This window comes from Microtus pennsylvanicus, chromosome 8, assembly GCF_037038515.1.
Source record: "Microtus pennsylvanicus isolate mMicPen1 chromosome 8, mMicPen1.hap1, whole genome shotgun sequence".
NCBI lineage: Eukaryota > Metazoa > Chordata > Mammalia > Rodentia > Cricetidae > Microtus > Microtus pennsylvanicus.
In genome coordinates this window covers 14,795,137-14,920,441 of record NC_134586.1, presented here as the reverse complement: position 1 = coordinate 14,920,441, position 125,305 = coordinate 14,795,137, and the positions used below count along the sequence as shown (strand labels likewise).

At 46.5% G+C, this 125,305-nt stretch overlaps 2 protein-coding genes across 6 annotated transcripts; one reads left to right on the top strand and one right to left on the bottom strand.

Annotated features, from left to right (window-relative positions):
- The first annotated feature begins 38,136 nt into the window (after window positions 1–38,136).
- On the top strand, window positions 38,137–78,600 carry Fam234b (family with sequence similarity 234 member B). Of its 4 annotated transcripts, none has more exons than XM_075982489.1 (13): window positions 38,137–38,327; window positions 49,878–50,279; window positions 53,080–53,208; window positions 56,553–56,744; window positions 58,640–58,770; window positions 66,710–66,857; window positions 67,209–67,350; window positions 69,312–69,455; window positions 69,810–69,891; window positions 70,883–71,038; window positions 73,342–73,459; window positions 75,410–75,630; window positions 76,266–78,600. In XM_075982489.1, exons 1-13 carry the CDS (start codon window positions 38,291–38,293, stop codon window positions 76,269–76,271), a joined length of 1,908 nt encoding a protein of 635 aa, XP_075838604.1. In that variant the 5' UTR covers window positions 38,137–38,290; the 3' UTR covers window positions 76,272–78,600. The 4 variants fall into 4 exon arrangements, with proteins under 4 accessions (XP_075838604.1, XP_075838605.1, XP_075838606.1 ...); XM_075982490.1 differs by having other exon boundaries at window positions 38,141–38,327; window positions 53,110–53,208; XM_075982491.1 differs by lacking the exon at window positions 38,137–38,327 and adding an exon at window positions 38,493–38,696 and having other exon boundaries at window positions 53,110–53,208.
- A 960-nt stretch (window positions 78,601–79,560) lies between these two features.
- Gsg1 (germ cell associated 1) lies at window positions 79,561–96,667 on the bottom strand. 2 transcript variants are annotated; one of them, XM_075982493.1, is made up of 6 exons: window positions 96,620–96,667; window positions 87,234–87,552; window positions 85,110–85,280; window positions 84,341–84,493; window positions 82,977–83,088; window positions 79,561–80,050 (listed from the first exon to the last, which is right to left on the bottom strand). In XM_075982493.1, the coding sequence occupies exons 1-6, from the start codon at window positions 96,665–96,667 to the stop codon at window positions 79,708–79,710; spliced, it is 1,146 nt and encodes a 381-aa protein (XP_075838608.1). In that variant the 3' UTR covers window positions 79,561–79,707. The 2 variants fall into 2 exon arrangements, with proteins under 2 accessions (XP_075838608.1, XP_075838609.1); XM_075982494.1 differs by having other exon boundaries at window positions 85,233–85,280.
- Between the last annotated feature and the right edge of the window lie 28,638 nt (window positions 96,668–125,305).

The window sequence follows — 125,305 nt, the reverse complement described above, 5'->3', positions numbered from 1 at the left end:
TCACTCAGAGGATTAAAATAATCTGTTTGTTATTTTGTGACAGGGTCCACTATGCAGTCTAGGCTGGCCTCAGGATCCTCCTGCGTCAGCCTCTGGAGGGCTGGACTTGCAGTGTTCACTACCACCCCGGTTTCACCGTCTATGAGATGGAAAAAGCCACTCTTAACCAGTTCCTTACTGTTTTCTTTTCTGCCGTGTTTGTTTGGTTTGGGGGGCAGGGTCTCAGCCTGGAACTCACTCTGTAAATGGGGTGACTGCCAGCTCGGGCTGTCTTCCTGCCTTGGCTTCACCAGAGCTGAGGATTATGGGTGAGCGCCACCATTTCCAGCTCTTGAGTGCTTTGTATCCCCTGAGAGCTAGCGTCCTAGGAAGTCCCAAAGGTGGGTTCTGGGAACTGACCTCATATCTCTGTAAGAGCAGAGTGAGCTTTTCACCACTGGGTCATCTCTCTAGCCCCGACATTGTGTTTGATCACAAGTTCCACATTCCTTGTCCCAACAACAGCTCATTCCGTCCCCTCATAGCCTAGCTGATTTTTACCACAGTTTCGTGAGTGCCTGTTTCTTGCCAAGTACTTTACAAATTTTATCTGTACTCTTAGTATCACTAGCAGGTATACACATGCACATAGCTGTCTTACAGAGGGGGAAGGAATGGGAGGAAGGTCGTGGATATGAGCAAATACAATGATATACGCAAATGACATATGCAAAAATGTCACAACGAAACCTATTGTTCTAGACGCTCTCTGTTCTGGTTATTTTTTTGTCAACTTGACAGAAGCTAGAGTTGTCTGGGAAGAGGAACCTCAGCTCAGAACATGTCTGCTTCAGACGGTCTGACAGCAAGTCTGGGAAGCTCTTTCTTGACTAATGTCTGATGTTGTGGGGCACATCCCACGGTGGGCAGTGTCATCCCTGGACAGGTGGCCCTGAGTTGTTTAAGAAAGAAGGTTGAAAGCCGGGCGGTGGAGGCGCATGCCTTTAATCTCAGCACTCAGGAGGCAAAGGCGGGCGGATTTCACTAAGTTCAATTCCAGCCTGTCTACAGTGTAAGATCCAAGACAGGTTCCAAAGCTACACAGAGAAACCTTGTTTCAAAAAAACCAAACTAAACCAGGCCAGACCAACCAACCTTTTGTTTGTTTGTTTAATAAAAACAACAACAACAAAGAAAGTAGGTTGAGCACTTGAGGAGCAAGCCAGGAAGCAGCACGCCTCCGTGGGTTCCGCTCCAGTTCCCACTTCCAGGTCCTTGACTTGAGTGACAGAATGTGACCCGAGAGTTGTAAGGAGAAATAAACCTTCTCCTCCCCTAGCTGTTTTTAGCCATGGTGTCTTAGCACAGTAACGGAAACCCTAGATAATATAATAACAACAGTAATACAATAAGGAAAGCAGAGGGAGGAGAAGAGGGAACTGGGTCAAAACAGCTTTCCAAACCAAAGGAGACTTGTGGTCTATAGCATCACACTGACCCTTCAGGACCATGCCCTTTGACCCTTTGGTATCTGATTTCTCTGAACAGACCCTTCAAACCCCATGTCTCTATGAACACCGCACCAGGTTCTAAGGTCCTGCCCATATGACACTGGTACACACACCTTGAACCTGATGGCTGGGATGGCTTAAGCTGGCTGCCCATTGAGCTGTGATCTGGATGTCTAGTGTGTGAAGCTGCTGAGCCAGCTGGGCACATGTCTCCTTCCTGAGAAAGGGAAGTGGAGGCTGAGCTAAGCAGAAGCATCGACAATGGTCATAACAATGCTCAAGTTTGGTAGAAAGAGACATTCACATCACTAACTGCATGTAAAGGGTGTTTTCCATGTTCTGATGGCACACATTTCTTCATCAGAGTGAAGTAAGTTGCTATTTAATTACTTCATATTTGCTTGACTCTAAAATGCCACTTACTGTTGAGAGGCGCTATTTTTATGTACCATCAAGAAAGCAATAAAATGTTACCAAGTAAAACTATGACATTCTATTGGCTATTAAATGCATCTACATACATTAAATTAGAATTTAATTGGTAAGAGATTGTTATGTTGCTTTGTTTGGTTTTGTTTGTTGGTTCAACTACAGTCTCACTATGTGGCCCAGGCTGGCCTCAGACTTACCATCCTCCTGTTGTAGCCTTCTGAGTGTGGGGGTTATAGGGGTGTACCACATGACCAGCTTGTTACCTTGCTCTTAAGATTTATTTATTTATTCTTTATTTATTTATTTTTGATCAGGCAGTGGTGGTGCATGCCTTTAATCCCAGCACTTCGGAGGCAGGGGCAGGTGGATCTCTGAGTTCGAAGTCATCCTGATCTACAGAGCAAGTTCCAGGATTGCCAGGGCTACACAGAGAACCTGTTTCATGGAAAACACAGGGTGATAGTTCATGCCTGAAATTCTAGTACTCTTAAGACTGAGGCAGTAAGTTTGCTGAATGTTCAAGCCATCTTGGGCCATATAGTGAATTTCAGATCAGCCTAAACTATAAAAAGAAGCTCTGTCTCATAACTAACTAAATAATTAAGTAAATAACTAAATGAGCTGGCTCAGTGGTTGGGAGCACTTGTTCCCGTGCACCCACATGGAAAATCACACTTATTCGTAACCCCAGTCCCAAGAGATCCTGGTCCCTTTTCTCTGCCAAGGGCCCTAGGCACACACTTGGTGAATAGATATATGCTCAGGACAAACCTGTATACACATAAAATAAAACAAATAAGTACAAAAGATAAACAAATAAATAAAACCAAAAATAATTTTTTTCTCTGCTCACAGTTATGTCTCCTTTCTTACAAACGAATCTGTTAAGAACAATGGGACATTTGGGAGCTGGAAAGAAGGTGCAGTGGTTGAGGTAATTTCGATCGATGGTTTCATGGGCTTAAGAACAACCATGGAAATAAAGCTCCAGGTGGGTCTACAAGAACGTTTACAGATTAGATGAACGGAGTAAGGAAGCACCACGCTACCAGTGAGCGAGCCCACCGTTCCGTGGTCTCTGAGCCAAAGCATTCACTGCCCGGTGCTTGCTGCTTGTGGACACAAAATGACCAACTGCTCCATGTTCTGTTTCCTTCCATCTTTAATCTGCTTTTGTTAGGTATTTTGTCCCAGTCCCCAGAAAAATCAATAGTACGATAGGATTCAAATGAAGGTGCTATGAGGGCCATAGGCTGGCTGCCCTTGAAACCAACAAAAACCTAGGGTGCAAAGGGCGACGACGAAGGGAAGGTTGCAGTTAATCAAAGTAGTTAATACAAGGATCCCGGGTGTGTCCTTGGACTCGAGACCCAGGCAGAGCTGGGAATTCAGGAAACAAGGGGTTGGGTCTGTGGGAGAGAGTTTGGAAAATGGTGGCTTCAAATGAAGGTTCCCGCAGCCGCGTTTCTCTCTGACCCTTTGCTGTCCTCCGGGTTCTCACACTTCCTCCTTTGACGCAAACCTTAGAAACCCGAAAGCCTTTCCCTACTTGAGTCATAGAAACCGGAACCCTGTCCCCCAAAGCCAGCCACAAAGCCTGGAATGTTAAGCATTGTGTAAGAGTTTATCCTCGTGCCTTTAAATACTTAGGTTTATATCCATAGATTAGTGCCCTGCCCAACCTTCACACCAAAAGATTTTTACTCCAGTGGGTAGCAGTTAATGCAGAAACCATAACCAACCAACTTGCTGCGAAGACGTGATGGCGGGGGTGGGGGGAGGTGGGGGGTGGGGGGGCGGGCGAGGCAAGTGGGGGACTCACCCTGTAGGGACAGCTACACCCCTGGGAAAGCGTGCAGCAGTAAGATGTCCTCTGATGTGACAAGGCTGTTGCACTCAGGAGTGCACTGCATAAACTGGGTCCCTCAGTCCCGTGTGGTGGCGCTCGCCTTTAATCCCAGCACTTGGGAGGCAGAGGCAGGTGGATCTCTGAGTTTGAGGTCCACCTGGTCTACAAGCTCCAGGACAGCCAGAGCTACACAGAGAAACCCCGTCAAAAAAAATAAAAATTAAAAAATTAAAAAGTCCCTCAGCATTTCATCATGGACAGGGGAGGGGGCCAATGGGGCTTCACAAGTTCTTGAGGAACTATTGGAAGTTCATGGTTGTTGGTGCTGGGGTATCCTTAAGGATCTGGAGAGATGGAGACATTTATTTTATTTTTAATTGTGTATATGCATGCATTTGTTGTGGAGGCCAGAAGAGGGCATCAGATCATCTGGAGCTAGAGTTACAGATGGTTGTGAAGCTGCCTGATGTGGGTGTTGGGATTTGAACTCAGGTCATCTAGAAGAACAGTATATGCTCTTAACCGCTGAATTACCTCTCCAGTTCCTGGGTGTCATTTATTCTCAGTGCTGTAGCTGCTGATAAGTTTGCCTCGATTCAATAAACACCCCACCAAGCATGTTCTGTTGAGAAACTCTTGTTAAATTCAGCGGGTGATACACAAAAAAAGAAGACTTGAAAATGGAGGTAGGGTGGAGTGGGGGGGGGGGGGGCTCACGGAGAAAGGTTCGGTGGGAGAGGACTGGAGATGAAGAACAAAAATTACTAAAATTCATCCTATAAATGTATAAAAGCATCAAACAAATTTTTAAAAAAGTCTAAAAGAAATGATGGCTTTTATTCCAGGGAGCCCTCATTCCATACTGAAGACGAAGAATTGTTACAACCAGGGACCGAGAAGGGTCTAGACGGACAGGCCCCGCTGGGTTGTCCCAGTTCATTCTGCTCCACCAGTTCCCACTGTTGTCCGGTCAGACGTCTACACAGCTGTTCCTGCTTCATGTGATTTGAGCATTAAGTTGGATCGTGTCCCTTGGATCCTTCACCTGAAGGCTCCCTGTGTCATGTGACACTATGACAAAATGATTCCGTGATGGTTTTCCTCTTGTAAACCTGCCCTTTGCTATAAGGATGTCAGGCATGGTTCTGATGGTGGGCCACCTGGAACATCTGCAGCAGAGAACCAATGCCAGATAGGAAGCTTCATGGGGAGAGCATCTGGATTAGCACTTACATGGAAAGCAGGACAAGTCAGAATTCTGCCAATAAAGCTGCACCTTCATGGTCAGGTCCTACTAAAAAGTCACATGGGGGTCTGGGCTTGCTAGTGTATACCTGTAATTGCAGTACTCAGGAAACAGAGGATTGTTCTAAGTGCTAGGTCAGCCATGGCTACATGTTGGGACCTCAAACCAGCCCAGGAATGGTGCCACCTGCCTACATGCCTTTAATCCCAGAACTCAGGAGGCAAAAGCAAGCAGATCTCTGAGTCTGAGCCCAGCCTAGTCTACTGAGCCAGTCAGAGTTACCTAGTGAGATTCTATCTCCAAAAGTAAACGAAACAAAACAAAACCTTGCCCCAAACCAAATGAAACCTAAATAAATTATCCCGGGGAAGAAAGAACAAATGGTGCCCAGGTTCACATGGACAGCTGGTGCCTGGGCTCACGTGTGGTTGTTGGAGGAGACTTTGTGGGAGTAGGTTCGTTACGTCCTCCATGTCCTGAGAGTCAGACCATGGTCAAGCCTTGCCCCCCTGAGCCATCGCACCAGCCCCCAGGAAACATTGTAAAGGGAAATTTCCCTTTTGTTGTATATAAGAAAATTCTGGCTGGGCGGTGGTGTCGTATGCCTTTAGTCTCAGCGCTTAGGAGGCAGAGGCAGATGGATCTCTGTAAGTCTGAGGCCAGCATGGTCTATAGAGATAGTTCCAGGATAGGCTCCAAAACTAAAGAGAAACTCTGTCTCAAAAAAAAAACCACCACCACCAACAATAATAATAATAATAAATAAAAATTCCTCCCTTTTCTTCAGAAAAGGTTAGGGAAGCCAGCCTAGGTCCTGTAGTCAGAGGGTTTTGTAGAACAGCAGAATTGAGCTCATCCTTATGTGGAAATTAGATGAACAGAAAAGGCTAAGTTACAGGGTTATGTTGACTGATCTTGATTTTTAACAAACAACTGTTTATTGCTGTGTGCGTTTGGGGGTGTAAATGTATGTCACAGGGCACACGTGGAGGCCAGAGGATAACCTAGTGGAGCCAATCTCTCCTCCCACCTTTATGTGGGCTCCAGGGATGGAGCTCAGGTTGCCCGGCTCTGGCGGCAGTCACCTTTACTGATGAACCCTCTTGCCGGCCCTATGTGATTTTTTTTTTTTTAGCCTTTATTCTTCCATTGAGTTGAGGTTCAGAATCATTCTTTCCTTTGAGGTTGTGCCGTATTGTAAAACCTTTCCCCTGCATAGGACTGAGTTAAGGATCCCTGTCCCCAGGTTGTAGTTTCCTACAGTTGGGTGTAAAGAAAAAACCCATTCACACAAATGAGGAAGTAAGGGTACGATATAAGCAAATATTGGGATCCAATGTTCTTGTATCCTGGAACAAGGAACTAGACCGAGCTACATGGATAAGAGCAGAAGCAGGGATGGTTAATCACAAACAGGTACGCTTCAGAGAAGGAGAAAGCAGACTGGGTCTGACTCTTTAGGAACTTAAACAGCGAATACTGAATGTAGGATATTGGTTTTTATGCTATGTTACACGAGCTTTTGAGATCACTCACATCCGGTATACTTTCTCGTACATCTTCTGCTCCATGTTGTTCTACGTGTAACTTCATTTATTGCATATCTCATTGCCTTGGATCTTCAGCAGGGTGTATTACTAGTGTAATGAGCACGGTTCACCTTGGGACACCGGGGTGTATCTGTTTCTGAGCGGGTGGCTCCAGTCTGTGCTAGCTGGCCTCCATCAAGGGCTGTGAGAGTATGTGTGAGTGTGTGCCTGTGTGTGTGTGCATGCATGTGTGTATGTGTGGTGTTTGTGCGTGTGTATGTGTGCATGCATGTGTGTATGTGTGGTGTTTGTGCGTGTGTATGTGTGTGTGTGTGCATGCATGTGTGTATGTGTGGTGTTTGTGCGTGTGTATGTGTGTGTGTGCATGCATGTGTGTATGTGTGGTGTTTGTGCATGTATATGTGTGTGTGTGCATGCATGTGTGTATGTGTGGTGTTTGTGCATGTATATGTGTGTGTGCATGCATGTGTGTATGTGTGGTGTTTGTGTGTGTGTATGTGTGTGTGTGCATGCATGTGTGTATGTGTGGTGTTTGTGCGTGTGTATGTGTGTGTGTGCATGCATGTGTGTATGTGTGGTGTTTGTGCGTGTGTATGTGTATGTGTGCATGCATGTGTGTATGTGTGGTGTTTGTGCATGTATATGTGTGTGTGCATGCATGTGTGTATGTGTGGTATTTGTGCGTGTGTATGTGTGTGCATGTGTGTATTGTGGTGTTTGTGTGTGTATATGTGTGTGCGTGCATGTGTGTATGTCTGTGTGTGTATGTGCATGTGTGTGAGTGTGTATATTCCAGGCTTCCTCTCCCCACAACCCGCAGGAGTTTTTTCGAGACAGGGTTTCTTTGTATAGTCTTGGCTGTCCTGAACTCTCTCTGTAGATCAGGATGGCCTCAAACTGACAGAGATTCTCTCGCCTCTGCCTCCTGAGTGCTGGGATCAAAGGTGTGCACCACCACCTTGGGGCTTCCAGCCCTCCTCTTTACCAACAGGCTTTTCTTGAATGGCAATTTTGCAGCCTTTTTGTCTAAGTCCCTCCCAGCCTCTGCCCTACTTTCCTGTCCCAGGAAGCTGATTTGATCAGTGCAGGTGTGTTGTTCCTGGATATGTAGACCCATAAATCCACCACTTCGGTTTCCCTGAATTTCAAAGAAATCTGGAAGCAGGAATTGATAAAGAAAAAAATGATTAGTTTACATTTTGATGAAAATGAGGGGAGAGGACAGACAGATACTGTGACACATACACTGTCATCTCCATTACACGCGTGGACACACACGCATGCACACACGCATGCACACACGCATGCACACACACATGCACACACACATGCACACATGAACACACACATGCACACACGCATGCACACACACATACACACATGCACACACAGACTAAATAAAATGTAACTTTAAAAAAATGAAAACCCCATGCTGTGCCAATGACCAAAAGCCTTAACTCTATGTGACAGAAAAGCCTCAACCTATACTGTACAAGCACCCTTGAAATTATAATTTTCTTTTTGCTCTAGTCTATCTCCTTTGGCTCTCTCTCTCTCTCTCTCTCTCTCTCTCTCTCTCTCTCTCTCTCTCTGAGAGAAGACAAAGAAACAATGATTTGACTCCCCCCATTATTGGGAATCTAGAACAAGGTTTCTTTTTCCTTCTTAATGAAGTCTCTCTGTGCTTGCTGCTGTTATTCATGTGTCCAATTTTCTTGTTCCACAATACAAGAACTTGGGACCCTCTGTAGGTCCCAGGGAACACAGCTATTCACAGATATCAGCATCATTTGGGAGGATTTAATGTGGATTCCTTGGCTACAAATCAGAATCTCTGGGTAGCGGCCACAGGAAAACTGAATTTTTGTTTAATTAGCCAATTAAATGCTTTTTGAGACAAGGTCTTGTGTAATCTAGGCTGGCCTTGATCCAAATTATTTTCATTTTTTTCTGGATGAAAATACACATTTCAAATTAAGTTGGATTGGTGGTACACAGCTTTAATCACAGCATTCAAAAGGCAGAAGCAGGAGGAGTCAGCCTGATCTATACATGTAGTCAGAGCTGGATGTGTACCCTGTGGAAGCCTGCTGAAAAAGAAAAGAAAGGAAGAGAGGGAAAAAAAAGGAAGGAAGGAAGGAAGGAAGGAAGGAAGGAAGGGAGAGAGAGAGAGAGAGAGAGAGAGAGAGAGAGAGAGAATATACTGAGGGATGTGTAATGCGTGACTTTTCCTTGGGAAGCATCCATTCACCCATAGAGTGGGGACTGAGTAAAAACAACAACAACAACAACAAAAACGTTCTAAGTCTAGCATGCAGAAACAATGAATTTGTTGAGGTTATTTGCAGGAGCATGGCTGACTCCCATGAAGCTGTGTACTGTAGAGCCTACTCTTAGCCTGGGAGATGAGTCATAGAAGCTGCAGCACCAAAGAACTGCAGTGTGCCTCCTACCTTCCACACAGTCATGCGCCGTGTGTATCCGGGTCACGACTGTCTGCAGCTAAGGTGTGGGGAGGAGTGGTGATTGGACTCTCAGCAAAGGGTCTGGTGAAACCTTGAGGCTGGCAAGCATGGGGAGTCAGCAAGCTGGGGCTCCCCTTGGCCTGGGCTGTGCTCACATTCCTCTGTAATGCAGTTGGAGTCTAGGGCCTACGCCAGCACCTAGTGCATACACACCTCACTCTGAATAATGGAAGAAGTTTCTTTCCCCCTTATCAGCCAGGAAACTTAGATTCTATTCAACCATGCTCCATTTTCCCCCTGATGTAGGTGGGTCTTCTGTCTATGTGTTACTTTCATTGGTCAAATAAAGAGACTGTCTTGGCTTTTTATAGGACAGCAGCTTAGATGGGTGGAGTAGACAGAACAGAATGCTGGGAAGAAGGCAGTGAGGCAGACTCCATAGCTCTCTTCTCCGAGATGGACGCAGGTTAGAATCTTCCTGGTAAGCCACCACTTTGTGGTGCTACACAGATTATTAGAAATGGGTTAGTCAAGATGTGAGAATTAGCCAATAAGAGGCTGGAACTAATGGGCCAGGCAGTGTTTAAATGAATACAGTTTTCTTATAATTATTTTGGGTAAAGCTAGCATTGCAGGAGCCTGGCGGTGGGAAGCAGCCAGCAGCTCATTACTACAGCCCCTAAGGCCATGTAAAAAAGCTCAATTCAGCCTAAACTGGTTGTCTGTACATGCAAAGGAAGTGTCTTCAAAGTGAATGTTTAAGGAAAATACCCTATATACCATATCATGCTTATGATTGTGTGTGCATATGTTGAAAATGAGATGTGTTAAGGGAAGAGACATGTACAGAAGGGAAACTAATTTTGCTGATAGGGTGGCATTTGAGATAGAGTTTCTCTGTGTAAGTTCTGGCTATCCTGGAACTTGCTCTGTAGGCTGGCTTCGAACTTGGAGATCTGCCTGCTGAGTGCCGGGATTAAAGGTGTGCACCACCACTCCTGGGTAGAGGGAATGATTATATAACTTAATCAATTAAAATAGCAAACCAGCTGGAGAGATGGCTCAGTGGTTAAAAGTTTGGACTGCTCTCGCAGAGGACTCGAGTTTAGTTCCTAACATATGGGATGGTTCACAACTACCTGTAACACAAGCTCCAGGGGATTCAGTGCCTCTAGCCTCTGCACAAATGTGCTTTGGTCTCCTCCTCCACACATACATATAATTAAAAATAATCTTTGTAAGTTGAGAGATGGCTCAGTAGTTAAGAGTGTTTCCTGCTCTTGCAGAGGACTTGGGTTTGCTCCCCAGCACCTACAGCAGGTAATTTACAACTGCCTGTAGCTCCAGTTCCAGGGGCTCTGATGCCCTTTATCCTTGCATGTGGTGCACATAAACTTCTTGTAATTTAGAAAAAGTGGCGCACAAGAGAAAGACACTATGCTACGGAGCTCAGGTGGAGGGGTTTTTATTCGGGGGAAGTAAATGGGAAAAGGTGGGAGGAGAGAGGGGAGACTAGCCTCTGGGGACAGGAGAGGAGAAGAGAAGAGAAAAGAGAAAGAGAAGAGAAAGAGAGAGACACACAGATTGAGAGAGAAAGAGATGGAAGGTGAGCAGGGTCCTTTTAAAAGGGAACTCAGAGAATGTGCACAGGTGGTGCTTTTAGTGGCTACAGCTGAGGATACATACACCAAGGTCAGGCCAGTACAGACACCTGGATGTAGGGATAAGTCCCTCCCCTTAGGGGGCGTGTTCGCCTCCGGCTAATGTCTGCCTATAAATTTGGTGAGCATGCTCCGAGCTCTCTCTTCTACTTTCCTGGTCTCCGCGGGAACGGTGGTTCTGTAAGTCTATTTCTACATTAAAACTATATATATTTTTACAAACTGTCTGCATTCGTTTACGCCGCTACATTTTGGCGCCCAACGTGGGGCTTGGGAGCAGAAGAGAGGCCATGCTCCGCTCTCCCAGGCAGGCGCACGCAATGAAGCAAGCTGCCAGGTCAGACATGCTGAATCTTTCCCGGTAAGACCGGTGCTCACAGATTATTAGAGATGGGTTGATTGGGATATCAGAATTAGCCAGTAAGGGCTAGAGCTAAGGGCCAAGCAGTGATTAAAAGAATACAGTGTCTGTGTAATTATTTCGGGGCATAAGCTAGCAGGGCAGGCGGCTGGGGTGTTGGGGACGCAGCCCCGCCGCCCATATTACTACACCTGAATACTAACAAAACTCACAAAGGCACACACTCATACACATAAATTAAAAAAATCTTAAAAATAATAGCAAACCACCCACTCTATGCCTTTAGTAACAAAATCTTCTTTGAACTCCATAAAAGGAAGCTGTAAGCAACCAGAGCCCTTGAGTGTCTTACTCTTGTGATCTTCCTGGTGTGTCTGACATCAGAGTCTGATGGAGGAAGGTCATTGGTTAATTAATAAAAAAAACTGCTTGGCCCTGGTAGGTTAGAACATAGGTGGGTGGAGTAGACAGAATAGATTGCTGGGAAGAAGGGAAGTGAGGTCAGAGACTCGATAGCTCTCCTCTCTGGGGCAGACACGATGAAGCTCTGACCCAGGATGGATGTAGGCTAGAATCTTCCTGGTAAGCGCACCTTGGGGTGCTACACACATTAATAGAAATGAGTAATCAAGATATAAGAATTAGCCAGTAAGAAGCTAGAGCTAATGGGCCAAGCAGTGTTTAAATGAATACGGTTTGTGTGTTGTTATTTTGGGGCATAAGCTAGCCAGGCGACTGGGAGCAGGGCGGCAGGAATGCAGCCCACAGCTCCTTCAACAAGAGTCCGTGTGTCTTACTCACGTGGTCTCACCAGTGTGTCTGACTCTTCTATCAGTGTGTTTTAAATGATGTCTTGTTGCTTTTGCAAATTTATGTAAGCCTTTATTTCAATTCTTTGGATAAGAACTCCAAACCCGGGGGAAAACCATCCCAGACCATCAGGGGGTGCCCCAAAGCCCATATTTCACTTACCTTTTCAAAGGTACTTAGATAATGAGATTCAGAAATTTTTATTTAAAAACGTGTTTAAAGAAAAACAGAATTGCTTGGCATGGTGGCTCATACTTGTAATTGTAGCACTTGAGAAGTTGAGGCAGAATGACAGGTGTTCAAGACCAGCCTTTGAAGGTGTAAGTCACAAACAATGCCACACCAGTTTGGAATTATGATTAATAGGGTGGTATTTATTTAAAGGGGAAAAAAACTTACAGATCACAGTCCCAGACAACAGCCCTCTGCGCAACCAGGAAGGGAGTCTAGTTGCCAGCGGAGCAGGAAGTGAAGAGAGAGAGGAGAAGCCGGGCGGTGGTGGCGCACGCCTTTAATCCCAGCACTCGGGAGGCAGAGGCAGGCGGATCTCTGTGAGTTTGAGACCAACCTGGTCTACAAGAGCTAGTTCCAGGACAGGCTCCAAAACCACAGAGAAACCCTGTCTCGAAAAACCAAAAGAGAGAGAGAGAGAGAGAGAGAGAGAGAGAGAGAGAGAGAGAGAGAGAGAGAGGAGAAGGAAGTGGCCGCTTTTTTAAAGGGAGAGAGACCATGCCCCAATGGGCTGGTATCTCAGGGGCTATAGGCTGGAGGAACGGAAGGACCTCCTGCAACAAGCCTTGTTGAAAAGAAAGCACAAACAAAGACAAACAGTAACAACGAAACCCCAAACTTTCTTATTTTATACAGGAGGATCTTCTATCTGTTGCTTTCATTGGTTAATTAATAAAGAAAACTGCTTCGCCTGATAGGTCAGAACATAGGTAGGCAGAGAAGACAGAACAGAATTGTGGGAGGAAGAAAGCAGAGACAAGCAGACACCATGATTCTCCGACCCAAGACGGAGGGACGTAGGTTAGGATCTTTCCCAGTAAGACACCACCTTGTGTTGCTACACAGATTATTAGAAATGGTTAATCAAGATGTGAGAATTAGCCAATAAGAGGCTGGAACTAATGGGCCAGAGAGTGTTTAAATGAATACAGTTTCTGTGTAATTATTTGTGGTAAAGCTAGCCGGGTGGTGGGAAACAGCCCGCCGTTCCTTTTACTACAGTGGCAGTTGCCTATAATCCCAGTATCGAGGAAGTGGGAGGAGGGATGAACTTAGTTACTGCTTAGGTCCTGCTTAGTTACTTGTGAAGTGGCTTCAAGGCCACTCTAGGCAACATGAAACCCTGTCTCAGAATTGAAGAAGAAAGACGGAATGGAGATACTGTCTCTCAAATATTTGGAAAACCTCAACCATTTAAATCTTCAATGGCACTGGATGCACAGACACTTTATCCTCAGCCAGATGTGGTAATGCGCATACCTTTATTCCCAGCACTAGAGATGCAGAGGCAGGAGAATCTCTGTGAGTTTGAGGCCAACCTGGTCTACAAAATGAGTTTCAGATCAGTCATGGCTGCACAGTGAAAGCATGTTTCAATAAATGAATGAATGACTAATAAAAATTTAAAATCTAGGAAGAAATGGTCTCCTCACTGTGTTTAGACTGAACCTTGACTCATAGGATCCCTGAGAATCCAAAAAAAAAAAAGGCTGTTGTTTTATGAGATTCCTTTGAGGAAGACTCATCAAAGAGCAATGCCAATCAGAAGGTTTGGTGAATCCTTTGCACAATACAGTTCCAAAGCTATACTCCTGGATAATTTCCGCTGTGCTCAAGAAAGTTAACACGCTAGTTAAGTAGACATTTTCTCAGGATTCCCTTCCGTATGTGGATCCAAACCAGGGCCAGTCTTATTAGAAGTAGGGTAAGTAGACTTTCAATGCTCTTGAGCTCAGCGTAGGTCACCAGCTGTAACTGTCACTCAGGTAAGTCATCACTGCTCCCTGACTCGCCTTGAGGTCATGAAGGAAGCTTGCAATCTTTCAGCAGTAGATGCTCCTCATCTGGCTTGTGTCTTGGTGACAGGGCAGCTCCATAGTGCAACATCCCTGGCATCCTGCCGGGTAGCGCAGCAGCCCTGGCATGAGGCAGTGTCTGAGTGGGACATCATTCACATCCATCCACATTCGTCTACATAAAAACGCACACACACGGGGCTGGAGAGATGGCTCAGAGGTTGAGAGCACTGACTGCTCTTCCAGAGGTCCTGAGTTCAATTCCCAGCACCCACATGGTGGTTCACAGCCATCTGTAATGAGATCTGGTGCCCTCTTCTGGCCAGCAAGCATACAGACAGACAGAACATTGTATACATAATAAATAAATTTTAAAAATGTTAAAACACACACACACACACAGGCCAGTGCTGGTGGTGGCAGCAGACACCTTTAATCCCAGCCCTTGGGAGGCAGTACAGATACACTGGGTGTTCATGTTCAGGAATCCATCATACTGCCCGGCCCCTGGGGCTCTGATAAGATATGAAAGTTCTCAATTGATTCCGCTAAGAGCACTTCCTGTGCACATTCACTACACTCCCTTTAAAAGGCCTGCCCATCTCCCATCTCTATCTTTCTCTCTTTCTGTCTGTTTCTCTTTCTCTCTGTCTGCTTCTCTGCCCGTCTCTCTATCTACCCCTGCTCCCCCCACCTCTCTTCTCTTCTGCTGTTTCTGTCCCCAGAGGCCGGTCTCCCTACTTCTGCACCCCTTTTTTTACGTTCCCTTTGCCCTAATAAAAACCGCTTTACTTGAACTCTATCTCATGGCATCTTTCTCTCTCACTTGTTGCTTTTTTTTTAATCATAACATTGGGCACAGATTGTGGGGATCATACATATCTGAAGCAGGCAGAGCAATATAGTATGTGATTCCATCAAGCTGCCTCAAGTGCTGTGTAGAATTTGAAATTTATGAATTGTTAATTCCTTGAATTTTGCATTTTAATATTTGAGGGCAGTGATTGGCCGCAGGCAACTGAACAGTGGAGAGGGAAGACTAGGAGAGAGTATCCCTTCCTTCTGGGAAACAAGCGTGGCTACAAGCAGAGGTAGGGTTTAAAGGTTTCTCTGTGAGCAGTCCTATTGTCTTGTCTCTCAGCAAAATGGGTGAAGGAATGGGTCCGAAGCCTTTCCCAGTTTTCAGCAGTTCCAGGAATTCCATCACAGGCTTGATGAGCACTGGGGGGTTAACACACCATGTGAGGTTGCTGTGAGCTGGATGCAGGCCAGAAGTCTGTAAAGCTCCTAGCTTTTATAACATGAAGATATGATAACTTTTCAGGTTCCAGCCCATGATGGGTGTTCAATATCCCGCAACAGGGCTAGGTATTCCTCTTTTCTTGGTGCACAGACAGATCCCGTTGGAAAAGGAATACACATCCGTATTACACCATATATGTAGTTATAATTCAGGATCATTATCAAAGGTTATGGCTCCTATGCCATTGGTCAGCTGAGTCTGGGACCTCGCTAGATCTGGAAAGGAGGTTGCAATTACCTATCTTGGTGGTAGAAACCTGGCTTTTGCTAAGTGGTCTTTATGTCCTGTTGATTGTATTAAGCAAGTACACTAGTTCCTTTGTTTGTTGCTCTGACCAAAATATCCCATAGAAATAATTTAAAGGAGGAAATTTGATTTGGGGGCAAATTTCAAGGGGTTTCAGACCATCATGGGGGTGGCTTAGTCTGTGTCAGTCGGGGTCTGAGGTGGTTGGTCATAGTGTGGTGTGGTTGCAGACAGGAAGCAGAGAGCTCAGACCAGAGCTACAGGTGAGTGTAACATTCAAGGCCCACCCCCACTGACCCACCACAGCCATCACCACAGCCTGAAGGTTCCACAACCCCCCAAAGCACCATCATCAGCTGGGTACTGAGTGTTCTAGCACATGAACTGATGTGGGGGGTGACTTTCACACCAAACCTTAACAGCAAGTACTGTCCTATCTACTGACCACCTATGGCACAATCGTCTGTCTGTTAGTCATGACCACAGGGTCTGGTAGGTCAAGGAACATTGACTCCTTCAGGCTTGGTCAGCATTCCACGTTGACTCTCTGTTCTGTTTTAAATTTAAGACAGGATCCTACTATGTAGCCTGCTTTTCCTGCAATTCTTGCTCCCTTTGCCTTGGCCTCCTGAATGTTGGGATTACAGGTTTATACACCCCTACACCCAATCCAGCATTTCTTTCTGGAGCCTTCCTTCCTTCCTTCCTTCCTTCCTTCCTTCCTTCCTTCCTTCCTTCCTTCCTTCCATCCATCCTTCCTTCCTTCTGAGATAGACTCTCACTGTGCAGCTCCAGCTGGCCTGGAAATCTCAGAGCTCTGCTTGCCTCTGATTCCGGGGTGCTGAGATAAAAGGTGTAAGTCTCCTTGCCCGGCTCTGGATGCCCGGCTCTGGATGCCCGGCTCTGGATGCCCGGCTCTGGATGCCCGGCTCTGGGTACCGTTCTTAGCACTGCCCGGGCAGTTCCAGCCTTTCTTGATTGCAGCGGACTGATGCTGCACGTGGTACATCTGAACAGCATGGTAAGGCTGACATCAGATGTCCTTATCAGGGCATCAAGCTGTCAGTCTAGAAAGATCAGTAGCTGCTCATCCTCCTTACTCTCTATTAATTCTTCTGATCCATGTTAAGCAGGTCTGTTTTTTATAATATTTAAAATATTTTCAGGTTTATTTATTTTATGTGGATGAGCATTTAACTTGCATGCATTCACTCCAATCTCATGCTTGCATGGTGCCCTTGGAGGTCAAAAGGGAACGGATCCCCTGGAACCGGGGTTATGGATAGTGGTGAACCGCCTCATGGATGGTGGGCATCAAACCCAGGTCCTCCACAAGAGCAGCAACTGATTTTAGTTGCTGAGCCATCTTTCTAGCCCTAAGATACTTTTTAATTAATGCAACAATTCTGCACATTGTGACAGTTAATTTTCACTGCCAGTTTAATGAGATTTAGAATCCCTCAGGAGACACACTTTGAGGCACATCTGGGAAGTTTCCAGAGAGGTTTGGCTGAGGAAATAAAACCCACTATCAATGTGGCCAATGAAGAACCAAAGTTTCTCCATTTTGTTCTCTGCCTCCATCTTGTGTCTTGTGTAAGCTATTTCCTGTAGAACACTCCAGTCCTCAGAAATGGCTAGGGACAAAAGTAACAGGGTAACCATCTGGAAAGTACAGATAACTGCAGAGTGTCCCACCCAAAGTCAGCCGATAAGAAAACTTCACAAGCAACAGATGAAAAAAGTCTCTAGATTCCAGCTAATCAGGATTGAACCCATCACTCCACACCCTGCTAATGCAACTTTTCTGGGTTTTGTCTTTAAATAATGCCCTTAGAAGGGTGGGGTAGCTCCATACACACATAAATCTTGCTTTTGCATTTCGGTGAGTCGGTCTCCCTGGTGGTCTTTTGGGGTCCCCACAGATTGGGCATAACAGCTAGCACCATCTCATGGAGTGGGACCCTAGACTGGATGAAGAGGGAAGGAGGAGGATGTCTGCTGAGCATCAGTTGACCTCAAATGATGCTATGTGATCAAGCTCTTGCTGCCGTGCCAACCCACCACAAACAAAAATAAACCTGCCTTTCCTCACCTTGCCCTTTTCATATGTTTTGTCAAGAGCAATGAGCACACATATTTTGGAAGCATAATGTACTGTTTTATTGTGTGAGTTAAATTTTAGTTTTATGTATATACCATGAGTGTGTGGATGTCCACAGAAGCCAGAACAGAGTGTTAGATCCCCTGAAACTAGAATTACAGGCAGTTGTGAATCTCCTGACATGGGGAACCAACCTGGTCCTCTGGGAGCCCAGCAAGTGCTCCTTACCACTGAGCCAGCTCTCAAGTCTGCCAGAGACCTGCTTTGGTGGGGAGTGGAGTGGTGTTGTTCAGGTGCCAAAAAGGATGTGTGGCGGGGGTGGAGGATGGGGGTTGGGGAGAGGAGGTGGACACTAGAGTCCTTTGAGTGGGAGAGGGAGGGTGCAACGGTGATCATGCCTTTTATACTGCATAGTTGCACAGAGGACCAAATGGGAGACAGGGGGCGTGTGAGCTGGAGTGTGACCGTAGATCAGGAGTTGTTGAATCTAGTATTGATCTTGACAATAGGCACCAATTATATGTTAATGGAAGGATCACAAGTTCCTCTTGCTAGAAGTAAGAAGAATGACTGCTTTACCAAGCAGGGATTTTCCTTAAGCTCCCAACGGAAAGGAGACCCTTAACCAAATGCCTGATCTTGTGGAAAGGACTTCTGGGGAGCAGACACTATACTACAGTTTCTTAGTCTTACTATATAGGCCTGTTCCCCTCATAACACTCCCAAAAAGGAAGGTCCTGATGTCTTATTCTTTTCCCATTATACCCTATCATTCCGATTTCTCTGTATTTATTAACTGAACTCTTGCCCTTAATGGCCGCAGGCTCTGGGTCTGAACTGTAGGCAGTTCATCCTTGGGATCAGGTGTGTCTAGTAAATCCCTAACTTTCCTGTTCTTGTTGTAATTAGGAGGGCACAATGGAATTCCTAATTCCACGGTGGGGGGGATTTTTCCCCAAAGAATTTTTTATTTAGAGAGACTACCAACCATTGTGCACATCTTTATCCTTTACCAAAGCCCACACAAAGTTTCCTAAAGGGAGAGGTATGATAGTGAGAATCATTAAAAATGAAAGTAAAAGGTGCTGGACAAGTGTAGCCTGCGATGTTGAAATGTTGGATCTTTGTCAACCAGCGATGGTCACCATGCGATCTACGCCACCAGCTCTACAACCTGCTCTCCTTCTGTATAAATACATCAGGTAATAATCACAAGAGGGTAATTAGCATATCTAGTTCCTCAGATGTTTATCTTCTTTATAGTTGTTGTTTTCTTGAGACAGGAATTCTTTGTGTAGCCTTGGCTAGATCTTCCTGCAGCCACTTCTACAACCCAGTGTTTATCATTTATTTGTTGTGAGGACTTTGGAAATCCTTTTTTTGTTTGTTTGTTTGTTTTCTTTTGTTTTTTTTTTTTGAGAGAGGATTTCTGTACTTAGCTTTGGAGCCTGTCCTGGAACTGGCTCTGTAGACCAGGCTGCTTTTGAACTCACAGAGTTCCATCTGCCTCTGCCTCCTGAGTGAAGGTGTGTGCCACCACCGCCTGGTGCAAATCCTTTCTTCTAATTAGTTTGACATGTATATAATAAGCCTGATGTGGTGGTGCATTCCTATAATTCTAGAACTCAGGAGGCTGAGGCAGGAGGATTGCCATGAACTTGAGGTTAACCTGGATAGTGAGTTCCAGGTCTGCATAGGATTGGAATTTATCTCAAGGACCTGTCTCCAAAACCCAAAATGTATTTCTCCCACCTGTTCTTTACAGCCATGGTCTGTGTACCAAAACTTACTTCACTATTTGACCAACCCCTCCCCACCTGTCAGTCACTATGTCTAGTAACCACTCTTCTGTTCTCTACTTCCATGACAACAGCTGTTTCAGATTCCACATACGACCAGATCATGCACATGCTGTCTGTTGTGGAATATTCCTTTACACTGCATGAAGATATGTCACCATGATTGTTTTAGTAAAAAGCTAAAAGGCCAAGAGCTGGGCAGGATTTTCAGGGCAGAGAGAACGCTGGGAAGAAGGTGGAGTTGCCAGCTGGACACAGAGGAAGCATGACATGTAGGTGATGAGGTAACAGGCCATGAGTCATGTGCAGGACATACATGAATAGAAATGGGTTAATTTGAGTTGTAAGAGCGAGTTAGAAATAAGCCTAAGCTATTGACCGAGTTTTCATAATTAACAATAAGTCTCTGTGGGGTTATTTGGGAACTAGCTGCGGGGACTGAGAAAGATGAATTACATTTGCCTTTCTATGACTGGCTTAGTTCACATAACATATTGTCTTCCAGAATTGTTTGCATTGTCAAAAAGGTTGTATCCCTTTTATGTCTGGATAGTACCTATCAGATTAGGTCTTGAGATAAGTTAGACATGTCCACCAGGTACTTGCGTTTTGCAGTGACCAATCCACCATAGTCTGAGGCAGTTAGGGAGATCAGGCTAGGGCGTGAAGGACTAACACCATTTTGCCAAGTTCTGTTCCAGGTGCTGTCTACTCTAGTTTCTCCTGTTGACTGGAAATGAAGCTCCTTTTGCAAAGCCTGGTGAGAGCATTTGTCAGTCTGGAGGACAGAGATGGCTCTAACGACTCAAGACTGTCAGGTGCATGCACCCAAGTATCCTCATGTTTGGTCTCTGAAGTCTCCCTGTTATGGGAGGGGGCGGAGCTCTTGACCTTGATATACACAACCTACCAGTCTGGCTGTCTTTGAGGGCTCCCTGAACTCCGCAAGCTAGCAATTAAACCCCAGGACTGCTTCCAGCAGCTGCTGCCCTAAAGCTATAAAGAATAGAATCCCTCCCACAGTGTGCCTTGGGCTGTCTGCTTAAACTAGGCACATCCTGTTGCTTTCTAGTTCTTTCTTTTTAAAGAGTTGTTACTGTTGTTGTTGTTGTTATACACGTAATGTATGCCACCTGTGCAAATGCCTATGCAGGCCAGAAGAGGGCATCGGGTCTGGTTGGTGCTGGGAGGAAGAGAGCAGTAGGCACGCTTTTCCCTGAACCATCTCCACAGTTCAGCTTTCTCATCCTTTTGGCTTCAACACTTCCAACATCTTGGAAGAAAAGCGACCAATGCCATGGTCTTCACACTTGCCGCTTTCCTTCTTGTCGCCACTAATGGGGTCTTTTTTGTTTGTTTGTTCATGAATCTCACTCTGTCGCCCAGGCTGCCCCGGAACTCACGGCAATGCTCTAGCCTCAGCCTCCCAAATGCTGAGATAGTAGACGTAAGCCACCATACCCAGGGCTAGTTGAGAAAGGACTCTTCTGAGACCGAAGCAGTGATGCGGGGGCAAAAGGACAATCAAAGTGGACCTTACTAGCTTACCTCACCACCATGGAAGCCTCTAGTAGCTGGTGGGGGTGCCGAGGAGGTCCTGCGAGACACCTGTAGAACTGTCTGCTTCAAATGGAAGAAATTCTTCAGGCTGGTTATCTTAAACATAACCCTATACCTTCCTAGCCAGGGACTGCCCCAAGGAATGCCAACGTTCATGTTTCTAGCTTTCAGAAGAAGGGTTTCCTTCCCCACTCCTCTCTGTCTCTCTGTCCTTCTCCCCTTCCCATCTCCCTCTCTCTAACAGTATTTGCTGTAGCCCAATCTGGTCTGGAACTTATGTGCTTCCTGACTCTGCATTAGGAATGCTGGGAACCAGCCTGGCTGATTTGGTAATTTTATAAAAACTCTCCCGATGGTGGCGCACGCCTTTAATCCCAGCACTCGGGAGGCAGAGGCAGGCGGATCTCTGTGAGTTCGAGACCAGCCTGGCCTACAGAGCTAGTTCCAGGACAGGCTCCAAAGCCACAGAGAAACCCTGTCTCGAAAAACCAAAAAAAAAAAAAAACCCAAACAAACAAACAAACAAAAAAAAAACTCTCAAGATGATCAATATTAGCATATTGTGTGACAGTGGCTGTCTATTGCTGTCATTCCCATGGATAGTGTCCCACTGTTTCCTAGGTCTCCTCACTGTTTCCTAGGTCTTTCTTGCATGAGCCAGGCTCGTGTGTCTCCCTTGTTTTCTGCTCTTACTGGGCAATGTGGACTTCCTGCTCCACTAGCGACTACTGAGGTCACCCAGGCAGGCACAGAGCAAATGTGGTTAGAGATCACCGTCGTCCCTAGAGGTCCTCGTAGCTCTTTAGTTGGAATTCCGCTCGGCTTCTTCATGCAGAGAGATAGATATTATTAGGCTTATGAAAAAGGAGAAGCATTCCTGAGTCCACAGCTCATATTTCTTTCTTATTTTCTCTTTGAGACCGAGTTTTGCACAGGCAAGGCTAGCCTTGAATTGCTGATCTTCCTACCTCTGTCTCCCAAATACGGGTTTGTACGCCACACCTCCCTGGGACTCACGGATCTAAACCAGACAAAATGTTTTCTTTCACCCAACTTCCTAAATTTATGCTTCCTTTTTTTGTTTTGTTTTGTTTTTCGAGACAGGGTTTCTCCGTGTAACAGTCCTAGTTGTCCTGGAACTAGTTCTTGTAGACCAGGCTGCCCTTGAACTCACAGAGATCCTCCTGCTTCTTTACTCATTAACTTAATTAACTACTTAAAGCTCATATATATATATATATATATATATATATATATATATATGTGTGTGTGTGTGTGTGTGTGTGTACATATATACATATATATAAACTAATATATATGTATATGTGTGTGTGTGTGTATACATGTTTTAAAAGTTCAGTGATTTGATTCTCCCTTCTAGTAAGATATATTACCTGGCAAGATCTTATTGCAAAAAATGTTTTAGCCCGCTGTGATGGTTCAGGCCCGTAACCCTAGCTCTTGACAGGCTGAGATGGGCAGATTGCCTTGAGTTCTAGGCCAGCCTGGGTTACAGAGAAGAGATCCCCTGACCAAAACAAAAAATGAAACAAAGAATCTTAAATTGTAGCTATGGATTGCATTGGTAACAATTGTTAACAATTGACATTGTTAGTATGAAACCCACACACGTGTATAGCAATTCGCAGTAAATAAACTCCTGGGTAATGATATTCTAAACTAATGTGTGTGTGTGTGTGTGTGTGTGTGTGTGTGTGTGTGTGTGTGTGTTGCATGTGAGGGCAGGTGTCTGTGAAAGGGGCTTCAGACACTCCTGAGCTAGAGTTGTAAGCCTCCCAGTGTGGTTGCTGGGAACGAAACCTAGGTCATCTGCAAGAGCACAGATGCTCTCTCTAACGCTGCTTCGCTGTATTTTAGTCCACAGACTCATTTTCTTCCTATGGCCAGGCTATCAACCTGATCTGCCCGATACTTGATTTTATCTCTGAGGGACTTCTACTTCCCATCTTGGCTTAGTTTTGTCTTATAAATTATAAAAGCCTTGTACATATTCACAAGTCAAATGGTATTAAAAAAGCATATTCAATGATATTTTCTTTCTGACCTCATCCTTTCTCTTGCCCCTCCCTCCTTTGTGGAACTTCAGCTTTCCCCTCGGAATGTTCAAATTTGAAATGGTTGAAATAAACTGGTAACAGACTAGCCTGAGAAAAGCTATAACAAAGTTATTTAACTGTAACTTTATTTGACAAGGGAGCCTTTAGGCCGAAGACCCAAAGACCCTGGTAAATTATCCATTTCTCATATGGGGTTGGATGGAGCATAAACAGACTCACAGATCAGGGACTGGACAGATGGGCTGGGAGCTAATGCCGTGGGTGGAGGGCAGGTGCCCAGCAAGGACTGACTGTTCACGTTCTTCCTGGCTTTTCAGTGACAATACTTCTTATTCCTGGTTGTGGGGGAACGGGACCCCTTCTGTAGTGGGGTTCTTACAACTTACTTATCAGTGTGTGTGTGTGTGTGTGTGTGTGTGTGTTCACACTGGCATGAACATAGAATAGACTATACCCTGCCTGGCATGTTTGTACAGGTCAGACAACTTTTGGGAGTCAGTTCTCTCTTTCTATCATGTGGGACTTGGGGATTGAACTTGGGTCTTCAGGCTTGGCAGCAAGCACCTTTGCACACTGAACCATTTCACTGGCCCCTAGTTAGAGATACTAGCAGGCTTGGAGGTCACTGGGGAGTCCTCATTCATAATTGGTAGCTTGTAAGACCTGGAACAGATGCTTAAGGCTGCTGGTGGGAAGAGTGGGATCTGAGTCACCTCTCTGTCCCTGGATGGAGACATGACATTTTGAACTGCCTGGAAGGGCCACCAATACAAAATTATCTAAATCTTACAGGACTGTTACATAACCACAGGCTTCTGATAGAGAACAAGGCCACATCATCGCTTCCTTCCATAAAGATCAACCCAAATGAACCCATCAATCACCTGGACAGGAAACGCCCCTTCCTCTCCTGGCCTAGGAAAAGCTGTCTGTTCTTAAGACTTGACGAATACCGCAAAGCCATCTCCACCCTTGTCTCGAGAGTGGCCCTCTCTCCTCTACGGTATTCATTTCTCTTCTCTGGTATACACTACTAATGGTCCAATGTGTGTCCTGTCCGAATTCCTTTGATGGGTATCACAAAGGCCAGGAAGTCAAAGAGCATCACAGCTAAGTCCTGACAGCTGATGATCAGGGAGTGTATAGTCAGTTCTCATCCAGACAGACAGGGGAATATAAGAACTTTTGGGTTGATCGGCTTCAGGTGGAAGTCTGGCTTCTTTGACTTGCTTTGGGGAAAAGAAATAAGAACTTCCCTGGGCTGTCTCCGCAGAGAATGATGGGTAGAGGGACATGGGGGGGCACTAAAGGACTAAAGAAAAGTTTGTGTCTGAGGATGTTTCTGTATTAGCTATTTTTCTTACTGCTCTGATAAAAATGCCTGTCAGAAACAACTTAAAGAAGGGATTCCTTTTGGCCCGTGATTTAAGAGGATTTAGTCACACGGCCGCATGCTTGCTGACAGACTCACGTGACTGGGACTCTCTACACTCCAGGAAGCAGAGAGTCGGCCTTCTGCTCTGTTCCACCTCCTTTCCTCCCTCTTACTGAGTTTTTTGGGAACCTGGCCCATGGGGATGCTGCTGCCCACATTCTGGATAGGTCTTCCTATCTCATTTTTAATTCTTTGGGAATTCTCTCATAGTCATGCCCAGAGGTGTGTCTCCCAGGTGATTCCATATCCAGTCAAATTGACGATGAAGACCAACCATCAGGTATTGGTGTGCAATTTAATAAAAGTGTTGGGCAATCTTTCACTGCATTTAAATTCACTCATTAACTTTTTGAAATGATATGTGCATTTTTTTAGATCCCTAGTCTTTCTTATTAAAAGGTAGATGACTATGCATTCTAATTTGCACTTTGTTCTTTCTTCACTCAACTCTATAGTGGAGCATGTAAATCACCCTATTAAATGTTCTTAACCCACTACTGTCTGGATTTATCTGGGTATCTGGTCCTGGCAGATTTGGAAAGTAACTCCAAAGCAGTAACTAGGAGACTGGAATGATCAGGTATCTCACATTTGGGATGACTGCAAAAACCAAATATGTTCTGCTGAGTGTGGTGGTGCACACCTTTGGTTCTAACACGTGAGAGGCTGGCATATAATTGTGAGTTTGAGGCCAGTTTCTCTACGCTGTCAGTGTTGTGCAGTGTTCTCCAGAGAATTCTTGGACGTGGGCTTAAGCCAATAGAAAGTCTATTAGCTGGCCAGATGTTTGGGATCCCAGTTGTAATGATCTGTCCTGTCCCTCTAAGAGACAAGCCCTGCCCACTCCCTCCCTTATCTACCACTGAGGCAGGCAGATCTTCCTTTTGCTTCCAGCCTGAGATTTCTTCCTTTCTATCTCTCTCTTGAAGAGGCAGCTTCTGTCTCTCCCTTCTCCCTACTTTGCCTCTTCCCTCCATCTCTCTCTCTCTCTCTCTCTCTCTCTCTCTCTCTCTCTCTCTCTCTCCCTCTATGCTCTTCTCCCTTCTCCCCTTCCCTTCCATAACCCACTAAATAAATATCCCACCTCACTCTGTAATGCATGTCTATCTGTCTGTCTCTTGCCCACTGTGTGGCTACCTACCTGGGACCAGCCAGCTGCCTTCAGAGACTGCGGTATGGTCTCATGGCATGTTCATCCATCTGTCTCTCCTTGTGGGACTGGCTGCCCCATCAAAGTCTCTCACCCACCACACGGCTCCCTGCCTGACACTCATTGCCCCTCGTGGCCCACTGCCGCCCCTAGGGGAACTGTGCTGTCTCTCCCTGTGGCACCCACTGCCTGTTGCCTGCCACCACTTCAGGGACCTGCAGCGTGGTCTCATGGCCTGTTGCCCACTGCAGCTACTCGGGGATCTGTAGCATTTTACTTAGATGAGATAGGGTTGAGTTCAGGGTGGTATGGTCATAGACACAACATCTTACTTAATCCATTACATTGGTGCTGTGACTCGGCCAGGCTCTCCACATTCCCTCTGACCCACGGGCAGGCTTGCTGAGGACATGTGGAATGCTGGGCTGGGGAACCAGGTTTCTTTACAACAGCTTTCCATTCTGCCTGAGCGTGACTTCTACATGCACCACCAGCTTCAACTGTTGTGTTCCCCCATTCTGGTCAGTTTAATCATTTCTCTGGACCCAAATAATTGACTTTTGAGCTCCTGGCAATCTTCTGGTTTTCCTAGAAATGGGGGGGGGGGAGCCCCCAACCATGGTCTTTATGGTTACAGTTGAGCCCTTCGCTGACATTCATTTCTGGATTGCTTCCCTTAGCTAAAATCATGTTTGGACGACCCAGGGGCCCAGGGACCCTCAGATTTTTCTTTCTCCTCTTTTTCTTTTCTTTCCCCCTGCTGTGTTTTTTTGTTTTTGTTTTATTTTGGTTTGGTTTTTGGGTTAAAGGCCACTCAGAGTGGTCTCTGGCCTCCTTGGCTTCCGAGTCACCTCAACTGGATCCAGTCAGGTTTTAGCACCCTGCCTGTAGGCAGAGGACACTCTCCTACAGGCCCTGAAGTGTTCACCAATGATTCACACCCCACCTATAGAAGGGAGACGCCTTCCTATAAGTCTTGTGGTGTCACTGTTTGGTGGTTTTTATGGTTTCAGCTATGGGTAGCAAGCCATCCATGTCCATCAATCCAGCCTCCCCCCTGGGATGGATGCCTTTTAGAGGCTCTAAAATCCCAGGCCTTAATGTCCTACTTCTTCAGCGCCTACCCTCACTCTGCCAGTGTCTGGGAACTTTCTAACTGTTGTCAGTGCACAGGCAAATTGACCTGTCTTGTAGATAACTCTACACCCAGGCAAGTTGACATGTCTTGTAGATAACTCTACACCCAGGCAAGTTGAGCATCAAGGTCCACCATTATGCCCACTGTTGCACAACGGTGTCCCTGTAGCACCCAATAGCACAGCACTTTTTATGAAGATATGGGAAACCAGGCCTAAATGCTAGTTCCCATTCTATTTAAGCGTTGAGGAAGGCGTTTCCTCAAACTGTCCCTGCTACTGCTGCCAACAAGATTGGTTGGATGCATGAGGCAGCTGTTTTCAATTCCTTCTGCTCCCTGCTGTGGCTTATGGCATGGCAGCTCAGGGACAGAGCTGATCACGCCTCTAGGTCTCTCTTATTATTAAACTTAAAATCCCTGCAGCTCAAAAATCATGGCTTTTCCATACAACATGTGACTGCTGACATTTTAACAGGTCAGGTGACTTTGCCGCCATCTTGGCAGAGAGCCAGATCAGGCGACCAAGTTCTGCCATCTTTACTGAGGTATTCCCTGCCTGGTTCCCCACTGTTAACTCTGTTACATAGGTGACCTTGCCACTATCTTAACTGAGGTCAGGTGATTTCACCACCATCTTAACTGAGAGCCAGGTCAGGTGACCAAGTCCTACCATCTTTACTGAGGTATACCCTGCCTGGTCTCCCAATTTACTTATATTTTTGTCTCTAAATTCCTCTTGCTGACTCTGTTGCATGTGTGTTTTGTGCAGTGGCATGCCTTTGGTAGGGCCCACCAAGAGCATCCACTTTACCCAATTTCTGTTCACTCTGTGTGTGTGTTCATACATGTAACTTAAATGCACCCATGTTTACTGTTAAATGTTGTAATTGTCTGTTCATTGTATCTCATTCTAGACTACAAAGCAATACGTTTCATGTTTTAAATTGGTATGTAGTTTTAAGTCTCTTGCAACAATACAATATATTTAATCCAACCCTGACTTAAAATATATTTAAAATCCAACACTATTCTTTACCATTGTCAGTTCTGCTAATAACCTTCTATTGCAAGCAGTTTTTTCGTCTTTCTGTCTTTTTATGAGTGTAAATCTTACCTGTTATCCTGTCTTTGTTGTTGTTATTATTCAAGACAGGGTTTTTCTGTAGCTTTGGAGCCTGTCTTGGAACTAGCTCTTGTAGATCAGGCTGACTTTGAACTCATGGAGATCCTCCTGCCTCTGCCTCCTGAGTGCTGAGATTAAAGGCATGTGCCACCACTGTCCAGCTGAGTTCTCTCCTTCCAACATGTGGGGCAAACTCAGGTGATCAGGTCTGTGCATCGTATGCCTGTGTTTGCTGAGCCACCTCCCCAGCCCAACTTTTAGAGTACACATCTAAGACCTTGAATTATGTACAATCCAGCAGTGAGAGGGACCCTTCTGCAGCTGTTAAATCGCTAGCCACATCTCCAGGGGTGTGAAACTTGACGGCTGAAGGAGAACTTAAAGGACAATCTCATTTTCAACAGCACAAAACTGAATTTTCTTGAGGCAAAGAGAAGAGGGAGAGAAAGAGAGTAGTGGCAGCTAATTTTGATAGTTTGACAATAACTTTTAGCAAATGAGTTAGGCTTTCAGGCTTAAATGGAATGGGAACTAGCATTTAGGCCTGGTTTCCCATATCTTCATAAAAAGTGCTGTGCTATTGGGTGCTACAGGGACACCATTGTGCAACAGTGGGCATAATGGTGGACCTTGATGCTCAACTTGCCTGGGTGTAGAGTCATCTACAAGACATGTCGAGTTGACTGGGTGTAGAGTTATCTACAAGACAGGTCAACTTGCCTGGGTGTAGAGTTACCTAAGAGGCATACCTCTGAGTATGTCTATGAGGGTCTTTCCAGAGAAGTTTACCTTTGGAGGAAAGACCCACCTTACCTGTGGTGACACCATCACAGGGCTGGGGTCCTGGACCGAGTAAACAGGTAAGCAGGAAAAAGTGGGTGAGGCACAATCATTCCTCTCTCTTTGCTTCCCGACTGCGGATACAGTGCTGCCTCAGGCTCTCATTGCCATGCCCGGTGGCCATGATGGATTAATATCCCTTTAAAACTGTGGGCATAAATAAAGCCATCTTTCTTTAAGTTGCTTCTGTGGGCTATTTTGCCACAGCAAGGCAAAAGGTAGCTACTACATTGGACAATGACCACGTGGCAGGAGCTCTCAGGATCAAATGGTGTCCAAAGAAATGGGATGCCAGACTACAGAAGAAATTGCTGCTTGCTGTGGTTTAGATCCACAGACTTCAGAGTGCTTATAAAACTCTCAGACCCTGTATTATTAGAAGTATACCTGTGTGCAAATCCCCCTCACCAGGGCTGACCTGGACCTGTGTGGAAATGAAGTGGGGTGACTGTACAGGTGAAAGACCTAGGAATTCCTTTCCAGTTAGACCTCCCCCATACAAAGAGCTTGGTTTTCAAGTAAAACACTAACTACATGGGCGGTGGGTGGTGGCAGGGTGAAAGAGATCCTCTGAGACACCCTGGAAAGGGACAGTTCATTGCAGTTGGCTACCGTACCTTCACACTCAGCTGGCCTCAGGCACTAGAGCCCATAAAAATCTCAAGTAGGACACTCCCAAGCATAGCATGCTCTGAAATTTAATGCCCAGAATGTGGGCTTCTTTGGCTCCTCTGTGAAGGCTTTGGTCTGAAATTGCCAGCCTAGATTCACAAGACAGCCTGGAGTTCACTCATTAGGCAGACATCTTTACACTGTGGGCATATAACTCAGTGGTAAAGCAGTAGCTTAGCATGCCTAACACCTTAGGTTTAAACCCCAGTAACACACACACACACACACACACACACACACACACCACAAAAATTAAAGTTTTTCTAAAATTTAACTAATTATTTGCCTATTCCCTCCTTCATTCTTTATTTAATTATTTTGTTTTGTTTTTTGAGACAGGGTGTAGCCTTGGCTCTCCTGGAACTCACACTCTGTAGACCAGGCTGGCCTTGAATTCACAGAGATCCCCAGAGATCCACCTGCCTCTGCCTCCTGAGTTTATTTAAATTGTAATTTAAGAATAGGTAGCATTGGGAGTAGTGATTTAGCTTAGTTGGTAGATGAGTGTTTATCTAGCATGCACAAAGTCCTGTGTTAGGTCCCCTGCTTGTGGTGGTTCATGCCCATAAGCCCAGCACTGGGGAAGTGGGAGTGGAGGCAGAGGCCAGCCAGAGAGGGCTACCAGAGTGGGACCCTGTGAAAACACAATGAAACAAAAATCAAACAAGAGATTAGGTTCTTACTCCACTTTGATGCTGCTGGAGGTTAGAAAATGAATCTCCAAATTGTGGTGCTCTGACATGCTGGGAACTTTGAATCAACAGACCTTGGAGGTCTTTAGAAGCAGCCTCAGAACCAAGGTGTCTCTGATCTGCTCTGTATCGCCTGCCTCTTGTCCTTGCTCTTTCCCAGTGTGTATCCAAGAAGCCAAAAATACTTCTTACCCAAAGCAGGTCATAGGAAAGTATTCCTCTAATCTCCCCTCAGCTTTCTGTATAGGGGCTGTGTTATGGTTTAAATAAAATGATAGAGTTCCTCAAGGGGCCCACGGGTCACGAGGCGCAGGCAGGGAGTCACATGGTGGGTGAGAAACAGAGACCTATTAGGCACACCATGCAGAGTGAGATTAGATATTTATTTAGTGGGTTATGGAAGGGAAGAGAAAAAAGGGAAGGGGAAAAGGGGGAAGAGCAGAGAGAGAGGGGGGGAGGGGAAAGGGAAAGGAGAGGAGCCATAGGCTCCTGCCTCTGTCTCCTGTGAACAGGAAATTAAAGGCGTGCACCACTGTGCCCAGTGAGAGCAGTTTACATATAATCTACTGAGACTGTATTCCAGCCAGCCTTTCCCATAGGTATACTTATTTTTCACTTATGCTGGGATTGAAGACCTTGGATATTTATTTATTTGACCTTTAAGCATTATTTGTATATAGATATATAATTTTGAAAATTTGATGTAGGTTCTTATTATGTAGCCTGGGATGCCCTTCAGCTCATTGTGTAGACTAAACTGTCCTTGGACTCACAGATTCCTGGGTTCCTCTGCCTCCTGAGTGCTGGAATTAAGGGCATGCATCACCCCCCAGCTGATTAATTAATTAATTTAGTTAGTTAGGTTTTTAGGCAGTATTCCTCTATGTGGCCCTGGTTGTCTTGGAACTCACAGAGATCAGCCTGTCTTTGCGTCTCAGTGTATCTGAGATAAAAGCGTGCACCATCCAGCATTGCATTTCTTTATTTTTAATATATTTCTGAGTGTGTCAGTGTCTATGTGTATGCTGTGTGTGTTCAGGGAGGCCAGAAGGAGGCTCTGGATTTCCTGGAGCTAGAGTTACAGATGTCTGTGAGTCAGTTGATGGAGGTGCTGCAAACTGAACTCGGGTCCTCTGGAGGAAGAGCAAGTGCTCTAAACCATTGAGCCACCTCCTCAGCCCCACCAACAACTTTCAGCTGAACAAATAGTACTTCCCTGGACAGCTGGGGGAAGTGACAGTGATGGGTTCTGAAGCTGAGTCTAAGTCGTGGAGGACAGAGGACAGATGTTAGCATGTGTGGTGGTGATTAAAGACAGAACAGCCTGGTATAGTGGTGCACACTGTTAATCCCAGCACTCAGGAGGCAGAGGCAGAATCTCTGTTGAGTTCAAGACCAGCCTGATCTACAGAGCAAGTTCCAGTGAGATGCTTTCTAAAAAAGAGAAAAGAAAAAAAAATCTCTATTAAATTCTGCTTTCATGGAATAGGGTGAGCAGCTTAATCTAACACAGTATCATCAGCCTTTAGTTTCTCATTGAAAGGTTGGGGTCGCGTGCCTGCACCACGGACTGTGGCGACAGTGAAGTGGGTCAATACTGGAAGAACCATGTAAAGAACATTGCGTGAGAATCCTGCGGCAGTGACTGTCTCCATAAGAAGCTGCCTAGGAGGATGGAGGTGAGGTCAGCTCCTGGTAACTGGGAGCGGGAAAGACTGCAGGAGGGAAAACTCAAGAGCAGAATGGAGCCAGGTGCGTCCTACTGGAGAAGACACAATGAAGGGGCCAGAAGCTCAGAAATGGGAGAGCAGATGTGCCCAATGTTTTGGAGAAATGTTGAGTGTGGTGACCTGTCTCTCCCAGCTCTGAAGTTATCAGGAAAACAGCTATCTGCGTCCCAGTTTGCTTGGTCATTGATTTAACTAATTGATTATGTGTTGAAGCTGAAAGAGTGGCTGAGATCTGATGCAAGGGCTGACTGACAAGTGTCCGGAACAGTGTGCTCCCATGGGTGATAAGGATTCGTCAATGGTTGCTGTCATCACGTCACAGACGGGTGACTGATGAGCAAACCACAGTGAATGCTACAGTGTGTGCCTGTAGGGGTGGATCTCAGTCGCTTTGGGTGGATCCGTCCTTAATTGTATTGTTATTCTCATACACAGGTCCCCAGCCAGGGACTTCATAAGAAGCCTTTGTTTAAATCCCAGGACCTCGAAAGCATTTAAATATCTGGGTTACAGAAACCGAGGTGTGTGCAGATTTGAGCTGAGGAGTCTTCAAGTCATTAAAGGACAGTCTGAGAACAGGAACCTGTTTGTCTTCTCCTGTGTGCTACTCCCGGTCAGACTCGAGTTCCCTGTAAGCTGTGAATAAACCACAGGCCGACGCCTTCTTCCAAGTTCCTGATGCAGGACTGATTTCACTGGTGCATCCGACGCCAATGCGCTCTCTGCTGGGCTGCTCTTTCGCCTCCTCTCTATCTCCTTGCTCTTGTTATTTGCTGTGGTCTTTTCTTTCTGCTTTTCAGGTCCCTCCCCATTCCTGACTCCTGCTTCTCTCTCTTTAGTCCCAGTATAGCAGATGGCACCTGACCCCCAGAAAGGCGTCTCTGGAGAAAGGACTTGCTTCTGGGAACAGGCTTATTTTTGTTTTTAAAGAAGTAAATTTTTTAAAATTATTAATTTATTTTGATATTTTTGAGACAGTGGTTCTCTGTGTAACAACCCTGGTTGTCTGTCTTGGAGCTTACTCTATAGACCAGGCTGACTTCTAACTCACGAAGATCCACCTGCCTCTGCCTCCCGAGCACTGGGATTAAAGGCATGCACCAATACCACCCAGCAACATATATTTTTATTTTATTTTATGTGCATTGATGTTTTGTCTACATGTCTGTCTGTGTGAGGGTGCCAGATCTCCTGAAACTGGAGTTACAGTTGTGAGCTGCCATGTGTCTGCTGGGAATTGTACCTGGATTCTTCTGGAAGAGCAGCCAGTGCTCTTAACCACTGAGCCAACTCTACAGCCCCTAGGGACAGCTTTATTTTAAACACAGTGGCAAGCTCTTAGGCTGGGAGGAGGACAAACTCAGCTTAGGGACAAGGCTTTAGGCTCTAGCAGAACAAAGCCTGGATTTTTTTATTCCTTCACCACAGGCTCAAGCTTCTTTTTGTTTGATTGAGACAAGTCTAACTACTACACTGCGCTCACAAGGCCAGGAATTTACTATCTAGCCCAGGCTGGCCTTGTACTCACAATGCTCTTGATTTAGCCTCTCAGGAGCTGGGATTATAGATGGGTGCTGCCACATTCTCTCAGGCCTGTATTCTGTAAATAAGAGACGTTTTTAGCATAACAGAAACTGAGTGTATGTTTCCTAAACACGTTTTCTTTTCTTCCAGTACAGCAGGAGCTGGGATGCGATGACCCAGAAGAGGGCTCCAAGGCCCTAAGATGTAGAAACACTAGACAGAAGTAATCCAGGCCCCTGAGTGACATGGAAGAATAGAGCCCCAGTGTTGTCTGCCCTGTCCCCTACTTTGTGACTTAACTAGCAATGAGTTTGTATTCTCTAAAACCGCTGAAATACTGAGGTTGTTTGTTACGGCAATTGCTTTCCCCTGATTGACTCACCCATTAAAATTGAAAAGTGCTAATGAAAAGACTCCATTTGACCTTGAAGAACGGGCAGGATAGTGCATGCCATAATTTCCTAATAATTGTAACTCACGGGGGGGGGGGGGGGGACACCAGTCTTCTCCAGTTTACACTGCACCTCAGGACTTCCAAGTTTTCACAGCACTCCTGTGGTGTGGTATTGGTCGGTGGGAGATACTGGAAGCCTTGTGATAGAGAACCTGGCAGTCGCAGCAGTGTCCCAAGAGCAATGGGTAGCAGCTGCTGGTGGACTCAGTTGTCCTGGACCCAAGAGGAAGCCGGGAAACCTAGTAGGCGGGTCAGGGCCTACAGAAATGTCTACAGTGGCCACAGAATAAGAAGTATTAGAGAACATGATTTGCGCTCCCTTTGATTAAGTGCAGGACACTCTAGAGAGATTTAAAGTGCTGCCAGGTGTCACAAAGACAAGAGGTGACAAAGAAGGGACCCTTCTGTAAATGATCAGGACCCCCACATGGGATCAATGTGGCTTCTGTTCTGACTTCTACAACATTTTCTCTTCAGAGAAGGCACAGTTTCAGGAGTGACAGGCTGTTCCAGGTCACCCCTCTCCAGTCACCTTTCTTTGACTTTCCTTGGAGGCGAGCTAAGTTTCGATGCCAGGGAGGCCTGGGGAATCTGCACCTTCTGCAGTAACCTCAGTGGGCGTTTTGGCATCCGAGATATTCAGTCCACCTGCTAACTAGGGAGAAACTCACAGCTGTTCCTATGGCAGGGTAAGTAACCTGATACCTCTGGTGACTGCTTAGAGTTTTTTCTTTAAATTGAGAGAAAATCAGTAAGCAGAGGCAGGAGGGTCGACCTCAAACTCAAACTCAGTGAATTCCAGACCAGCCTGGAGGAGAGCGAGACTCTGCCCCTCAAAGATCCCCAAAAGAACAAATGAAATAAACTGAAAAAAAAAGAAAGGCAGGCTAAGTTTGAGAACTCTGCTTCTGAGCTGTGATTCTTACATTCAAATGGGGGAAACCGTGACAAGAAGCCATCTGAAGGGGACAAGACAAACAAAATGGATAAAAGCTGTGGGGGCCAGGGAGGTCGAGGGCTCTCAGCATCTGCTTCCCTCTGCAAACTCTTGGCCAAAGCTGGGTTGCTAGGTACATGCGGCACTTGGGGAAGCCTTACAGTTTACGTTTTTGTGCGGGGTTTATCCATGTGCATATGTGTGTGTGTGACTGTGTATGAGGAATGAGTCCAGAGGTTGTTCTGGGGTATCTTCATCTATCTTACTTTCCACTTTTTTTTCTTAGTTTGCTTCCTATTGGTGTGATGAGACAAACCAATCTGTGGAAGAAAGTGATTACTTCGTCTTACAACCCCACCAGGTTACAGTCAATCACTGAGGGAAGTCAGGACAGGAACTCAAGCAGGGAGGAACCTGGAGGCAGGAACTGAAGTAGAGGCCAGTGGGGGATGCTGCTTACTGGCTTGCTCTCCGTGACTTGCTCAGTCTGCTTTCTCATACAGCTCAGGACCACCTATCCAGAGGTGGCACTGTCTCATGGGGGCTGGGCCCACACATGCACAGCAATCATAAATCAAGAAAATGCCCCGCAGGCTTGCCCATAGATGAGTCTGATGGAAACACTTTCTCAGCTGGGGTTTCCTCTTCCCAGATTTGAGCTTCTGTCAAGTTGCCAAACAACAAGATGACAATGACACAAAACCTAAGCAGCACATTCACTAAATCTGGAACTCACTGCTTCTGCTAGTCTGGCTGGACAGAGAGCACCGGGATCCTCCTGGCCCCCAACCAATGCTGGGGCTACAGGATCACACAACCATGCTTGGCTTTTATGTGGCACTGACCATCTGAACTCAGGTTGTCATGCTTGCCCAACAAGCCCTTCACACTGAACCATCTCCCTAGATCAGTGGGTCTCAACCTTCCTAATGCTGCGACCCTTTAATACAGTCCCCCACCCATAAAACTATTTCCCTGTGACTTCATGACTGTAATGAATTGTAAACATCTGATTTATAGGATATCTGATATGTGACCCCCAATGGGGTTTTGACCCACAGGTTGAGAACCACTACTACTACATCCTCATGTGTTTTTTACTGAGACAGTCTCTCTCTCTCTCTCTCTCTCTCTCTCTCTCTCTCTCTCTCTCTCTGTTTCTTTTCTCTTTCTTTTCTCTTTCTCTTGTCTCTTTTTTGTGAGACAAGGTTTCTCTGCATAGCCTTGTCTGTTCTGGAACTCACTCTGTAGACCAGGCTGGTCCTAGAATTCAAAGATCCTCCTGCCTCTACCTTCTGAATGCTGGGATTAATGGCACCGTCCACCACTGCCTGCCGAAATAGTGTCTTTCGGATAACCCAGGCTAACAATGAACTGGAGCTCCAAGCTGCCTCAGCCTCCTGAGTGCTGACTTTGCAGGCCTGTGTCACCAAGCCTGGCTGTAAAGTTTTCAAACTGTGATATGCACAGCTTCAACTCATTCCAATTCCAGAAGCAGGGGCACTCTTGGAGTCTCTTTCTTCTCTGTTCTCTACTGTGTCTGACTTCCTGTTCTGGGCCACCTCAGCCTGTTCCAGGTGCTTAAGTTTCTGTCCTTTATGTCCTTCTCACATCTCAGGGTCACCGACACCAGTCTTCACTTCTCTGTGTTCTGATGAGCTGCTCTGATATCAGGCAAGCAGCTACTGGTTTGTTGTGACTTGTAGTGTTTCTTTTCTTGGATGACCTACATTGACATAAAATAAGGCTTTTAGTCATATCCAGAGAAGCTGGCAAAATGTAAATATTTCAGTTACAGATCACTGCAAGAATTAACACATCAGGGACCAGTGAGATGGCTTAGTGGGTAAAGAAGCTTAGAGTCAGGCTTGATCTGAGTTCATTTCCTGTCACCTACACAGTGGAAGGAAAGACCCGGTCCTCCAAAGTATGCATGTACCCACACACATGCATACACAAAATAAATAAACATTAAAAAAGAATTAACACATAATTCATTAAGCCATTATTATCATTATTGTGAGGTGTGGTGACTCCTTTTAATAACATTTTTCTTTATTTTTATGTGTATGAGTGTTTTACCTGCATGTATTACTGTGTACCATGTATGTGCCTGATGCCCGAGGAGGCCAGAGAGGGCACTGGTGGAGTTACAGATGGTTGTGAGTTGCCATGTGGGTGCTGGGCCTCTTAACCACTGAACCATCTCTCTAGCCCCCAAATTACTAATTTTATTACTCGGTAAGTTAAAAAGTTAAACCTTTAATAGCAAGCCAGCGCAGTGGTATACATCTTTAAATCTCAGAACTCGGGAGGCAGAGGCAGGTAGATCTCTGAATTCCAGGCCAGCTTGGTCTACATAGTGAGACCCAATAAGACATCAATCTAAAGGACATCAGACACTGATGAAACACTGGTTTCCGGTGCTCAGGGCTTTGCACTTTTGACTCTCAGAACAGGAGTTATCGGCATTCAGCAGATGGTAGATAAATGAGAAGCTCCAGCTTCAAGCTGTTGTAATGCTTTCGGTATTCATGCACTAAAACGATCTCTTGGTGCCTGTGGGAGGGAAACCACTCGGCTCCTATTCGCCTGACCTTGCAAGTCAGGAGCAGCTTGTAGAGTGTAAATGGATACCCGAGACCAAGAAACCCACGTCAGAGCCTCTGTCCACTTTAATCCACACTTAAGATGGGGAAAAGAGCCACAGGAGCTGTGTGCTTTAAAAGGATAGTATCATTTAATTCTCTCAGCAAGAAGGAGATAGCAACATTTTCGTTTTAAGAGAGCCAGCCAGGTGTGGTGTTGCATGTCTGTAATTCCGGCGTGCACAAAGTAAAGGCCGGAGGATCAGGGGTTCCAGGCCAGTTTCAACTACGCAGCCAATTCAATACCAGTCCGTACTACAATGATCTCAAATATATGTAACTTTACAAATTAATAAATACCTTTTCTTTTTGAGACAGAGTTTCTCAGTGTAGCTCTGTCTATCCCGGAAATCACTCTGAAGACCAGGTTGCCTCTGCCTTCCAAGTGCTGGGAATTTTAAAGGCATGTACCACCACCGTGGTCTGTCCAGGAAAACCATGCGCAACCACACCTGGCCATAGATAAATAAGTGAAACCTGGTGTGCTGTCACGTGCCTGTAATACTGAGGTTTGGAGGTGGTGGGGTGGGGGTGGGAAGATCAGGAGTTCAAGGTCATTCTCACCTACAAAGCCAATTCCCATTAAGACCCTTGTCTCAAAAACATGGACAAAGCCAAAGCTCACTGACTTGCCAAGATGGCCCTGGCAGTAACTAACACAAGTAGGCTTCAAAACCAGTTTGTCAATTCCAAACCCACGCGAACTGAACTTCCCAGCCCTCGCCTCCCTAACTACCGGCTATCTCATTCCATGCTCTCCGCACACCGGTCGGACCGCCTGCTGAGAAAGAGTGGCTCCGCCCGGCCCAGCGCCGCCGAGCCGGTGACCGGCGGTAGCGGGTGCCTCCTCCCAGCCGTGCTCGCTGCAAGTCACACCTTTCCCGCCCGCGGCCCCACGCGCGGCCCGCAGCGAACTACACTTCCCGGCAGGACGCGGCGCGCGCACGCGCACGGGGGGCCTCCGCCATGGCGACAGTGCTGTCCAGAGCGCTCAAGCTCCCGGGTAAGGAGTCTGCAGCCCGGCGACCACGCTGGGGAGGCCTGGTCTGGGGAGAGGGGCGGACGAGGCTCGGCGGGGCCTGGCTGTTAGCCGGGAGGGCTGCAGCGCTCGGGGGACGGGAAGGAGCGGGGGTGTGGGTCGGGGGCGCTCGGGGACACTTGGGGACTCCTGGGGACTCCCGGGGCAGAGACTGCTGAAGGCGCGCGGGGCCGGGTCGGGGGCGGAGGGGCGCGACGGTGACTGTCAGGTCAGAGAGCCTGACACCGCCGTCTCCCAGTGAGGGCCGGCCACCGGAGCATCCTTCCCTGAGCGCCGGGACTCGCTGCTGCGATCTGGGGCTGGACCAGAGGGGGAGCCGGGGGCTGCAGGACTGTAAGTGAGTGGCCTGGGCGGAACAGCGTCTCCGCTTGCTGACAGCCGCCTGGCAGCAGCGAGCCAGCCGGGGCAGGTGTTCGCCTTCCTCCTGGGTGGAAGAGGAAGGCGAAGAGATTAGGAAAATGGCTAATTGAATCGCACGGGGTCACACAGCAGGGGGCTATGCTGTTTGAACCAAGGCGCAGCTATCCTGTCGTTAGCAATTTTTAAGCATTTAGAGCTATCGAAAAAAATTGTTGTTCTCCTTAAAAATTTAAACATGCAGTCGTAAGGCTTTTTTTGTTTGTTTGTTTGGCTGATCTCTTAAGAGGAGAAGCAATTGCTTTCCCTGGCATGTTAAAAAGGGTATCTGATGCCCAGCTTGAGGCTTTTGGTGGGACTCAGGGCCCTTGTTCTCAAAGAGTTTCTACTCTGCTACCTTGAAACCAGCCCTGTGTCTTAGCTGACCCGAGACTTCGTGTCTTTAGATCTTTCCCCCCTTCAGGGGCAGCTTGGAACACTGAAAAGAACATTGATAAGATCTATCTTGGAATGCGTACATAATACTGAAATTAAAAGAGACGTTTTTTTCCCTGCAGGATTCATTTACCCTGAAGAAAGTACCCTCCTGTTTGTATGCTGTCTTCTCAAAGACATAATTAAATGCCAGGCATTTTTAGCTTCTCTTGTTTATTTGTTTTGGAGCCCTTGTTTTATTTCAGCATAGATGATTGTTAGTCTCTGAGAATAAAACTGCAGGAAGGGGGTTAGATCAGGGGTAGAGTGCTTGCTTAGCACACACACACAGACCCAAGTTCAATCCCCATCACAGAAAAGAAATGTTATTAGTATTCAAGAGGAGGGGAACAAGAGAGAATAATGAGATGGATATGAGAAAAACACAGTACTCTACGTGTGTAAAAGTGTAGTGAAACCCGACATTTTGTATACTATTCAAAATAATGTTAAAAAATAATTCAGGAATATCTTGGCTGATCACTTTGGAGAATGCAATGCACACAGCGCACTCTTTGGTGTATTGAGTTGTAGTTCTTTGGTCATCTATATGCCTTGCCCTATATGTGATGTGGACTCTTTTTTTCTTTTTAATTATTTAATTAATTAATTAATGTACATTGGTGTTTTGCCTGTGTGTATGTCTTTGTGAGGGTGTCAGAATCTCTGGAACTAGAGTTACAGTTGTGAGCTGCCGTTGAGTGCCGGGAATTGAACTCCGGTCCTCTGGAAGATCAACCAGTGCTCTTATCCACTGAGGAGTCATCTCTTCAGCCACACCCCACTTCTTTCCTTGTTTTTCTCCTAGTCTTTCCCTTGCCCCTTTTCTTCACTGCCCAAAATACAATTTGTGGCTTTTATATTAGGTAGAAGTTACTTTCTCAAAGCTGTTATTGGATACCTTGTAATTGGGGCTGTGTCTCTGGTCCTGTTGGTTACTGTGCTCTTAGGTAGCCCTCTTGGTATTTTTTTGTGTGGGGGAAGCAAATGGAATGGTGGCTACGAACAGGAGCCAGACTCTGGATTTGGCTGGATTTGTTTTGATTTGCGTTGAGGATCCAATCCAGGGCCTTGTACGTGCATGCTAGGTGTACAAGCTGCTGGTTGGGCTTCATCCCCAGCCAGGCTCCGGGATTCACTTGGTTAGCTGCTTTACACCTTTAAGCTTTAGTTTCCTCATCTGCAATAATAGTGTTGTTCACGAACATTCTCAACATGCCACACGCTGCATTGCATAGTTATCTCACAGGGTTATTTGGGATGGTAAAAGAGAGAGTTATTCTTAGGAATTTAATTAGCTTCTTGCACACCAGCTATTGTTTTGGTCGTTAGTAACTTATGGGGGCGGAACACGGGGAAGACCTGATCTAGCGGTGAGTGACACAGGGACCGAGCTCTGCTGGGGATGCAGTTCATCCTCTGGAACCCTTTCACTGAGCTCAGGATGGGAAGGCATTTGGCTCCTGTGCCAGGCACGAGGTTAATAAGTAACAGAGGGACAATGTGACATTCATAAAGCCAGTAGGACAGCTTATCTCTTAGGTATATGTTTTTTTAGTTTTAAAGTTTAAAGGTCAAACACGGAAGGGACTGTTTGAGTACAGTGTTATTGTTGTGGTTTGTTTTATGGGATGTGACTTAGAGGACCGGGCCTCTAGGTAAACTAAGCCATACAGGGAATTGTTGACTTTGGTACAGGCACGTATCCCGTCCCACGTGTGAGTTACAGTGTGAGCTGAGGTAGAGGGTGGCACAGGGTGGCATATGTCTCAGTGCGTTTCCCTAAGCACACCTGGGCGTAACGCGGTTGCATCCCCTCGCAGGAAGGAACAGGAACGATTCCACTGCACCTTTTGGGAACACTGTTGAGTCACTGTCTCAGTCTCCCGGGAGGAAAGCAGTGCCTGTGAGAAGCTTTTACATCACTGTGTTATGAAACCAGAGCCTTCTCTTGTAATCTTTGCAGACAGAAATACAGTTATAGAAGCGTGTGTGTGCGCGCATGCCCTTGTCTGTGTGTGGGTATGTGCATGTGTACACAGGAGCCTGTGGTGGTTAGAGGCATAGGATCTCCCCTGGAGCTGTCTCATGTGTGTGCTAGGAATTAAGTGCAGGTCCTGCAAGTGTAGCGCATGCTCCTAACTACTCAGTGATCCTCTAGCCCCTCTTTGCAGACATCTCACTGACTGAAAACCTGGGCCTTTGGAAGATGGCTCAGTCGGTAAGAGCGGTTGCTGTACGAGCATGAGGACCTGAGTTCGAATCCCTAGTACCCACATAAAAAGCTGGGCATTGCTACACATGTGCCTAGAACCCCAGTGCTGAAGGGCTAGAGGCAAGAGGATTCCTGGGGCTTGCTGGCCACCAACTTCGTTCCAGTTTCAGTTTGAGATCTTTTTCCAGGAAAGCAAAGTGGAGAGCAATATAACAGGACACCTGCTACCCTCCTGGCATGTGGGCACACACATCTGTGTGCACAGTGTCCATACACCACACACACACTGTGCATACATATACACATGTATACATACAATATGCACCTGTGCACCATACACGTGTGCTACACATCGCACATACATATACATGTATACACCATAAACACACACACACACACACACCTCGGTGCTCACCAAAAGCAGCGCACTCAGAGTGAGTGCTGCGACTCTGGACTGTGAAGCACAGACTCTTGTCTGGTCTGAGTGTGGCCTGAGGCTAGTCAGGGGCTTCATGTTCTGCCCATTTCTGTTTCGTTTTTGTAAATAGAGAAAAAGAAACCTTGTCTAGTTAACTTGCATTCTATAATAACTAAGCCAAAGTTTGTTTTCATACTATCTGTGTTAATGTAAATTCGAATATTTATCATGCTCCAAAGGTTGCTCTTGAATTGGCCCTCATGTCTGAGAGCTTTCAAGGCATCAGCCAATGGTCGCTTTGTGCTCTGGTGTGCTGGCCTCCATACTGCAGAGGTCCTGGACTTTATACCCTAAGTTCTTCCTCGGACGACTTTGGAGATATTGTCCTACTACTACCTCCCCAATGCCCATGCAGCCCAGGCTGGCCTGGAGCTCACTACGCAACAGAGAATGACTTCAATGCCAGACCGGTTCTCTTGCTTCTACCTCCCAAGTAGTGATTACAGGCATATGCTTCCACACCTAGGTGAAGTTAACCTATTAAAAAAATATTTTTAGTGTGTCTGGGGGGCAGCAGAGGGCTTGCACTCACGACACACATGTGGAAGTCAGAGGCAGGAAAGGAGTTTCTATCAGGGGGTCCTGGGGATTGAACTCGGGTTTGTCAGGTTTGGCACCCACTGAGCCATCTCGCTGGTCCTTTCCCTGACTGTCCTCAAACTCTTGAGCCTCCCGAATTACGTGTTCCCCCATACCAAATGCCAGTTTGACTTTTGTCCATCATCGTTAGAAAATCGATCCTTCACTGTAAGCCGGATGCTATGCCCTTCCGTTGTCATCCTTGAAGTCCTGCACTTTTACTGGGATGTTCTGTGAGAATTATCCTGTACCGGGTTTTCTCGGGCCTCTGTGCTGTTTGTTCTTGCACTTAGGTGTGGCTTTATTGCAATCTCTCTCCATCCTTCTTTTGCATCACCTTTAAATACTGTGTTATGCTCCATTTTCTCTCCTCTTCAGTTATACATATCTCTCTATCGGTCAGTTTCTTAGGGTTCAAAACTTTGGTTTGAGTTTTATGTTTATCTGTGTGGGTTTGCGCCTGTGAGTGCTGTGCCTGTGGAGACCAGAAGAGGGCGTCAGGTCCCCTGAAGCTGGAGTTGCAGGCAGTTGTGAGCCACCTGGAATGGATCCTGGCAACTGCAAAATGGACTCGGGTCCTCTGGCAGAGCAGAGTGTGTGCTTAACCATCAAGCCATCTTTCCAGCCCTGGTTTGAGTGTTTTGAGACAGGATCTCTTTTAGAGGCCAGGGTTGGTCTGAAACTCACTAAACAGCCCAAGCTGGCCTGGAACTCTGGGTCCTCCTGCGAAGCCTGCTGAATGCTGGGCTTACAGTCACCACACAGTCTGTTTTGAAAGCCTTGGGAGTTAGGAGTAGCCATTGTTGAAGTCAGACTGCCTAGGTTTGAATGTACTTGCGCTTTAGCTATGGGCCAATTTCTTAAATGCTTAAACCTCAGTGTCCTCCTCCAGAAAATGGGAGGTATTTCTGTCTTCATTGTTTTGATACCTTATTGTTGATATTTTATCTTTTTTACTGAATTGTAGTTGCTTCTTAGAAGTATTACATCTTTTTATGGGTCTTTATTTCAGAAAAGATGATACTATTTTTGGGGGGAATCCACTGGAAAATAGTTTAAAATTTCTTTCATCTAATGGTCGGATTGATCTGCCCTCCTCCCCGCAGCAGTGATGAGGGCAAACCCAGGAACTTATGCTTGCGTAGGCAGTGCTTACCTCTATTCTCTATCCCCAGTTGCTCCTCCCAGCTCCCAGATGTTCTTTTCCTGACTGTACTCGCTGTATTTTGTGGTAGCCTTTCTTAAGTATTTTTAGAACTCCGTAGTGTCTTAGGGAGTGAATGTTAATGTTGGCTCCTTTCTCAAGACTGCTCCTGTTTTGATGGTGTAGCTGTTTTCTTTTGGGTTACTGACTGAGATGGTAGCAGTTAGCCAAGGCAGGTGTTAAGCTGGGAGCATATCCTCCAGCCCCCAGGCCTGAGAGTTGTATTGGTCTGGACTCCACATCCCAGCACATCAGATCCTGACTCCTCCCTGGGGGGGGGATCAGGACCACTCCCACAGGGTATTTAAGATAACTCCCAAAGGAGTAGTCTCCTGGTTCCCCCTCGGGGCCACCGGAGAGTGCAGGAATCTCATTAAACCTGGAAATATTTTAATTTGGCTTGTTGTAATTTGGCTTGATTGGGATTTTTGCGTTGGCAGAGAGCTCGTGTTTTATGAAAAAATCCTAACATCTCTAAGTCCCTCTCTATTCCTTTCTGCGCCTCTCTATCAAATCCTGGGTCCTCCATATTCTCAATGGCTAGTTCTTGTCAAATAATTGCTGGCCCTGCCCCCTGATTCAAGTTTAATTTTATTAACACAGTCTCACGGTGTGATCAAATATCATGCAACATTTCCCCCTTTCTCTCTAAATAAAAATGAAAGATTTTTAACTCCATCTTAGTAAAACTATATGCAATAAGAACAAATATCAAGTAAGAATTACATTCACAATGTCCAATTCATTTGTATTTGGCAGATTTGGAGAAAATACTCTATTATCTATCCTATCTTGATGGATCTAAAGTCTTATACCTAAACTGCTTCCTGTCAGAGCTTGTAGCTTACAGACTTTCTGTAAGAGCCTAGCCTCATGCCCTCGGTCACCAGTGGTGAGCCACATTTACCAGCAACAGCTCTCAGAAGTTGTTGGGCCCATGTTGCAGAGGCATTTATACCTGGTCTCTTGGTGAGTAGCTCACCAGCTGCCAGCTGGGTGCCAAGTCTTGTTAGACTTCTTTTGGGCTGCCAGTTCCCAAATAATGACATGGAGACTTGTTTTGTTGTTTTTTTCAAGACAAGGTTTCTCTGTGTAGGTTTAGAACCTGTCCTGGAACTAGCTCTTGTAGGCCAGGCTGGCCTCAAACTCACATAGTAGATCCTCCTGCCTCTGCCTTCCGAGTGCTGGGATTAAAGGTGTGCACTACCACCGCCTGGCTTTAACAAGCTCTTATAACTTAAATTAACTCATTCTTATTAATCTACATTCTGCCATGTGGCTTGTTACCTCCCCTCCATACTGTATGGTCAACGTCTCCATGTCTTGCTGGCAAATCCCACCTCACTTCTTCCCAGAGTTCCTCTCTCTACACAGAAGTCCCACCTATCCTCTCCTGCCTAGCGTAGAAGGTGCCTTGGCAGAGATGCATCTTTACAGTGTACAGAAAGATTATCCCACAGCATAGCTGGCCTCTGTCTGTCAAAGAAGCCAGCCTCTTCAGGATTTGATGATGCCTCAGTTAGTTTCTGTTCAGCTTGTTTCTTGGAGAGATTAATTTTTATTTTTTGAGACAAGGTTTATTTTTGTAGCCCTGGCTGTCCTAGGACTCAGTCTGTCGACCAGGCTGGCCTTGAACCCACAGAGATCTGCCTGCCTCTGCCTTCCAGGTGCTGGGGTTAAAGGTGTGCACCACCACCTGGCAACATTTTCAATTATCACAGTGTGGTCACCATCAATTCTGTGGATTCTGTCTCCTTGTTCAAGTATTGATGCATGTTACTTTTACTTGTTTCCTCGAGGGGATAGAGTTTCATGAATTTGGCAGCAATTGTTCATGCATGGTGTGTTGGGAGTGTGTTGTTTTTTCCTTCCTCTCTGCTCCCCATCCTCTCACTCCTCCTTCACCTCCCTCTCTCTTCCTCCTCTTCTTCTGTCTTTCTCCTCTCCTGGTTTTAAGGAAGGGACTATGACAGAAATGTCTCCTCTGACATTATTAATTAGAAGTGTGTGTTCCACTAATTATTTTCCACTAATAAGAAAGTCCACTAATTATTTTCTCTAGATTTGCTACAATTGTCTGCATATTGTAGCATATGTCGCCAGGGCCTTCCTCCCCGTTCTAGCGTAAGTCTTGGTAAAAGTGAATTGCCTTCAGTTGATCTGCTAGCTGGTATTTTGTTAGTGATTTCACTTTGACAGTTTCACTTCTTTGGGAACGTTGGGAGGGAAAGACGGACAAGATTGATTGAGGCAATGCTGCTTCTACATTTTTTACTTATTGCTCAAAATCCAGTGGTAAGGCCATTGGGTAACCTGGGTGCAGTTCGGAATCCCTGGGAGTTTTAGGAGGATTGGTGTGTGATGAAGCTGCCAAGAGCTACCAGTATTTACCGGATCACTAAACCATCTGGAACATGATGGTTTGGTTCTGTCCTGTCTGTGGTCAGACCACACCCTTGAATAGTGGTCAATTCCAGAAACCCTACTTAAAAAAACTGTGAGTATGTCACATTGTATGCAAAGAAGGATTACCCGAAACTGTTCCTTCAAATTATGGGTTGAAGGAGATGGAGGAGTTTAACTTGGAGATGAGAAGCCTGGGCAAAGACTGTTGATGGATTTAGACAATCATAATAGAAGCCTAAATTGATTGAGTATGACAATAAGCCACGCACAAAGGGCCGAGTGTATATTTTCTTACATAATCCTTATAAGTGGGCTCCTCACACTGTCCTACTCAACTGTGTGCTGAGTGACTGCTTGCTGGATCTGTGAAAGGGAATGGGGATTAAATAGATTTTAAAATTTCACTCAACCTAAATTTGTTTATTTATCAGACTGGGTGGTAATGGCCCACACTTTACTCCCAATGCTCAGGAGGCAGAGGCAGGCAGATCTCTGAATTCAAGGCTAGTGTGATCTACTGTGAGTTTTAGAACTACACAGAGAAACCCTGTCTCAAAAACAAACAAAAATAAACCAAACCAACAACAAAACGACAACCTCCCCCAATCATGTAGTTATCTTATATGTATGGTTGTTTTGTCTACGATGTCTGTGAACCACATGTGTTTCTGGCTCCCTCAGAGGCCCGAAGATGGTATTGGATCCCCCAGATCTGGAGTTTCAGACAGCTGAGATCCACCATGTGGGTGCTGGGAGTTGAACCCAGTGCTCTTAACTGATGAGCCGTCTCTCCAGCCCCCACTCTTTCTACCCCCTCCCAGGTTGGTTTCAGACTCACAGAGATCCTCCTGCCTCTGTCTTCCGAGTACTGGGATTAAAGGCCTGTGCCACCACCACCTGGCCTCTCTTTTGGTTTTAAAAAATTTTTACTGTTATGTACTTGACTGTTTTACCTGTATGTATGTATGTTCAACACATGCATGCATGGCCATGGAGGTCAGGAGAGGATATGGGACCTGCAGGGACTGGAGTTAGACAGCTGTGATTCACCCTGTGGGAGTTGGGAGTAGAACCCGGGTACCTTGGAAGAGCAGCCAGTGCTCTTGACTGTTGAACCGTCTTAACAGTTCCTGTCAGGAGTATTCCTAAAAATTTTATTTGTCTTTTAATACAGAGGCTTACCATGCAGTCTGATAACTCGATAAGTAATTCAGGCTGGCCTCAGTTATGGGTTGATCCTCACTCCTCTTGCTTCTGCCTCCGGTGTTCTTAGAGTCTGAGATAGGTGGATTTGGGGGGGGCCTTGCTGGCTAACCATCTTAGCCCAAAATGACCAGATCAGTTTTAGAGAGAGACATGTCTAAGAAAGTAGGGTGAGAATCAACGGAGGAAGATACCTGGACTTTGGCCCCTGGCCTCCACATGGCCACACACAGGCAAATGCATCCAGATATACATGTATGCACAAACTTGTAACACACAGATGAGAGAGACAGAGAGAGAATGTGAGAGGGAAAGAGAGAGAAAGAGAGCCAACTGCAAGATAAGCCTGGTGATGCAACCGTAACCTCAGCATTTAGGAAATCAGGGCACAGTTTAAGGTAGAGCCAACTTGAAAACAAACAAGAGACCAAATCCAATCTTCACTGTTCAACATTAATAACCTTGCAAATGAAAATAAAGAGTAGCTTCTAGTTGACGGATTGCCGCATTCCCTAGTGCTTCCCTGTTTGTGCAAACTGCTAAATGCTGCAGAATTATCCTGTGCAGTGGTGTTTAGTCAGCCTTTATCAAACACATGCTAAACTGTATCCTCCAGGTCTCCCCTGCACCTGGCCCCCCTCTCTGTCTTAGGACACAGATGTGGTTTCTAGAAAGACATCAGCAAGACAAAGATCTGAGCCAGGGCTGCTTCCTCAGCACAATCTGGACTTCTTTCCCTTTTTAATTCTTCAGAATTAAAGGTTTAACGTGAACTCTCATTGGTCACAGCTTGCCAGTTTCCAGAGAGGAAGTCTCTTCTCAGCCAAGCCTGACGAGGTCACTGCTGTGAGAGCCAGGAGTCGGTGTGGGGATGCACCCAAGCTGCCCTGTAATTTATCTCTCAGAGTCAGTGTAGAGACTGAGTAGAAGCAGGATGCAGCCTGTGTGGACGAGCTTCCTTCCATAGGTTTGCCGCCTCTGCCAGGATGCATGCTCAGACAGCAGTTTTTACACTTTTACGGAAAGGTCCTCATAAAGGATATTCAAATCGCGGGACAATTCTGAGAACATCTTCAGCTTGCTATCTTGTTTCCATAGAAACAACCGGGAAACCACAGACACCCAGTGAGAGACAGCATACAGAAGAGAATTGTTCTAGAAGTTTACCAGGAACAATCATGCATCATGTCTCTGAGAAAATCTAAAGCAGGAACCAGCCTTAGGTGTGAGGAAAGTTTGATTAAGAGCCACAGCCTCTAGCTGGCTGTGGTGGGGCACACATGCAATCCCAGCACCGGCAAGGCTGAGGTAGGAGGGTCACCACAGGTTCAAGGACAGCCTGAGCTACCCAGTGAGTCCCTGCCTGGAATGACTGAGTGAATACGTGCGTGTGTGAATGAATACAAAAATTAAAAATAGAAAGAGCCACAGCCATCTTTATTAATGACAGTTGATCAAATTAAGACGCTTCTAAGAGGAACAGATGCTTGGACTGGCAAGATGCCTCTGCTGGTGAAAACCCTTGCGACTGACGGCCTGAGTTCAATCCCTGGGACTCACAGGGACAACCATAGTTATCAGTTGTGCTACAGAATTTTGAACGTTATCTTTCCATCCAACTGAGCCTGGTAACCACTGTTGTGTTTTTTGCTTCTCTTAAAAAAAAATTTGTGTATGGGTGTTTTTCCTATTTATATGTCTGTGTACCAAATGTGTGCCTGGTGCCCATGGATGCCAGGAGAGGGCTGCAGACAAACTGGAGTTGTCGTCCGTGGTGAGCCACCTTATGGGTCTAGGAATCAAACCCCAGTGCTCTTAACCACTGAACCATATCTCCAGTCCCACACACTTTTATGAGCCAGAGTCTTTTTTTTTTTTTTGATTTTCGAGACAGGGTTTCTCTGTAGCTTTTGGTTCCTGCCCTGGAACTAGCTCTTCTAGACCAGGCTGGCCTCGAACTCACAGAGATCCGCCTGCTTCTGCCTCCCGAGTGCTGGGATTAAAGGCGTGCGCCACCACTGTCCGGTCAATTTTTTATGTATATGGTTAGATGGCAGCTCATGGAAGTAAATTTCTTCCTTCCGTTGTGTGGGCCCTGGGGATTGAACTCAGGTCGTCAGGCTTGGCAGGAAGCACTCCCCTCCCCCAGCCTTATTGATAGCTCATGAGGCAGATCTTGCCTTGTTGCCCAGGCTGGCCTCAGACTCATGCAGCCTGCCTGTTTTAGCTTCACGACAAGCACTGATAAAGGTGTGAGCCACTGTGCCTGGCCTTGTGCTCTCAAAGTCCTTGTCTTAGTTTTCCCGTGGGCAAACACACAGCATGTATCTGGCCAGGCCTGGAATAGCTTGGCTAACGGTGTATTCTGCTTCTGCCACGTCGTTTTCAATTTTCTTAGCCCTGAAAGAAAATCGTTCTAGAGCGGTTGACCCCCTTGGGGGCTCCCGTATTGACAGTTAATTATACAGAAGGTCACTAAGGTCGCAGTGATGTAAAGCTAGGGTTTTTTGGTTGTAGTTGTGATTTTGCTTCCATGTCACCACAGGTGAGGTTCCTTCCTTCCAGGCTCTCCCTGACTCTGTCCTTCTGTCTTTCCAGGGAAGAAGAGCCCAGACCTCGGGGAGTATGACCCCCTCACCCAGGCTGACAGTGACGAGAGCGAAGATGATCTTGTGCTTAACTTGCAGCAGAAGAATGGAGGGGTCAAAAACGGGAAGAGCGCCCTGGGGGACCTGCCGGATGCAGGGGACTCAGATGCAGATGTGGCTGGGGCTGCGAAGCCACACCTGTCAGAAGTTGTCCCAGAGGGTTACCCCTCGGAGCCCCTTGGGGGTGTGGAGCAGAAGGCTACCTCTTCCCTGGTGTCCTACGTGCGTACGTCTGTCTTTCTGCTGACGCTAGTGATCTCGATGGTCCTGGTCCTTCTCTGCGCCTTCCTCGTCCCCTGTCCTCCCAGAGACCTGCATAGCACTTGGAGCCGACGCCTAGGCTCCCAAGGAGGTGAGTTGCGGGATTTTAAGACATAAACCTGTAAATTTCCATACGTTAGTACATTCAAGTTTTCCTCCAAGTCATTTTGTTTGCTTTTGTTTTTAAGACAGGGTCTCACTGTAGTCTTGGCTGGCCTGGAACTCACTACCTAGACCAAGCTGGCCTTGAATTCACAGAGATCTGTCTGCCTCTGCTTCCCAAGCACTGGGACTAAGGGCATGGATCACTCTGCCCGGCCGAATTTCTTTTTGGAGACAGTGTCTCATCACCATCACCCTGACTGGCTTAGAAGTCACAATGTAAACTGGGTCGTTCCTGGACTTATGGCAGTCCCCTGCCTTAGCCTTCCAAATGCTGGTTTCACAGGCGTGCATCACTGTGCCTGGCTTTCCCTCCAAATCTTAAAAATGAACATGCGTTATGCAGTCTTTCCCCTGTGCATGGGGTTGCCCAGAAGGTGAAGGGTTTGAAATTAAACTAAAAGCTAGATTGCTGTGCCTCTGAGCTCTGTTCTGAGTTCTCTGGTGGCAGCTTCAGCCTACAGTGGTGCTGGTGTGTCTAGCATCCAGCTGAGGAGATAGGACATTGCTGAGACCTCCGAGTTTCCCGACCATAAGCCCTTCTGCCCCCTCCCCCCTGCCAATTCTGCTGCTGAGTTTAAGCTGATGATTAATTTACTTTAAAGTTTTGCCACATTGGTGTGTTCATTAACTTTGCCTCTTTGAATTTTATATAAATATAATCACAGTCTTCTGTGACTTTTATTCTACATCATTTTTGAGTTTTGAGACAGAATCTTACTATGAAGTCCAGGCTGACCTTGGCCTTCAATCTTGCTGCCTCAGCCTTCTGAGTGCTGGCATCATAGCCATGTGCCACCACACCGGGGTGCCACCACTTGTGGGCACCACCACACCTGTGTGCCACCACACCTGGGTTGTCAATACAAGTTTTGTGCTTGTTTGTTTCTGAGCTGCCCCCTAAGATATAGGCTGGTCTTGAACTCATGTGTAGCTGAGGATGACTTTGGAGTGCACAGCTTTTTGCTTCCACCTGGGGTTCTGGGTTATAGCATTTGGTGCCACTGACTTTACCTTTCTGGGAAACAATGTTATTCCGTGTTGAGGTGTAGTATATAATCTGTAGTATAAGGAGCGGCAGGCTGTTTTTTGTCCTGCCTGGCTCCCAGCCTCCCGGCTAGCTCAGTTGGTAGAGCATAAGACTCTTAATCTCAGGGTCATAGGTTCATGCCCCACATTGGGCGCCACTCTGTTGTAAAAAAGAGCAGCAGGCCGCTTCCCGCCGCCCGGCTCCTGGCTAGCTTTACCCAAAATAATTACATGGAAACTGTATTCATTTAAACACTGCCTGGCTTGTTAGTTCTCGCCTCTTATTGGCTAACTCTCACATCTTGATTCAACCCATTTCTAATAATCTGTATGTCACCACAAGGTCATGGCTTACCGAGAAAGATTCAGCATGTCTGACCTGGTGACTTCATGGCGGCTCTCCGTCTCTGCCCCCTTTCTCTCAGCATTCTGTTCTGTCTACTCCACCTAGCTAAGCTGCTGCCCTATCAAAGGGCCAAGGCAGTCTCTTTATTTGACCAATGAAAGCAACACATAGAAAGAAGACCCTCCTTCACCATTGAGGGTTGAAGCCAAGGTCTTATGTATACAAGGTAAATACTGTTATCACTCCACGTCAAAGAGATGCTTCTGAGACTAATCTGCTGATGCACGGTAGCTAGAGTATTAATTTTTACCAGTGTCTAATTTTCCATGTTAGAATATCCTACCATTTATTTTTCTATTCTGTTGTTGATAAGCAGTTAAATGATTTCCAATCATTTTTAAAAGTAAGCGATTCCAAAAACATTTTTTTTTTTATGTTTCCCTAGAGTTATGTACAAATTTCCCCAAGGCAGAAGCCTAGTAAAGCTGTCTGTCAGAGGGTGCGGGTGTGTTCTTTCTAAGCAGGTTTTATATTATTTGCTGAAGTGGTTCTACCCGCTTGCGCTTCCAGTCTTGACTGAATTCCCTGCAGGTCTGACAAGCATTCTCTCACTCCTCAGGCACAAGGAGGGGATCCTCCTTTATCTTTGTTCCCCACAGGACTGGGCAGAGCTCCAGGCCGCCCCCCCCCCTTGGCAAGTGGGATGGTCCTGGCTCCCCATGGCCATTTTGGCCTTGAGGGTAGGGTGACTTGATGGTGCCAGAGCAAGGTTTCAGAAGCCGGGTGGTAGTGTCGCAGGCCTTTCATCCCAGCATTGTGAGTTTGAGGCCAGCCTGGTCTACAAGAGCTAGCTTCAAGACAGACTCCAAAATTACAGAGAAACACTGTCTCGAAAAACCAAAAAAACAAAACAAACAACCCAGAAGTCAGGTCCTATAGCCTTTGCTGCGGGGTGGGGTGAGGCTGGTATTATCTGTAATCAATTTCCCTGGCTGGGCTGTACCCTTCCTGGGCCTCTGGCCAGGGAAGGCAGGTTTTTTAGAGCTTCTTTTGCCCTGTGGCATTTCTGAGTTGCCAGTTGTTTCACTATACCTTGTCTAGTGTGGCCAGAAACCCCAGGATTCCATACATTACCGTTATCATTCCCTGGGTCTCTAGTCAGTCTAACTTAATGTCCCCTGCTGTTTGTTATATATGGTGTCCAGGGTTCTGGGCAGGGCCAAGGGAGATGCTTATTTCTGCTGCCTGTTTGGGAACAGACAGTCCACCTGGGTTGGGAGGGGTGCTGGCAGTGTCTGCATCTGTCTTCTTTCTAACCTGGCAGAAGAGAACTAGTCTGTGGTAACTGGCTCAGGCCCTTTTTGTTTCATTATGTGTATGCCAGGCGGGGACCTGTCTCCCCTGGAGTTGGCTGACGTGAATAGAGATGGCCTGCGGGACGTGCTTCTCTCCTTTGTGACAACCAGGAATGGGACCGAAGGAGGTAAGAGATGCATCTGGAGGCTGCCAAGGGGGAGGTGTCAGCCAAAGGACAACTTCCCAGGGACAGTGTGTGAGAGGCTCTGCAGGCCACAGGTCACTACAGGTCCACCGTGCGTGATGTGCCTCATCAGAAAGTTCCTGAGGTAAATAAAGATCAGCACATGAAAACAGGGCCCAGAATGGTGGTGCACCTGCGCACCTTTAATCCCAGCCCTCAGAAGATGAAGGCAGGCCAGTTTCTGTGAATTCAAGGCCAGCCTGGTCTGCATATTGAATTATAGGACTGCTGGAATTAGAGGGATGCTGTCTCAAAGTGACCCCTGCTCCAAAAAAGAAAGAAGGGCAAGACAGAGAGAGGAAGGAGGGAAGGAAGGAAGGAAGGAAGGAAGGAAGGAAGGAAGGAAGGAAGGAAGGAAGGAGAAACCAGAGTGCATGGAAGTTTGAGGGACTTTGAGTGGTCACCCTGGCAAGTGAAGAAACTGGTTTAAAGAAGTGACCCCAACCTTGGGGTTACGGCTTTTAGTAATTAGGTCTGAGTGTGGTTTTCCAGCCAGTTTGGCAGCTGCATCTGAACCTACTTATATTTTAACTATGTCTGTGTCTTGCAATCAGCAACCTTTCGCTCATTCCAGGGCCTGGTGGGACTTCTGGTCCCTCTGGTGCTGGCTCTATTGCTGTCGCTAAACGTAGTTTTTAACTAAGTCTCTATAGTGCTAGTTACCAATAAAGACTCAGGAGTCAGATGTTGGGGTGAAAATCTGCTAGCTCAGAGGCTAAGAAGCCACCAACTTCCTTTTTGTCCAAAGACCCAGCAAGAGACAATTTTTTAGCTGTCCCAAACCAGAAAGACCAAGAAAGTCCAAGTCCCTCCCTACTCCTTCCTCTCTCTCTCTCTCTCTCTCTCTCTCTCTCTCTCTCTCTCTCTCTCTCTCTCTCTCTCTCTCTCTCTCTCTCTCTCTCTCTCTCTCTCTCTCTCTCCCTGGCTCCTCCATACTTTCTGTGGCGAATTCCTGCTAATTAGTTGCTGGCTCCACTCCCAGGTTGATTTTATTAACACAGTCTGGGGTTTTACAGTGTGATCAAATATCCTGCAGTGTGTGTGTGTGTGTGTGTGTGTGTGTGTGTGATCAAATATCCTGCAGTGTGTATGTGTGTGTGTGTGTGTCTGTGTGTGTGTCTGTGTGTGTGTCTGTGTGTGTGTTGGGGGAGGGGCAGAGCCAGCCTCACAGGTCATTCCTCAGGAACAGCCCACATTATATTTTGAGACAGTGTCTCTCTCTGGCCTGGAACTGGGTAGCAGTCCTCAGAAGCTGCCTGCTTGCTTTCCTAGCACTGTGATATCAAGAATGTGCTGCCTCTCCAGGCTTGTTTATGTGGGTTCTGGGGATTAAGCTCAGGCTTTCTTGCATGTGTAGCAAGCACTTTACCAGCTGAGCTATCTCCCCAGCCAGTTTTCTACTCCCCTAAATTACAGTGAAGGTTGATTCCACCCTGCTCTCGCAGTCCTGGCAGGGTTGGTCATGGCTTATGCACCTTTGCATGCAGGTGTCTGGGCTGGTGGCTTCTCTTTCCCCTTTTCCTTTCAGTTTAATTCTTCAGGCTTGTCCTCCCCGGGAAGGCTAAACTATGTGGAGGATACTTATAGGCTCCCCAGGTAGCTAAGTGGGACTTACTTCCCTGGCTTCCTCGCAGCTGGAGTTGGAGCAGACTGGCAACAGGCTTGACCACCACCATAGCAGGTCTCAAGCTAGCCCTGTTAGAGAACTGTCTTGATTCCAGTGATCTCTCCCTCCTTTGTCCCTGGGGCATTGACAGCTCTGAGGGGCTACGCTGCCACTGATGGGGTCCTCCACCCTGAGACATCTTTATCAATAGTCTCCTTGTCAAGTTCTCCATAGTTTACACTAGCTGAGCGTGCTGTTTCTGGGACTCGGTTACACCTGACACCCAAAACGAGCAAAAATGCCTCATTTTCGTAATAGTTACACAGGGTCCTAATTTGCCCTCGATGTGTACTAAATTGGCAATGACTGTAGCATTCCAGCTGATGTAAGGACCCTACCCAGAGAGTGAAGAAATCCTAGGAAGAGCTTTTGATTCATTTAGGCCCAGAGTGAGCGCTCGGCATGCTTTAGGGATTTCTGTACCGTACATTCGCCTGGTATTACAAAAAATACCATTGGAAGCATGTTTGATATGTGGCTTTGTGACAGGAAGAAAAGCATTGGATCGGGCTGGAAAAGTCTAGAGGACAGTACCAGGTAGTACCAATTGCTACCTCTGCAGGCCACTCCGTTTCCTGTTTGAGGCTGTGTTGCTCAGTTAGCACTGCTGGCGGACAGGAAAAAGCTTTGCAGCTGATGGTGGCTGAAGTAGAAAGTAGAAATGAGTCAAGATGTCCGCTCCTGAGAGCAAAAGTAAAGCTGGCAGGAATAGTGACCACTCTTAAGTCAGAGCTGCTGTGGTTCCGCTTCCTTGGACCTGGATCCTGTCACCCCAAGTGCAAACCAGAGCGCTGCAGACCGCAAGCCCCCCTTGCTGCCTGCTGCTCTGTAACCTTCAGGCCTGTTCTGAAAACACCCTCTTCTGCTGGGGACGAGGGTTGGGGTTTACTCCGGATGCTGCGTGGATTCTGGGTCAGCCTGTGTGTGCTCGTGCACACGCCTTTCCCCGCTTCAACAACCGCTACTCAGGGTTCTGGATGTTGCTCCTGTCCTTTGGTGTGTGCATGCATGCGTGTGTGCATGTGCGTCACGGTGCACTTGTGGAGCCAGAGGACAACGTGTAGGAGTTGGCTTCTCCTTCTGCCATGTGAGAATCTGGAATAGTGGTGGGGACTGGGGTCTTCAGGTCGTCAGGCCCGGGAGCAGATGACTTTCCCCTCCCATTTTGTTGGCTTTACCCATCTTCTGCTCAGCTGTTTTGTGCAGCAGGCATCCTGTAATGAGTTGAGAAATCAGAAATTAGTGACTGTCTTCAAGGATGCCACTGTTTAGTGTAGGTTAAGGTGGCCGACAGACAAACAGATGTGCTGGGAAAGTTGCCAAAATGGAGACATGGTGAGGCCCTGTAGGAAAGTCCACAGCGGCTGCTCTTACACTTGTCCTCCACGAGGTGGGAGGTAGGAGAGATGACAAGTTCTGTGTTTACACCTTGTCAGAAGCAGAGGAAGGACAAGCACACCAGTGTTCACACCTTGTTAGAAGCACAGGAGGGAGCTAAGCACACCAGTGTGAGCTGCTGCCTCAGCAGCCACCATTCACTTCTGGGTTTCAAGTGTCTTGAAAACTCACCCCTGACTCTCCTCTCTTCTGCCCCACCCTCCTCTCTCTGGCGTGCCTTTAGGTGGTGGCTCACAACCAACTGCAGATCTTGTGTGTCTTTCCGGGATGAATGGCAGCACACTGTGGTCCAGTCCCCTCCCAGAGGAGGCTCAAGATGTCACATGCTTGGATCTGATGCCAGGAAGCATGGCCAAAACCATCTGCCTCGTGACAGGGACACGCAAGATGCTCAGCGCATTCAATGCTACTACAGGTAGAGTGAGTGGCCTGGAGCTTTGCTCTGAGCCTCTGGGTTTTGTATTTAAACAGCCTGCGGGGGAGGGGGAGGAGAGCTTTGCTACTCTGGTTCAGAAGGTGTTTGTTAAGGGAAGGAGATAAAGGGCTTGGGTAGGTGGAGTTAACAGAGATTCTTGTGGCAACCTGTTTGGTGATAAGATAAATTCTTCCCCAAACTTGAAGCTGCTGGTGTGCGTGTGTGTGTGTGTGTGTGGGGGGGGGGGGGGGGGGGGCTTGGATTGTAAACAGTCTCTCTGCTCCGCTCTTTGTACCACAGGCGAGGGAGTGTCACCTCCTGAATTATGCTGGTCCCTGTGTAAACCTGGGTGCTGACTGGATGCTAGGGCTAAGAACTGGACTGGGGAGGCTGTTGATGTGACCCTCTGAGGTCCACAGGACGAAAGTGATGGAAATGAGCCCAGTGTAATAAAGGTGTCTCCTTACAGTGTGCTTGTCACAGGGCCACTTGAAGGAATGTGACATCCTTCCCACATTAGAGGTGCCATAGTGGGGTGTTTTATTTTGCCTCCTCCTTTTTGAGACTTTTTTTTTTTTTTTTTTTTTTTTGGTTTTTCGAGACAGGGTTTCTCTGTGTAGCAACCCTGGCTGTCGTCCTGGAACTAGCTCTTATAGACCAGGCTGGCCCTCGAACTCACAGAGATCCATCTGCCTCTGCCTCCCGAGTTCTGGGATTAAAGGGGTGTACCACCACTGTCCGGTCAATTTTTTAAAATTTCAGTAAATATTTTTTTATTTTTATTAATTTTTTCATTTATTTCACATACGTACCACAATTTCCCCTCCCTATCTCCTGTTCCCTCCCTCATCAGAGACATGGTTTTACACTGTGCCCCAGACCTTGAATTCATTAGATCTTCCTGCATCAGCCTCCCAAATTCTGGGATTATAGGTGTGACATGCTTGGTTAGTGGGGTACCGCTGAGTGGGGGAATTTTTATATATATATAATGTGTGTGTGTGTGTGTGTGATCTCTTGATAGAGTGATTACTTAACATGCCCAAAGTCCCTGTTTTGACTCTCAGCATCACTTAAACTGGGCATAGTCATATAAGCCTGAAATCTCAGCACTCACTGAAGAGGTAGAAATGAAGAGGTAGAAATAGGATCAGAAGTTCAAGGACATCAAGGCTAGCCTGAGTTTTATATATATATACACACATACACACATACACACACACACACACACACACACACACACACACACACACACACACACCAGTCACATGCTGTCTGAGGTCAGGACTGAAGTCCTTGAAAGCCTTCTGCAATTTCTCTGGTGTGGCCTCCTTAGTGGCTGCAGTGCCCCATGACAGACACATTCCTGAGCCCTGGTTAGTGAGCTCCTACTTGCCAGGAAGACTTAGATGTCTCTATTTGATACACAGAATCCAAGTGTGTGGAGCTGGAGAGAGAGCTCAGCAGTTAAGAGCACTGGGCTGCTCTTGCAGAGGACCCTGCTTTAGGTCCCAGCAACACAGGGTAGCTCACAACCAGCTCACAATCAGTTCCAGGGGGTCTGATGCCCTCTTCTGACCTTCCTGGCATCAGCACACACGTGATGCACACACATACATGCAGTCAAACAGTCACACACATGGAACCAAACAATGAAGGAATGAATTAAAATCCAGATGTGGGGTTATTACATGGAAGTATTCCCATATGTCCAAGGATTTGGAATCTCGCTTTCCGCTCCTTTTGTCCTCAAACAAAAGCTAAAGGGGAAAAGTTGGGAGAGGCTGCTGTCCCCTGCTCAGCCCTTTGAGTTTTCTTTTCTGGCTGGGAAACGCTGTGGCTGCCTTTTGCTGGGCCAGAAAGCAGAAGTGATCTGCCTCTTTCTCCTTCCCCAGGGAAAGTCATGTGGACTCTAGACCCGGACCATCTGTCTAACGGCACCTTGGCCGCCCCAGTTGTGGTGCTGCCGGACCTGGACGGGGACGGTGTCAGAGATCTGGTGGTGCTGGCCATCGGAGAATTGCAGGTATAGTCTCTGTTTCCAAAGGTTTTTAATTTCTTATGGGGATTGCTTTCAAGTGTTGCGATGTCTGCAATGGTTTAGGCTGAAATAGATTCTTTTGGTGAGGTTAAGTGAACCAAGAGCATTCCAAATTCATTTTCCATGATACCACTGTGGTTCTGAGGACTGTGGTGTGGGAGAGCTGTGGGGGCAGATGGCCTATATGTAAATTCCTTCTGCATCTCTCTGAAGCTTTATGGCCTTGGGCAAGCAGTGCTGTAGTTCCTACGCCCGTCTAAAGCAGAAAGTTATATCTCCATGTAGGAAGCTTAGGAAAAGTAGAGCTAACAAATTAAGTCCCTAGAAACGGCCTATTTTCTACTCTGTAAATGTAATATTAGTTTACTGTATTGTATCCAGTGGGATGGGTTGATAGAAAGCTCATACGATGCAGACTTTGAATATAGCTCAGTTGCTGGCTTAGCATGCATGAAGCCCTTGTTTGGTCCCCAGTATCACATGACTCAGGTGTGGTGGTAATACCTTCACACCTAGAGAAACGCAGAAGGACCAGACTAAACAGTGACCTTGAGATCAGCCTGGCGACACAGAAGGTCCTGTCTCGACAACACCCGCACACAGGCGCTGCACCTCTGTAATTCAGCAGGTCAGCCTGGGCTGCATGTTGAGAATCAGACCCGCACCTTTCTGTTTCATCAGTGACCAAAGGAAGGTGCTATAAGGGGACGGACTTCCAGTGTGGATGTGGTATCTTACATCTATAATCCCAGCACTTGGAAGCTGAGGCAGGAGGATTGCCATAAGTTTGAGGACAGCCTGGTCCTGGTCTACTTAGTAAGCTCTAGTCTGTCTATGTTCCATAGTGATGGCATGTGTCACTCGATTCCTCTCTTCTCCCTCAAGAAAGATAGCCCTGACCTAACCCGAGCTCTATAGACCAGGCTGGCCTGGAACTCACAGAGATCCGCCTGCCTCTGCCTCCTGAGTGCTGGGATAAAAGACATGGACCCCACAACCCAGCTGAGATCCAGTTCTTTTGTTTTTTATTTTTGTTTTGAGACTTTTAGGGACAGAGTCCCTGTGTAGCTCAGGCTCACTTTAAACGTCACAATCTTCATCTCTGTTCCCTAGTGCTGGGGCTTCAGGTGACTTTAGTCTTTTTTTTTATTTTATTTTCTTTAAGATTTATTTATTTATTATGTATATGTATATTTATTTATTATGTATATGTCTGAATGTATGCCTGCAAGCCAGAAGAGGGCACCAGGTCTCATTACAGAGCCACCTTGTGGTTGCTGGGACTTGAACTCAGGACCTGGGAGAGCAATCAGTGCTCTTAACCTCTGAGCCATTTCTCCAGCCCCAGAAGCCTTAGTCTCAATGCCCCATCTGTTTCTTACACCCAGTGGCGTTGAGGGGCACGGACCAGGCTGTCAGGACCCTCTGCACTGTGGGGCCCTTGGAGAACCAGCTCGCCTGCTCTTAACTCTGTCTCTAACCGGCCTATTGCTCAGCTGCCTCGCAGAATTTCCTCATTTGAGCAGTAGTGTGCGCATAATTGAACAGTCTCCCTTCTGCCTGGAAGGGACAGCTAGAATCTATGATCAGGGAGGCCCCAGGTGTAGAGCAGCATGAGGAGCCCTGGGAGCCACAGACACAGGGAAGGAATGTAGTTAGGGCTGTGGTTTAGAGTGGTGGAAGTCTTAGGTCTGGGTGGAGTATGAACTGAACTTGACAGAAGGACCTGCTTTGGGGTGTAGGGTCTGGTGTGGTCTAGCATGTTGGGGAGAAGGGACCTGAGAAGCCTGTAGTTATTGCACTCAGACCATACATCAGTCTGAGTCCAGACCCCTGGTCACATGTGCCCCCCTCAAGCACCCAGGCTAAGGTGAATGTCACTTGTGTGAGCAGCCCTGTTACACTCTGGCCCAGCCCCTGGGCTGTTTTGTTGGGAGATCTGTTCATCCTAGTGGCTTCCAGTCACTGTTCCCTCCACAATTCCATTTGGCGTCTTGGAATGAATCTGGTGTCCACCCAGTTCAGGAAACCCAGTGGCTGTGAGCCTGGCCCCACTAAGCTGGTTGGTTACTCTGAAGACTGAATACCCACAGTTTTTTTATTTTTTATTTTTTTTTTAAAAATATTTATTTATTTATTTGTTTATTTATTTATTATGTATACAATATTCTGTCAGTATGCCTGAAGGCCAGAAGAGGGCGCCAGACCTCATTTCAGATGGTTGTGAGCCACCATGTGGTTGCTGGGAATTGAACTCAGGACCTTTGGAAGAGCAGGCAATGCTCTTAACCACTGAGCCATCTCTCCAGCCCCCCCACAGTTTTTTTATACAGCCCTCTCAGACAGGGAGCCCCCTTTTCCCTTGATCCCAGTCTGTCCATATGTCCTGTAACATGCAGTGCTCACATCTGTAAAGAGTTCTGTTTGTGGTTATCTCAACCCAGGGATACTAATAGGTTTCTCCACCAACACAGCCAGATCAAGCCAAATTTAAAAAGTATAATAACAGATTCATTTGAGCAAAGTAACTCCTTGGCAGGTTCTCCAGTCCCAGAGATGGCCTGCACCCACAAATGACTTTAGAGAGTGCAGGCAAGGAGTGACAACGTGTTCGCCACAAACTGGGTTTGTGCCCAAGTATGATCAAAAGCTGAGTGCTTTAGAGGTGCCAGACTGGGCTTTGGCATCTTTCCTTTGTTCAGAGTCTCTCTGAGTGGGTGGGATTTGGAGATAGAGAGACGGGAGTGGGGCTTTCTGGGTTGTGCAAGGGCAGCCTGGAAGTTCAAGCCAAACAGATACCATTACTTCTTTTACAGGGCTTCTCTGAGTAGCCCTGGCTGTCCTGGAACTCATTCTGTAGACCCAGCTGGCTCTGAACTCAGAGTCTACCTTCCTCTGCCTCCAGAGTTCTGGGATCAAAAGCTTGTACCACCACCAGGTATTTTTTTTTTTATTTTGTTTTGAGACAGAGTTTCACTATGTAGAGAAATCCACCCTTCTTCCTCACCGATACTGGCATTAAAGGTGTGTACCACCACACATCTTTCCTTTTAAGGTCTCTGCGGGGCAGTGATGGTACACACCTTTAGTCCTAGCACTCCAGAGGCAGAGACAGGTGGATCTCTGAGTTCAAGGCCAGCCTGGGTCTACAAAGTAAATTCCTGCACAGCCAAGGCTACACAGAGAAGAAACCTTGTCTTGAAAGACAAGCCCTGTAGAGCTTGGATTGGCCTACAGCTTACTATGTAGACCAGGCTGGCCTGGAACTTGTGGCAATCCCCTTGACCCTGCTTCCCACACCCAGATATTTTGTTTTGTTTTGCATGCCCAGCTTCTTCTTTCTTTTAATGCAAGCTTGATTGCTGTATTTGTAGCTGAAGACTTTCTAAGCTTTGCTCCATGTTTATAATCAGTGAAAGCACTCATCTTTTAATTAATCAATTAATTAGTAAAAAAGTTTTTTCTTACAATTTGATTCTGACCTTTCAGAGAATTACATTTGTTCTGTAGTGTGTCAGCTCTTTCTCTCAGCTTTGTGGTACATTTATTTCGTTCATCTAGTCTTTGATAAGAATGTTTTAGAGCCAGGCGGTGGTGGCGCAGGCCTTTAATCCCAGCACTGAAAGGTAGGTGGATCTCTGTGAGTTTGAGGGCAGCCTGGTCTACAAGAGCGAGTTCCAGGATAGGCTCAAAAAAAAAAAAAAAAGAAGAAGAAGAAAAGAAAGAAAATGTTTTAGAATACGTAATGGCAGAGTGCGATGCATCCTGTACAAACTCCACTTGAAGTGACGGAGTATGCACTTTTTCTGCCTGTGCTGTAGACCATACCCATCTATCTTCTCTGTAAGAATTTGCCAGGCAATGGTGGCACACGCTTTAACCCCAGCACTCAGAGGCAGAGGTGGGTGGATCTCTGTGATCTTGAGGCCAGCCTGGTCTACAGAATGAGTTCCAGGACAGCCAAGGCTATTATACAGAGAAATCCTGTCTCAAAAAACAAACAAAACAAAACAAGAGGTTTGAAATGATAAACCTTGTCAAAACCTTTTGAAAGGGCTGGGGAGGTAACTTAGCGATATTTCAGAGGACTGGGGAGGTGACTCAGCAGTCTTTTGGAAGACCAGGAGGTAACTCAGCAGTCTTTTGGGGGACTGTGAGTTGACTTAGCAGTCTTTTGGAGGACTGGAATTTGGTTCCTAGTGCTCATATCCTGTCATTCACAGATGCTTGTAACTTCAACTCAAGTTCTCTGACGCCCTCTTCTGGCCTTCAAGGGCACCTGCTCACATACAGCATATACTCAACAGATAGCTACATATATGTAAATAAAATAAAAATAAATGAAAAGAAAAAATTCTAGAGCTGGGGCTGGCTAATAAACTGTGTTAAATTCCCCCACTGTTTTTTTCAAATAATTTTTGTTGGAGCATAGTCATTTCCTGTGTTGCTTGTGACAGATTTCATGCTAGACTAACAATAGAGAGTAGTTTCTATGGAGACCATGCCACTGGAAAAGCCTACAATATTATTTACTAGCTGGCCATTCACAGAAAAGCGAATCTTTTTTATAAAAAAAATATTTATTACATATGCAGTGTTCTGCCTGCATGTACACCTGTACACCAGAGAGAGCACCAGATCTCATTATAGATGGCTGTGAGCCACCATGTGTTTCCTGGGAATTGAACTCAGGACCACTGGAGGAGCAGCCAGTGCTCTTAATTGCTGAGCTGTCTCTCCAGCCCTGGAAAGTGAATCTTGAGAGTGACGTTGGCGGTGGCCACGGCCAGGCCAGACATGTGATGTTAAGATGGAGAATTCTGTGGGCTGATGCACTGATGCACCTGTGTGTTGGCCCTTTCCCATTACTGTGATCAAATGCCTGGCAAAAGCAACCGAAGGAAGGAAGGTGTTACTGTGTCTCACTGATCGAAGAGGCGTGGTAGCAGGAACATGAGGCCACCAGTCACCTTTCATCTGAGTCAGAGAGCAGAAAGAGATGAAGGCTATACTCAGTTCTGTTTCTTTCTTATTACAGTTTCATTTCATTTATGTGTGTGCATGTGTTTATATGTACGTCTGTAGCTGTTACCTTGATTCGGGAAATAACCAGGCTAGCTTAAAGATAAACAATTATATTTTTACTTATTATAAGGGGAAACTACACCTCAAGAATGGAAAGTCCAAGTTCTGCTGTATCCCACAGGAATCACCTAGAGAGGGCAAGCACCGGTCCGTCCCAGTTTTTCTCCTGGGCTTCAAGAAGCCACGCCTTAACTAGGTTCCACTTCTTAAAGATGATTGGTTAACAAAGCTTCCCCCATTACCCCCCCCTTTTGTCTAAACAAGATTGATCCAAACTCAATACAGCTATATACAATGGGAACAGATCCCAAGTATAAAATTACAAACAACATAAGCAATATTAAGCAAGGAACACATAACAAATGTTTTAATAAACATTCTAGTTCAAGGAGTCTAAATATTGCATCAGAAATAAGCTTGGCTAAATCATGAGGAAGGTAATTACTACTATCTAATCTTCAACCCCATCAAAGACCTGAGAAGGGAAATAATATTATTTGAGCAGTCAAACAGCTTCCAAAGCGAGCAATATAAGACAGGGACAATTGGCTACCTGAGCAATCATTCAAAGTCTCATTTGCAACTTTGAAGCAATCAACTTTGGCTAAGACCTAGAATAACTAACAAACCATTTTCAAAGGCAAGAAAATTTTCAAAACCGTCTTACCCTGTCTTGGCAGGATTTGACAGTCCTCGTATCCATTTCCAGATACTGTGTATCTTGTCAGTGGTCGAGGCAGGGGCATTTCTTTGCCCAAAGGCCAGTTTTTGCCAAGAAGAAAACAAGCTCCAAGTGGAGTGTCTTCAGTGCTGAACATTCTCTCGGGAATAGATCGGTGCTGCCAGGAGCAATTGTGTCTCACATCAACAGAACTCTAAGTTATTTAAATGCCATTTTCTACAGCTCTTTGAAGTGGTTGAAGATTATCTATCTATGTAGAATATAATCTTTATGTAGCTAAAGAACCCGATTAGTCTAACTGTAAGTGTGACAAACATAGATGACTATTGATCTATAATTCTTAATACCTATATATCTTAAAGACTAAGACAATAAACAACTGCAATAAATGAGGACCTTGACCTCCAAATGTAAACAATGTATAAGTATCTTAATCAGAGGTAGAAATGTACATTGCAATATGATAAATTTATATCAATATATAAAAAATGTTTTAAGCAGAGGTAGAAACATGCTTAATATTCAGTATAATTTAACTTTGATCAATATATAAGAATCTATACCAATGTAATTGCCTATAAATAATAACTCACAAGTATTCACTCTATTATTCACTATTATTATTAGTGTGAGTAAGCTCATACTAATCCGTTATCCCATCCAATTTCACCCCCCCCCTTTTTTTCTTTTTCTTTTTTCAAAGAGATCCCTGAGCCTATAAAATTTTCCTTCCAACCCCTAACTCCAATAAACTCTGCTGTGACAGGGATTCTACAAAAAAAAAATCCACTTAGGCAAAAGCAAGCCTGTCTGGGCCGTGGAATGGCCAGGCCATCCACCTGGTAGGCGTGGAGCTTAAATCCATGTGGGCACCAAGTGATGAACGGGCGCATGAAAGAAATCCCACACTAGCGCAGAAATGAGAAATAGATATTTAGGGGTAAACTCACAAATCAGAATTCTCTGCTTGCACGGTGGACAGAGATCAAATCCAACAATCTGAACGAGCAGCCAGGGCAAAGGAAAAAGAAGAAGGGGTGGACGCAGGCTCTGCATCCACATACGTAGTATAAGAGGCCACGCCCCAGTAGCCGGGTGACCACAAGCTGCAAGCCTTCCTACAGCATACATCTATATGAGTGCGTGTGCACATGTGTGTATGTGAGTGCCCTACGGGGGTAGATGACTTCTGATCCCTTGGGGCCAGTTATAAGGATTCATAAGCTGCCGGATTTCCATCTCGGGATCCAGGCACTGGTCCTCATAATTGAGCCACAGTGCTTATAACTGCTGCACCATCTCTGAAGCCCAGGATATCAGTCAACGCCCCAAGCTGATGGGATGAAGATACCTACAGCTAGGGTTGGTCTTCCTACTTTGTAAACCTTTCTGGAAACATCTTCAGAGATATACCCAGATGTGTTTTCCTGGTGATTCTAATCCCTACCAAGCTGACCGTCGGGGCCTCTCTGGTAGATCCTGGCTCTTGAGTAAAGACCCTCTGTAGCATGCCCAGAGTCAGACATTAGGGGGTGAAAGCTGAGAAATCAGAGAAGCAGAGTAGCCAGCCACTCGAGAGATCTTTTACCTCTACTGAATTCTCAGACCAAAAGGGTGATCCTGTCCTTTGACTGAATCCTCAAGACTGCAGAGAGCTCCTGTCTCCTCCGGCCTTAAATTCCTCTCTCCGCCCAGCCATATCCCTTCCTGTCTCCATTTCCCTAGTGCTGGGTTTAAAGTTGTGGGACTCCCAAGTCCTGGGATTGAAGGTGTGAGCCATTAAAGGTCACACCTGCCTGACCTCTGGTGGCTTAGCTCTGCACACTGATCTTCAGGCAAGCTTTATTTGTTAAAACACAAACAAAATATTGCTACAACCCTCCTTGCATCGGCATATTATATTTAGCTCCCGGCCTTAGGAGAGGATATAGCCAGTAACTACTGTGTTCCATCGTCTGAGGAGTCCTGAAGATACTCTTCACACATGTCTAGTTAGAGAGTACACGTTTCCCCCATTTTTTTTATTTCCAGGGGAATAAGCGAGTAAGTTTGGCTTTATGCTTTTCAGCATAGGAAGAGTTTCGGAGCCCTTAGCTCATAAGGCATTAGGAAATGAAAGGCTTACATTAACACGTTCCTTTCTTTTTACTTCTTCAGCCAGATCTGTGTTTTCTGCTGGTTTCTGGCCGGACAGGGAGTCCCGTGGGCCGACCTGTGAAGTACAACATCGTGGGAGTGGGGAATCTGATTGGTCCCCAGGTTTACATCACCACCAGTGGGGCTGTCTACATCCTGTTTGGCTTTGGTAAGAAGCAAGGCTGACTTTGGCTTCTGCTCCCCTGGTGTCGGTGGCTAGGTCTCCCGTGAGAGAGGATGATCACCCACACTGGGGTTCGCTGGTGTTGGCTGTTTTTTCACGGCATCTCACCTACTGTAGGTCATTAACTATGGTTTCCCTTGATGCTTTCTCTGGAAAGGGGGCTGCCCAGCATCCACTTGATCAGTTCCCCATCACTCCCAAGTGGGACCAGTTGGAGTGGGCTCTATTGCACCGTGTGATCTGTTGTGTGTCTCCTGCCCAGAACCCCACCCTGGGATAGCCTGGGTAGTTGTTTTAACCCCAGCTTCTCAGTGTTGACTCTTCCTGTGGCACTAGGAAATATACAAGCTGTCGCCCTGCGGGACATTTTTGTTCAGGCCCAAAACCGAGACAGCTCACCACCCTCTCTGCAGATAGAAGAGCCGGAATGGGAGAAGCGCAGATCTGTCAACCTTTCGGAGCTCATCGATGTTTACAGGTGGGCTGAGATCTGCCTTTGGCCACAGTGAGGTCTTCTGGGGACTCAGGCAGAGTCTCCGAGCTTGGGTTGACTGGTGCCTAAAGTGGAGCTAACCTTGACATATCAACTCCTGATCTGCACAACACAGTGAGAAATTCTCTTTCCTGAGCTGTGGAATGTTGGGTCTGGCATCAGTGAACAGAGTTTACTTCATAACTGGATTCCAAGAATGGGTATTAGCTATGGGTCCCAATCAGAACAGCTAAGGGGATCTATTTATAAATATATAAATATATGGAAAAATCTATATGAAACCTTTGACCTACTCTTCCCTTTACTTTTCTCCCAGTTAAAGAATCATTTTGACAGAAACAGGAATAGCAGGCATGAAATCTTGTGTTTTTTGTTTTTTGTTTGTTTTTAATTTTTATTTACTTCTCAACTAAGAGCATGTGCTTGTCACATGCAGTGATCCACATACTTGACCTACATAGCTGTTGGTCTGGGTAAAAATTATTATATTCCTTTCTGTCAGAAATTTCAAGTCATTTCCTAGCATTTTTCCCTCAGGCATTATCAGATTTTGATGGAATGGTTTCAGTAGTGTAGAAAAAAGAAAGAATTTAAAGTAGATGTCAAGAGTTATTGTCTAAGTTCAGTGTCAATTTCAGGCCACCTGTCCCGATCTCCTTCTGTCCTCCATGCCTTTATCTTTGTCTCTGTTACTGTCCCCAGAGTGTCCAGGTAGAGAGGTATCACATCGCAGCTTTGTTTTCTCAGTTCCTTTTGAATGTGCATGGAGACAGAGGATGAGATTCAGTAGGAATGACCAAGTGCGTGGACCTTTCTGGAGACAGAGGATGAGATTCAGTAGGAATGACCAAGTGTGTGGACCTTTCTGGAGACAGAGGATGAGATACAGTAGGAATGACCAAGTGCGTGGACCTTTCTGGAGACAGAGGATGAGATTCAGTAGGAATGACCAAGTGCGTGGACCTTTCTGGAGACAGAGGATGAGATTCAGTAGGAATGACCAAGTGCGTGGACCTTTCTGGAGACAGAGGATGAGATTCAGTAGGAATGACCAAGTGCGTGGACCTTTCTGGAGACAGAGGATGAGATTCAGTAGGAATGACCAAGTGTGTGGACCTTTCTGGAGACAGAGGATGAGATTCAGTAGGAATGACCAAGTGCGTGGACCTTTCTGGAGACAGATGATGAGATTCAGTAGGAATGACCAAGTGTGTGGACCTTTCTGGAGACAGAGGATGAGATTCAGTAGGAATGACCAAGTGCGTGGACCTTTCTGGAGACAGAGGATGAAATTCAGTAGGAATGACCACATGCCCCGCTTGACAAGACCATGGTGGGAAGTGGATGCAAGAGTAGAATGGGGAGTACATATCCTGGGTGGGGGTCCATATTTGTGGATTCACCCCCTCCCAATGAAAATACTTGGAAAAAATTGCATCTATACCCAACATATACAGACTTGGTTTTCTCGTCTCTACCTTCTGAAGGGTGTAGCATTGCTTCTGTTTCCATTGCACTCAGCCGTAGCTACTCTAGAGATGCTTACACTACACAGGAGGAGATAGATTGCATAGAGACATGACATCCTTCTGTGTAAGGATGATGAACATGTGAATTTGGAATCTGCAGCAGGTCCTGGGCCCAGTTCCCACATAGATGCTAAGGGACAACTGTATATGCAAGCAGGCATACAGTGGGAATAAGATGTCAGAATAAGCCGGGCGGTGGTGGCGCACGCCTTTAATCCCAGCACTCGGGAGGCAGAGGCAGGTGGATCTCTGTGAGTTCGAGACCAGCCTGGTCTACAAGAGCTAGTTCCAGGACAGGCTCCAAAACCACAGAGAAACCCTGTCTCGAAAAACCAAAAAAAAAAAGATGTCAGAATAAGTGGGTATGGGATTCTCACTCACAGCAGAGACTAACTCTTGGGTTTTTGTTCAACGTAGCGATGGAGTTGAGCTTCTCCAGCTGGTAAAGGCCCCAGATTCCAACTGCAGCAGCCTCTTGATTACAACCAGACAAGGCCTGGTACTGCTTCGGGGACAAGATCTTACGCCGCTCTGGAAATTGAGCCTCCAAGGCTTGCGCAGGTTTGCAAAGTACCTTCACATGGCTGCTGTTCTGAGCACCTTTCCCATTCTCAAAATTATCTAGAGCGCTTGCTTGTTACCCGTGGCTGTCGCAAGGCAAGAGAGGGAGGTGCCTGTTTCTTTTTTAAATTAATTAGTTAATTAATTAATTATATTAGGTATACAGTGTTCTGCCTGCATGACAGAAAAGGGCACCAGATCTCATTACAGATGGCTGTGAGCCACCATGTACTTGCTGGGAATTGAACTCAGGCCCTCTGGAAGAGCAGCCAGTGCTCTTAACCTTTGAGCCATGCCTCATCCCCCTATTTCTTTTCTCTATATGCTGTTTATTGCTTCCTCGTCTGTTTGCAGCCAACCCACTCCTGGGTATTTCACTGATGATCAGACATTGGACTTCCTTCTGCAGACACAGGATGGAGTTGGGATGAAAAAGGTAAACCATGGGCCTCAAATCAGTCAGAACACACGGAAGGAATGGGCTGTGTCCAGCCCTGGGTGAGATACTAGGGGGAACAAAAGCCTCCTCCCTTTGGAGAACACCAGTATAGTCAATGAGTAAAAAGGAACCGCACAGCTCGTTGCTGTAAGCTGCAGTTCAGTCTTTCCAGATTAATCCTATGTCCTTTCTGGAGCCTGTTTTGCAGTTGGGTTGGAGGAGCCGCCTTACAAAGCTGGGCGGGGGAGAGGTGGGTATAAGTGAGCAGAGCCGTTTCAGTATAGGCACAGTAAGGTTTCAGAGGGGCAGCACTCAGACTGGCTTGGTGCTATGGTCGACTTTGGTAAAGGAAGGGAGTGTGGGTCGGGCCTTTAAGGTTGAATTTCTGTGACTGGCCAAGAATAGCAGGTCAGGAACGCTAGGAGCAGAGCTCAGAAACAGAGTGCTATAGCGTGGTCAGGGATGCTGAGCCACTGGCTCCACATCTTGGCTTTCCTGTAAGGTTGTGTGCTATAAGGATGTAATATTTTGATAGTTTTAATTCATTTAGTCTTAAATGCAGAGTTATAGAGTTTTAATTTTTAAAATATAATTAGCCTAAATTTTTTTATTGGCCATCAAAACTAACCAGCCGTGGCCTGAAAATAGCCTAAAAGCCTGTTTCTATTGAACACTTGCAGACCATTTTCTTATTGTCCCTCAAACAGTACAGCAGCAACTATCGATACATTTAATGTACCGCAGTGGGTGTTGTGGGTAACCTAGGGGATGAGCTAAGTGCACATGAGGACATGTGTATCTAACACTTGCCCTTTCTGTAAGGGACTCGGTACCTGCTGGTTCTGAGTGTCAGGTGTTGGAGTCCAGCGCTCACAAATACAGAGGTTGACTATCCTCTGGGATGTTTGTCTTACGTCTTGTTTTTATGTGTTCCCTTGTCCTGCCACCCTCCTAAAGACGGCTATCTTCTCTGTCTTCTCCTTTGCAGATGACGGTGGTGGATGGTGGCTCTGGCTCCATCATCTGGAGTCACAGTATCCCATGTCACATGAAGGAAACGCCAACCACTTCTGCAATTACTTCAGACCAGAAGTCTGTCTTCCTCTTCTGGGCAGAAGCTCTGACTGCTGCATCTCCCAGTTCTGTGAGTAAGAAGGATGGAGGGGCTGGGGGCAGGGATGGGGTCACCCAGGATGGGAAAACATGGTAGACACACAGTTCTGAATTGATTGACTATGCCCTCCCAATAAGTTGCTTTTCTGAGCCATCTAGTTTTTTTTGAGGGAGGGGGCTCCTGTTCTTCACTGCTAGAGATGCTATCTACCCCCTCATTTTGATGATCAAGTCTAGGTTATGATTCTAGTTCTGCCATGCCCTCGGTCCTGACTTCCTCAGTATTGAGAGGATTGGACCGGATGGCTTTCAAAACTAGCTTAGTAACATGGAGGGGCAGGTAGGAACTACAGGTGAGCTAGCAAGGTAAAACAACCTGTAGTTGTTTGCCACCAAGGTTGACAATCTGAATTTACACCTTGAACAGTGGGAGGGGGAAACCCTCACCTCCTCACTCCCAACCCGCTGTCATTTGACCTCTATGTGCACACTGTGACTCACGTGCCCACACTCGCATACACACACACACACACACACACACACACACACACACACACATACACACACACATACACACACATACACACACACATACACACACACATACACACACATATATACACACATACACACACACATACACACATACACATACACACACATACACACATACACACACACACACACACACACATACACACACATACACACACATACACACACATACACACACACATACACACACATATACACACACACATACACACACACATATAAAGCAAATAAATAGGTAGGTGGACAAAAGAAGGGAGGTTTGATTTTGTCTGGGGTGATGAGGGAGTGTTTCATGGAAGAGCTTGGATACACAATGTGGCTGAGGGTGAGACGCTGTGTGGAAGGGGGGTAGAGAGGATGGTGGGGCAGTCTGAAGGAGGAAATAACATGATGGCAGTGGCTTTGTAAGGAAGCAGAAGGAAGCGTGAGTGGATTGAGAATACCATGGGGGAGGCAGCAAATGTGTGCGTTAGAGTTTAGAGAAGTGAAGTGAAAAGCTTTTTTGTTTGGTGTTTTTTTTTTTTTTTGAGACAGGGGTCTGTCTCTATAGCTCTGGCTGTCCTAGAATTCACAGGCTGGCCTTGAACTCACAGAGTCCTCCCTGCCTCTGTCTCCCGAGTGCTGGTGACTTAACGTCTGGCCTGAAAAACTTTCACTTTTATGCTAAGGACTTTGCTCCTTGTTCTGTAGGCAGTGAGGAATGCTATTTTCGTGGCATATTAGTTGAGCCTGAGGTCTGTCCCGCCATACTCGGGCGTTTGAAAATGGCTTCCTCTGCCTTAAGGGCTCATGCTAACTTTACTCCCATAAGGGTGCAAGTCTGCTTCTGCTTCTAATGACAAATGTATGGCCGCCCACACATGGTGTCCCATAGTCCATCCCCACTCAGACGGCATGTTGATAACGCCCCCTTGTGGATGTTTCTCCTGCTGCAGGGACTCGGAGACTCAATTCTCAGATCTCAGCAGTTTTTATTTGTAACGTGATTTTCTTCTGTCTAGCCAAGAGCTCTGTTTCTCTGGGGAGCGGTTAGGTTTTTCCTACGTTTAGCCCGATGCTTGTTTTTGGCATTGAACCCAGGGCTGGGTACATGCTAGGCGAGCACTTCCGTGGAGCTGCATCCCCAGCCCCTTGCACTTGGTTTTGACGTCCAGTGAAAGGAAATAGATTTTATTTTTAAGAAAATATATTTAGCTGCTGTTCAGAAATAGCTTTTCTCTCTTCACAGCCTTACCTGCTGTAAGGATGAATGAGAGTCTTAGCTCTGCGGTGAGGGGTTCCTCCCCACTTCCTGCTTTCTCCCCTGCTTCTCCCCTTCTGCAGACATTTGCAAGTATCCTTTTCTCCTCCTTCCCCTCCCACCACCCTTCCTCTTCCACCTCCCTTCCTCTCCTTCCCTCCCACCTTCTTTCCCCTCCCAACCTCCCTTCCCCTCCTTCTCCTCCTTTCCCTCCCACCTCCCCTCCCCTCCTTTCCTTCCCACCTCCCTTCCCCTCCCCACCTCCTTTCCTCTCCTTCCCCTCCCACCTTCCTTCCCCTCCTTCCCTCTTCCTTCCACTCTCCCTTTCCCTTCTTTCTCTCTTTCTCCCTTTTAATTTTGACTGTAGCTAGGGATTTGGAGTTAGGGGTGAATCTGCATTTTGAACTCTGGTATAATTGTGTGTGTCCCTGTAGTTGGGATCGGGAGTGGGGCTGACCAGAGTCCTCTGCTCCCCGTCCCTGGTGGTGTCATGTAGGAGATGTAGTCACCTTCGCTCTCCTTTCTGTGACCGTTGCCAGGATGGCACCCCGGGAGCCGAGCCTCCTGGCCTTTACCACCTCTACCTCCTGCACCCAGCCTTCCCGTCGATCCTCCTGGACCTGACCAACACCACTGGCGTAGTGACAGCTTCGGAGGGTGAGTCCCGATGGCACTAGAGAGTGCATCTTGGCTGGGTGGTAACTTTGCCCTCCAAGAGAAGGATGAGGGCTCTTTAAGAGACAGCAATGTCCTTTTCCTCAGTGTCCCTGGAACCAGGAACATTGCTGGAGAGTTTCCTCTGGCTTATAGTGCCAGGCCTCTGAATGTGCTGAAAGCTGAGGGGAATATGTACCCCATTCCAGGAGGACTCTGGGGTGATGATGGAGCCTCCTCTGTGTGCTAGGTGCATTAGGGACTGAGGATTGTAAGTTAACTGTGTGGATGTTAAGGGGAAGAGCGATGATTCTTCTGGGGCATTTTTTTTAGTGATTAGTTATATGACTATTAAACATACAAATTGCGTAGAAACTGGAGTCAACAGCAGAACCAAAGGAGAAAAGTTACCCATAAGCTGACCATGCAGAATATTTGGAGATACTCTGCTTCACTCTGAGTCTAAGCGATCCTATACAGCAAACTTGAAAGCATATATTAGAGAACCCTTATTTAATTCAGCAACCCAAAGCCCTGGAAACTGAGCTGCTACTGCTGCTGGTCTCCCCTGAGCTCCTGTTGGTGGGTGGGTGAGGAGGGGGAGCGGTCCAGCCACAGCTCCCTTGTGTTGTTTGCTTTTTCAGCCAGAGAGGGGGCAATTACACAGGTCTCATAGCCCAGGTTGACCTCAGACTCGCTCTGTAGCTGAGGATGGCCTTGAACACCTAACCTTCCTGCCCTTCCCTCCCAGATGCTTATGATTGCAAGTGTGTACCCTCACACCAAGCTCCTCCATGCCTTTCCACACTCCTGCCTCTTGTGGGCTTGCTCCCTACAGCTCTTTGCCTTGAGTTGAAGCGGTGCTGTGGCTCTGTCATGGGTGTTATGGGGGAGAAAAGCTGGTCTGGAACTCGCAGGCTGTCAGCTGATTGGGGAGTGGGGGGTGGGGGAGTGGGAAGTGTCAGTTTGCAAAACCATGTAGGAGATAGAATGAGCTGTTGGAGCATTTGCTTAAAACATTTTTCAGGGAACATTAAATAATGGTAAATAAGAATCTCATGGACTGGGGATGTCGCTCAGTTGGCAGAGTATCCGCCTCATATGCAGGAGGCCTTGGATTTGATCCCAGTACTGGTGGGGTAGAGGCAGGAGAGTCAAAGGCTCCTTCTTGGCTACAGGGCCAGTTCAAGGCTGCTTATCAAACTAGGGTTGTACTTGGCATTGGTCATCTACATGTGTTGTAATAGGAGCAGTAGGTCTGCGTCCCCGGCACCCTGGCCGCCTGCTAGCTTATGCCCCGAAATAATTACACGGACACTGTATTCTTTTAAACACTGCTTGGCCCATTATATATAGCATCTTCTTGGCTAACTCTCGCACCTGGACTAGCCCATTTCTAATAATGTGTGTAGCACCCCAAGGTGCGCTTACCGGGAAGATTCTAGCCTACGTCCATCCTGGGTCGGAGCTTCATCGCGTCTGCCCTGGAGAGGGGAGCATGGCCTCTGAGCTCACTTCCTCTTCCTCCCAGCATTCTGTTCTGTTTACTCCACCCACCTATGTTCTAAGCTATGAGGCCAATCAGTTTCTTTATTACTTAACCAATGAAATCAACAGATTGATATATGACACTCCCACATCATACATGGCCTTCAGAGTCAAGCGCCCCAGTTACCTAAAACCCCCAGGCAGAGGGAGAGAGGAGCGGAAGAAGGGAGCAACAGAGCAAGAGAGAAGGCAGGGTGAGCTGAAACTGGCTGAAGCTCCTAGAGCAGCGTATTAGAGGAGGGCCAGAGAGCCTGCTGATCAGAGCTGGTTTCATGGGAAGAAAGACTCTCATGTCCCTTTCAGACAACCACTGTTAATTCCGATTTTAAAGACAAGGCAGTCAGGTGTAAGGCCTCATGCTGCTGACTCCCTTGTTAACTGCTTCTTGTCATTGTCCTTCCTCAGTTGGAATCAATGACATCTGGAAAGATGCCTTTTATGTCACCAGGAGAACAGGGATGAGCCCGGATGGACACCCCACCTCTCTGGTGATCAGCAAGCTTAGCCTGCGCTGGGCACTTATGGAAGGCCAGATGGTCCAGCTGAAGGAAACCACCCCTAAAATTGGCCGTGGGGAGTTGCGAAGATTCCTCTCCAGGATCAAGTTTGTTGATTCTCCCTACCAGGTGACTGTGATATTTGGTTAATTATTATTTTTTTCCTGAGATAGGGTTTCTCCATGAACAGTCCTGGCTGTCCCGGAACTTGCTCTGTAGACCAGGCTGGCCTAGTAGTCAGGAGAGAGAGAGAGATTCACCTGCCTCTGCCTCCCAAGTGCTGGGATTAAAGGCGTGCGCCACCAATGCCTGGCTAATTTTATGTGTGTGGGTCCACGTGTCCTGACACGTGTGTAGAGATCAGCGGACAACTGCAGAAGTTAGTTTTCTTTTGTGTGGGTCCTGGGGATTGAGCTCAGGTTGCCAGGCGTTTAGAAATATGGAGTGGTGGTTTTTTAATCATCCCTGTGACGGACGGGGTGGATCTTTCTGGCATTTTCTGGGCAGGGACCAATGACAACATCCATACAGATGTGGTTTACAGAACCATACAACATCCATACGGATATAGTTTACAGAGTTATCTTGCTGAAAATATGCTGTTTTCCCTAAAAAACACTTGAGCCAAGTTCAAAGATGAAGAGAGCTTATTACCAAGGATACACGTCCCTGGGGCTTACAAGCCATTGGAGCTAAACTAGAGAACTGGGGTGTGAAGAAACATTCTGATCCTTAGCGTTCCCATTTCTTTGGAAATCCCACAGATCTAGTGCTATGGAATCCAGCTTCAGAAGACCCTTACAGAGCGGCTCCTGTCCCTCCTGTGTCAGTTCTCTGGAGACATGACGACTTCAGGGTCATGCAGCGCTCGGGAACCACTGCACTTTGGCAGCCTGTTGGAGCTGTGTGCTGCAGCATGCTCTGCTTAGCTGGGGCATCTCACGACCTTCCCATCCTGCACTAACTCCTCCTCCTGGGAACTCTGTGTGGATAGTTTGGAAATGTGAATCTTACAGCGCTTTTTTATTTTATTTTATTTTTTGTACCTCTAATTTATAAACCCTTGCTAGGAAAACCCAGTGGCGTACAAGCAGGATGTATGTTGTTTTGCATTAGGTGATGTGTATGTGCGTGTGTGTGTACATGTATATGTGTGTGTGTACCTATGTGTTCAGTGTTGTAACAAAATGATTTTTGAGATATGCCCCAAGCTTCAGGGATTCCATTTCTTGTCCTCTTAATTTATCTGATTTGGTGGTCTTCATGTGTCTGGATGGCCTACCTCTGAGCTCCTGAGGGTCACCCATGGCTCGCCACTGTTTTCCATCTGCCTGAACTGTGGTTCTTAACTCTAGACAGCAGTGAGAAACACTGGAAGTTAGGATGGGGCTAGTTATCCAGTATGTCTGTCTTTCCGTCTCCTAGACTCTCCACGTCTGTTAAGTAGTTGTGAGAACAGACTTGTTTCTATCACAAAGGGAGCAAGGGGCAGAGTTTCTGTGACTCTACTGATTATCAGGTCCCTGTGTGGTGCACTATGAACTTCTGCAGCTATTATAAGTTTTGATTCTGCAGTAACTATGGAAGGGTTAGCATGCACATCGTCCTCATCTTCAAGGTTGGAGTCCCGTGGCTTTGTCCTGGCTGCAGCTCCACCCTGCTTGCTCCCAGTCCTGTCTAGGGCATCTCCATCTCCTACTCCCTTGCTTCCTCTCCTATTCAGGGATCTATTTCTGGACTTTGGCTTCTTGGGTCCAGCATGTAACCACTCCACCCTGTCTTCTTCCTTCCTCCTAGAGCCTTGGAAGCATTATATTGAGAAAATTCTCATGTAAATACTGTAACTTTTGTAATGATCAGGTTCTTTAGAATTCTCTCCATTTTTCCGCCTTCTATGTAAATGTCTGTCTTCTTTTAATTTTGAATCTTCCAAATGTCTGTGTCATTGTCTGATATGACATGTGATCCCATGGTGGCAAATGAAAACGTACTTCTTGAGTGAAAACCGGATTTTCTCCTCACTTGGGCTTGTATCATTTTAGCTTGTGTTAATAAAGCGATCCAAGGAAACTAGATTCTAGATTTAAGGGGCTATGAATTGCCCACAATAGGTGTTATGGGTAATAGGAGGTTGGTACTCAGTTCATCCTGCAGATTTGCCTCACCAGGCTTGTTGGCACCTCTGCCATAAGACCCCGGAAGCATATTTGGAAGTCGTATGGGACCAGGTTGATGCTGGGAAGGGGGAACAATGAATAGGTCCCTCGATGAACTCTAGGTTCATCTCTAGTAAGTTGGATTTCTATGAGTAAAAGGGCTGAATACAGTTTGTAGTCTTCTCACGACTGGATTATAGTGGACCAAATTGCCAAGTGGGTGGTGGCCTGGTTGAGCCCCCAGATACAATGTGTTCTCTACAGTGTTGGTATTCTGAGAAGCCTGTCTATAGGAAGGAGTAAGGAACAAAGATGCTCAATGGAGACCTGTTTGGGGGCTGAAGGCTGTTTATGCTGGTTGAGTCTCAGATAAGAGGAAGTCACAAAAGACAGCATCACTGAATTCTCCTTGGTGTTTTGGTAAATAGCATCTTAACTTCTTGCTAGGAACATGAATCTCTTCCTTGCTAAATGCAATGGAAACTCCAGGCTTAACTTCCTGTTGCAGCTGGTACAGAAAGTTACCTCAGCTGGTAGCTGAGGGTTGAGGTGGCTTCATCCAGCCAATGCGAGTGCTGGCCTCCTGTCAAATGCCTCCCTGTACTTCCTCCTCCTTGCAGGGACTCACCCCGCTATCCAACATAGGGTGGCCCGCAAAATCAGCCTGACCACTAAGAAGTAATGCCTTCAACAATGCAAGGGTCTCCTCTCCTCTCTGTCTCCTCTTTCCTTACTTTAAATGCCCTCCGCTCCGTCCTGCCCAACATCCTCACCCCCCCCCCCACCGCCCCACATACGGTGTGGTGATACCAACCAACCCCAGGAATGTGAGTTGCTGTCCACATTCCCTGTGTGGAAGAGGAACCAGCAGGTCTGTTGCCAGAAAGCACCGTTTAAAATGTGAACTGTTACAGAACAAATAAAGGCTGTGTACGGGAATATACACGTGTGCCCTTCTCTTTCTTGCTAACCAAAATGCTTTACTTCCCTTATAGAAAAAAAGGTGAGTCAATGGATGGAAAGGTGATGCTCTGTGAAGGAAACAGGAGGGACAGTTCGAGGTGACTGAGCAGCGGGTATCCAGTCTCATTCACAGGAGAAGGCCCCGTATGAGGCTCCTGGGAACTTGGGGGGGGGGGCACATCTAGAAGTGAGCCTGGTCCTCTAGGCTATATGTCATATATCATAGGATCTTCCAGTGGCTTCTAGGGTCCTATTTAATAATGTTTTCGTTTTTGAAATTTTATTATTAATGTGTGTGTCATGCATATGTGTGGATGTTAGAAGACATCTCTCAGATTCAGTTTTCTTCCGCTGTAGGACCCCGGAATCACGTCCAGGATGTAGATTGTGCAGCAAGCACTTTTACCCACTGAGCCCTTTAGCCAGCCTAGTTTTTTAAAAGTTGTTTTGAAATTTATTTTATGCATATGGATGATTGCCTGCCTGTGTGCCATGTGTGTGCAGTGTCTGTGGGAGCTGGGAGAGGGCCTGAGACCCCCTGGAACTGGCCTTACAGTTGTTAGCCACCATGCATATCAGGCACCGGAAGTGGAGCCCAGGACCTTTGGAAGAGAAAGCAGCTCCCTCACCGGCTATTAGGAGGTTTCAAGACGCTAGTATGGAAGATATGGAAGTATGCAAGATGCCTTCAATCGTGTTTCTGTCTTCCTGTGTGTGACCTCCAGAGAAGTCCCAGGGCACGTAGACGAGCCACCATCAGTTTGTTCACCCGCGTTTCTTCCAGACTGACCAGGCTTTACCAGACCCTTAAGGGTAGAAACTGTATTGCACTTGCCTTTTTATCTGCACTGTGTAGTCTAGAGCCAGCCCTGAGCAGTCAGGAAGGGACGGGGATTCTGATGGGAGGCAGATAGAGGAAAGCGGCGGCGCGGCGTCAAGGGAGGGGCAGGGCAAGGTCCTGGAGACAACGTCTCTCATTCTTAGCTTCTAAACACAAGGCTTAGGAGACACTTTTGCTTAAGCGGATGTTGCTAATAAGCAAACACAGATGGTCGGGTTTAGCCTGCTCCCCAAACCCACTTAATATCTAACACTGCTCTTCTACGGATGATGACCCAGCCACTTCTTTCAGCTCCTGGCTGGCCCCTTGTTGAAATTCCTTATCCTGTAGCGCCGAGTAGAGGTCGATACCTTCGGAGACAGAGCGGATGGGATGGTTGGGATACTGAAGGCAGGTGGTCAAAGGTTCCCCTGGGTGGGCTGCGCAAGTCAGCTGGGGGAGGAAGCAGCGGTGGTGGCCTATGAGACAGCTGGGGCTGCGCTTGAAGCTCTTCCTGTGCCTGCACTGGAACTCCAGCATCATCCTTGTGTAGGCGTTGAAGGTGGTGACAGCTGACGCCATGCAGCAGGTGAAGGAAACCCAGGCCGTGCTAGGGGCAAACGCAGAAGGGACAGTAAGAGTCGGGCTTTATGGAAAGCAAAGTGCCATCTGTTCTGCCACAGACTGGGCTCTGTCTGTGTGGTGTCTACCCCCGTGAACCCCTATGCAATCTAGATCCCACAGACTAGGCTCTGTCTGTGTGGTGTCTACCCCAGTGAACCCCTGAACAATCTAGATCCCACAGACTGGGCTCTGTCTGTGTGGTATCTACCCCTGTGAACCCCTGTACAATCTAGATCCCACAGACCTCTAGCTCTCTTCCATGGGCAAGATCTAATGCACCCCCACCCCTTCTTTCTTCCCTTCATGCACTGTGCCCTGACCCGGGAGCCATCATTCCTCTTCTGCCCTATGCTCTTTGGAACTTAATTGTCCCCAAAGTTGAGCCTTGGGAGAGTCATTCATGAATGATTACATTTGTTACTACAGACCTGAAGGCACTGCACTTTGCCCTAGTGGAATTTGATTATTATGAAAACTGTGGTTCTTGGCATGGGGTAGTTTTCAGTGGAAGCTGGGTGGATTTGAGAAAGGAAAAAGCACCCCAGGGAATGACATCAAACACATTCCTAAAGACCCAGGAAGCCAACCCCTAAACAGCCCTGTGCTAGGGTTTGTGAGGGTAGAAGGGGCTGCTTGGAGGCCAAAGGCTGGTGAGAGGGATGTCCTGCAGGTTCCTGTTTGTTGCCTGGTCATTCTGGAGGGGCTGTCAGTCGAGCCCCTAAGTCTTCTGTTTGTGTGTGTGTCTGCATCTATCTGTGTGTCTCTGTGTGTGTGTCTATCTGTATGTCTTGTCTCTGTGTCTGTCTGTGTGCATGTGTCTGTGTGTGTCTCTGTGTGTGTCTCTGTGTGTGTCTGTGTGCATGTGTCTGTGTGTGTCTGTGTGCATGTGTCTGTCTGTGTGTATGTGTCTGTGTGTGTCTCTGTGTGTGTCTGTGTGCATGTGTCTGTGTGTGTCTCTGTGTCTGTCTGTGTGTATGTGTCTGTGTGCATGTGTCTGTGTGTGTCTCTGTGTGTGTCTGTGTGCATGTGTCTGTGTGCATGTCTCTGTGTGTGTCTGTGTGCATGTGTCTGTGTGTGTCTCTGTGTGTGTCTGTGTGCATGTGTCTGTGTGTGTCTCTGTGTGTGTCTGTGTGCATGTGTCTGTGTGTGTCTCTGTGTGTGTCTGTGTGCATGTGTCTGTGTGTGTCTCTGTGTGTGTCTGTGTGCATGTGTCTGTGTGTGTCTCTGTGTGTGTCTGTGTGCATGTGTCTGTGTGTGTCTCTGTGTGTGTCTGTGCCTTCTTGGGACCACCTTAACTTGCACCTTGTTTGAGGCAGTTACCTCTCTTTTGTTGTTGTTGGCACTGAGGACACAGGCTCACTGGCCAATGAGCTTTCGGGAATTCTGTGTCTCTGCCTCCTATCTTTCCATACTGCTGGATCATAGACACATGCACTACTGTGTGAGGGTTCTAAGTGGGCCCCAGGAATTTAAACTCAGGTTCTTATGATTATATGGCAGGTACTTTACCCACTGAACCAACCCAGCCGTACCATGTTAGTGGCAAGAAGGATTCAAAGTGGGTAAAAAGGGAGGTCTGATTGGTTGGGGAAACCAGCAAAACACAGGGCTGGTGGATGAATTAGAGTCCTGGATTGCAAGGGTGTACTGCAGTGTGAGGAAACTGGTAGGATCGGGTGTGAAAAAGCCGTCCATTGTACCTGCATTAGGAAGGAAACGTAAGCCCAGCAAGCATAGTGCGTTTTCTGGGCCATTAATGCCCTGCACACTTACTTGAGATAGTGAATCTGGTTTGTTAGCTTTGCGGTGAGTGGAGAATGTTCCTCCAGGGAGAGAGGAGAAGAATTAAAAACAAAAACAAAAGTAATGAGAAAGAACTTGTGAAGGGGGGGGGTTCCAAGGAAAGAGTACTTGAGATGTAAACAAAGGTAGTGTCCCCCTGAACGTCTGAAGGTTTTGCACCTGTAATGCTAGCACTTGAGAAGTAAGAATCAGGAGTTCTTGGCCAGCCTTGGCGGGAATTCCAAGCAGAGATAGAGGAGGAAAGAAGGCAGAGTCAGGGAGATGCCATGTAGCTGCTGAAGGAGAAAGACGCCAAAACTTTACCCAGTCAGCCACAGCCTTGTGACCATACACAAAATAATAAAAATGGGTTAATTTAAGATGTCAGAGTTCATAAGAAGCCTAAACTATTGAGGCCAAGCAGTGTTGTAATTAATATAGTTTCTGTGTAATTATTTTGGGTCTGGGCGGCTAGAAAATGAACAAGCAGCCCCTGTCTACACCCAAGGACATTGAAAATGCTTGAGTCCTTAGTTTTTAAAGGTTAGGATGCGGAAGCAAGCAGTGGTGACGCTCTTTGTGTGCCCACGCTTTGAGCTGTAGCACTGTCCTCACGGATGGGATGACAGCCAGTGCTGTACAGCGTGGAGCTGACTAGAGATCTGGAGTTAGGAAGCGCTTACTCTTGGGATAAAGGAATATGTAATGGATGGAAGAGATTTCAACTGAGGACCATCAATAGTAGACCAGGTGGAATTCAATCCTAATTTCACGATTATAATTATTGTCCATTTCTCTCAAACCCTGAATCATAAAGTACAGAGCATATAGCAGTTCCTACAATCCATATAAAACCAGCCTTGCCTTCAAGGACTGTATGTAGGCCAAAGAAGCAGCTAATTATAGCTGCTGAACAGGAGACCAGGTCGCATCCTCAGAGCAAGTGAGAAGAATGTTCTGTGCACCCTCTGAAGGCAGGGAGGGAGAAGATATCCCCCTGCTTCAGCCCTGCCTTGGGCTGATGGAGGAAGAGGAGAACAAGGGAAGGAGGTACGTCCAGCTGAAGGTGGAAAATCCTGTGCACAGTTGTGGAGTTAGGCTGCGAAAGCTCGGGGGATGAGAGTACTCACTAGAATGCCCAGCCATAATTCCAAGAATGCGGTCTCCAGTCCTCTGGACCTAAAGTGGCAGTTGCCTGGAAGACTTGTGAATACGTCATGTGGGCCACCATCCCCAGAAGGCCTGTGGAGGGAGAGACAGAGGCCTTGGAGAAATCTGTGGAGCATCAATCTGTTGGCATCTGGATCACTATGCCAGGGCATCCGTGACTCCTTTGCCATCATATTTCCTGGGAAACTCGTCTAGGGGAGGGGTGTCTCCTTGCATGTCTGTCTTTACAACGATTACCCCAAACTTTTGTCTGAGAACCGTGGCAAAATCTGAGTCAGTCTGTCATGGTTGTTGCTCATTTTGACTTCTTCCTACCATTTAGCCTTCACAGTGTGTGTGTGTGTGTGCGTGTGTGTGTGTGTGTGTGTGTGTGTGTGTGTGTGTGTGTGTAAGATCTTTAGATATTGTCCAACAGTGACACTGTGGAGAAGCTATATATTCCAGTGGGAAAGCGAACCGAGCCAAAGGCTTTCCATGTTTAGAAAGCTTGTGAATGAAGGGACCTGGAAGTCAGAGCATATAAAGATAGTTTTGCAGTGTCTTCTGCTGCTTCTCGCTGTGTGGGGCTGTGTGCATGTGTGTGCAGGAGGGTGCGCAAGTGTCTGTGCATAAGCACACAGAAGTTGTTGGGTTTCTTCTATTACTTTTCATCTTAATTCCCTAGATTCAGGTTTTTTTTCTTTTTTTCCAAGACAGGGTTTCTCAGTGTAGCCTTGACTATTTTTGGAACTCTCTCTGTAGACCAGGCTAGCTTCTATCTATCTGCCTCTACCTCCTGAGTACTGGTATTAAAGGTAGTGTGCCACCACCACCCAGCTAGACAGGGTTTCTTACTGAATCTGGAACTCCCTACTTTTTGCCTAGGCTAGCTGGCCAGCAAGCCCTAGTGATCCTCCTGTCTGGTATTCCCATGCTCAGGGCTGGAGTTCCAGGAGGAAGTGGCTCTGCCTGGCTTTTTATGTGGATGCCAGAGATTATGACTCACATTCCCAACCTGAGCAGCAAGAGCCATCTCCCCAGCTCCTACTCCCAAATCCTCTTCTTGGTTTTCCAGTCCTGTCTTCCTCTCATCAAGGAAAAAGACCCAAGCCTTGAAGATGGTACTTCAAAGAGACCCCTGTGAGCCAAGCCGTGGTGACATACACCTCTAGTCCCAGGTCTCGCTTGGAAGCTTGAAGTCAGTCAGCTATACAGTGAGTCTAACTTAGCTTACAGAGGAAGGCCCTGGGTCCCGCCTCACAGTATGGGCAAAGCAAAACAGCAAAAGACAACATCTCAAGGAGCCCCGCGAGGAACCACCCTCTGCCGCTCCGTGGTCACTCACCTGAGAGGACCAAGGAGATGGCTGCAAAGGCGTTCAGCTTGAGCCCACAGCCAGGGTTACTGGTGAGCAGCAGGTCTGTTAGTAGCAGGAAGAAGCTGATGAATTGAAGTCCTATGTAGGCAATTTGGGCGCCCAGTGATAACCAGAGGACCTCTGCAAAAGGCCAGGAAAAGGGAACCCACCCGGACAGTAGTTAGTAATCACTGTGGACGCCAGTGCCCGGCAGAAGTCAGAAGCCCAGAGGGACAGGAGGAGAGAGAGACAGGAAGCTGAACTCGGCACCCGGTGGTGTCTAGGTAGAACCCGTGTAATGGGCTGTAAAACTAGGCTTAGCCGCCCAACACAGGGCTCCATTTCCATAAACCCTGTGCCAATCATCATTCGTGGCTTTCTCCTTAGTTAGGGTTTATGTTTTTATTCTCCCACCTCTCACTTTTCTTTTAGTAAAACAAACTTAGACCAGCAGTTCCACTAGCAGGGTGGTAGAAGCAGGAAGAGTGGCTAGTCTGGCTACAAAAAGACCCTATCTCAAGAAAACAAAAACAAAAAAAAGAAAATGAAAAAAAAAAAACCCAAAGCCATCCCTCCTCCCACAAAAGGAAGGAAAAGGCCATAAACTCTTCAGCTTGTGTCCTGGGTTGGGTGCTGGTGACTTTTTGGAATTTTAGGAGGGATGCCTGTCAGCCTTTGGGGCTCAGAGGTAGAAAAAGGAGGTTGTAGTACAGTTTCGATCCAGAAAGACCCAGGTCTCCAGTTCCTGAACACGTACTTGCCATGGGCCCCAAGGGGAGGAGGAGGAGAGAGGCCTTCTCCATCAACCACTTCCCTCCAAATCGGAGAGTGGTGTGATATGAGCCTTGCAACGTGGCAAATTCCAGTAGTCCTTTCTCACCTCTCTGGGCTGGTGGTGTGAGTTCGATGAAACGTCGGCACTTCTCCCCTAAAACACACGAAGGCCAGGGTCATAAGGAGCACGCAAGGGTCACTGTCATAAGGACTTTCTGGGGCTGTGGGGATAGAGATGTCCCACCCCACTCCCAGCCCTGCTGCATTTGCTCTGACACAGCCCCTCCCTCATTGGGCGGTGGTGTCTCGTTTTGAGAACAGGAGAGAAAGCAGCCATGAATGAGACATCCAAGATTCCTGGTCTTCATCTCTGCTTGTGACGATAATGCTTTTCTGAGGCTGTATTTGTAGGACAGGGTTCCAGTTTCCTGTGTTAATGTTGACAAGTTTTGCAGCTGGATCAGAACGGCTCAAACCCGTTTGCAGGACGGTGGCTTGGCCAGTGTTAGGTGACACGAGGCTACAGATGTGTATGTCTGTCCTCTCATTTTCTCACTCTCTCTTCCTCAACTTCCCCATTTTTATTGCCCTTCCGTGCCTTTTTCCCTTAGCCCACTTTGTAGGAATTTCATTATCAAGTTGAATATGATCTCAAGTTTTAGAAAATACATTGCCACCATGTCCTCTCTTCCCAGGCCCCACTGAGACTTAAATGTTCTGAATGGGGAAGAGGAGGAGCTGGAGGCCAGATACAGCTGACTTCCGTGCTACTCTAGTCTAAGGCACACACACTGACTAGTGTGAATTGAACAGTGTTTTCAGTAGGTGACAAGAAACTTGGGAGCATCTGTCTGCAGCTCCTCCAGGGCATCCTTACAGAACCATGTACTTCAGGACCCCCTAAAATCAATCAATCTATCTATCTATCTATCTATCTATCTATCTATCTATCTATCTATCTATCTATCATCTATCCATCCATCTAATCTATCATCTAATCTATCCACCTACTCATCCATCATCTGTACATCTTTATATCTATCTATCTATCTATCTATCTATTTATCTATCTATCTAATCTATCCCCCCCTCTCATCCCTAAATATCTATCTACCCATCATCTTCATCCATTAATTCATTTTGAAATTCTGGGACCCCAACACAGGGCTGACACCTGCTAACCACTCAGCCACAGCACTGCATCTCCATCCCTTAGCTTTGAGATGCTCTCGCTAGGTAGTCCAGGATGCTCCCCACCCTCCTGCCTCAGCCTCTGGAGTGTTGGCTCTATAGGAGTATGCCACTAGTTTCTCCCCTTACCTTTTACGTTGAAACCCTAATCCCTAGCCCGGAAGAAGAGAGCCCTTAGGGGTGATCTACCCCAGCCCTACCCCAGCCCTTCTCATCTAACAGGAAACTCTCGGCCTATGGAAATGAAGTTATCCATGTGAGGGTCCATTGGGCAGAGCTCGGGTTGTTTCTAAGCAGCGACTGTAGCCCACTACCATGAAGGTTCTACTAATTCAAACCTGACCCGTCTACAAGCTTCGTTAGCCTGGGTCTGCTGAAGCTGGAGGAGCTGAAGAGCTCAGGGACGTTTGACTTTGTTAAGAGGGGCCATGGAGAAGAGATAATTCGAAAGTGGGGCTCGGGCATGAGGCCCGGCAGGGTTTGGGAAAAGTGTGGACCTTCCCATCACTTCTCCGACTCGTCTCAGGCCTAATGGGGTTTCTTTGTCTGCAAAAGATTCCAAAACTCCCTGCCCTCACCTGGCGTGGATCTCTTATCTGTAATATGAGTCCTCAAGAAGCCAAAGCAGGTGGATTGTGGCAAATTCTAGGTCAGCCAGATCTACATAGTTAGTTCTATGATAGCCTGGGTTATAAAATGAGGCAATAGCTTCAAAAACTTATTTTTTGAAGGCAGATGGGATGCCTCAGTGGGTAAAGGTGCACGCTTGCCACGCTGGCTGAGGTTGATTCCCATGCTACACCTTGTCCTCTGACCTCCACGTGTGTGCACACCCCCATGCATACCCATCCACGACACAAATAGAAATGTAATTGATAAGGCAGATCAAGCCGTGTAGCCGGTGCGAGGGTGTTACCTGGCTCTTCCACGGTTTCCTCACAGGATAGCCACATGCCACTGCGGAAGGTAAGGAAGGAGAACCGGTCATCCCCAGTCTCCCAGGTGTATTGTACCACCTCCTGGGCTGATATGTTGGTGACGCCCCCATCCAAGGACATCGGCATGTCAAAGCACTTGGCTGCCAGACCTTGCCCGCACAGGGGCTTGGGCACCTTCTGTGTGCCCACAATCCATTCGCTGCTGAGCAGGGATGCTGCGGAGAGGCCGAGTGATAGCATGTTGAGGAGGGCAGATATGAAGACCCGCTGGACAGGGGAACCCTTCTGGAGTTCCATCTGCAACACACAAGCAGGGGGCGGGGAGTCAGCTGGAGAGCTTGCTCTCAGGGCCTCAGCCACCCCTCTTTCCTTTAACACTGATGGCCACAGCTTTCTCCAGGAGCCCTGTGGAAGCTGCTGGGCATCCTGTGGCCAGGAACCAGCGCTATAGCGAAGGCACTCACTGAGACTAAACCCTGCCTGACTCTTGCAGAGCAGCAGTAATTTGCATGGGCAGAGTGACAGCTGGACAGACACTGGACAGATTGACAGAAGGATGAAAGTGATACCAGACGGGGGACATTATCACAAGGGATCCTCACGTCAAAGTGACCTGGATGCGAGCAGGGCGGAATTATACTTATCCGCTTTAGAAGGCAGGCGAGCACCAAGCTAGCCTGGCTTCTGCCTGCCAAGCCACATGGCATTCAAGCTTGTGCATCTGGGTGGAAAACCACCTCAGAGCCATAGTTACAGCAGATATCCTCAGGCAGAGGCAGCAAGGGAACACTCCGAGCTAGCCGGCCTCTTTTGGGGGTACTGTATATAATTATTTGTTCATGTATAAATTAGTGGGTTTTATGGTCATATTTTCAGACATGTTGATCATTGTATTTTGCTCATATTTGCCCCCTCCTGCTCTTCCTTGTCTCCTCATTCTCCCGCTGGTCCCTTCCTCTTCCCTAAACAATCCTATTGTCTCTGTTTTCATGTCATAGGCAATATGCATTGTTCAATCTAGAGTCTGTATTTAGGAGAAGCCATGCGTTATTTATCCCTCCCCTTTCATCCTCTGACACCCTCTTCTCCCTCCTTTCCTTTGCCCACATAGTTTCCCTTCTATATTTATGCCCTATAGACACACATATATGTATACATATATATTTATATAATTGAGAAGAAACATGTAATATTTGTCTTTCTGAGTCTGCCTCATTTAGCTTACCAAGTTGCTCACCAGTTTCACTTATTTTTCCTGCAAATTACATTATAAGTTTATTCTTTATAGCTGAATATAACTCCATGGTGTGTATATATTATCAACTTATACCCTCCCCCCAGGGGAAGCAGATGGACATTTGATGCCTTCATGATAAAAGATGGCAGAAGGTATGTAGCTCATTTTGAGAGTGTTTGCTTAGTGTGAGTGAAACCCTGGGTTTGATCTCCAGCACAATAGAAACCCAGTGTGGTGGTGCACATCTGTGGTCCCAGCACTGGAGAGGTGGAGGCAGGAGGATCATCCCCAGCTACTTAGTGACCTTGAAGTCAGCTTGAACTACATCAAATCCTGTCTCAAAAAACAAAGACCTGTGTTCACCTTGTCAACCTCATTATGTGATTTGGGTAAATTTTATTACCCAATGTGATTAAATTGTGATTGTAATTGTGATTAAATCCAAATGTGATTTACCTAAATTTTCTTTAGGAAAATAATTGTGATCGGTCTTGAGTATCCTAAGGTTCTTTCATATGTGGGGAGCAGGAAGCAGCTCAGGCTTAGCTTCCAGATGGTTCTTAGAGTAAAGCATCTTGAGCTGATGGAATCTCTTCTAGCAGAATTAATCAGACCTCAATCTGCTTAGCTTAAGAGATGTAAATAACATCACAGGCAAATACATGAACCCAGCAATCTACGTTACCCCAGCTTAGCAGAATCTACATTGAGCAGCTTAAACCATGACCCTCCGTCCTTCGGAATCCAGGGACGAGTGCAGTGCATACCACACACAAGGTGTTATTTGGGGCCATAGCAAACATAAGGTGGTCATTATAAAGATATCCAGACTATGAAACGGAAGAATAAATTGCTCCTGGAAACTGTCTGCCAATGTGACTTAAAAGTGTTCAACAAATTAACTCCATCGGGAAATGCCAGTCTTTGCAAGACTCTGTGTGACCTTGACCGAGGACAAATGTGTTAGTTGCCTTTCCTGGTTTTTTAGTCATTAGTCTTAAAATTAGCAACGTGGGAGGCGTCCCAGTGGCATTTTCACTTGGTTCTGCTTGGGCTTGGTCCCCTACCCCACTGCTCACTGCCACCAGCCCCTCGGCAAACCTCCCTTTCATCCTTATTACCCATTCCCTTTTTCCATTTAGATCTTTCCCCCTCCTCATGATCCCCCCTTTTTGTCATACATATAAATTAAAAACTATTTTTAAATTATTTTTGGGTTTGACTCATTTCATTTAAATGTACTTTTTTCCTACTTTATCTACTTTCCTTCAAATTTCATAATTTTTCTCATCCATCTATTGGTAGTGATGTAGGTTGGTCCAGTATCTTAGCCCCTGTGAAAATTTTGGCATCAGAGTGATGTACAGGCATCTCTGTGGTGGGTGTTCTTTCAAATTATCTGATATCCGTTGCTTGCAGGTAAAACATCTTCACTAATTATTCTATAAAAAGACCAAACTGGCGATCTAGGCAGTTCCAAATCTCCTCCCCATGTTCAGTTTTAATAGTGCTATTCGGCCTTAATGGTTCGTCCACTATCACACCACACCAGATTTGGATTTATATTCAGTCCATTTCAAGGTATGTATCTATCCAAGTTCCTCCAGGTTATTCAGACATAAAAAAAGAGTATTAGGGCTTACACACACCTGTGACCTCAACCAAGATGACAAGCAAATTATGGACCAGGTAACTTGAGGAACAAAAGATGATCTACTTGAACTGACTCAGAGTCTCTGTCCTGAAAAAAAAACGCCCACCACGGAAAGGGGCCTGGTCTCTTTATGTTCTCTTCCTCCTCCACTTGCTGCAGACAGGGTCTCATAGAGTTTGTGACCTTAACCTGACTAGAGTTAGATACCTAGAGGTTGACCTTGAACTTGGGATCCCCCTGCCTCCACCTCTCAAGTGCTAGAATTACAGGTGTGGGTCCTACTGTCCAGGGAAGCACTCTGTGGAGCTTCCTCAACCCCAGATACTTAAAGTGACATCTCATTCAGGAGCCTTTTCCAGAACTCTCGTCCATCTCGCCACATCTCTGGATACATGCCTTACTCAAATCGGAAGAACACAGCTCATCTTACAAGTTTCCTTAAAGTGAGTCTAGACTGAGTGGTGCAGCCTAAGGGAAGCTCTGCCTTTGCTATGCTCACACACGCCTTCCCAAGGTGACTTTACTTTCTAGACAAGAGATGGAATAGAAGCGCCATAGGTGCCACCATGGCAGCCACGATCACATCGATGTACATTAACAGAAAAACACGGCATTCGTGTATGCTAACAAGGACAGCCAGTTGATAGATCTAGATCAAAGACCCAGGTGCCAATGCTTCTCCTGTGAAGTAAAAGGGGGAGGCTGGTTACCTTGGCCATGGTCAGCGTCTTGTAGCCCGTCTGGAAGGATGGAAAGATGTCATCTGTACTAGTCTCTTTGGCGTAATGTTTCAAAAGTGAAAGTCGGATTCCCTCCCTCCTCCCTTGCCTTCCCACTGATCCCCTCCTAGCTCAGACTTTGTGCCATGCCTCTTGATTAAATGCTGCTATGCAATGAACATGGGTATTTAATAACCGACGGTGCAACCCCAGCCCAGCTGTTCCTGGAGATTATGCCAGAGAACTTGCCAGTCAGGGACCTGAAATTCAGCACAGAGCAGCACGGACCCGCATTTGCAGAGGGGACTTTCTGTAAGAAGTACATCTCCTCTACCCGTTGTTCACTAGGTAAGTGGGGTGAGTGGATGGGGCTTGATTTTTGCAGCAATGCACAGAATATCTAGATCCGCTGTCATTGCTTCCCAGCCTTCCCTAGGGAGCAGCTTTGGGTTGTTCTCTGTGTGGTTTCCACTTTCTAAGCAGTTCACAAACTCTTGCTTCCCTCCATGTGGGATGTGGCGCATGCTGGTGGAGACGAGGATGGGACAGGATTGGAATGGATATCCAGGGTCAGCCATGTGACGGCTGTATAATGGCCACCATTTTCCCCAACTCTCAAGCAAGGAATAAACATCTTATTTTCCACAGAACAAATTTCAATGATGATGATGATGATGATGATGATGATGAAGCCAACCAACTCTTAGGGAGTGGATGGCTATCCTCTTGGCAGCCACTAGAGGCACAAGTCATTCTTTCTGTCCTGAGTTTACAGATAGCTATTTCATAGCAACTACTCTCTTTTTTCTACCCAGCATGCCCTCAGTTTCTTTCTTTCTCTTTCTCTCTTTCTTTTTCAGAGACAGGGTTTTTCTGCGTAGTCCTGGCTGTCCTGAAACTTAAACCAGGCTGGCCTCGAACTCAAAGATCTGCCTGACTCTGCCTCCAAATGCTGGGATTAAAGGCATGCACCACCACTGCCCCTTTCAATTGGAGTGTAAAAAGTCGATTGTTCTTTAAAAGTGGCTTTCTTTTTGTCCTTGTCCCGTAATGCCTCTCTTTCAGCTTTTTCCTTTTTTTTTTAACTTTTAGTGTGTGTGTGTGTGTGTGTGTGTGTGTGTGTGTGTGTGTGTGTGTGTAGCAGGGGCATGGTGCATGTATGGAAGACAGCTCTGGGAGGACTTGGTTCTCTTTCTCTATCATGTGGGTTCCAGAAATCTCACTCAGGTTATCAGGCTTGGAGGCAAGCCTGTCTACCAGCTGAGCCAACTTGCAGGCCCCTGAATATGTTTTATGTACCACCCTGTCAACCCTTTCTTCATTGTGACCCAACCCACTGGGCCTTGGGGGAAAGGCACATTGTGGTCCCATGCTGCTGTGGGATAGGCTGGTTTCCTGACTGCATGGCTACCTCATGCCGCTGGGTGGCGCTACACTCTCATGTTTTTATTTCTGCCCTTTCCTTCCCTACAAGTCAGCAAACTGGGTGGAGGTGGCTACTTCTCTCTGTAAAACTGCTCTCTTTCCTTCCTCTGGCTTTCACCCCAAATATGAATCTCCAGACTGCCATGTGTCAGCTTTATGGAATTCAGGACTTAGAATGAACTTTGGGGCGTCCAGCCACTCCCGGGAGGACCTTTTAATAGGAGTATTTCCTATAGTACATTCTTTGGTGGCCAGTTCCAATTCTCAGTGACTCAACAGATCCTCAAATGCCTCCCATGGGAAACACGACATCGCAGTATCAGAAAATACAGTTACCCAACATTTCCTGATGAGTTTTGTGCACATTTTTCTCTCCTTAATTGTACCCTCATTCTCTCTCCACCCTAGAACAGTGACCAATTCTTTTCCCTTTGCCACGCTTCCACCCTTCAAATACTTGGAGACGCGTCTCATATCCCGCCTTGAGTCACTGCTTGGCACAGCACCGTGTCTTTGGTTTTTATTACTCTGCCCATAAACCGCACCCCCGAAGCCTTAATAGCCCGAAGTTTGCCTCCTTCAGGGAAAAGGGGATGGGAGTGGCAGGCGAGGAGGCCCGAGAGGTGGGTCAATGCAGCTCCATCTCCCGGGCCCCTTGCTTGTTTGAGCTGCTTCCAAGGGCCTGTTGCCCAGGCTGAACTTACAGCTTTGTATTATTTTCCTTCAAGGTTTCCAAAAGCCTAGTGTAGCTAGCAGCGACACACAGCAGCTCTGAGCCCTCCCCATTCCTAGGCTGTGCATTTTATGTGGGTGCCTGGCTGGCTGCTGGCTGGATGTGAACAGTCTTAGCTCCCTCCCCCTCCCCGAGACCCCGGGGCCCCAATGTCCAATTTCCTTTTCTTGACAAAAACACAGGTTTCTCTGTCTTGCCACAAAAGGTCAGAACCCAGCATGCCATTAACTTCCTTTCATTGGAATTCACTCTTGCTGTTTCCCACCCCTTTCCTTTCCTTTCTTAGAACAGGAGAGGTAATTGCTGGTCAGAGGAACTAAGATAATTAGGCTCAACTCAAAAGCTCAAAACTCAGTATAGAGATGGACACCCCGCATCTCGACACAGTATTTAAACTTGCTGTGTGGGACTGTTGATGATTCTGGGGTGACTTCCGAGGGGGGGCTGTGTATGCACCGCACCATTTATGACATCGCAATGCCAAGGCCCGGGACTGACCTCCTTTTGCTAAGGTCCTCAGTCACACTTCGCCGGAACATATGACAATGTTTTTACTAGATATGCATAAAGAGAAATGATAGTCTTGGGACACACATCCTTCGTAGGCAGGCATTCAGTTTATTGCCTTGCTAGGACGCTATCGAGGCGAGGTGATTAAGAAGGCTGAGCAAAAGAGCAGGTGTGTTTGCCTCTCACTGGAGCCTGGGGCTAAGGGATCCAGTATTTTTGTCCCCCCCTGCCATCCATCTAGACATCTTGTTTGCCCTGGCTGGCGAGAGTTTCTCTGTCCTCCCAAGGGCCAGAATTCTTGACCGTGACCCCATTAAGTAACTCCTTCTGTTACTCCAAAAGAACAAAAGGCCGAAGTGGAGTTTAAGTGCTTTGGCTGCCCCTGGCTGATGCGCGGACAGCTGTTTTCTGTGCCTCCACCTCCTGACAGGTGCACCTTCCCTGAACGAGCTCATCGCCTTCCGTGTAACCCATCACGCGCCTTGTGTTGGTTCCACTCGCTCTATTCTGAGGCAATGCATGGAGTGTAATTGGCCATGTTTTATGCATTGCCGACTCCAGCACAGTCTTCACATCCATGAACAAGTTTCATAAGGCTAACAAGGCCTATGACCACTGTTGGGAAACCAGTGGGCCAAGGCATGAGCACAGACATATCCAAAGAGCATCAAGTAACCCACACTCTTCCCAATTCATGTACAAAAGCAACGGGGAGCCACAGAAAGACCCCCAAGGGCCAGGGCCATAGCAGAGGCCTTCCACACAGACAGTTCCTGTGAGTACTTTTCCTCTCACCTGTGGGAACATTGCTGCTTTTCCATGAGCAAAGGCTCCGAAAATAGCAATGATCTCATTTTACCACTATTATCTTTACTCTGACCAAAGGACAAACATCACTCAAAACAGTGACAGGTCGGAAATGTTCTGTCCTTTTCAAGAGGGCCGAAACCCTGCAGATTGGGGTCATTTTGATGTGGCCCGAGCCTTCTGAGCTTGAATTCTATACTGGGGGACATTGAATTTCATTGATGAAACCAGAGGACATTATGACCTTACAGATGCTTGTGCTGTGTTCAACTCTGCACCTCCCAGTCTCAACCGTACCCAGCTTGTAAGGGCCCCCGTATAACCCCAAATGCTCCTAAGGTGAGCCACGAGTACTGGGAACGCTCTCATTTAGAGTTCAGTGGGAAGGGCCAAAGGAAAAGGCTTCCTCGAGCCTTTCCCTTTCCGCTTTGCCATGGAATTGTTTGAGGCTTTTGCGATAGCAGTCATTTCCAGGAGAGGAAGCCCCAGCCTTTCTTCCATGCCCCAAGCCGCTGGCGCTGGCGTGAATCAGAGCGGCAGCCACATCTGCATTTCCTGTGGAGCAATCGCTCATGCGCGCGAGTGACTGCTTAGACCGGGCTGGCCCGGCTTGCTAGGAAACTGTAGGACCCAATGAGGAAGTGGGGTGCCCAGAATGCTGCTGTCCATAGACAGTGCAGGGGCACCCCTTTCCACCTAAGCGTGTGCCCCCCTCTCCTAATGGTTTCCTTCCCTCTCTCCTGTCACCGCTACCCTCTGCCTCGGTGCCTGAGCCGGATGAGATTCCCACCAAGCTCCCCCCCCCCTCCCCGCAATGAGTAACCCTGGCGGCGTTTACTACGGCGCCCCAGTTGCCTAGCAGCGGGCATGGTTGCCACGGCCACGCACCAGAAGCCTGTTTTGAATTGTTTGGTGAGGCCCCGCCCTTGCGCTGCGGGCGTTTGGGATTTCCAGGACGGGTGTGGCAGGGAACCACGAGGTTTCTTCCTCTTTCTCTTCCTTGAGTGGGTCCTGCGTCCCTTCGGCCTCCCGTGCTACAGGCGAGGACCGGCCCAGGGAAGAGACTGGATCCTGGGATAAATTCCTCAGACCCTGTCTGACCTGGCGTGATGATCCACCTGGCTGCTGTCAAACCCAAAGTCAAGCATTTCCCTGTCCCCCAAAGATGCGGGTCCCTGATCCCTTTCTGATGAAGGGGCAAGGTAGGCCTGACTGCCTCGTTTTGTAGATGCGAGGGCCATGAAGCCCTCAGCACATCTGAGGTCTAGCGGTTACCTACCTGCTTCCCCGAGGGGCGTCAGGGGAGGTGGGGAGTCCTCTATAGCTTTGCTCTGAAGATCTGAAGAGGTAGAAGGAAAGTGGAATCTAAGGAAAACCATCCGAGCTCCCAAGCTAGGGGCTAGCTGCTTCACAAATTGCCCTATTCACCCCACCAGATTCAGGGGCGGTGTCTCCATTGTATAAGTGAGGGCTCGAATTCAGTTTTTGACTTGCACCAGATCTCACATGTAGACATGGTGGGGTGGGCATTTAAACCTGCAAACCCTAGAAAGTTGACTCTTTTCAGACTAAAGTCCCACCAGCAAAGGGTAGGCACCTTTAACGAAAGTCATGGCTTACTGGTCACACCGGGAACCGCCTTCAGAATGGAGGCAAGGGTTTAAGTGTTCTGTGTTTAATTCTTAGCTCCATGTTAGCAAACAGATTCCCCAGTAACCTTGCTGTTCCCCTTCTAGAGAACCAATGAGATGAGATAACATTTCAGGCTCTGAATTTTGCTACCATGTTTAGCTCATATCTGTCTGCAAGGGCTTTCCAGTTGATGGTGGGCTCCTTGGCTACTTCTGACCTGGGGTAGCTGCCCCAGCCTACACTGCTGACTTGAGAGCTTAGAGCTCTGCCCTGCAGTCTCACCAATGCCTCTTTCTTAGGTTATCTTGGCTTTCTCAACACACTTGTCCAGTAACCCTACATTGCCCTCCCATCCCACCAAGCTCAGGTGTATATCATTGCCACTAAAGATGGGGGCTCAAGCCAGGTGGTCGTGGCACATGCCTCCCAGCACTCGGGAGGCAGAGGCAGGCGGATCTCTGTAAGTTCGAGGCCAGCCTGGTCTACAGAGCTAGTTCCAGGACAGGCTCCAAAGCCGCAGAGAAACCCTGTCTCGAAAAACCAAAAAAAGAAAAAAAAAAAGAAAAAAGAAAGATGGGGCTCAAACAGTGAAGTAAGTAAAATTAATTGATCAGTATTCATACAATTTCCAAAAGCTGTGTACTTACCTCCTGGGTGAGACAAACATTTTGAGTCAGCGGGGAGGGACTGCTCATTCACTGTGGTTTTTCAGAAACAGAGGTGTTTTAGTATCTCCTCTGATGGTTCTTCCTCAGCTGTGCGGCTCGGGTGTTAAGAGAGAGGACTCGCCAGGTCCCCTCTTGCCAGCAGAGGGGTAAGGTGGTATGCGGTGAGTTGGGAGAGGATGAATGGTTCTCAGGCAGGACCCCGGGTGCTGGGTGCTGGTGGGCTGTAATGACATTGCTCTGTGATGTCACAATGGCAGGCAGGGTTCTCTCCCCCTGATGCCCCACCCACCTCTCTCCAACATCAGAAAGACCAGGTTGGGAGAAGGGACACACTGGGTACCCCTCAAAACCCAGATGCCTCCTGATGTCTCTCAATCAGTGCTTATGGTACATAAAAAAGAACTGGGAAGTTCATTCAAACACAACTCGGAAGGTTAGGGACGGCTGGCACGTGGTGCCAACCAGACTACACTCTGTTAAAGAGATTTACAGTTGTGAGCCACATCTTAAAATGTTCTAACACCTCTGTTCAAAGCAATGAAATGAATGCACGCAGCCATACCACAATGAACTCTTAGCCTGTGCTGGGGAAAGCAGACTGAACCCTTGAAACTTCACCCCCCTCCCCCAAACAAGTTGGGTCTAGTGGAAGAACACACTGTTCCCATCTTAAAACTTCAATGCATTAAAATGAAGTATAATGACGCAGTTGGACCATCTCCCCTTCTTCCCTTTCTTTTCCTCCTCCCTTTCCCTTCACCTTCTCTCACCTCCTCTTCCCTTCCCTTCTTTCTTCCCTGCCCCCATTCCCTCTCTCCCTTGTTTCCCAACAGTGTCTCCCTATGTAGCCCAGGCGGCACTCACTTGTTCCCTTGCCTCAACCCACTAAGTGCTGGGATTATAGATGGGCTCAGCACCAGGAGCGTCTTCACACAACAGCTTGGACTGTTTGCTTTAGGTGGCTTGTTCCGTTTCTCCCACGATACTCTAAGCTGTTGAAGGATAAACCTGTTTTGCTTCTATGATGTCTAGTGTGGTGCCAACCGGAGAAGGGTTGCTCAACACATCCTATCCTAGTGAGTTACCTAAAGCATCCAGGCAAGTAAGAGAGAACGTCAAGTCAATACAGACAGAAGAACCTGCCTTGTTCTGAGTGTGTTTTAATCACCGAGACAGGGTCTCACTGTTGTAACCCTGGCTTGACCTGGAGTTCACTGTGAAGACCAGGGTGGTCTTGAACTCACAATGACACACCTACTTTAACCTTCTGGGAACTGGGTTTAAAAGTGTAAGCCACCATACCTGGCTCCAGGATCATTTTTAAAAGCCAGGACAAGGCTAGGGGTTTGGCTCATCCATAGAGGACTCATCCAGGGTGCATAAGGCCTTGGGTTAATCCCCAGGTGAACAAGCAAGCAGCAAACAGAAAAGAATCGAAACAAAACAGCAACAGCAACAACAAAAAAGGAAAGAATTTTTTCTTTCTCTTTATATTTTTAATTTCTAATTATTTATTTTAAAGGGAAAAAATTTTAAAGGAGACATGGCATGTATTTTAGTTCATGTGGGGAAGTACACAAAACTAGCTTCTTTTTTTTTTTTTGATTTTTCGAGACAGGGTTTCTCTGTAGCTTTTGGTTCCTGTCCTGGAACTAGCTCTTGTAGACCAGGCTGGCCTCGAACTCACAGAGATCCGCCTGCCTCTGCCTCCCGAGTGCTGGGATTAAAGGCGTGCGCCACCACCGCCCGGCTACTAGCTTCTTTTTTTGAGACAGAGTCTCACTGTGCAGCCAAGGCTAGCCTGGAACTCACTGTGAAGCCAAGGCTGGCCTTGAACTGGCAGTGATCTTTCTGCCTCAGACTCCAGCGCTGGGATTACAGACATGCATCACTGCGCCCTGCTCCAAAGATGATCTTCTTGACATGCCCTATTGGAATAAACTGGATAGGCCTATAGCAAACATAAATCATATTCATAGCGTATAAGAAAATAAACTCCAAAGGAAGTAGAGACTTGGATGTCAGGTGAGATTACACAGGTCCTAGAAAGAGCCATAGATAAATTCCTCTGTGACTCAAGTGTGAAGAAAGGATTTTGAATTATGACTTAACATCCAGATACTTGATACAAAAAGTGATCCATTCATCCAGCTGTATCATAAACAATTGAGCAAAAAACTACCACTATCAACAAACCAAACTTTTGGATGGCAAAAAATCACCATAAACCAAACCAAAAATCACAAGCTGGAAGAGAATCTTTATAATACAGATACAAGGCCAACATTCCTCAAATTTTAAAAACTTCTACAAAGTAAGAGGAAGTCAGATGTGCTAGTGTGTGTCCCTAATCCCATACTCAAGAAGTGCAGGCAGGATTATGGCGTGTTCAAGGTCAGCTGGTCTACTTGACAAGTTCCAGGCTCGCCGAGATTGCATAGTAAAACCCTGTCTGAAAAACAAAAACAACAAAAAAACTAATCAACCAAATAAATTAACAATGCCACCATACTAAGTAAATTTAAAAATCGATAAACAGATATGATATGGTGGAGCACACTTTTGATCCTAGCACTCTGGAGGCGGAGGCAGGGGATCGCTGTGAGTTGGAGCCAGTGTGGTCTATAGGTCTACGTGCTGAGCTAGATAGCAGTTCTCTGCTGTCAGGGAGGCAAAATTCAAAAGCTTGGCCAGGATCTCTTGGTGAGGGTTAGCGCAGGTGGTTTGCAAAATGGAACAGCTCAGGGCAGAGCATTTGACAGAGTCTACCAAAACTCCATACGCATTATCTCATGATTCACAAACCAAGCTCTTAGAGATTTACCCTGAAGACACACTCCCCACAGTAGGAAATATGAATGCATGAAATTATTCATGACAACGTTGCCCAGAACATGGCACAGTCCACTTTGGAGTAGTGTGCGGCTGTAAAATGAAAAACAGTTCAAAATGTCGGGGGTGAGGGGTTGGGGGCTTCTGCGAGCTGGGAAGGATGTTTTCTAGGTAATGGTGAAAGCATTCCAAGTGCAGGAGGGGATACGGAGTGTGTCATCCTGTGAAAAAGGAAAAGCAGGAGTCTCTTTGCTTATTGCTCCACAGGAAGGGAGAGCCAGAGAGCAATGATGCTGATGACTCGTCAGAAAGACAGACGGGCTGGCTCTGGAGGGAGTGACACTGAGGTCCTTTTTGTGAGATAGGTTTGATTTTTAAAAGCACATCAGAATAATATTGAAGAATAAAATAAAACAAGATGAGGAGGAGAGAAACCCCTGAACTGTATGTAAGCAGGGACAAATCAACTCAAGTGTATTTCACATGAATATCGTGACCACACCCAAGGGCATGTGTAAAACAAGGAATACGTTCGAAGAATTTGGGATCACGGTTTTAAAAGGCATCGTCAGGCTGAGGTGGAGGACGCTGGGGCCCAGTTTTAGGTTATATACTTATGCATCTCATGGTAAGTATGTGGTGTGATTGTAAACCTATGCCACATGACCTGTGGGATGAGAAATAAGAAAATGTGGTGGGTGCTGGAGGGATGGCTCAGCAGTGAAGAATGCTTGCTGCTCTTCCAGAGGATGGTCAGCTCCCAAACGCCTGTAACTGTAGCTGTAGGGGAGCCAGCGCCCCCTTCTGGCCTCCCCAGGCACTGCCCCCCATGTGCACATACTCTCACAGAGACATGAACTATACACACGATTAAAAATTAAATCAAATCCCAAAAACAACCCAAAAGCTGGCCTTAGCAGTGAGGCCCAGGTGGACATTGTGTACCTAGATGTAACTCTCAGGAAGGATATCACTTCTGCAGCTGGGGACTGCATTGCCTGACTCCACACATGAGAAAACAGCCCACAGGTAACATTCCATGTTTAAAAATTAGATCTGTGGTTGGGCAGTGGTGGGGCCGGCCTTTAATCCTAGCACTCAGGAGGCAGCATCAGAGGATGGACCTCTGAATTTGAGACTAGCTTGGTCTACAGAGTGAGTTCCAGAACAACCAGGGCTACACAGAAAAACCCTGTCTTAAAAAAATGTAGTCTTCAAAAATGTTACCATTAAGATAATATGAAAGAAGACCCAGAGCCTGCTAGGCAATTTTCTGCAGTATTCTAGGAGTAGATGTGACCATCTTCAAAGCTTTTTCATCTGGGACCAGAGCTTCTCCTGAAATGTGGCTGCCGACTCTATGTGCCTTTGGTGTCTGGGCTACATTGTCTCTTTCAATAAAGGGAAGTAGAACTGGAATTTTTTTTTTTTCGAGCTCTGCTTCTGCTAGGTTATTCCTGGAGGTGGAGAACTTGCTTTCCTCAGCTCTGGGGTTCCTACGGCTTGGGGCATAGGAGCTCACTCAGTTAACACCTGCTGCCTGGCATGGATCAAATGAGCCCAGGTTATCTGGTATCTGGAGCTTCATGTGGAGGTCTCAGACCGAATCTGTTCAAGTTGGGGAGAGCGGCCCGTCGACAGCTTCGCTAAGCTCCCCCGTTACGGATAAGACAAAGGTGACGTAAGGCTGGATAAATATTTTTACATGAAAAGTAGTTGTCGTGAGCCAAGCATCGGGGCTCACGCCTAAAATCTCGGCACTGACAAGACAGACGCAGGTAGATCTCTGTGAGTTCAAGGAGTCTAGCCAGGGCTCTGTAGGGAGTTCCAGGCCAGCGAGGGTTATATAGGGAGACCCTCTCTCAAAAACTCAAACCAAAACAAAACTCTCCCAAATGAAAAGCAGTAGCTGTGATAGGCTGAAAACACTCTCCTAAAAAATTTTTGTGTAGCCGGGCATGGAGCTTGTAAACATTGCCTCTGTGTCCAAAGAGACACAGTGCAAAGGTGTGGGGCTATGCTCACAGCCCTTGAGACAACAGGGGGAGGACTAGTTAAGATCCTCCTTGATCCCAAATGCAACCCTATGTATCCTAAAGGGTCTGACATGGAGAGATCCACGGAGAAGCAGGCCTCAGAGGAGAGACTATAGCGATGCAGCCATTGGTGAGGAGAAGGAAGAGACCACGTGAGACCCTCTTAGATGCTCGAGGTGCTGCCTATGCTGTGGGCTGATGAAACGGTGTCCAGGCATTCAGCCTCCAGAAATTTCTGAGAAGTCTCTCTTGTTGTAAGTCATGGAGCTTGTGACAATCCCTCCCAGCATTCTTAGGAAGCTGATATGGTCGCAGAACTGGAGATGAGTTCGTTTTATTCTAGCGTGTGCATAGTAACACGTGCTTTTCCAATTTAACTCGTTGTTTTAAATTTGCCTTCTCTGGATCTCACTGCTTTCAATGAACAAAAAATTAATACAGAGTGGAGCTCATTTGGTAGAGTGCTTGTCCAGCCTGCACAAAGCCGTGGGTTTGGTCCACAGGGTCATATAAATCAGGTGCATTGGTACGAGCCTCTAATCCCAGCACGTGAGGGGTGGAGGCTTGGAGCTGAGAAGTTCAAGATCTTCCTCAGCTTCTTATCAAATCTGAGGCAAGCCTGGATTCCATGAACCTTGTCTCAAAAGCAAAAATCCAATTGCATGTGCTTATTAGTCATACTGTCCTTAAATTTAATATGGTTAAGCTTGTTAGGAATATAAAGCATTGGCTAGCTGATCTTTATTGGCGGTTTACAGCACGTCACTCACTGTGGTGTGGTCCTTTTCCTGTTTGGTTTTTGACTCAGTCTTACTATGGTTTCATTTCTGGCCTTGAACTTGGCATCCTCCTGCTTCATAGTCACCCAAGGGCTAGGATTACCACATCTGGCTACTGTGGGTTTGTTTTTGTTTGTTTGTTTCTTGAGGAGGTTAATGAAGATATTTTAATTTAGAGGGCTGAAATGCCCTCAATTCGGTATCTACATGCATGAAATAACCGTGAAAAAGAAATTTTGGTATAGATGGCAATGTAAGGGCTACAAGAAAGAGAGACCTGTGGAGAGAAAGAAAGATGCCCCGAGCATGGGTGTGGGCTCCTTCAGGGAAACTAGCCCTTTCCCACAGTCATAGGTGCGAGACTTTGGTGGCTTTTGAAGTTGTTATGCTCAAAATGTTGCTCAAGGACCCCAAGAGACCACAGGAGCAAGTGTTCCTGGGAGCACTTGCCAGGCTTACAGTGAACAAGATAAAAGTCTACATCACAGAGAGGCAGGAAACTAGCTATCCTTACTGTAACCAAATTAATAACCACTTTTCTTTTATTTTGTTTTTACAAAAAAAAAAGAGCAAAACATGCCTTTAATTCCACTACTTGGGAGGCAGAGACAGGCAGAGCAAATCTCTGAGTTTGAGGCCAGCCTGCTCTACAGAGTGAGTTCCAGGACAGCCAGGAATATACACAGAGAAATCCTGTCTTGAAAAAAAAACCAAACCAGCCAACCAAACAAACAAACAAAAGCAAGCCATGACTTTAAATTGCAAATCAATATTTTTAAAAATCGATTTTATTTGTGTGTGTGCTGCAGCGCGCATGTGGAGGCTGGGGGACAATGTATGGGAGTCAGTTCTCTCTGTAGATACTGAAGATTGAACTCGGGTTGTCAGGGTTGCAGCCAAGTGACTTTATCCATTGAAACTCACTGGTACACAAATCAGTAGTTTTAATAGTTGCATTTATGCTGGGCAGTGGTGATGCATGCCTTTAATCCCAGAACTCAGGAGTCAGAGACAGGTGAATCTCTGTGAGTTTGAGGCCACCAGCCTGGTCTTCAGAGTTAGTTCCAGGACAGGTTCCAAAGCTACAAAGAAATCCTATCTCAAAAACAACAAAAACAAAACAAACAAAAGAATTTCTTTCTTTCTTTCTTTCTTTCTTTCTTTCTTTCTTTCTTTCTTTCTTTCTTTCTTTCTTTCTTTCGTGTGTGTACACACTGGGGATTGAACCACAATTGGGATGTTAGGCATGGTGGTAATAGCCTCTACCCACTGAGTCCTCTCACTGGTCCCAAAGTTAATGATCTCAATTGAGATTGCCAGAAAAATTTCTGAGAAAAGGGATGGGCTTTTCCTAAGGTCATATACATTCAGGCTTTCAGCCTGACTCTTTATTACTTTAATATGAAGCATCTGTCTATGAAAAAAAAAACGAGGTCTCTATATTGGCAATTTTCACAGCAAATTTTAATGGTGTAAAAATTCTTGCTTCTCAGACTCTAGGGATAGGGGCTCATTTCCCTTCCTGTGTCACCATAATTTTCTCTTTTTTATCTTTCCTTAGTTTCCCCCTCTGAGACTTGAGATCCCTTAATTTACCGATCGACAAAGCCAAAGTCTGCTTCCTGTAAACTCTTCCAAACTGAACAGGGCATAGATCTTACCTATCTAGGGATCAAGGGTCCCAACTTTGGGCTGGAGAGATGACTCAGGAGTTAAGAATTCTTGCTGCTCAAGCATAAGGACCAGAGCTTGGGTCCCAACATCCATGCAAAAGTGTGTAAACCCTTGTACCCAGGAGGATGGAGACAAGAGGCTCTCTGAGGCCTGCGGGCTGCTAGACCAGCTAAAAAGTGCTAGGCTCAACTAGAGGCTCTACCTCACACACACACACACACACACACACACACACAACAACCTACTAATCTGGGGCTGGGGCAGGGGGATGACAGGCAAGCGCTTGGAGATCAGAGGGTCATCATTTGAAGTCAATTTGGAACAGAGGATGTCACTACTGAAGACATTAAAACACATGAACAGTAAATGTACAACAGATTGTTAGGTCTGAGATTGTTTCCAAAAACAACAGAGTCTTTTATCATGAGGTAAATAATTAAATTGTTAGAGCTGCAGGCAGACTCTGATAGAGATATAATCTGGATACATAACTCTTGGAGGACTGGGGACATATGGCCCAGTTGCCAGGTACATATTTAATTCTACTCTTATGACACATGTCTTGCTCTCAGAACACTAAGGGCCTTTAGGTCTTGTAAGACAGCTGTTCTCATTGTTGTAATGCTTTTATTTTTAATTACGTGTCTCCGTGTATGTGTATACGTGTGCAGTGCCCTCAGAGGCCAGAAGAGGACAGCAGATCACTGGAACTGGATCTACAGGCCCTGCAAACTGCTGATACAGTTGCTTGGAACAGAACTGGGGTCCTCCTCTAATGTGGGATGTCCTGTATATGTGTTGCTTTATTGGTTGATGAATAAAGATGCTTAGGCCTATGGCAGGGCAGAATAAAGCCAGGTGGGAAATCCAAACAGAGATGTAGGGAGAGAGTAGGCTGAGTCAGGCAGCCACCATGTAGCTGCCAAAGGAGACATTCAGTCTGGAATCTTTACCGGTAGGCCACAGTCTTGTGATGATACACACATTAATATAAATGGGTTAATTTAAGATGTAAGAGTTAGTTAATGAGAAGCCTGAGCTAATAGGCCAAACAGTATTGTAATTTATATAGTTTCTGTGTGATTGTTTGGGTCTGAGCAGCCAGGAAATAAATGAGCAGTCTCTGTTTGCACTCCTCAATGACAGGAATTGCTGTTAACAACTGGAGAGCCATCTCTCCAGCTAGTAGATTTCCTTCTCTTTCTTTCTTTCTTTCTTTCTTTCTTTCTTTCTTTCTTTCTTTCCTTCCTTCCTTCCTTCCTTCCTTTCCTCCTCCTCCTCCTCCTTCTTCTTTTTCTTCTTCTTCTTTTCCTCCTCCTCCTCCTTTTTTAAATGTTCACTGTCTCATATAATGTCCATAATGCAATAAGGTGGGTTCTATAAGATCGTTTTAATGAAGAGGAACCTGAATGAAGAGTCATCAATGGTGACATGCCATTTTCTGATGTGGTGCAGCAAGACTGCAGTTCTTTTGGGTGTTCCATGCAAGCAGGAGTTTCCTGGCCTAGCAGCACACATTGTCCGGCTCTCTATGGTACTTAACAAATATGACAGAGATTCAAAGTCAAAGTGAACAGAGAAGATGGCATGTGTGGAGAGGAGGTCTCTGAAACATCTGGGAGACAGGCACAGTCCTGTTTTAAAATGGACAGGTACTCAAAGGTGTCGGCTCTGGGATCAGCCACCTCTGGCATTTTGTGACAATGAGGGCTCTGAGGAGGGTAGAGGGCAGTGCATGTCTCCAGCTTGTCTTTGAAGAGTCCCTGGTTGTGTTCCCCAAGGGGCAAAGTGCAGATAATTTAACATTTGGCTCCCACCCTGCCCACTTATCAAAAAATTTAAAAACTGCAAGGATTCCGCTCACCTGTCAGTCTCAAGTCTGACTGTAATAGCCCGGTTTTCCCATTTACTGTAGGGAGTGGCTGGTTTGGTAAGGAGGTGATAGTTTGGATGGGAAGTAGAAGAGGATTGCAGAATTCCTGCCCAAACCCCAAGGAAGTCATCGAGCCTGTTGGTGACACTACATCTTTCAGACAGGTGATAAAGCCTCCCTTGCTTGCTTCACAAGGATGGCATAAAGCTAAAGTGAGGAAATACAAACCTCTTAGGAACTTGGAATTTAGACAGCTATGTTTACACCCTATCTTTCCATACTTATAAGCTATGAGACTTTGGGAGAGCATAACCCCCTCCCCCACCCCACCCCCGCCTCCAATTTTTCTCCCTAGTCCTCAGTTCTCATATACAATCTTGGAGGGACTTAATTAGAGAGCATTTAAAATTCCAGGCACGGAACAAGCATTGAACTGGTGGAATATGTTGTTATTAATAACCGTAACTTACTTAAATGGAAATTTAAAAGTGGAAGGGAGTTCTGGAGTACATTGGTTATGTCATCCATGCGGCTCATGCAATCAGCGCCTGCAGTTAAGAATGCAAGTGAGTTTCCTTTGCTAACGGCAATAAGTACAGCAGATATGTTAGATGTATGCCCAGTCCTAACCATCTTTCCCAGAGCAAGACTTTGCCTATATTTAGTTTTTTTTTTTTAATGTGTATGGATGCCTGTGTCTCTTGTGTGTGCAGTACTCTCAGAAGCCACAAGGGGCATAGGATCTTCTGGAACTGGAGTTACAGACATTGTTAGCAGTCATGTGGGTGCTGAGAACTGAGCCGAGTCTTCTGTCAGAGCAGCCCGAGCTTTGCCGTCACCCCTCAACTCCCATATTTAGATTTTATGTTCTGGTCTCCTGTAAAACATCCTCTGCCCTGTGTGACTTCTTCTTCCTCCGAAGACTGTAAATGCCCAAAGAATAAAGACAGCATTTCTCTTTGTCTAGAAAGTCCTGCCAGGCTTGCTAAGAACCGTGTGGGTGTTCAGATGCATGAACTACTAATTGGTGCTCATGGGAAGCTGGGCTTGTTACTAACTTTTCCAGCCATGTGATTCCAGGCTGTTGTGTGTAGGACACGTGGGGAGGGCACAGCATGAAGCCAAACCTTAGCAAGGGATTCACAGCCGCTTACAAAGGAATGTGGGCACAGTTGTCTGCCCGGGGCTTATGTTCATGAATGACAGTAGGTTGTGGCCAGCCAAGAGGCTTGGTTAAGTCACCCATAATTCAGACACCAAAGTCCACATACTCTGACACTCCCTAGCCTTGGGAGCTCAAATATGTCATGAAGGCACTTTTGAGCCACTGGTTTCTGTGGGTTAGTACAGGAATGTTAATATCAGGTATGCTTGCTTAACAAGGTTGCCAGGGGCATCTGAGATTAACATCCGTAAGAACCATACCCACTGTAAAGTGTGGTGCAGTAAGGTGCTTTTTACGGTGTCCCTCATCCAAGGTGACTTCTTGCTTCGGAGGTGACCATGAGTTATTTTCAAAGTATCCATATCTCATTGGCTAGTAAAAGGGGCACATGCAGAGAAATCAAGAAATGAATTCCTGTGGGTCCTAGTTCTTCATGTGCAGAGTGGGGTTTGATTGCTCCTAGGGAGCAGATGCCGCTGTGACTGTCCTTCAGAAGATGTGGATAGATTTGACCCTCTATCTACACACTCAGAGATTTCCCCTGACTAGCTACAGTTTTATCCTGACCACCTTAGAATGACCAGTGGATGTTGAGGCAGCAACTGTCTGTGAGTGGAGCCTGGGACGGATCTGGAAGGAAGGTAGCCAGCTCAGAGCTCCTCAAACCTCCAGGTGCTGTCTGGGTCTTTGATTACATCTCCCCTATCCATTATGGTACCACCGACTCACTTATACACCAGGAGCCTTAAGCCTGTCCTGGTGTTAAGGTTTGAATGTGAAAATGACTTCCAGAGACTTATGGGTTTGGTCCTTGGTCCCTGCTAATGAAAGATACTGTTTGGGAAGGTCATGGAGCCACTGGGACATGGGGCCTGGCTGCTGAATCCAGGCTGGGGCAAACTGTGAGAGGTTTTACCCACCTGCAGCTCTAGTCCGGCTTTCTGCTTCCATGTTTGTGTGTGTTTAAGACAAAGCTAACCTCAAACACACCACGTAGTTGAGAATGACCCTGAGCTTCCGATCTGCCTACCTCTGTCTCCAGAGTGCTCCAGTGTCTCAGCACGCAGTTTTCTACTTCTGGAGACAGAACCTGGACCTAGGCAGTCCCTCTGCCCACTGAGCCCAGCACGCAGTTTTCTACTCCTGGAGACAGAACCTGGACCTAGGCAGTCCCTCTGCCCACTGAGCCGCATCCTCAGTCGCCACTGCTCTGCCTCTCACATGCCCACTTACATGGAAGGTCCTCCTTCCTGGGAGCCTCTCCTCCCTGCCTTCCTGATACAATAAACTGACATCTTCTGAAACCGTGAGCGGAAACAAGCTTTTTCTCCCGGAAGCGATCTCTAACAAACATTTTGCTGCAGTGATAGGCTAGTGACAAAATGATCCAGATGCCAGCCAGGTCTCCTCTACTTCCCTCCTCGGGTCGGGGGAAGGGACACGTCAGCCCTGTTATACCCAACAATGGGTTTGGGGGAAGTTTCCAGATGTGATGGTATCTGAGGTTGTTTTTTGGTACTCATAGGGTGCAGAATGGGGCAGAGGTCATTGGTCCCTTGAGAAGGCTTGGGCCTTCTTTGTTTATGTTCCTCAATGGCCCTGTCCCTTTCCTAAACTCTTCAGGAAGCTCAAGGACAAATCACCCCTCAGCTACTTGTTCCACTCATGTGACATGTTGGGGTGGCCACGAGTTTCTTTAAGTTTGAATAATGGGAACCTCTGAAATTCAGTATAAGAAGGGGCCTTGGTAACACCTCCTGGGCCTTTCCCACACCGCCTGCTCTGTTTTGAACACAGTCTGATTCATTCACATTCCTCAAGACAAGGAGCGCCCTGTTGAGGTGGCCCTGACACCCCCCAACGCTGCCCATCCCACCTACCCCGTGGTGGAAATCCAAGTCAGATAGAGCTCTCCTGTCTTTCAACACAACTCCATATCCCTGGGCTGTTGCCATGGAAGGCAGGGAGCTAACAGAGAGAGGGAAACGGAGCTAATGTGGAGAAGCGCATCCAGGAGCTTCTTGAAAGGGACCTTAGCTTAGCACCCTTAGCTTACCTTAGACCTCTTGAAAGGGAAAGGGTGCTAAGCATGGCAGCGGAATGCTAGTTCAGGCTTCAACTCTCTTACTGAGACTAGGCAGAGTATCTTGGTTTCTGGAAAGTTCTGGGCACTTTCTGAAGTCAGAGCTGGAGTTACAGGTATTTTGCTACTATGCTTGGCAATATCTCATTATCAAGGCCAATCTAGTCTCAAACTTGCAATCCTACTGTCTCAGTTTCCCAAGTGTGGGGCTTGCAGGTGTGGTCAACATACTCAAGCCTGGCAAGATGTTTTGAAGCAGCAAAAACTGCAGGTCCCAGGGGTGCTTCAGGCTGAAAACCTGCCTCTCCCCTCCAGACTGCAGATGTCTCCGTGGGAGGATAATAAAACCCACAGCCTGTTATTAATCCCTTCCAGGCTGCTGGGGCCTTTCATCCCAGAGCATGCCAAGGCCCTGAAATAAAAGCAGCTAGCATTTGTGTGGCTGGTACAGCAAGGCTTCATGATAGAGCCCATTATCAAACACACACCTCTTTGAAGCTCTCAAGTCCCTTGAAGACGTTGGCTTTTTCTAAATGATCTTTAAATTTCAGCGGCCAGAAGAGCTGATCTGAGTCCCCCATCTGCTTCCTTCCTGCTACAGTAGAGACAAAAACTTGGTCTGAGTGTTTTCTCCAACTCTTGTCTCCTCAAATGGGGGAAGTGGGGGAAAATCAAATACAAGAAAATGAAACAAAACATGGGGGGGGACTGGGGAGATGGTTTGGGGGTAGGGTGCTGGTGGTACCAGTTTGCTCTTCTGAAGTCACATAAAATGCCAGGGTCAGCTAACCCACCCTAAGAGGTAAGCTACTAGTCAATGAACATATTTTGCCTCAAAATAAGATGGATAACGCCTGAGGAACAACTCTAGAGGCTGGCCTCTGCCCCCCCACCCCATGCACGTGCGTGCGCGCGCGCGCGCGCGCGCGCACACAAACACACACACACACACGTACAAGCACACACGTCTGCAGATGCATGCATATGCCCATATGAGGACATGCATACACAGGCATGTGTACATACACAACTGCCACCACCCCCTACCTCATAAATACTCCAGGACCAAAAGGGAAGAAGCTGTGATACTGGATTCTTGCAATGGACGTGGCTGACAAGAGGAAGGGGACCTTTCATCTTTGCATCTCAGAACTATTTTCACTCAACCTGTACGATGTTCACTGTCAGTGCAATTGTACTTAATCTGTGCAGGTGGTGTTTGGACTTCACCAAGCTGAGAGTTGCACTTCCTAGGCATAAACAGCAGTCACAATAAGGTTATTGCCCTGGGAAAGGATCACTATAGTTTCTGAATTTTTAAAAAATAAGTCATCAATGTTCATTAATGAAGGACGCTTGAAATACTGGCTCTGCTTCCAGTTCTGGACAGCCTGGTGGGTCTGGCCACCCATACTGGAGTGACCGTGTGGTGGGAGGCTGCCACACACAGAGCCAACAGCGGTGGAAGTCCCAGCATGCAATCGCACTGCAGATCCCTCAGCGCTGGTGAAAGGGAGAGATTTCATTTCCTGACTAGTCTATGTGCCCTCTGCTGCGATGGTGGGCACTCCTCTTGTCTCAGCTCACACACGGCTGTGCACTGTGGAACTGGCTGCAGTCTTGTTTCTGGCTCACGCACGGTTCCTCACGTGTCTCCGGCTCACGCATGGTTCCGCACTGTGGAACCGGGGGCAGTCTTGTCTCCGGCTCACACACGGCTCCGCACTGTGTAGCTGACTGCAGTCTCTCCCTGCATTTCTCTCCGATCCTTAATTTCTGGTGATTTGGGAAGAGGGAAGATGGCGGATCTGGCAGATGTTTTCAGGTCTGACTACATGTCACACACATGTAAAATATCTCACTTTGTTCCACCCGTTTTGACCTGAGGGTGTCGATATTTTTCAAAACCTAGGTTAAAGAACAGAGGCAGTCACGGTGATGGAGGTCAGAGGTCAAAGCGTTTCTGTGATCTCCTCCATTCTTCTCCCACATGGGGATGGCAACACGGACACCTCAGACCCCAACATTGAGATACTTCCACATGGGCCGCTTCTGGGGTGGAAATCTTCATTTACAGCTTTGATTAAAAAAAAAAAAAGATTCATTTTGCTTCGTGGAAGAATGAGCACTTCTCATGATGGTGGGACATGGACCTGTCCCAACAACTCTGCAGCTTTGACCTTTGCCATCTCTTAACAGAGAGGTTTCTTTCCTTAGTTTTAGCCCATATTTGGGGATTGTAGATGTCTATGAGCCCAGGACCAAGGCATTGCTCTCCATCCCACAAGACAAATACCTTAGAGGAAGCAAATAGCTCTGTTAATAGCACTGTAGCCATTTGTACGATCAGCCTAATTTCGCTTCCTGTTGCTTTATTTTGTTTTTGCTCATTGGATTTATTGGTTATTGGCTGTAATAGCTTAGACCTTCTAACTCCATTAACATCCTTTTCAAATAGATACCATGCTTTGTGGCTCAGGAATCCTGAGACCAGGGAGAAGATGTGGCTTCTGGGATCTGACCTATCCAATCCTGTGGGTGACCAGATGGCCTGTTCCTCATGACAAATTGCAGGGAAGAAACCATGTGACTGATGGCAGTTCACTGTGCATATATTAATATTTAAGTTTGTGTTTAATAATACATTCAAGGCAGATGTCCTGTGAACACATTGCCTGCGCAGTCAGCTTCAGGTATGTTCAGGATGCCTGCCCTTCTGCAGACAGCTCTTCCAGCCTGCCATCTCTGCAGACTAGAAGGCCTGTGGCACACAGCAGCGAAACTGTTTAGAATTGAGCCACATCCTTCCCTGCTGACTTCTGTGACTCCTCCCCTGCTTTATAGGTATGCAGAGCAACGACATGTGAGGTACGATCAAGTAACAAGTCTTTGTGGCACCCTCTGTGGTCCTCTCAGGATCAGGGGAGATACCCAATCCAGAAGAGGTGGGGGAGGTAACCCTTCCCTTCTCACACACGAACAATCAGACCATGGAGCTAAAAATAACACCCAAGAAGGAAGGGTATAAAATGGTGACAATGGTTGTAAATTATGTGCCTGGCCTCTTCCCAGAATAGTTGGAAAAGTTATCCTGTAGATTAAGGAAGAGGTGAGGGGCTGGAGAGATGGCCCCAAAGAGCTTACTGTGTAAGCACAATGACCTGAGTTTGAACCTCCAGAACCCATTTAAAACCAGATTTAGTAGCCCATGTATGTAATCCCAGCGGCCCTGTGGTTAGGGAGGCAGAGACAGGAGAATCCCTAGAAACTGACAGGCCCACCACGATCCTTATCCTGACCTTCCTTCCACCGTCCTAAGACTGCTCCTCAGGCACAGGTGAGCTTCAGATCGCCTATGCCTATCACAGCCACTTACACATTCTCACTACTCCATACAGTATGCTTTCTTGCTGGGTCCTTATCCGAGTCCACTTGGGCAGCTGTAACAGAATGCCACGGACAGAGTGAATTACTGCGCAGACATGTTCTGTCTTGTGGGTCTTTGGGTTGGGAACCAGCAGATCTGGTCACTGGTGAGAGATTGTTTTCTTTCCATAGTTGCTTGTCTTCTTCCTCTGCCCTCGAAGACTAGAGGGGACGCTTTGGTGTCCCTGTGTGTAGACATTAGCAACACGGATGAGTTAGTTTATGTGTGGGATGTTGTCCTTCCTAATACCATCACATTGCAGGTGAGGGTTTCAGTATATAAATTTGGGGCCGAGTACCAACAGTGAATCACTGTCCACTTGGGTTACTTGGACTCATCACAGTCGGAGAGAGAGGTGGTAATGGGACAGTCACGTGCAGCAGTATCAACAACCAACTACAGGGCAATGTGGGTGCTTCTGTAGCCCAGAAACCAGTCCAATAAATTGATCTCCCTGCCCTGAAGAACGGGAAGGAGAGACACTGAATGACATAACGAGGAATCCAGGAAAACTCAGCTAGCCCAAGGACTTTGTGGAAGCATTGACGTCTGGAGACAGCCCTAGAACAGAATAAAGAGAGCTGGGTTTGGCGCTGGCTCCTCACCTCAGGGCAGATGTGACTGTGGAACTTTGGCTCTGTACTCCAGAGTTGCTCATCCAGACACCACGGTCATTATAGTGACCTTGCAGGCTGTCACAGGGCTGTTGATACACCATCTAGTTTAGTGGCTTTGGATGTCATCATATTCCAGGTATGGTGGCATACACCTATAATTCTAGAACTTGGGGGCTAGAAGCAGGAAGCTCAGTAGTTCAAGGCTAGTCTAAAGTATTTATACTTTATTTATATATTTTATATTTTTATTTATAAATACAAATATATGTTTATATATTTATACTTATATTTATATAGTGAATTTGAAGTAAGCCTTGCCTTCAACAAACAAGACAAACCCAAAAGAGTAAACTTAAATATACGCTGTGACATTGGTCGGGTACTCAGTCTAGGATGCTAGCCTGAGAAGACAGCTAGGCCTGAGTGTGGAGCTCACCAGCATGATCCAGCACTCTAGAGGCAGAGGCAGGAGGATTGTTGCAAGTTTGAGGGAAGCATAGTCTAGATAGCACATTATAGAACCTGTCTGAAAAAGCCAAGGAAAAGGGCGATGGAGAAGGAGTAGAAAAGAGGAGGAGGGGAAGTGGGGAGAGGGAGGAGGTGGGAGGATTTAAAGACTCTGAACCGGGTTTTATTATTGATATTGTTAACTGTGGTCACACCAGAGGCTTGAACTAAAGAGGTCACATGATCACATGACCTCTATAGGGTGTATCTCATTGTTACTAAAGACTAACCTTGTTGTTTTACATGTTTTTAAAATATTTGTTCATCATGTGTGTGTGTGTGTATATGTGTGCATGTGCATGTGTGTGTGCCCATCCAAGTACAATTTGTGAGAGTTAGTGGTTCACTCCTTCAGTCCTAGAGATTGAACTCAGGTCATTCCAGCCTAAACCTTGTTTGTTTGACACGAGAGGAAACAAGCTCATTTCCCGGCTGCCCAGACCCAAATAATTAATACAAAAACTGTATCAATTACAACACTGTTTGGCCAATGTCTCAGGCTTATTTCTAGCTAGCTCTTACATCTTAAATTAACCCATTTCTATCCATCTATGTGACACCATAGAAGAAAGACCAGGAGGCGTCTTTCTTCTTTGGCAGCTACACGGCATCTCTCTGACTCTGCCTACTCTCTATATCTCTGTTCAGATTTCCTGCTTGACTGTACTCTGCTAAGCCAAGGAGCTTTATTTATCAAACCAAGAAGACCAACACATGTACAGAAGGACATCCCCACATCACAAGCAAGCAAAGAAAGAAAGAAAGAAACCTGGAGCATAGAGTGGTCCTGTCTTGCCAGAGGTGGCAGAATCTTACTCACAAAACACTTGCCACTTGTCACAGAGTGCGCGACTGTGCCCAGACTGGCATGTCAGTGGTGACTGCTGCCAGCACTCAGCAACATCCCCAGGGACACAGACTATGCGTGGAATTCCGGCTCATGGGGCAGCATGTTGTCACTTACCCTCCTTGGCAGACATGAACTAGCGACACCATCCCGTGACGTGGGCATCCTGCTGGCTCTGGAGCCTTATGACCTCCACTGGCTCCTCAGACGTCTCTCTTTGCTGCCTTTCAAAGATGCTGCCTGCTGTCCACAGGTACTGCTTGTCTTTGAGTCTCAATTCGCCTGTTATTTGCTCAGAGGAAACTTCCCAGATGTCCTAGTGAGGTGATGGGTCATACGCACTCATAATGCTGGATACCGCTCCTCTATCATGTTCTTTGGGCTCCTTTTCCTCTTCCCCACTAGGTCATCCCTGAGCTCGGTCTAATTCACCGAGACATTTCTCAGAGTCTGGTAGAGGATAGATATTCATCAAAGTGGTTAAATGGCCAATTACTTGTGGTCGCTAACCACAATGGTTGGATCAAAATTTTGAGCCCACAACTTAGCATATTAAAAAGGCAGGGGAGGAAGTGCTGGAGAGATGGCTCAATTTTAAGAGCATGGGAGACTCTTCCAGAGGACCTGGGTTTGATTCCCAGCACCCATGTGGCAGCTCAGCATTGTACCTCCCGTTTTAGGGGATCTGATGCCCCCTTAAGTTCTCTGTGGACACCAGACCGGCTTGTGGTGCAAGATAGGCAAAACACTCACACATGCTTTTAAAAAAAAAGTCTTGAAAAAGACTTTAAAAGTGTTAAGACAGCCACCTGATGGTGGTGCTGGTGCATGCCTTTAGCCCCAGCACTCAGGAGGAAGAGGCAGGCAGATCTTTGAGTTTGAGGGCAGCTTGGTTTACAGAGCGAATTGCAGGACAGCCAAGGCTACACAGAAAAACCCTGCCTTAAAAAATAAAAAAATAGCTGGGCGGTGGTGGCACACACCTTTAATCCTAGCACTCAGGAGGCAGAGGCAGGTGGATCTCTCTGAGTTCGAGGCCAACCTGGTCTACAGAGTGAGTTCCAGGACAGGCTCCAAAGTTGCAGAGAAACTCTAGCTCCAAACTCCAATAATAGGTACTGGCGAGATGGCTCTGTCAGTAAAGTACCTGCCATGAGGCCATGTGAGCAGGAGTTGCTGAGTTTGGAACTCAGAACCCAGGTTCAAAGAGGGGTGTGGCAGCACGCAGCTGTAACTCCAGAGCTGGGGGACTGATGTGACGGCAGCCTCTGATCGCCGCACATGCGCACACTAACAGGTACATACACCACCCACAACGTGACACAGAGTGACCGAAGGGAAAGATAAATGTCTCGGAATAAAGGAGAGTTCTTCCCCGGACGGGCGATTAGGAAAGTCATGGAGCTACTTCCGTGTTTATGCTGGGTGTACTCTATGCCTAACCGTGAGAGCATGCTGCCTTCCTCCCCTCTTTGAATCCCGTCTCTCCGTTACACTTCAGCAGGGACTCACTTAGTCCCAGGATGGGCCTTTCGAAACTGCTGTCCTAAAAGTCACAGCCATTAATTAAGTGTAGTAGCAATTGCCATTGCTCCACGGAGCTGACAAAAGCAGATTTCTGAATCCCAAAGGTTCCCATGACAAATCTACCAAATATGCATCCATATTTTATTGCCTCTTGGCTCAATTTTTACCCGAGTCCTACTTTTTTTTAATTGAAAAGCTCTACCTCATTGTGGTAGCTTATACAACAGACAGGGTGGCACACACTGTCTAGGACGGGGAGATGTCAACACCTAGAGACAAGGAAGTGTCATTTAATCAAAGCGGGACATGACCCTCACTATTGTGACTGAAATTCCTCTGTAGATTGATGACACACCTTTAGATCTGCATGTGTGACCGTGACCTTTAGAGCTACATGCGTGACCGTGTTTGGGCAACTGGTATGAGGCTCCAGAGACAGTTGTGAGGTGACATCTTGCCGATTCCCATCTGAGCAATGGGTACACTTTGTCCAAGCCTAGGTGGGGTCTGAATTTCTTACACAAGACCACCTGATTCCACTTACTACAAAGGAGAAAGGGCTGGGGGTGGCAGTGGGGTGAGTCCCTTGAAGGTGTTGATTCACAGGGCTGACTTTGCTAGTGGCCAGATCTCGGCCCCACTGTCTCTGTGACTTTGGGGGAATTTTAATTCTAAGTTTTCTTATCTGTTAACATAGGGACAATGGCAACAATGTCATCTTTTCATAAAGTCATCGGCAAGTGTCAGCGAATCTCTGGGATTGGTGCTGTAAATTTATAATCTGTCAGTGGTCAACCTTGGCTTTTTGGGGAACTCATATATAATTACAGTCTTTAGTGATATATTTGTGTGTTTATTTACATTAGTGCTCCCCTGGGAATTCATTGGACTTTGCAACTCACCCACTATGGGAGCCCATGTTTGGGTGTGTGCTAATTAGAACCTGCTCTTTTCTTCCCTCCCTCCCTCCCTCCTTTCCTTTCTTCCTCCTTTCCTTCCTTTTCCCTCCCTTCTTTCTTCCTCCCTCCTTCCCTCCCTTCCTTCCTCCTTTCCTTTCTTCCTCTTTAAGATTAAATTTTTTTGCATGTGTGTGTATTCAATGCAAGTGTTCTTGGAAGGCAGAGGCAATGAACTGCCTGGATGCTGGAGGTTGTGGACCATGCTGGGAACCAGCCCGGATTCTCTGCTTGAGCAGTACATATTCTTAACCATTGAGTCATGTCTCCAGCCCCTATGAGTTTTCTTTTAAGTAGATTTTATCTACTTGGCATATAGTGGCTGTCCATAGTGATGTTTTTACTAAGACTTTTCATATGAGCATATCATGTACATCACCTCTCTATGCCACTTCTCATCCTCTTTATTCCCGTTCCTTCCTCCAAACAGCCTTGACTATCTCCATGTCCTACATACACATATGATTTTGTATATATAAAATCTAGGATCTATAAATGAGAGCAAATATATCATATTTTTCTTTCTGAGTCTGATTTATTTTGCTTAATGTCATGATGTCCAGTTGTATTCATTTTCCTGAGAAAATGACATATTTTTTCTTTATGGATGAATAAAACTACTATATACATATCATATTTATTTATTCATCTTTAATGGAAATCTAGTCTGATTCTTGGCTATTGTGAACAATGCTTCAATAAAACAGGTGCATAAGTATTTCTGTGGTATGTTGAGTCCTTTATGTGTGTAGCCAGGAGTGGTATAGCTTGGCCATTTGACAATTCTAAGCATTTAAAAATATTTTTACAATTCTGGAGAGATGGCTCAGTGGTTAAGAGAACTGGTTGCTCTTCCAGAGGACCCAGCTTCAATTATCAGCACCCACATGACAGCTCTCAACTGTCTGTAACTCCAGTTCCAGGGATTCTGATACCCTCACACCAGTGCACATAAAATAAAATTAAATAAGTTACTAAAAATATTTGTATTTGTTTACTCTATGTGTGCGCGCATGTGTGCTCACACACACACATGAGCATGGGCGAACTCTCAGGTGCCATGACACCTGTGTGGAGGTCGGAGTGCAACACACATGAACGTACGTGAGCACTCAGGTGCCCTGATGATGTAGGAGGATCTTCTATCTATCTGTTGCTTTCGTTGGTTAATTAATAAAGAAAACTGCTTGGCCTGATAGGTCAGAACATAGGTAGGCAGGGAAGACAGAACAGAATGTTGAAAGAAAGAAAGCAGAGTCAGGCAAATGCCATGAAGCTTCGGCCCGAGATGGACGTAGGTTAGAATCTTTCCGGTAAGCCACCACCTCATGGTAAACACAGATTAATAGAAATGGGTTAATCAAGATGTGAGAGCTAGCCAGTAAGAGGCTAGAACTAATGAGCCAGGCAGTGTTTAAATGAATACAATTTGTGTGTTGTTATTTCGGGTATAAACTAGCCAGGCAGCTGGGAGCCGGGTGCCAGGAAAGCAGCCCGCTCCCCCTTTCACTACAATTGGCGCCTCAGTGTGGTGAACTGGATCCATGTAAAACCTCAGAGAGTTTAATTTTAAACGCAGAAAAAACAGAGTTTAACACAGCTTTTTACTGTTTGTTGGTGGCGTGCTACAGAGAAATTTTCCTGACTCAGCAGCCTCAGCAGGAAAAAAGCTGCACCATTTTAAAACATAGCTTTCTGGGCTATGCTCCTACTGAGACCTCTGTCTCTTGCAGGAGACAGAGAATTTGAATGGTGTTTTGTGAGTAAAGTGCTAAGGCTTGCTTGATGGCAATGTGGACTGCTGTGTGCCTGGAACTGTGCTCAGCTCAGGGGCACCAAATGGATCTGAGGCAGGACCGGCTGCTCCACGCTGAACTGTGTTGATCTCAGGCAGGAACTGTCGTAATTACTGTAGTAACAGCGCAGTTAGGTTTAGACTGGGCAGGAAATAGGTGGTATCATATTACCTCTACATGGCACAACTTAAGTTTTTAAGAAGTGCTCCTGGACAGTAAAAAAGTTACAGGCAATGCAATAGGACAGACTCCATAAAAGACCTCTAAATAGGTCATAGTGTTAGACATAAGTAGGCTTGGGAGAGAGAAGAAAAAGAATATAGAGAATAAAGTTAATGCCTTAAAAAGGGGGTAAAGTCTTTAAAGAGACAGAGTACAGATAGTTATAGATTAAAAGAAATAAAGAAAAATAAGCCAAGTAAAGATGAAAAATTCACAGAGAGTTTGTATTCTGTATATTGTATTTTCTTTGAATTTTTTGACTGTGAAGGAGCTAAATTCAGAGAGACATTTATTGTGTGGGTTGCTAAACTGATCCAAAATATGTTCTAAAGGTATCATGACTTCCAAATTTGGGTCTAAGGATATGATGCTTTAGAGAGGGTCTTCTTTGTTTTCACAGAGAATGAGACCCTGCGGATTGCTTCTATCCCAATATTGTATGATAAATCACCCCCTCTTGAAAGGTTGCTGTGAACACCCTTAAAAAATTACTTCACTCAACTGCTGACTGTGATGAACCTGGCACACAGGCTACACCATAAAATACCTGAGTAATAGCGCCCCTATACAGCAGGAAGAAGTTTGGAGAGAAACAACTATGTCCATATTCCTAAATATTGTTTATAAATGTTCTTTTACATTTAAAGGGGGATGGGATATAGAGATGAATAATTTGCATTGGTATAAATCTTGATTTATTGATACAAGTTTAAGGTCAATTTTGTTATATGTATATGCATATTTCTAATCTTGATTAAGCTATTGTGATTGTGTAGTTCATTTAAAAATGTAATGCATAATTAGGAAATATAGGTTGCTAATGGATAATCATCAACAATAGTCAAGCTGTAGTCATGTTAGTTAGATTTTCTAGATGTGCACAGATATATTTCAGATAGGCATTCTTCATATTTTTCAAATACTACAGAATATGGCATTTTAAATGTTTTAATAACTTAGGGCTTTTCATGACAATGAGACATGCCTGCTCCTGGCAGCACCAATCTACTTCAAAAGGAAGATGGGCATCGAAGAGGCTCCTTATGGAGTTTGATAGCCATTTGGGCAAGAAACTGCTCTTGCCTGAACTGTTGTATTAACTGGACACAAAGAACCTGCAGAGAGAGGACTGCTGAACTTGCCTAAAGGTGAGATGATCCTTCGGGGTTCCTGATTCATTAAAGAATCTTTGAGATATTCTGCAGGATACAGAAAAAAGTGACTGAACTGTCTTTGAAATTTCCTGCTTCATGAAATAGTCTGCTGGATACTATGGGCCTGTAGGCTGAAGATGGATGCCCCAATGGTACAACTGCCCTATAATATTGTAGTAAAGAGCTCTGTAATTTCCTGTTCACCCCTCCTCCATCCTAACTCCTGATCTTTTCACTGACTTTATAGTTTTGTCTTTCCTGAACTGTCACGTAGTTGGAATCACACCACACAGTCTGGTCTTTTTGGACTGGCTTCTCGTAGTCGTACGTACTTAACATGTCTTCTTAGGGCTAAAGAACTCCACACTGTTAGTGCTGAGTAGTATTCCACTGTCTGGAAGCACCACAGTCTGTCGGCCCACCCAGAGGGAGGACACCTTGGTTGCCTCCAGGTTTTGGCAATTATGGAAAAAGCAGTCATAACACCTGTGTGCTGGGATTGCTGTAGATGCAATTTAAGCTTATTTGGTAAATACCAGCAAATCCGGAACCTGTGTCCTTTGGAAAAAGTGTCTTGAGTCCTATAGGAAGGTGCCAAACTGTCTTTAGCATGGCTGGTCCATTTGGCATGCACACCAGCAATGGATACTAAGTCTTTCTCTCCATAACCTCCCTTGTCAGCACTTGATGTCATTACCAATAGGACGGCTTGCTAATGCGTGTCTCCTATGAAGTATCGGTTCAGATATTATGCCCATTTTAAACATTATATTTATTTGTTTTGTTCAGCTCTTTTTATTTATTTATCTATTTATTGTTGTTGTTGTTGAAACAGCATTTCTCTGTATAGCTCAGGCTGTCCTAGAACTCACTCTGACACCAGGCTGGCCTCAAACTCACGGAGATCTGGCTGCCTCTGCCTCCCTGAGTGCTGGGACTAAATTCATGCTCCACCACCACCCCACTACTTTATTTCTGTTTGAGGCAAGGTCTTTTGTAACCTAGGCTGGCCTCAAACTATGTAACTGAGGTTGACTTTGAAACCCTGCTGCTTCCAAAGCTGGGATATTAGGCCTTTTTAATCATATTTAGCTTAGAATCTTTTCTAATTGTTGAGTTTTGAGGGTCCTTTGGATGCACTGGACAGCAGTTCATTCAGTGATGTGTTTTGCAAATATTTTCCCCCAGCCTGTGGTTTCTTGTTCTCTGGAGCACCTACTTATTTTTAAGGTCCAACTCAGAGGTGACCTCCTGTGACACTGGGTTGGTCTTTTCTCTCTCTCAGTTTATTCCTGTTATTCCGATGTACACAAACATTTATTATACTGTAAATATTTACCCACCAGGCGGTGGAATTCTTCAGAAAAGGGTCACGTCTTATATTTCTTCATTTCCAGAGCATGGCATAGTATCTGTTGCTCGTTATATACTCAACACACATGCACTGCATGAACAGAACATGCGGAATGAGGACACACATGGGCCAGTCACCCCTGCTTCCCTCAAACGCATGGAGTAGGTCTTCTTTTAGGGTGGTAGTGTGTGCCTGCCCGTGACTAGCATTCTGCTCTTGGTTGTGTTACCATGCCTACATACAGGTGGATTGGCTTGACTTCAACCATCCCTACTGAACGTTAGGGCAGCATGTCCAATGTCCTCCCTCATGGTCTCCAGGGGCTCAGAAGCACTTCCATCACTTACATGTAATCTTTTTTAAAGTGGGTATGTGTGAACTCAGCTCTTTTTGCACCTCTGTCCTTTTCTTCCGCTCAGTCAGTGAGAATCTTCACTTTGTGGCACTGTTTACCATCTGCCTGCCTCCAGGGTCTCCTTGCTGTCCTGAAGGGAGTTGTTCGCTCATGGACATGCCCAGCCTAGGTACCCGAAGGCCTCTAAGATTTTTCACATAGGTCAGAATCTTGCAAAGTTAGATCAGAACCCAACCCTTGTTCTCCTTCCCTTCCCCTCCATCATCCTCTGGCTGTCTCCTTTTTTAATCCTCTCCTTCCTTGCATTTGGGTTGTAATGTTGTTTTGCAACAATCTCTGCTCACTGACCCCAATGGCATTTAGCTCAAAAATGCATTCCATTATATTTAAGATGACTTTACTTTCAATGGGGCTTCTATTGAGACAGGACTCTGTATCCAGAACTGGGCTGTGCCCCTGCGGAGTTGGGAGAACAAAGACCATTTTTACAAGATTTTCAGGCTTGTGACCACTTGATCTGCAGAGATGCGTGCTGAGGTATCCACACCAAACTCTGGGACATGCCCATAAGAGATGAGCAAATGTTCTGCCTGCAAGGCTGAAGCTTTTGAGGCGAGGCAGGAAAATATGTGGATGATTGACTGAATTTCACAGCTCACAGACAGTTTAAGGACATTTAGAGAACAACCATTCTTGGTGTCTTGGCTCAGTTCAGGCAAGTTAAAGTTATCAAAGTGTCTCACACTTATGACAAGAAGTACAAATAATACCGAGAGGATTGTTTGTTTTGAGACAAGATTCAATAAAGTCCAGAATGATTTGAAATTAGCTGTGTAGGTGAGGCTGACTTTGAACTCCTAATCCTCCCAAGTTCAGCTCTCAGTGCTGGATTACAGGCATTGCTACCATGCCTGGCCATCACTAAAAGTCTTCTCCAACAATTGAAGGATTGTTGTGATTTTGGGCAAGAAATAGTATAAAATGCAAGCTTTGCTGTCAACAGTACCCACTATACTAACGACTTCTGAATTTAAGTAGCATGGAAAGGTGGCTCAGGGCTTAGGAATTAGATGGACAATTTAGGTCTCTTTGGCGGAGACTGATCTGTGAGAGCTGAGATCAAGTTGATGGGCATTCGTAAGCTTCTAAGCCGTGGGGACTGATAGGTCAGCAGATGGTTGCAGTAGGATGGGAAGGAGCAGAGAACAGTTCCTCCCCCAGTTGAGAAGATGACCTTGGTTTCTCTTTATTGATTTACTTCTGAGGTAGGGTGGGCTGCCCTTGGCAAAGAAGGAAAACTTAGGGTACATAAGAAACCAGAGGAGAACTGGATACACAATTCTTTAAAGCACACACCTTAAATGCCCCAGGGCCAGGGATGGGGTGTGTGTGTGTGAAATGCTTGCTCAGAAGCAAGGAGAACTTGTATGAAATTCTTGGTTTGATCCCCAGCACAAAAGAAACCACAGTGATGAGGGCATGCCTGTAATCCCAGCACAGGGAAGGTGGAGGCAGCTCAAGACTCTCTCTGGCTCTAGAGTGAGCTGGAGGCTAAGCCTGGGAAAAATGAGGCCCTGACCAAAACAAGCCTTCTTCAGTCTCAGAGTGTTAGTGATGATTTGGGGGCTAGCTGCGGTTCCGTGAATGAGAATGACTCCCACGGGCTCACACATCTGAGTGTCTGGTACCCAGCTGGTGGGCTGTTTAGCCAGGATTGGGAGGTGTGGCCTTGGAGGAGGAGGGCTTTGGGTTTCCTCTGCCCGTGACCTTGGGCTATTAGATCTGATGGACGTGGTGCTTCTTGTCTGCCTATGTGACCTCTAAAAGAAAATAGGGGGTTCTCTCTCTCTCTCTCTCTCTCTCTCTCTCTCTCTCTCTCTCTCTCTCTCTTCTTTGTGTGTGTGTGTGTGGTTGGAGACTGGATTGTTGGTTCCATTCACCCTTGGCAGAACAGAGAACTAGGGGGGCTATTTACCTTATTGTGTATTCACGAGTGTGTCCTAATAAATCCTTGATATCCCTTTAAATGGGCTCTTATGGTTTCACCTACAAGCCAGGCCCTGCCTCTCTCCTTTTCTGCCTCCTTCTCAGATGCAGCTACTGCTTCATTCACAGCGACTGGTTCACTGTGGCCACGTATGCCTGCCTGCTGCAATGTTTCCTGTCACGATGGTCATGAACCCACCCTCTAAAACTGTAATCAAGTCCCCAGTTAAATGCTTTATTTTTCCCTTTTTGGAACGGTGGTGGTGATTTTTCAAGACTGGGTTTCTTTGTGTAACAGCCTCAGCTGTTCTGAAACTCATTTTGTAGAGCAGGCTGATTTTGAACTCACAGACATCCACGTGCCTCTGCCTCTTAATTGTTGGCACTAAAGGTGTGAGCCACCACACTCGGCTTAAATGTTTTCTTTTCTAAGTTGCCTAGGTCATGGTGTCTCTTCACAGCAATAGAACAGTAACTAAGATGCTAGTCAGCTGGGCTAATACAACAGTAATTAGGACACCACGACAAGTGAGCTAAGGCTGAGGCAGAGGCAGACATTGCTTTAAGGATAAGTTTGGGTGCCCTGAGCAAGAATGCTTAGAAAGCCACATTGTGTGACAATGAATCAAATGGTTGTTGTGGGAATATTCCTTTATACTGTGTGAAGATATGGTACTGTGATTGACTTACTAAAAAGTTAAACAAACAATAGTTGGGCAGGACGTATAAGTGGAACTTCTGGACAGAGAAAGCTCTTGGGGGAAGAAAGGCAGGGTTGCAGCCAGACAAGGTGGAGGCAGGATGGGCAAAATGGAGATGAGGCAGTGAGCATGTGGAGAAATGTAGATTAAAACATATGGGTTAATTATAAGAGCATGTTAGAGCCAGGCAGTGGTGGCGCATGCCTTTAATCCCAGCACTAGGGGGGCAGACACAGGTGGATCTCTGTGAGTTTGAGGCCAGCCTGGTCTATAGAATGAGTTCTAGGATAGGCTCCAAAGCTACACAGAGAAACCCTGTCCCAACAAAACAAAACAAGCAAACAAAAAGAGCTAGTTAGCAACAAGTCTAAGCTAAGGCTGAGCTTTCATAATTAATAGTAAGTCTGTGTGTCATTTTTTGTGAGAGGATGGCCCAAAGAAAATTCCTCCCACAGCTTTTTTATTATCATTATATAAGAAAAAAGGAAGAAAATATAGTTTTGGATCTATAATGAGCAGTTGACAGTATCAGGATTACCATAGATAGTGAGGTTCATGCACACCAAGCTTTTCTACTCAGAAAGCAATGTTGTGCCACCTTCTCAGGCATTTCACTTCCAGGTGTCCACTGAAGAGGGAGAAAAGCATTGATCTGGACAGAAGACTTCCTTCCAAAGGTGAGGGTATGAGCAAGTGCAACCCATTCACACATGATGGACTATTCCCCAGCAGAGAGGAATCATGGAGCATGAATCCCAAAACACACCCAACACC

What these genes read in the sequence shown, in the direction of transcription:
- Fam234b (XM_075982489.1), top strand. Translation starts at nt 38,291, where the DNA reads ATGGCGACAGTGCTGTCCAGAGCGCTCAAGCTCCCGG. An exon ending in ACGCCTAGGCTCCCAAGGAG is followed by an intron (nt 50,280 to 53,079) that starts GTGAGTTGCGGG and finishes TAACTGGCTCAG; the next exon opens with GCCCTTTTTGTTTCATTATG. An exon ending in CTGCTGCATCTCCCAGTTCT is followed by an intron (nt 71,039 to 73,341) that starts GTGAGTAAGAAG and finishes GACCGTTGCCAG; the next exon opens with GATGGCACCCCGGGAGCCGA.
- Gsg1 (XM_075982493.1), bottom strand. Translation starts at nt 96,667, where the DNA reads ATGAGCAGTCCCTCCCCGCTGACTCAAAATGTTTGTCTCACCCAGGAG. An exon ending in CATCTCCTTGGTCCTCTCAG is followed by an intron (nt 83,089 to 84,340) that starts GTGAGTGACCAC and finishes CTCCCTCCACAG; the next exon opens with GCCTTCTGGGGATGGTGGCC. An exon ending in AATTATGGCTGGGCATTCTA is followed by an intron (nt 80,051 to 82,976) that starts GTGAGTACTCTC and finishes GTTTGCCCCTAG; the next exon opens with CACGGCCTGGGTTTCCTTCA.